At 34.2% G+C, this 144,179-nt stretch overlaps 9 protein-coding genes across 16 annotated transcripts; 1 reads left to right on the top strand and 8 right to left on the bottom strand.

Moving 5' to 3' along the window:
• Nucleotides 1–17,500: 17,500 nt before the first annotated feature.
• On the bottom strand, nucleotides 17,501–19,471 carry LOC142613618 (peroxidase 49-like). Its single transcript, XM_075786044.1, has 4 exons — nucleotides 19,157–19,471; nucleotides 18,768–18,959; nucleotides 18,499–18,664; nucleotides 17,501–18,161 (listed from the first exon to the last, which is right to left on the bottom strand). Exons 1-4 carry the CDS (start codon nucleotides 19,379–19,381, stop codon nucleotides 17,749–17,751), a joined length of 996 nt encoding a protein of 331 aa, XP_075642159.1. The 5' UTR covers nucleotides 19,382–19,471; the 3' UTR covers nucleotides 17,501–17,748.
• Nucleotides 19,472–29,731: 10,260 nt separating this feature from the next.
• LOC142614192 (uncharacterized) lies at nucleotides 29,732–33,925 on the bottom strand. Of its 4 annotated transcripts, none has more exons than XR_012840373.1 (9): nucleotides 33,759–33,883; nucleotides 33,612–33,671; nucleotides 33,432–33,523; nucleotides 33,188–33,226; nucleotides 33,044–33,097; nucleotides 31,733–31,807; nucleotides 31,040–31,105; nucleotides 30,002–30,055; nucleotides 29,732–29,907 (listed from the first exon to the last, which is right to left on the bottom strand). XR_012840373.1 is itself a non-coding variant. In XM_075786743.1 (8 exons), the coding sequence occupies exons 2-7, from the start codon at nucleotides 33,646–33,648 to the stop codon at nucleotides 31,076–31,078; spliced, it is 327 nt and encodes a 108-aa protein (XP_075642858.1). In that variant the 5' UTR covers nucleotides 33,649–33,671; nucleotides 33,759–33,883; the 3' UTR covers nucleotides 29,732–30,055; nucleotides 31,040–31,075. The 4 variants fall into 4 exon arrangements, 2 of the variants coding, with proteins under 2 accessions (XP_075642858.1, XP_075642857.1); XR_012840372.1 differs by lacking the exon at nucleotides 29,732–29,907 and adding an exon at nucleotides 30,858–30,900 and having other exon boundaries at nucleotides 29,993–30,055; XM_075786743.1 differs by having other exon boundaries at nucleotides 29,732–30,055.
• Nucleotides 33,926–40,396: 6,471 nt separating this feature from the next.
• LOC142613322 (phloretin 4'-O-glucosyltransferase-like) lies at nucleotides 40,397–42,360 on the bottom strand. 2 transcript variants are annotated; one of them, XM_075785626.1, is made up of 2 exons: nucleotides 40,931–42,360; nucleotides 40,397–40,822 (listed from the first exon to the last, which is right to left on the bottom strand). In XM_075785626.1, exons 1-2 carry the CDS (start codon nucleotides 41,904–41,906, stop codon nucleotides 40,539–40,541), a joined length of 1,260 nt encoding a protein of 419 aa, XP_075641741.1. In that variant the 5' UTR covers nucleotides 41,907–42,360; the 3' UTR covers nucleotides 40,397–40,538. The 2 variants fall into 2 exon arrangements, with proteins under 2 accessions (XP_075641741.1, XP_075641740.1); XM_075785625.1 differs by having other exon boundaries at nucleotides 40,397–42,360.
• Nucleotides 42,361–73,754: 31,394 nt separating this feature from the next.
• On the bottom strand, nucleotides 73,755–80,367 carry LOC142613754 (F-box protein SKIP31). 2 transcript variants are annotated; one of them, XM_075786240.1, is made up of 9 exons: nucleotides 80,156–80,363; nucleotides 79,877–80,071; nucleotides 79,718–79,791; nucleotides 78,427–78,502; nucleotides 78,199–78,309; nucleotides 77,505–77,679; nucleotides 77,265–77,383; nucleotides 74,212–74,278; nucleotides 73,755–74,093 (listed from the first exon to the last, which is right to left on the bottom strand). In XM_075786240.1, the coding sequence occupies exons 1-9, from the start codon at nucleotides 80,252–80,254 to the stop codon at nucleotides 74,023–74,025; spliced, it is 987 nt and encodes a 328-aa protein (XP_075642355.1). In that variant the 5' UTR covers nucleotides 80,255–80,363; the 3' UTR covers nucleotides 73,755–74,022. The 2 variants fall into 2 exon arrangements, with proteins under 2 accessions (XP_075642355.1, XP_075642356.1); XM_075786241.1 differs by lacking the exons at nucleotides 73,755–74,093; nucleotides 74,212–74,278 and adding an exon at nucleotides 75,853–76,047 and having other exon boundaries at nucleotides 80,156–80,367.
• Nucleotides 80,368–84,910: 4,543 nt separating this feature from the next.
• On the bottom strand, nucleotides 84,911–86,386 carry LOC142614206 (protein TRI1-like). Its single transcript, XM_075786770.1, has 2 exons — nucleotides 86,048–86,386; nucleotides 84,911–85,287 (listed from the first exon to the last, which is right to left on the bottom strand). Exons 1-2 carry the CDS (start codon nucleotides 86,291–86,293, stop codon nucleotides 85,162–85,164), a joined length of 372 nt encoding a protein of 123 aa, XP_075642885.1. The 5' UTR covers nucleotides 86,294–86,386; the 3' UTR covers nucleotides 84,911–85,161.
• A 2,384-nt stretch (nucleotides 86,387–88,770) lies between these two features.
• On the bottom strand, nucleotides 88,771–95,895 carry LOC142611609 (uncharacterized). The gene is made up of 2 exons (XM_075783695.1): nucleotides 95,578–95,895; nucleotides 88,771–89,508 (listed from the first exon to the last, which is right to left on the bottom strand). The coding sequence occupies exons 1-2, from the start codon at nucleotides 95,839–95,841 to the stop codon at nucleotides 89,308–89,310; spliced, it is 465 nt and encodes a 154-aa protein (XP_075639810.1). The 5' UTR covers nucleotides 95,842–95,895; the 3' UTR covers nucleotides 88,771–89,307.
• A 2,369-nt stretch (nucleotides 95,896–98,264) lies between these two features.
• Nucleotides 98,265–104,811, bottom strand: LOC142613762 (uncharacterized). The gene is made up of 6 exons (XM_075786248.1): nucleotides 104,514–104,811; nucleotides 104,346–104,408; nucleotides 103,900–104,144; nucleotides 101,509–101,710; nucleotides 99,815–99,929; nucleotides 98,265–99,716 (listed from the first exon to the last, which is right to left on the bottom strand). Exons 1-6 carry the CDS (start codon nucleotides 104,730–104,732, stop codon nucleotides 98,725–98,727), a joined length of 1,836 nt encoding a protein of 611 aa, XP_075642363.1. The 5' UTR covers nucleotides 104,733–104,811; the 3' UTR covers nucleotides 98,265–98,724.
• A 4,402-nt stretch (nucleotides 104,812–109,213) lies between these two features.
• LOC142611777 (uncharacterized) lies at nucleotides 109,214–120,753 on the top strand. 3 transcript variants are annotated; one of them, XM_075783910.1, is made up of 11 exons: nucleotides 109,216–109,434; nucleotides 109,522–109,584; nucleotides 110,327–110,461; nucleotides 111,150–111,252; nucleotides 113,375–113,445; nucleotides 113,545–113,649; nucleotides 113,980–114,013; nucleotides 119,050–119,150; nucleotides 119,605–119,664; nucleotides 119,721–119,924; nucleotides 120,420–120,753. In XM_075783910.1, the coding sequence occupies exons 1-11, from the start codon at nucleotides 109,327–109,329 to the stop codon at nucleotides 120,507–120,509; spliced, it is 1,074 nt and encodes a 357-aa protein (XP_075640025.1). In that variant the 5' UTR covers nucleotides 109,216–109,326; the 3' UTR covers nucleotides 120,510–120,753. The 3 variants fall into 3 exon arrangements, with proteins under 3 accessions (XP_075640026.1, XP_075640027.1, XP_075640025.1); XM_075783912.1 differs by lacking the exon at nucleotides 119,721–119,924 and having other exon boundaries at nucleotides 109,215–109,434; XM_075783911.1 differs by lacking the exons at nucleotides 113,980–114,013; nucleotides 119,050–119,150 and having other exon boundaries at nucleotides 109,214–109,434.
• A 6,040-nt stretch (nucleotides 120,754–126,793) lies between these two features.
• On the bottom strand, nucleotides 126,794–130,549 carry LOC142611848 (ABC transporter G family member 14). Its single transcript, XM_075783988.1, is given in 6 exon segments — nucleotides 126,794–127,791; nucleotides 128,108–128,295; nucleotides 128,493–128,663; nucleotides 129,139–129,928; nucleotides 130,153–130,335; nucleotides 130,337–130,549. Coding segments are annotated over 6 exon segments (2,157 nt in total). The 5' UTR covers nucleotides 130,511–130,549; the 3' UTR covers nucleotides 126,794–127,140.
• Nucleotides 130,550–144,179: the final 13,630 nt, after the last annotated feature.

The raw sequence follows: 144,179 nt of genomic DNA, 5'->3' as shown, positions 1-144,179 counted from the left end.
GTAAAGGAGGAATTAAAAATATTAGAAAAGCCTCGTCACATTCCCAGTGAATAGGCTGTTCAGGAAACATTTTCTTGCAAATATGTTCCTGCAATGTGTTTATTTTATATGTCAAGAGAGTAGGCTATAGAATATGAGAAGGACCAGGCATGTCCTTATCCTCCTGGAATTGTGTGCTTTATATTGTTTGCAAATATCATGAACTTATGTGAAGGATCTTTCCTTGAAATGGCTTTTAAGTTTTTACTACCTTTTAACCACCTATGGCATTGTGTTATCTCTTCAAAATATGGCGAGGGACAAGGGGGGTGGAGGACTAACGTTTGTAGGAGGTCCCATGGGTGTGGCCTATGTAGAAGCATTAATGAAGGTTGGGAGAGCTTTTCTAAGCATCTGTCTTTTGTAGTGGGGAAGGCACTCGTATCCGCTTTTGGCATGACAGGTGGATTGGTGAGGATACTCTAAAAGTTCTCTATCCTGAGCTCTATGTGTGTTCAGCGGTCAAGGATGCCTATATCTCAGAGGTTCTGTGGATTCCAGATGGGGGTAATGTTAGAGTGTGGAATTTAACGTTTTATAGAGCTTTTGAAGATTGGGAGTTGGCTGCTTCGTATTTTCTTCTTCGGCTCATCCAAATTCGTATTCCTCAGGGTAGTAGGAGAGATACCTTTTATTGGTGGCTTAAAGGGGATGGTAAGTTTGACACTCGGTCTTATTACCTTGCAATCTGGGGTGCTTCGAATTCTTGGTTTCCTTGGAGGGGGGTTTAGAAACCAAAGATCCCTAAGCGCGTGGCGTTGTTTCTGTGGTCTACTGCTCATGGCCGGATCCTCACTTTGGATAACCTTATGCTTAAGAGACACTCTTTGGCTGATAGGTGTTGTATGTGTTGCAGTGACGGGGAGTCGGTTAACCACCTTCTTCTCCATTGCCCTGTTACCCATTCCCTATGGACTTGTTTGCTTTAGGCATTTGGTATCCTATGGGTTATGCCAGGATCAGTGGCAAATTTATTATCTAGCTAGCATTAGTGGCATAGGAAGCAGAAGTCGGACATATGGAACTTGGTTCCAGGGTGCTTAATATGGACTGTGTGGTTGGAATGAAATCATCGATCCTTTGAGGACAAAGAGAAGACGTTGGTTGAGTTAAAGCTTTTATGTCAGCGTAGTCTTTTGGAGTGGTCTCGTTGTTAGGGTTATACTAATTGTTCTTCTCTATCTGAGTTCTTGTCCTCCCTTAGCTTAGTTTCCTGATAGCTTATTTCTTGTTGTTCATCATCATGAACTTCTTGTATGTCTTTTTTTTTTTCATTTATATATATAAAAAAAAATATTGGTATTATTACTTGTTAGTTTACTTAAATTGTTGGCCTAGATATCTTAATTTTTTCTTCACTTCTTTTTTTTTTTTTTTCATGTAGATACTGCTCATTGGATCACATTCCATAATTGGGAGGGTAGTTGTTGTGAATGCTAATTCTGATATGATTTGAAAGCGTGAAAGGCCATTGTTTTAAAGCTACATGTATCTCTATTGGATCTGGCCGACTTCTGTTTTTTGCTTGGAGAGGTGTGCGTGCAAAAGAAGACTCAAAAAAATTTGGAAACCAACTTTGGCATATTAACTACTGTTGAAATGAAGATACAAATCTAGAGTACCAAACGCAAAAGAAGATTGAGTGAGGCTGAAGAAGAAACGAGGTCGTTTTGTGTAAATGAGGACCTGATGACACTTATTGACACAACTGTGTTTTGCAATCTCTTTAGTACTTGTTTTAGTGAAACGCTTAGATAGATTAGTTCCAATTTCTATTACAAATTAAGTCCATGTGTTAGCTTGTAATCAGTGATTAGATTAAAACAGTTTTCCTACTTAAACAAGGAAGTTAAATAGTTTTGCTTCTTTCTTTTCCTGAATTTGTATATAAGGGATTAGATATCTCTATCTATTCTCAGTTGCTTGTAATCACTTTTACTCATCAATAAGAAAACCGAGTTCTATTTAGTTTTATTCTTCTTCAAAAGCTTTGAGATTTTACAATTCTTGAATAAGCAAAGTGTTACAGTAAATTTAATTTGTAAAAGAGGCTCTACCTCTCTCTTTGGGCTCTACCTCTAAATGTGGAATATTTAGAGGAGGCTAAACCCTAGACTAATCATACATTTCACCATGGTTACAAGACTTGCTTTACAAGTATAATACTTTGCTTGCACATCAAGTAGAAGTAGGATTGGAGCCTTGACTTGGATTGGGCTTGTTATCTTCAACAACATAAATTTTATGTAAAAAATAAAAGGTTTTTAACCCCTTTTTCTTTGTTTAGGAATCCATCTGTCACTGGTACATCTGTAGTTGCTATCAAATACAAGGATGGAATTATTATGGCTGCTGACATGGGAGGTTAGATACTAAATCAGTTCATAATTAATTGCAATTTCATATATTCATTTTTTTTTTTCTATTTATGACTTGATTGATATCGATCTTGGACCCCTTTGGCTGCTGAGAAATTTAAGAAAATGAATAAAAGAAAAGGAAAAAAGAAAAAAAAAAAAAAGAACAAGAATATAGTTTTGGTTTTGGTTTTATATTCACAAACGCAAATTTGCTATTTATCTTCTATTTTTGACATGGTTAATGCACTTGCAAAATGCGTGAAACATGTCAAATCAAAGAATGAATGCTAGCCAAAGATGGTTACATTTTGCTTAGTGGCTGATTTCTCACTTTCCTTCATTGGGACTTTTTTATTTTTATTGTATTTTTTTAAAGATTTCCATTAATTGCTTCTCTTGGAAGACAGGTTTTCTGCTAATTTTTAAGCGTTCCTCTTGTATAATCATGGTGTACTTTGGAGACATGCCCCTTTTGGTCTTTTTTTAATGAAGTTATGTTACTTGAATTTATTAAGTCTTTGATTTCCCTGTTCGACCATAGTTTTTTTTTTTACCATGTGGCTGACCATTCCATATTGGTGGATTTTATTATTATTATTTAGTGCTTTCTTTCCAGTTTTGTAAATACTATCATCTATGGTATGCGTAGTGTGCAACAGATAACTTCAAAGGAGTGGCAATGTAGCACACACTCCAAAGTTTCAGCAATTCATTTGGGAATCAGGGTTGGGGTGGTTGTACATTGTGTTTGCTGATTTGAGGGCAATTAATTCTTCTGCCTTAGATCCCAGATATGCTCATGGCGATTTATTTTCTGTCTGAATCATATGGCAATTTGTTTACTTGTTAGAGTAGTGACTAGATGTGTTCTATCACCCATGGTTACCATCTTCTACCGTCAATTCTTTTCTTCCTGTTTTGGTTTTTCTATACTGCCTGAGGTGCATCTTTATTTGTGAAATATATTGTATTTCTCCTGACCCAGAATTGCTATTAACTTGTTCCAGAACTTCTGATTTTGGATGTCATGACTCATTAGAAACATTTTAGGATATGCATTTTTTCGTGCTCAACTATAACAACGAGATAATTTTCTATTGGTTTTTCATTATCATGTATGGATTAATTGGCAGGTTCTTATGGATATACCCTGTGATACAAGAGTGTTGAGCGATTAAAGCCAGTTGGAAAACATTCTCTTCTTGGTGCAAGTGGAGAAATTAGTGATTTTCAGGAGATTCTACGTTAACTTGATGAGCTAATGTAAGCAGGTTGTTTTAAGAGGAAAAAAGTACTTGGAAAGTAGCAAAAGCTGGAACATCACAATTTTTGTCCCTTCCTTGTTATCTTTTCTGGGTATTTGTGTTTGCTTGTATTGTTTTCTACTTCTTGCTAAGTGATTGTTGGTGTCGGGGATTATTTTTGCAGTCTTTATGACAACATGTGGGATGACTTGAACTCTTTAGGTCCTAAAGAGGTGCACAGCTATTTAACCCGAGTGACGTATAATAGGCGTAACAAGTTCAATCCACTATGGAATTCACTTATACTTGGTGGAGTGAAAAATGGAAAGGAATACCTTGGCATGGTAAACCTCAACTATACCTTTTATTTGTTGCAGAACTGTAAGCAATTTGCATTTAAGGATGTTAATCAATCTGTAATTTGTGATTCTTATCCAGGTCAGCATGATAGGCGTAAATTTTGAGGACAACCATGTGGCCACTGGATTTGGGAATCACCTTGCAAGGCCAATTCTTCGTGATGAGTGGCATGATAACTTGAGCTTTGAGGATGGTTTTAAGTTGCTGGAGAAATGCATGCGTGTACTCCTATATCGTGATACTACTGCTGTCAACGAGCTCCAGGTTTGGTTCCTCATTATTATTCACTTAATGGTGTCTGTTACATACCAAAACTCTTAGTATATAAGTAATGGGCTATGCAACGATATAGCATGTAACATACTCAATCTTTTTCTAGTTGTTTGACCTGTCAGCGAAGCGAAGATTGTAGTTTCACTGGTTTCCACAACTTCTCTGCATGCTTTGATATTTCTTTTTTATTCTTCTTCTTCTTCTTCTCTCTCGTTTTGGTTTATGCTCATCAAATTTTTGATCATTTTGTGTCCACTTTTTTGGGTGAAATTTGTATATATTCCACACGATTTTGAATCATTTAGTTTTATTATACTTTGAAATTGTGACTTTAATTCTGTTATTTTCTTCCCATCATTTCTATTTGTTAAGTCATAAAATTGGATATCTTTGTGATTATTTTTTCTTGAAATTTTAGATGATTTTTAAATCCTCTCTCAAATACCCTCTCTACCAATGAGCTCTAGATCACATGGTACTTCCTTCTGCCAACTGAAGAGAAAGGTCATAGGTTCAAAACCCAATGGAGTGCTTTTGTAACTTACAATAAATAAAAAATATAACCTATCTCTCCTTTTCTTGTTGTGTTTGTCTGTATACATGTGTGCCTTCATGCATGTAGGCAATCATGAGAATTCCGCCAACCCGAAAAAAGAGGTGCAGGGGTGGGGGGTGGGGGGAGGGGAGGTGTTTACTGAATGTTCCACAGTGACCCCAAAATGGTTCAAAACGTCCAAATTGGATTTTCAAATAGATGGTCAATAATGAGGGTAGACATTGGAATCCTCAATTCCTTCAGCCTTTCCAGGATTTGAGATTCTTCATCTTAACCTGCCTTCCTTTTCTGGTCCTGATAGAGCAGTGTAGATGCCAGTAAAGAAATGGAGTATTTAAGGTTTGATTGCACTATGATGCCCTTAGGAATAATACAGGAATTCGCACCCTTCCTTGGAAGAGCATCTGAAGGGCCAAGGTCCATGGAAGGTGGTGTTCTTCGGGTGGACTACACAGCTCTGGGAAAAATCCCAACTGTTGACAACCTTTTAAGAGGTATAAATTGATAGTTGATTGGCGTTGTATGTGCAAGCATAGTGGGGAATTTATTGATCACCTGCTTCTTCATTGCTGTGTGGCATCGGACATTTGATCTTGTGTCCTCACTCTGTTTGAGCTAAGTCAGGTGATGCCCAAATCTGTAGTTGAGAGCTGCTGCAATTTTGGCAAGGTTAGTTTCAGCGGAATCAGCACTCTGCACTAAAGAGAAGCTAAGGTGCAGAATCAGCACTATAGAGCAGCTAAGGTGCAGCAAGCTTTGCCCTAATGCATCATGTGGAATCTATGGCTTGAGAGGAACAAGTGGGTCTTTGATGGAGAAGCGTCCTTATGTACTCAGAGCATATTTTGCACACTTTGTTTGATTGGATGCTTGCCTTAGGCGGTGTCCTTTCCATGTCTTTTGTTGATTTTTTTTACTCCCTTTTATTTTTTATTTGTATTCTTTGAAGTTGTACACATCATAATATGTATCTTCCCGCTTCATTTTCTAATAAAACTTTTACTTATCAAAAAACGAGATGGTCAGTAATAATTTCATTGTCCTATTATCATCCAAGGCTGGTCATTTGAAGTAGGCATTCCTATCTGCTTTATTATTTCATTGTTTGATTGGATGCGTGACTTAGGCAGAGTCCTTTCCATGCCTTTTGTTTACTCCATTTATATGTGACTAGAACGTTGCCCGCGCGTTGCGCGAATAATACTGTAAGCTTTTATGTAAAATAGTTTTTGGAATTTTTTTACATATATTGTAGCATAAATGGTGGATATTTTCATTGCTAAAATTACCTACAATTATAGGCATATTTTGTAGGCATATAGGCATATTTTGTAGGCATATAGGCATACTTCGGAGCATGTAGGCATATTTTGTTGCATACCATCTATTGATCGTAATCCAATTAATTGCAAGCATACATTATGCACATCAAACTCCTTCAACCTATCCCTTGTCATACGAAATGACTAACTAAGGCGTTGATCTTATGAATCATCTTCAATAATATTTTAACTATAGCAGTACTAAGTTTGCATAGTGATTCATGTCTAGGCAAAGCAACAAACACACTTTGATATTGTCAAGGCTCTTGCGGACAGCCATACATTAGACTTGACCAATAAATAAATAAATAAAGCAAGTAGTTTCAATGATGGTTGAGATAGACATGATTCAACATTTTTAACAATTTTTTTAACAAAGGTGTACCGGTATAATATATTTAGCAATTTTTTAATACCATTTTGAGTTTATATAGATTCTAGGCTAACCTTCAATTAATGGAGACACCACATAATTTTTTCTGTCCACTTAGTTCTTAATTTGTACCTTTGCAATTCTATTGTTTCTTTCTTTGTCCTTATTTTTAACAATTGAGTTTCTATCATTTAGTAGGACATAGAATATGTGTAGATTGTGGAGATTATTTTAAAACTTTGCTACCAAATAATACTTAACCCCTCAATAGGTAAAAGAAAATTATTCACCTAAAAATAATAACAACTTTCTTACCCATAGCTAATTTAAGTTGTTTCACTCATGTCAACTATATAGGCTGCTACATCATACAACCAAATAAAAATTATAAATTTTCTGTCAAGCATTATCAAACACTATGGATTCAAAATAAAATATATATAATTACTCTTGGGTTCTTTGCACTTCAAATCCCACAAAAGTTTTGCCTCCATTGGCGCTTTGAATGTGACCCAATCCATATAGATACATGAGTTTGTGCTCCGACTACATGTGGCATGGAGGAGCTTGATTTATTGATTAAGCTTCTTCCTCATTGATCTTTCTACCTGCCCAACAAAACCAGATTATTTACTCAACCTGTCTTTGCCTTAGTATCTAAATAGTACCCAATTTTCTTAATCACATCCTCATGTAACATATTTAAATCACTCACCAAAAGCCAAATCATAAATTACAAAAACGGTGTGGCTCAATAAAAATCTTAATCAGTAAAGTTCAAATGAAAAGAAACAAACCACCATCTAGTTTGATTATCAAAAACCCATTACCAAACAACAGCAAAGAATGAACAAATTGAGTATTAGTATTTTGTACCTCTTAGGACTTAGATACTGAAGAACGGTTTGATAAATTAGGAGCCGATGGCTTTTTCTCCTTGCATTTAGTGACTTTAGTCCTTGGCCAAAATAGGTAAAGTTGAAGCTTCAATCTCCTTGAGTCTGTCGTCTCTCAAACATTGCAAACTGCAAACTCAATATCCCAAATAAAATTTTGAAAAAAAAAATGAAAGAAAGAATTAAAGAGAGAGAGAGAGAGAGAGAGAGAGTTGGCAATATTTATTTACAGACACTAAGAAAGGAGCTTTTGTCCATGAACTCATAAAGGAATCGTTGATCCATCATCAATATATAATTTTCAAAAGAAACAGGCACGTAGTGTGCATTTAATTGAAAGGGGAAGTGAAAGAGTTTTTTTTTGTTTTTGTTTTTGCTAGAAGAAGTGAAGAGTTAAGAGACAGAGAAAGAACTGAAAAGTTAAGATAGAGAATGAGTGAAATTTAAAAAATTTAAAGATGGGTTTGATCTCATTGGAAATTACTTGGAAAGTATAATATTATTGTAAAGGTGTAATAGTGCAAAGCTTGGTCTCACTTTGTCAGGTGCTTATCCATAGTGTGCACTTAAATTTGAATGGAGAAGTGAAAGTTTTTTTTTTTTTTTGTCTGGAAGAAGTGAAGAGTCTTTTTTTTTTCTTTTTTCTTTTTGTAATGTTAGGAGAGAGGAAGAAGCGAATTGATTTTTGATGAAGCAATAAGTGCTAAACATAAAAGCTGCATTGTTTTAATTTTTGAGGTTGGAAAAAATCGTTTCATAATAAAGAGAATTGCAAAAAACTCATATAGAGTCTTACATATGCGAACCTCATGCACTCTCGCATGAGGTCTCTGCTTTTATATATATATATATATATATATATATATATATATATATATATATATATATATATAGATATATATATTGATTTGTATTCTTTGAAGAGGGTTTGTACTTTGTACACATTGTTTTATGTGTCATTCCCTTTTCCTTTTCTAATAAAACTTGTAATTATGAAAGATGGTTAATAATAATTAATTGTCTTATTATTAATTATTATCCAAGGCTGGCGAATTGAAGTAGGCATGTCCCTATTATCCAAGACACAAAATAACAATTGTTGAAAGGGAACAATATCATGAGTGCAAGTTTTAAGCGGCTGAGAAGTTAAGGATGGAAAAGAAAAAACAATAAACTACAAGGAATCACACGTCAGTTTATAAACCTCTTGTAGTAAAAAAGTTGTAATACCCCTAATATATCTTGTTTTATTTGCTGAATGTTTTCAAGTATTTCCATATCTTACCATTCTATTTGAATTTGACATGATTATAAGCTACTGCACAAGCAGGCGCATATATGTACCCAACATAATGTGCTTTGTGGAGGTGGCCTGAATATGAATCAGATCAGCTTGTTTCTTATAATTGCTGTACTTCAATTACCTTTTTTATTTTATTTTTTATAATTTAGTTCTAGATGGAAGCCTGGTTTTCTAGTTTTATGTAAATAATCAAGTAATATGCCTGAAATTTTGATTTCACAGATAGCAAAAATCACTGAAGAAAGTGTAACCATTTCTCAGCCATACTCGCTGAAGACTTTCTGGGGTTACTCTGCTTTCCAGAATCTAACAGTAGGTGCTGAAGGGTCATGGTAATCGACCATGACCAAGTAGGAGTATAATTGAGATGTGACACATGTTTATGTTTGCTCAAACTATGAACTTGTAAGGGTGTTGATACTTTTTGTTTCAGGCTTTGATATGGTGACTGGTTGGGCAGTGACAACAATGGAGTAATCAAATAAATTTGAACTATACATGCCAATCACTGTTTGGTTCCCTCTTTTTTTGGTTGTTATAACATCCCCTATTAGCTCTTTGCCTTTAGGAGAGTGTTTTTTGCATGTTACCAATATTTAAATGATGGGTGTAATTTTAAGTAAATAGAACCTGTGCAAGGTGTACCATAGATGCAACTTGTTTAAGCCGAATCAGGTTAGAGATCAGATCAAGTCGAACTTGGCCAAATGTTTGAATTAAAACTCTCAGCTCTTAAGCTAACCTTGCCCATCTGTGCTTGGTCTCAAATTGGCATGTCAAGCTGGGGCAACTTAGGTGTTTTGGATCAAGTTCATGTGTTTGTATATGCTTGAATGAATGCAAGGATGTGCCTGTCTGTGTGGCTTAGAGTTTCAGGTTGGGTCCAACTTCTCAGATGACCTCTTTGATGATCATCAGGTAAGGGTAAACTCCTAACATCATACAGGAGTTTGCTTCAAAGAGTAATTAAATGCATCTGTCATCTTTCTGTGAAACACTGAATGGCTCATTGGTAGTCAATTCCAGGCCTAATTTTCTTTCTTTTTTGGGCCTCTATGAGTGATGACTCAAAAAGGATATTCATCTAGGTTTTATATTCAGCATTGTAATTAAAAGCCATTGGAGGGTGTTGTCTTGTTCACAAAATATGTCCAATCCTCTGAAGTTATATAAGGGGCCACATTCTAAGTTTCTAACTTCGTGTAATGTGAGAAGTGGAATTAAGATGGAACATGCGAACAGTTTTAATTTGAGCAAGCTCATTTTATTTTGTTTTGCTTTTAGGCTAGAGAACTCTTCCCCTTCCTCACAACCCTAGCCTCCCACAGGTTGATCTTGGACCTTCCACAAGGGCTTATCATACCTTTATATTCACGTACCTTGATATTTATTGGGCTGTCTCTTCATCCCATTTGTTCAACCATGCTGTCTCTCCCATATAGAACTTTTAGAGCTCGAGTTATATTCAGTAGTAAGTATTAAGATAGAATTTCTAGGTTAATTTTCATCTTTTTCATTGATAATTCAATAGTTACAACAACTGGCTCGAGAGATTTGAACACTAGGGACATTTCTATTGAGTTGAGTTACAAGATTCTTGACAAAATCTTTATCATCCTTGAGCATTACTTTCTCAAGATATTGTGAACTATTATGACATTTAAGTTAGATTTAAAACCATTAAAAGATGATTTTTGACTTGAAGAAATGTGTTATGTAATGGGCCAACAACATAGGCTCATAGCAGAGATGATCGATTCACATAGGCCTCCTTTTTTATTCAGCACAAGTCTTCGGATGAGTGGATCATATTGGTTCTTTTCATGCTAGATGGTTTAGATGTTAAGCCTCTGATTCGAACTCACAGGCCCATGTAAACTATAACAACAAAGTGACCTTGGTTCTTGATAGGCTTTAAATTAGTACGGCCACTAATCTAATTTAATTTTTTAGAGGTCTCTTTTCTCCACAAAAAAAATACTGCCTCTTATTCAATTAAACAGCACAAGTTAATGTAATTTTTTTGTTCATGGATATCATTTTTCACTTTTAATTGAATTAATACCTGATTCTCAAAAAAACAAAAAAAAACAAAAAAAAAAAAAGATTAATACCTAAAAATTTCACCATTAGGAATTTTTCGTTTTCACTTATTAGTGGGCACGCCAAGTTTTTTAGAATCTATTTATTATTTAATCTATATCTTTTATGTTTTTTTTAATCTAATTAAAAAGATCTGAAATGGTGAATATTTTAAAGAAAAAGTAGTTTTTAATCTCTAAAATTCTTGATATTTTGTAAAATGGAGGATACAATTTAATCTAGTCAAATCCACATCTAAAGGAAATTTATTCAATAGTATAACTTGAAGTTAATCCCACTATTATTATTATTATTATTATTATTAGAGTTATTCTAATTAAAAGATTTTGGGCATAGTGCATGGTTCATTTTTGCTTATTAGGCATATTAAATTTTTATTTATTATTTAAATCACAAGTTTATGTTTTTATTTAACTCAACTAGTTAGCACTCATAGTATTTAATACAAGAAAATAATAATATAAAATCCTCATTTAAAGTAAACTTGAACATGAACCTAACCCTTGTTATTATACATACATACATATATATATATATATTGATCAAAGTGTAAGATCTATTCACAATTGAAAAAAGAAAAGTTCCACTAAGATGGATGAGTGTAAAATTAAGTTCTTTATTAACCAACTATGTAAGCAATTACGCAATAGTGTCAGTAGCTATAATTTTATGGCTATTTTATGGAAAATGAGCATGGAATTTGACTGGCTCAATCATAGGTTGGATCATGGATGACATCTTTGAGGAAAGCAAGTCATAAGACAGTCTTTGGCGTTGAAGAAGGCCAATAATTAAATTTGTAAGTCAACAAGGAGACAGTTGTTAGTTAGGCTATGAGATAGAGTTGGTAGCACTTGAAGAAATAAGTCTGTTTCATGTAAGGCATGTTGAATTTGATTTAGGATACTTGCTTAAAAATTTGGATCAGTTTGACTTAGGATACTTAACAATTTAGATCGGTTTGACCAAGGATAAGTTGGCTGTAGCATATGCTGAGGCTAATATGATTAAAGTAATGTTAGGAACATAACATCGTTCATAATTGCTAATATGACCTATTGTGATTCGAGCAACAAATTATGTTAGCCCTTTTGAAAAATATTATGCCCGTAGGGGTATTGATATGATTAATGCAACAGTCTTTGTTGCCAAGGCCAATGTAAGATGCTTTTTCCGGCGGTCTTTGGTGGATCCCTCTCTCTCTCTCAATTGCTTTAGTTATACTTTTGTATCAACATCTTTGGAGCAACTACTGCTCTTGTGTTGAAGATTCATTGATCAAGTTGTTTTATATCAGTAGAAGACTAGAAGTGTAGAACCACAACACAAATAATCATATGCTTTTCTTTCTATTTCCTTTTTTTGAAGCATATTTAATCTTCAGTTAGAAATTCCTTCTGTTCAATGTTTAAAGAAATTAAAGACTTAAATAACAGCAATTTGAAATTCCTTCCGTTAGATTGATTTGCATGAGAACCAGCTTTAGCCCATTTAGCCACAATTTTGCTCATACTCTCTCTATATGTATTTTGTTATATTTGTTTTTGCTCTAGTCTAAGAGCTATTAACAGTTGAAAAAGAAAAGTCTCACTAGGATGGATGAGTGTAAAATTAAGTTATATATTAACCATCTTTATTAAGCATTTACGCAACGATGTCAGTATTTATAATTTTATGGATAGTGAGCATGGAAGTTGACTGGCTCAATGATAGGTTGCGATCTTTGAGGAAGCAAGTCATAAGGCAACCTTACGTTGAAGGAGGCCAATAATCTAGAAAGCACGGACGCGGCTGGGAGGGTGCCGCACCCGAGTCCTACTTGGCCCGAAGCGGTTGCCCGCGCGTCGGTGCCACGTCTGAGTTTTTTTTTTTTTTTTCACGGATTCGCGCCGACTCAGCTTGATTCGCGCTGACTCGGCTTGATTCGCTCCGAACCGAGCAGATTCGGCCAGAATCGGGATGTATCGGCCGTATCAGGTCGTATCGGCCGGCGATCGAAACAGCCGAAACAGGCCGAAATCGGCCTTAAATCTCGCCGAAACAGCCGAAATCGACTTTGAATGAGGCCCAAACACCCTAAATCTGTCATTTCTCAAATTTTTTGAATATTTGTTGCTTCGTTTTGTGTTTCCTTTTTGGTTTTGTGTTTCTTGCCTTCTTCTTTCTTTGTTTTGTGAATCAAGGCATAGTAATATGTTTTTTAAGAATATTTTAATTGTAAAAATATATAGAAAATATAAATAAAAATATTTTTAATAATTTTTTAATTGCCGAGTCCCGCACCCACACCCGAGTCCCAAAATGCACCCGTGTTTCATAGCCGATAATAAAATTGTTCAGGTCAATAAGGAGACAGAGAGGAAGAGTTGGAAGCTATGGCACTGAGTTGGTGGCACTTGAAGAAATAAGTCTGTTTGATCAGTTTTGACTTAGGTCACTTGCTTAAAAATTTTGATCAGTTTGACTGGGGACACTTAAAAATTTAGATCAGCGGTTTGACCCAAGATAAGGTGATTGTTGCAAATGCTAAGGCTAATATGATTAGACTAATATTAGGGATATAACACCTTTCATAATTGTTGGTATGATATGTTGTGACCCGAGCAATAAATCATGTTATTAGTGAAGAAAAATATTATGACCCTAAAGATATTGATAGGATAATTGCAACAGTCTCTATTACTAAGGCCAGAATAAGATGCTCTCTCTCTCTCTCTCTCTCTCTCTCTCTCTCTCTCTCATATTTTCTAAATTGCTTTAGTTATACTTTTTTATTAACAATTTTTATTTTTATGGAAACGGGAGGTCTTATTTATAAGATTAAAGTTTATACATCACCAACATTCAGCCATCAAGTACAAAGTCTATTAGTTCCGAGGCCTGCCAAATCCCTTACAAAACACACATACAAAACTAGGACAGGTACTATATACAGACAAAAGGTTTTGCTAGTGAGCTTCTCGCTTCGCCAAGGCATCCGCGCAATCATTAGCTTCATGGTAGGCGTGAAGCACTTGTACCTCCCAGTCCTGGTCCATGAGGTTCCTACAATCACAAATTAAAGGCATTATAGTAGTAGGATAAGTTGCAGTTTTATCTTTTATCCATGGTAGCACTACACTAGAATCAAGTTCAAGCTATATAAACTTAAATCCCATATCCCAAACTATTGCCAAACCCTGTCGGACAGCTACCAACTCAACCATGTTATTTGATGCGAGTCCCAAATGAAGGGAGAAACCAGAGATCCATCCACCCAAGTGATTCCATAAGATGCCCCCTGCACCAGCTAATCCTGGGTTATCTAGCGCACTACCATCAGTATTAACAATTTTGGAGCAACTAATGTTCTTGACATCTAGAAGATTCATTGATCAGGTTGTTTTATTAATATCAATAGAAGTGTGTAACCACAGCACAATTAATCATATAGTTTTTATTTTTTTTTTTTTTATTTGAAGCATATTTATGTTTAAATAAATTAGAGACTTAACTATCTGCAGTGTGATTTCGCTTTCTGGTTGATATTTCATATTTGGCACTTTCAAAGTTTGCCACCAGAGACAACTTCAAAGTTACTCTAATAAAATATTAATATACCGGAGCCAATGGACTAAGCGTGATGTAGCGGAAGCTACAAGAAAATAAACATGTTGTTTTCTGAATGAAAAAAAAAAAAAAAAAAAAAAAAAAAAAAAAAAAAAAAAAAAAAAAAAACTAAGCACGTTAGCTTCTAAATGAAAACCTCAAATCCACAAGGGTCCCTTGAATTCACAAGGTGATAAAGTTTTGGAATCTACCAAAGATAAATAGACAAAGTTTGTATTTTTTTAATATAAAAAATTGAACTACCCTGGAGGCTACAATATGTTTAAATAGTAAAAAGAAACCTTATGGTGGCTAGGAAAACACCCATAAACCCTAATTCGCACTAATCACGTAATTAGGTAGCAGATAGTAATTTTGCCAAAAATAGCAATTTTGCCAAAAATAGCAAAATTTAGATAATTGAAAAAATTGAAATATTGTCTATAAGAAACATTCCAAAACAGACAGGACTTTATTCAAACTTTTAAAATAAAAATTATTAAGGAAAAACAAATATTATTAAAAATAGCAAAAACACTTTTTTCAGGGCCTTAACGAAGGAATTTGCCTAAATTTAGGCGACGCTTGAGGCAAGCAGCTTAAGTCTAGTTTAGAATGTTATTTCCCTTCAATTTGCCAAATTTCATGCAATTCTAACATCATCACCCTGATGGCCTCTACTAGCATCTCCCGGATCTTATTGCATCATGACTTTTGATGCCCTTACTTGCTACTCCAGGAAGGCCTGTGCTATTTGTTCTTCATCAAAGTGGCACATCCAACCCTGTCAGTATGGGATGGTAGGCAAGTATAGCGTTCCAAAATTCTCTCAAGTCTCAACCTTGTAATTTGTAAAATCAGTCTACATGTAATCCAAGGTTGGCAGAGCTAACCATAAAATGGCTTGAAAGGTAGGTTTGTTAGCATCAAAATTTAAAATTTACTTTTTTTAAGTACAAATATACTTTAGCACATTTTCAGCAAAATGTTTTTATTAAGAATTTATATAAGATATTCCCAAATGGACACTAATATTTTTCTCTTGAATATTCATTGATCAAGCTATTATATTAATATTAGTATACGTGTATAACCACAGCACAAATAATCATATAGTTTTTTTTTTTTTTCATTTTTTGAAGCATATTTAATCTTTTGATAGAAATTCCCTCTACTAAATGTTTAAAGAAATGAGTGTTTGAATTTGGTAAGAAAGTGTAATTAAGTATGTATACTTAGCAGTTAGTTTGTTTTTCTTTAAAAAAAAAAAAAAAAAAAACTTAAATATCAGAAATGTGATTTCGCTCTCTGGTTGATATTCGGGACCATTACTGGAGTCAATGGCCCATGGGCCAAGTGGCACATCCAACCCCTTTAGTATGGGATTGGTGGGCAACTCCCATATAGGGTTCCAATTCTCTCTCAAGTCTCAACCTTGTCATTTGTAAAATCACTCTACAATAAAGCCAAGGCTGGCAGAGCTAATCATAACGTGGCTGGAAAGGTAGGTCTGTAAGCATCAAAATTTCAATCATGCACTTCTTCTGTTCTTGACTTTTTATTCAAAAAAACAAAATGTCACATCGATTGGATTGCTGGCTCACAATGCTCTGAAGTGAAGTAAGAAGATACATGGACCATTTCTCAATTGCTTTGAAAATAGATATAATTGCCGCCGAATAAATTGGGAATTCAGGGCAGTTGAGCCTCATTGAATTTTCACCAATTCAGTTTCGTTGAGTTTCATTTAGTGTTAGACAATGACCGAGTTAGGACTTCCGAGTTAGTGGGTCAAAAGTATAAACAAGAAATATAGGTTGATGATTGGTTGTCAATTATTTTATTTTATTTTATTTTTCTAATAATTCTTTGTTAAATTTTTTGGATTACAATGATTTGTGGTTTGAAGTTGTTTAGGTTAATACACTGTTATTTGGGTTGATCTGTGAGATTGATTGAAGTAATATGTGAAAGAAGAAATGTCACGTAGGAAATATTTTCATAACACTTTCATAATAAATCTTAAGTAGTAAGTTGTTACTAACTGTTATTAGTGAATAAAAAAATAATTTAAAAAGTGTGTTCAAATTAAAATTAATAACAAATTACCACTAATAATTTGTTGTAAAAGCGTTATAAAAATGTTGTGTTCATGGCAAATAAAAGCCAAGATTTTGGACCACCGAGAGGGATGGCTTAGTGGTCAAGGTGTGTGATCGCTGTCTTGAGATCCCACGTTTGAATCCTAGCGGAGAGCGGAGAGTGGAGAGTGAGGAGTGGGGTTGCCTCTTGCAGTTAACCCATGATTTACTAGCTTTCTCGCAGGACTAGAGTGAGGTCTGTGGTCACCTCCGACGACAGTAGTTATAGCTCAATCCAACATTCTCTAATGGAGATGCTCCTATGGTCATGTCCATAGTGAGTCACAATAATCACCCTTGCCCCCTTTTTTATTCAAAAAAAATAAAAATAAAAAGCCAAGATTTTGGAGAGAGGTGGGCCAATTAAGGTTAGGCCTAATAGGTATAGCTAGTGATGACGGTGGCAGGGGAAGCACCATTTTCCATGGTACAACTAGTGGAGATGGTAACTTTAGGAGAAGTTTTAGCCAACCGTGGTGATAAGAATAAGATATCTGGATTGGTGTACTGTGGTTCTGGCCAGGATGAAATCTTCTAAAAGCAATAAAGTCTAGCTCACAACAACATTTCACCGACTGTGAAGGTAGCAAGTCGGCCGTTGTTGATAAAATATTGCAAGAATTGTCAGCGTGTAACATTCCTTATCTATAAAAATTCATGATAGACACCATTTTTAACAAGTGGTGACAAGGAATTGTTAAGCATTCATTAAGAAGAAAATTCCAATGCAATCCAGCTACTTTTATGAACAGTCAAGCGACATTTAATCAAAAAATCTATATTTTTATCAACTTCTGCTCCGTGACACTAAATTGATAACGTTCGAAATAAACTAATCCTTGACACATATTTTAAGGACCAAATTTTGCCGTCCCTAAATAAAGTTGGCTCTTACATCATAATCATAATTGGTGCCTTTTAAATGTAACAAGAAAAACGTGATGTCAAGAAGGATCCCAGTAGCTTCAACTTTTATTTAAAACAAGGTAAACTATAACTTCCATAAATCCACATTACGAAACCAGCAATTAAACTGCACAACTGTATGTTGTCCAGAATATAGTGGCCACATCAAGCTACACATACATTTTTCGTATAAAACAAAGGAAACAGAACAACCAAATGAAAATGTAATTTTTATTGTTATTTTTCATGAGAATCAATGAAAAAACTGCAGTTATGTAGTACTATCAAGAGTTAATCTTCCTGCAGTTCGTTCTAATCTCTCCCCTTGAACCTGTCAATGGAGAAATATTTCCCATCTTAACAATGGACTTAGGGAATTGCTCAAAGAAAAGTTGGCTGTTCTCTGCGTATTGCTTTACCAATTCCCTTGATCCTTCATTCTTGGTTAAAAGAACTTGATCAGAGTTCAGAAGGCCCTTTGAAGCCAATATGTTCTTGTAGTAGTTGTTATCAAACTTTGTTGGGCTGACATAGTCCAAGAAAAACAGGTTCTGATCACCACCAGATTTTGGGCATCGGGTTTTCAATTGGGCCGCATATGATTGATCAAGTGTGTAGTCGGGCTGTCCATTTCCTGACTGGTTGTACAGTCTTTGCCTGAAGCTGGTGCACCGGGCATTTCCAATTGTATGGCTCCCTGTATAACAAAATTTAGTTCACACACAAACATTCAGGTTATGATATTGGAGAATGTATGAGTTTGAGAACTTAGTATGTATTTAACTATTTCTCTTTACAAATAAGAATAGTACACAATAAAGTAGTATGTAGTTTATACATATATTAAAGTCAATAATAATTTTTCATCTTCGTACCTCAGTAGATTATGAAAAATATCATGTCGGTAACATTATTTTTCTAATTTTGTCCAATCAATGTTTTGAGCAATCTCATTTGATGACACAAAAGAGACCATGTCTTAAAGTTAAAGGACCCTAGCTGTATGGCATAAGCAAGTGCATTAGAGTCTTTACCCAACAGGGCAACAAGATCAACAATATCAAGCCCTTGTCGCTTGAACTTAGTGAGGATGGTCGGGAATGTGTTGTTTGGGGCAGGAATATTGTTGTTAGAACCGCTCAAGCTTGCAGTTCTGGAGTCTCTTCTGCCTAATAGTACCTCCCAGCTGGGCCCACCTCTCTGTGTGCATCCAAAACATGATCAGAATTGAGTATTGGCCATGTAAGAGTAATTTGGTCGTGCCCAATTAATACAATGCACTAAAAATGTTAGTAATACTTACCAGAACAGTGGATTCTTTTGCAGCTATGGCCAAAAGGTCAGCACAAGATACTGTACGAGGGCACTCTTTCTCCAGTGCAGATTTGATCTCATCGAGGACATCAAAACCTCGAGCTGAATTCTTGTTAGGAACTGATCCCTTCTCACTGACTATGCTTCCACTGCTGTCTAACAGTAATGAAGCATCACAACCCTGCAATATAGACAACTTGTGTCAACCACACTAAGCCATCGTGATACATAATAGAGTTCTGCTTATGAAATTTACAAGCACGGGTAATAATATGTAGTCCTCGTAATTAGCATGTTGCAATATAATTGAATTGAATTTATGAAGTTAATGAGAGCTAGTCATTGAAGTGACAAGTTATAGCAAGCTAGTAGCAAGACCTGGACAAAACAATCATGGAAATGGAGCCTGAGAATTGAAGCTGCCATACGGGCTTCTTTGGCCACAGCCTTGGCCAGTACGGACCTTACAATCTCTTGAGCTTTTGGGCAAGAGTGGTCATAAAACTGTGGGTAAAGGTTACCACCTTTGGTCTTGCTAGAGAAGCAAAGAGGAGCAAAAGCACAAAGAGAAAGAACCAAGAGAAAACTAGTGAGCTGAGACATTATTGTCTCTCTTTTTTGTCTTACACAAGGTTCTAGACCAAGACTTCTATAAAACACTTGCAGAGAAATTTCAAAACTTGATATGATGAGAGGTGGATGGCTTTCGAGTATTTATAGGGAAAACTTTGTAGACAATATTAGACGAAGTCTTAAGAAGAGAGGAAAAAAAAAATAGGGAAGGGAACAAAAAAGTTGGAGTTGGTACTAATTAACTAGGGAAAAGAGAAACGCCGGACCGCCAGCGCGCCAGAGTAGGTAGCTTTGCATACTTCGGCTTATTACTAGAAGCTCTTAGCTGATTACAGTGAAGCAACCTTTTGAATTATCATAGTAATAAATCTAGAATTACATCCAATTTCATGACATACTAAAGTTTTAATTGGTTGACTCACGACATACAAAAGTTTTAATTGGTTTTTTTTTTTTTTTGAGGGGGAAATGTTTTAATTGGTCGACTCAATGTGATCGACACTTTTCCCCACTATTTTATGCATAAATCTACTACTAACCATCCATTACTTCAACATGTGAAATTGTGTGAGTCCGTTGTAATGTTATTAAGAGATTAAAGTTATAAAATGATTTAAAACTATTAAGTTTAATTGATAACTAAATTGATAAAGAGGTTTTTAGATTTGTGAATTGAGAAATGATAAAGAAAGACATGGTAAAAGTGTTGTTATTTTATCTTATAAATATTTAATTTCACACTTGAATTCAAATAATTCAATACTAATGATCAACAACGTTGATTTATTATTGTTATTATTATTGGCATCAACTTCGAATGTCTTTTTTGATAATAATAAAACGGCATTTTTATCTTTTCACTTTTTTTTTGGATAAAAAATTGAATAGAAATTAAAAGAAATAAAATTTTCAAAAACTTATAGATTTCCAAAATCAACCATAGAGTGATATCTTAAAACCCCAAGAATTTGGTCTAATAGTTCCTAAAGTTCATGAGATTCATGACATCTTAAATCCAAACTCTTAGCTAGCATCTTAAGGCCAACCAATGGCGAAACCAGAAATTTTTGCTTAGAGGCTAAGTTGCAACACTAATATATTAGTCAAGAACCCCCCCCTCACCCATATACACACACTTTTTTATATGATAAGTTATATGTATACACACATCCCAAAAAAAAGTTTAGTATTTTTTATCAAAACTATATTTGATGACAATCTTTCATAAAATAAAATTCATCTTATACCATTTTCACTATAAAATTTTTAAAAAGTTTCATTTTCAATTCAAATTATCAAATTTTATACCAAAGTGAGTAAAAAATATTTCAATTGAACTAATAAAATTTCAAAAATATGAATAATCCAAAACTTGAAGGAACAAGTTTGGCTCCAAACATATTTGAAAGTATCTTACTCTAACCTATTATATGGCAATTAAAGAAACATTTCATGTATAGTTTTAGTCACAAAATATTTTAATGAGTCAATGAATTGTTTAGTTGCCACATAATATGGATTGAAAAAGATAGATCCAAACATGTTTGGTACCAAATTTTTAAAAAAAAAATATTAACAAATATAAGAACACATTTTACAATAAAGAATAAAATGGAGAAAAATAAAGTATTGTCTCTATAACTATTAGACCAATTATATTTTTAAGAGCATCATTAAACTAATTCAAATATTTTGGGAGGTAGGGGGCAACTCCTACCTTTGTAGGCTAAATTTTCAAAATGTTAAAATAATTACCCATGTGTGTAGCTCTACCACTGGGGCTAACCCTAAGGTTTCCTCTTTATAATTACGTGGCATGTATGAGACGGAAAGAATAAACACACATGGGGATAGTCAAATCTTTTGAGAAAGAAACTCTCTATCAAGGTCTTTTCAAAATTTGCTAATCAAGGTAAAAAAAAAAAAAAACTTGAAAAACTTGTTTGAGCTATTTAGCTACCTTAAAGCTCTTATATAAGGCCTTCCTAACGCAATGTCAAACGAGCAAGATAAGAAAGAACAATTACATGGGGTATCTTAGAAGAAAGTATCATTACAGTGGGTATCTTAGATTGTAGTCAAAACATTTCAGTGGAAAGGAAGGTCTAATTAAGTCAGGGCCCTTGCTCCTTAGAACAACATTTTACGAAATTTCTTGCTTAAAACCATTATTGGATCGACTTTAAATTCTTGTTATACAAATTACAGCATTGTAAATTAACCTTGGCTATGAAACCACCTCATTGAAATCAAGTTCTAGGCTTCTAGCTTGTTCAACTGTGTTCATTTTTACTCATTGACATGATTATGAAAGAAGTGTTCAGTGAACCCATGTGTGCTAGACAAGGTTCTACGTACGTACAACTAGAATTGGTCAACATGGTATTATTTTTTGTTGTTTTTTTTTAAGTTACATGGTGAACACATGTATGAGAGGAGGTCCCAAAGTGGAGGGAGACTCACCTGCTCTGTTGACCAAATGAACTCACTAGAATTATTGATCAAGGTTCTTTCTAAACACCTTCTCAAAAAAAAAGGTTCTTTCTAAATATAGTGCCCTTTTAATTTTTAAATTGTGACTATAATGACTAAAGGGAAAGTGAACCCGTGGCCGACTACTCTTTTTTTGCTTTGGTTCCTTTATTTTATTTTGGGTAAACTACATATTTAGTCCTTAGTTTTTATACCATATTTCAATTTAGTCCTTAACTTTTCAATTGTGTCAATTTGGTCCTTAACCTTTTAATGTCATGTCAATTTAGTCTTTGTCATTATATATTAGATGAAAATTGTTTACATAGCAAACAGCCAAAATAAAATTTTAGTTTATTGTCACATCAATAGAACCTAATTTTTTATTTTGGCCATTAGACACGTCATTAATTTTCATCCAAAAGATAACTATAGGGATTAAATTGACACGGTACTGAAAGGTTAGTGACCAAATTGATATAATTAAAAGGTTAGGGATCGAATTGAAATATGGTATATAGGATAAGGACCAAATACGTAGTTTACCCTTTTATTTTTCTAGAGTTGCCAAAGTTTACTCTGTTGTATTACAATAGAGTAAGCAACAATTGATACAATTCTTCAACAAAATAAATGTGAATGAACATTTTTTTGGCTGTTGTACAGTCTTACTTTTAATTTTACATTTCCACCCCCTCTTTCTTCTTTTTTTGGGGTACTTAGTTGTTTTCTTCTGCTAATATGTTGACATTTGATACGACCCATATTAAAGAAAATTTGGCTTTACACGTTCTTAAAGGGTATGGCCCTGAAATCAATCAAGATTAATAAATAGAAATAGTAGGTGATTGTATTCTTGTTATATATGTATTCAGAATAATGCAATAGTCTGAAACAAGATAAAAAGGAATATTAGGTTAATCTGATCCATCCAGTAATATGATTAAAAAAAACATATATGTGGGGTAGGAAAACTACTATTTTTAGCCTATGATTCTTCAATTGTAAGCGACTTTTTTTATTATTATTAATTAAGTCCAATTTAATTAAAGCCATCAAAGAGCATATTATTAACATATGCAGTACACATTCATCAAAAAGCATATGCAGTACACTCTACACTCCTATGATTTGATTCTAGAAAAATTTTTGAAACAAATAAAATGGCACAACTTGTGCCACAAATGTTTACGTGATAGACTATGAGTGATAAATAAAAAGTTTTAGATTTATATAAATGTGACAAACAACCAATCACAGCCTGATAAGTAAGATAATGTGACAAAAACTATAACTCACAGAGTGTGACTGGTCATCACACAGCCACATCGATTGGGAAAGGGTGATAGAATTGGAGAGTAGTTCCAGTACCACATTTCCCAATCTATGGCTGTGTGATGACCAATGGCATGATCTAATTCATTGAACCATGCACAGTCCTTTCCAAACAGACAATGCTGGCCGTACACGTGGTCAATAAATTCTTTTTTTTTTTTTTTGAGAAAATGGTGAATAATTACTTAATCAATCAGCATCTGCCTTTTTTCTTTTTCTTTTTTCTTTTTTTTCAAGTCACGTCCATGCAAAAAATTGTAAATTTTTTTTTCTAAAATTTGAAAATGATGCATGAACTTATAGAAATTAATAAGACCCTGTTTCTCTTTCTCGTGACATTTATAACCTATCGGATCGGATTTACTTGCTTTAACGTCTTCCTTTACCCATTTTTATTTATTACTCGGGATTCCCTATTTTGATGGAGACCCTTTGCAACACACACAGTGTGTGGAGTAATTCCATTGTACCTATGGCTATGGCTATGGCTATGGCAGTGACATTTGCTTGTGTGATTTCTACGACTCCTTGCCTATGTAAAACCCCACAAGGACTTTCAGTACTACTTGTACTGAAAGATAATTGAAAGCTATTTCCAGGGTTTGAAAAATGAAAAACGCAATGATGGATTCCTACAAGAACAACATTTTTTTTTTTCCTTTTCTTTTTTTTTGCGCAGGACCAAGAGAATATATAATTAGGAGAGTACTAGTTTTACCTAACTGAATCTATTTGTCCAGTCTTGTGAAAAGCTTGTAACAAAAAGTAATATTATTGGTCATATGGCACATCCATATATAGGTAAGGTAATTTTCTGTCTCAGGAATCGTTACATGCATAAACCACATTAAAAGTTCCGTGATTCTCAACTTCCAGCATATGACTGTGTAGTTCTTCCTAAACTGGGATATTTCACGGTTGCCACATTCTGACCATTATGATTATAGTTACCTATTTAGGATTAGAGTCCCCATTGAAGGTTTTTATTTATTTATTTACTTTTTTAAAAAAAATGGGGAGGGATTAAGACCAGAAATTGAAACTATCAGAAATCCTACAATGGGTGGTGTTAGTTTCAATAACTCTCTAATCAAACAATTTTACAAAATATTTCCTAATTGTCAAAGTAATAGATAATAAAGTGCTATTAGTAGTGGATCAAGATAAAAATTAGTTAAAACTTATTAATTCAACTATTGTAAAAAAACGCTTATCATTATATTGTACACGTTGAATTATACACTACTGCATATATTCCAGCTGAAATCTGGCTTTTAGAAGTTGATTTTAAATACCATTTTAGTTACAATTGTATGTGATGATTTTACAAATATAATGGAAAACGTGTTTTTAAAACACGATTTTAACTATATGTTCAATGCATACATATAAGGTGTAACTATCACGGTGTCACCACTACTCGAAAAACAAATTTGTAAAAATTATTGCTGGTTACGGTTTTTTTTTTTTACAAGATAGAAATTTTCCTCTAGCCTAATCTAAATGTATATGTGTATGAAACTCCCGCCTAGAAACTTAAACTCTAACCGTTACCCCTTATACCTTACAAACACTTAATACTTGTAAAGTTACCATCGCGTTGAAGGTGCGCGATCGTTGGTTACATTATTTCTTATATTATGATTATGTTTTGTTGGATGAGCAATAACTATCAGTCACCTCCAAGTCTCCAACGCAGATTTAGCGACTTCTACAATTTTTTATTTTACTAAAAAATAAGTTATAGTATTAACCACATGGCTTCAAAGGGCAAAGGCCGCTCGGACAAGAAGCGTGCGGTGATTTTGAAAGCCAAACTTCTTTTTCTTCTTACGTTACTGTTGAGTATTGACCAGTAGCTTCACAGTTCACTCAAAGGATAGAAGCTGGGCACCATAAAAAAATAAAAAAGGATAGAAGCTGGACTCCATATCGATCTTTCAACTAACTAGTTTGTGTACGTATATGCATTTGCATTGCAAGAGTACTTAAGAATTTTTAATATAAATTGTGTAATATATATATATATATATATGGCTTAGATTAAATCATACATAATATAATTTTAAATAATAATCCATCACTAATAACTATTTATTAATTTCATGTTTTGAAAATTCTAATGTTGAATAATATCTTTTTTATGTTCTTAACATGCATGCTAAATTCATCTTTTATTTATAATTCTAAAAAATCTAAACTTAAAATTTAAACATTCTATAGATGAAATCGTTATATATTTCTTATTATCTTGAAATTTTGTAAGCATGGAGGGTTTAAAAGAAAATATAATCTAATGATATATTTATCAAAATTTGAACAAAAAAAAAAAAAAAGCTATTGAGTGGTGTAATATTATTATGTAACTTGAATCCAACTCATTATATATATATATATACACACACACACACACACATATATATTAGACTCATTACACGCACTTTGCGAGTGCAATTAGACTCATTTTTATTTTTTTATTTTGGATTTAGTGAAATAATGTTCAAAAGTGAGATAGAGATATTTTTCAAATTTTTAGGATCTTTCTCTAAGTGAGATTTGATAAAAGTTTGAAAGTCTAAAACTTAGGAAATTTTTTTAAAATAGTAATCTTTTAACCAGTTTGTGTTTTTAAATTTGAAATTATTTAGGGTAAATTGCAAAGTACACCCCTGAAATTTGAGATTGTTTGGATTTTACACCCTAAAGTTTGAGAAACTTGCTTTAATGCCCCAAATTAAGCATAGTTCTGTAAGTAAAATCACAGCTTCAATTAGTTTTGGCTGTTAAGTGACACCTCATCATGCTGACCTGACATTTTTTTTTTCCAAATTAGCTCGGAGCCCTTTTGCCCAAAACTCACAACATAGCCCAGATTTTAATGAAACATTGTTTCACAGCTATTCTCAAACTCAAAACCCCACAAACACCTCATTCCCAAATTTGTTTTTTACAAATTTTGGCAATGCAGTCTTTTTTTTTTCACCAAGGGCCCCTTTAAATCACAGATAAGTACTATGTTCTCAACCTTACTTATCTTTCCTCCAATTTTTGTTGTCATTCACAATATCATCTTTTTAATCTATAACCCCATCCCAATCTCCACATCTTACTTCTTCTTTTTTTCCCCTATATTCCTCCTATACATGCTGTCCTTTTCTTCTTTCTTCTTAGTTCAATTTTTTTTTTTTTTTTCCTTTGAATTCTATTGATTTATCGTTTGTTAAGAATTTCTTTAATCTATTTTTATCTTGAAAATTTAAAGACAGTCACTTGATTAACAAAATTATTATAAAAAAAAAAAATTTGGGAATGAGGTGTTCATGGAATTTTTGAGTTTGGGAATAGCTGTAAAATGGTGTCATATAAACTCTGTAGTTAATTTGTGTTATGAGTTTTGGGCAAAATGACTGTTTAAGGCCTGATTTGGCACCCAAAAAAAAAAAAAAAACATATCAACATGATGAGGTGTCACTTAACAACCAAAACTAACAGAGGGTGTGATTTTGCTAACGAAACCAAACTTTGGGGTGCAAAATCAAGCTTCTCAAACTTTAGGGTTTAAAATCCAAGCAACCCCAAACTTCAAGAGTGCACTTTGCAATTTACCCAATTATTTAACTAAAAAATAGGGGTATTTTAGAAAGTTTAAGAATTTGTGTGAGGATATTTTAGTACACAAAATAATGAAACTCAAACAGGAAATCATGTTATTAATAGTATAGATATATGAGATGGGTTCAAGTTACACTTGACGTAATTTTCTAAACTATTGGATTTAAGTAGATCCAATGGTCAAAAAAGGCATTTATTAAAATTGATATTCTTATTAATTTCATTTATTATCTCTTATTTATGACATTCCACACTTATCTCTTAACCCAGAAAAAGGTATATGTATCTCTCTCTCTCTCTCTCCATGGCAAAGTCGTCGACAGCCAAAAAAAAAAGGACAAATTACATTTTACCACCCTAACCTATATACCAAATTACACTTTGGACCCTAAACTATTTGAATGCATATTTGGCACCTTAACTATTACACTTATTACATTTTGCACCCCCGATATTAGTTTTACCATTAAGTTAGACAAAAATTAATAGTACATGACTTACACATGATTTTTGCTTAAATGACACACTGCTTAAAGACAAAAACACCCTCTTCACAAACAATTAAAAACAAAAGCTTATTTCATTACAGCACAAGTACAGATCCAATGATTTCCCCTTAACAAAATACCCATAATAATAGCATATTTAGCATGTGATTTTTCATTTTAAAAGGAGCAATAGCAATGAGTGCCATATCTTGTTGAATATATAGGTATATACAAGAATAGGTTGTAATAATGTTGTTTGAGTTTAGAAAATATTGTTTCATAAAGTGAAAATTCAGGTTCTAAATTTTTAATTGAAAATTCTGGATTAAACATTTTTGATTGGTCGAAGCTTTGGCTCAATCGATCGAAATGGTAAACAAAAAATCCTGGAGCTTCTGCCTGGTTCTATTGCTAGTCAATTTCTATTCGGTTGATCGAAAAGAGCATTCAATTGATTGAAAGAACCTATCAATTGATCGAAATTCGAAAGCTGAATTTTCTGCAGAATTTTTCTGGTGACTATTCGAAAAGGTTGAAGAGGTTTCAAGCCTTGTGAATAGTTTTATAAAACATTTTAACTCTCTATACGAGCCTTTTGATGAAATATAACCCTATGAGTATAAATAGAGGCTTATGTTCACTTGAAAAATAACTAACTCCACAAAAATAGTAAGTTAGAGAGATATACAAGAAATCCTATGGTTATTCTCCAGAATTATTATCTGTAGAACCCAACATCTTGGTTGTATCTTAAGGATAAATTTGCATAACCCTTTAGCAACAATAGTGTAGAGGGCAAATATTGTCTAAGAAAATCAACATTGTGCTTACAAGGTATCTATTTTCTATTTGTCTTTTGTATTAATCTTGTTCTTCCATTATTACTTTGTATAATATCCCCAACAATCTTAGACAATATATTCTACAATGGAAGGAACAAGTGATGTTTCAGCGTTGAAGATGTTGAATCATGAGTTGGTAAAATTAGATCGCTTTAATGGATCCAATTTCTCTCGATGGAAAGACAAGATGAAAATCCTACTTACTGCACTCAAACTCTTCTATGTCTTGGACCCGAATTTGATGCATTTTCCAACTGCAAGTGACAAAGACACTGATGAGATAAAGGAGTCCAAATCTTCTGTCCCACTTTTCCTGCTCCACTCTATACTCCACCAATAAAGACTTACCACGTGTTCACCTAATTAATTAAATACTATCCTTATTGAATTATTAATGCTACCGTTATTAATTAATAGTATTATTTAATTAATTAGGTGAACACGTGGTAAGTCTTTATTGGTGGAGTATAGAGTGGAACAGGAAAAGTGGGACAGAAGATTTAGACTCGAGATAAAGGTGCAAAGAAAGAAACAAGAGGAAGACTAACTGATTTGCAGAGGGCACATTCTCAATACTCTTTCGGATCGTCTCTATGATCTCTACACATCACTGAAGTCGCCGAGGGAGATATAGAATGCTTTGGAGGCAAAGTACAAAATTGAATTTCGAAGAAATTTAATTTCTTTAGTCTAGCTAGATTCTTTGGGCTATCCGGCTATGGAGACTCTGAAAGAGGTGTAATTATAAAAGTTACTAGAAGTACTTTGGTGGTAATGAAGGGAGAAAAGACTTTCAAGAATTTGTACAAGTTAATTGATGATACAATTAAAGGTGTACCACATGGTTGAGTGCATAAAAGAGCAAAAGGTAGGAAAGAGCTTTTGGGCTGAAATAGGCACTAGTGCAAATACCTCATGGGCTGAAGCTGAAGATTTGTTAAATCTTTTCCACAAGAAGTAGTTTATAGGTTCCGTAGTTGGTTTTTGAATCCCTTATCAGTTAGAAGAATAATAAAGAGATGAGCTTCTATTAAAGTGCTAATCCTTATTGATTAAAAAATAATAAAATAATGGAATAGTTTAATGAAATTAGAGGGTGTGATAGTCACTGTAAATAGAGTGGTGGTGAAGTCTTCGTGTGTTTGAGAGTTGGAAGACAAAGTTTTGTTGTCCAGTATATTTGTGTGTGAACACTTTAGAGTGTATCGGGAATTTGAGTTAATTTATGTTTGTGAGTGTTGTTGTAATCCTTATCATTGAACGAGGTTTTTTGGGCTGCCATTACTCATGGATGTAGGCATACATTTTACCAAAGCATGTTCAATTCCATATCTTGCGTTGGTTGCCCTTTATTGTTTTGCGTGCTTTTCACAACAGCAAACAAGTTTACTTAACATGTCTTGATACTTTGTTATTTTCCAATGCATTCGTTTTTGGTAAAGATGGAATCATAAAAGCTTTAGCAATCAAGAATATGTCTCCCCTAGTCAGAGTTAACATACTTCTACAAATAGCACTCATTACTTTCTGTTAACGTACACTCATATGTGGGCTTGGCCCATTTAGATCACTTACTTGTACTGCACACTGTACTACTTGTACTGCACTCATATTTACTTGTACAGCACTCATATGCCTCCTATATATAGGCACTCATGTATATTATTTTACTTGAGAAATACAATATTATTCAATTCAGTATTTCTAACACTTTCAAATAAAGAGGCCTTTAAGATCCCCATAATCATGCATCTTCAGCATATCAAGTCCAAAGTGCAAGCATTTGTAACATAGAGGTAGCAGTTCACTGAATTATATATCAAGAATCAACACTAAATAACAGGAAAAGAAGAAGAAAAAGATGATGAATATAACGAAACTCAAGGTACACTGTAGAAGACCTGCAAGTCGACTCATAAGTAAAATTGCATATGCTGATATGCATCCAAGCCCACCTGAGATGAGACAGCAAAGATAATTGCATGGGCCTTAAGTTACTTATACGTATGAATCTTATATTTACAGAGGCAACATAAATTTAGAGGTACAGAAGCAAATATAACACGTATAAAAAAATGAAAATTTGTATATTGTAGAAAGCAAAACAAAGATTGCACCAAAATGAAATGATCCAATAACTTAAAGCAACCTGTCCCCTATCTTTGAGGATCAGAAATGCATATATCATACATGTTGAACAAAAATATTAAGTGGTGATATATCATCGCATGGCATGCAAAAGATTTCAAGGTGAAAATTCATCATAAAAATATGGTTGCAACATGCCATTCAAGCTTATCAAATAGAATAATGAACCAGTCACAACTAGGACCCATATCATCAATTTCACTTAAGAAGAAGTATGTGCTTTATAAACAACATCAAGTTCTTTGGCATATACGGCTAAAAGAAACAACCAATATAGGTTGAAAAAAATACAGAAGCTAGCTAACTTGCTGTTGCCCAGGTGGTAAAATGTCTATGGAAAAGACAAATAAAACCTTACCAATAATGTGCCACATTCTAAACTTGTCCTACTTCTAACTTTTTATAAGTCCTTCTATAGGATTTCTAATTTGATCAATTTAATTATTCTATTAGATATCATGAACTTGTAAATCAATTCTGCTACAAACAACTAGACATAGGGTTATCAACATTACAGAAATTCATAAATTATCACATATTAATGGGGTCACATCTCCTTGTGTAAGAAGCAACTACACATTCAAACTTAGAAATGAAGAGCTCACAGACCTTTACATTCTCCATCTAAACAACTTCCACATATAATATTTACCTGAAATTACACAAAAGAATACACTGAGGGAATTGGTAGAACAAGAGAGTTTGACCAAAAGAAATGGGAACTTACAGAAGTAATATAACAGAATTCTATGAATTTACCAACATAAAAGAATAGTTTAAATAAAACCAACCTGAGCTGTACGTCCCATTTTGTCATAACTCTGCTCTCAATTCATCAGGTCGCCATTGAAAAAGTCCTAAATATACAGAGAAATAATGATAAGTAAGACGATCATGTTTACAAATTTGGCAACTTATCCATGAAGACATTAGGTCTAAATTTCTAACAAGAATAGTTTACTCTGGAAACCATTACAGAAATGTCTGACTTCCTTCTGCTTGTAAACCAAGAGTGTGAAGGCACAGTATGCTAAAGAAAGAGAGAGTGGAGAAGCGGTGATAACGGTCTAAAAGACAAACAAAAAGTAGTCATTACCATTCAAATCATATAAAATATTTCTTATTGCAATTGGGTTCATGGAACTTTAGCTGCTATGCTATTAGAATTCTGGAGCTCTACTGTGCTCTACGAGCAGGAGCCAAGCAGACTCCTATATCATAATATTGATAATAAAGATGTGCAGTCCTTTTTGCAGTTCTTCTTTTGTCGCTGATTCTTTTACAGATTCAACATCAACTTGAGTCATCTTAACCACCCTCCCCCACCACAGGAAATAAATAAATAAATACAATGACAATCTGGTACAGCTCTTTCCCACAGTAGAAAACGAATTGCAATGCACAGAAAGTGCTACATACATTACTCATCATGCTTATAATTACAAAGTTTCTCAAAATGCTGTTCAGGTTGAAATACAGCTTACTTGAACAAAGTCAACTATCCCCAAACCAGTAACGAAGTAGTTGAGCTTATCAAATCGGCCAAAATCTACATATCCCTGCATGAGTATAAGCACATTCACACCATGTGAATCATATTTGTTAAAGAGAAGAATATGCAGGAAGTTTTTATTTGTGTGTGTGTATAAGTAAAGAAAATGCAGGAAGCATACAGTGACAAAGAATTTCTTTTTCCGTTTTCACCATATAGCAATTCATAAGCGCACACAACTCTGATATTATCTCACATTACAATATATATGATCTCACAGTACAATATATATGATCCTCATGAATGATTCTTAAAACTGTCAACAAGCTCTAGCTCAACTAGCACTTCCTCCTTCCATAAAAATGGGACAGAGTGTAAGATCATGAGTACATAACTCACAGCTTGTGTAATTTACTAATACAGGAAAAATGAATGATATTTTAAACCAATCAATTTTACTTGAACAAAAGGCCATGACACAATGGAACAAGATGCAGTTGTTACAAGGATTTATGTGAATGGACTTAAAAGACTCATATTTATGCGTCTTTATCAATGTCAAGTGTGCAGAAAAGCCAAGTCTCATGCATCACAGCTTATATTACTTCCCTTGTCACATTTAGACTAACAAAAATGGACTCTTTATGCAGGGGGCACCTGTCTTCTATATTTATCATCCATGCTTGAAATAAAGCTAATCCAATCAACCTAGAACCTGAATTTCCCGTTGCAATTATCTATTTGAATATATTCATGTGTGTATATAAATCATGTAATTTCAGTTTAATTAAGAGTACTATGTCATGGCATTGATTTTCTTGTCATACTTAAGATTCGCCCTCATATGCATGAATTATGCATGTTGTTAAGTACTAAACACAACAAGACTGAACATAAAGTTTCTAATTATTCACCGATTAACTGGGGAATGAACAGAATCACGACTAAGTACAGTGCAAAAACTTAATCGCCACTCAATTGTAGAAGCAATTAATATCTTGTGAGTCAAGCAAAATTTGAAGAAATTGAACTGACTTTATAATGAAATTTTAATGTAATTCTTCTTCTGTTAGCTATCAGTTTCCTGAGTGTCGGTTGTAAACTTGGATTAAATGGGTTAGGCCAGGTGCCTCAAGTTCAAGCGGTAATCAACCACAACATGCCATTAAATTATTTCCAGACTGAAATCATAAGTATTTGCATTAAGTGAATAAAAACATATACTATAACAAAAAAATAAAATAAATTTGACAAAATGGAAACATACGGATAGAGTATTTCAGAACGTGGTAGTAAGGACTACCTTTTGTGATCTACTCTCCACATCTTTGCAAAATCGAACCACCAAGTCAGAGTCCTGCAGCGGGACAAACACAAGTTGTAAAACCCTCCAGAATCAAAAATCTATGGACCATTCATTCAGATATCGTAAGTCGTAACACATTACCTTCCCTTCATATTGAAAAAGCTGCCCAACCCAGCCACTCTGATTAACAGCTCAAGAGAAAACAACTTTATCACACACTTTCATCTCTAGTGGACACGTAGCATTAGTTAAAACCAGTTCATTGATTACTCATCATCCTACTTAAACTAAGAGAGGCTTGTTCAAGAATAATGGACCTAAACAAAGCTCGTCTTAAAACAATTCACATATAATTTTATTGATACTTATTATGTATGTAGGATACGAAATCGAGAATGTGACCAGAGTTATCAAGAACGTAGCAATTGGAACGCGGTACCACAACCAAGGCAGCCCCGAGTGCCTGTAAAAGAACAGCTGAAACCAAATGAAGATTGCATATCAGACACAACCAAGAGAAGCATATCTCAATAATAACAATAATAATAGTTAAGATTTCACGTACTTGTGCCGATTATGAGTAACCAAGAAAGATAATGCATGTCTAGAAAATCCACTTGGTGAGCTGAGAAAAAGAAGTATAGAATAAGAAACCTAACAAGAACAATTGTGCATTATTAACATTTGGATTATCAATTGAAACCCCAAATACCTGGAAACTAGCGAGTGGCTTTTGCCCTTTCTCCTTAGGACATGTTCTTTAAGTGAAAATTACCCACTATTTTGGATCACCTGCTCTTATAATGGTGACATGTTCAAAGGGAGAAAAAGTTCCTCATCTGATAAGAGCAGGTGATCCACAATAGTGGGTAATTTTCAATTGAAGAACATGTCCCAAGCAGAAAATTACCAACTAATAAAAAGTTCCACATGACCCACAATAGTGAATATCATCACCTACTCTTTGTTTAGGGCTGGCTGTTTCACCTTTCAAATGATGATACTCGCTCCCTTTTAATTGGGTGCTACCTGTCTGTTTCCATCTAGCTTTGCCTTAATATGGTTATTGAGGTTAGACAATCATCACTTTTGCCAGTATGGTAGTATTCAATGCATATCCTGATGCTCATGACCTTTCAAAGGAAACTTGGTCTGTATGGAAATAGAATTTTTTTTTATTAGAAACTGGCTGATGTTTGGAAAAGCAAAAATCATAACTTGAAGGCTTTGGCTAATAGGTGATGAAAGTCCAACCCAAATTTATTACTAGAACCCCCACACACACAATCTCTAAATCAATACAGGTCTGGCAGGTTCGGTGGGTTGAATGGGTCATAAATTTTCAAATGCAGCATTCATGTTCTTCTTCCCTCAATTTTTTATAGTTTTTCTATAAAATATTAAGGATAACCTTATCTAATTATTTTCTCTCTGCAGGATTAAAATGCCTGAGACCTATGTTGTTCACCTTGGAAATAGCAGCTAAAAGGGTTTTGCGTGAACATGTCAGGGAGTCTCTTGGAGTGTGAAATGAAGATTTACTATTTGCCATCATAAACAGTAAGCATTCATCACTGATGAGATCACATGCAAGATTTTTGCTATTTCAACTGTTTCTTTACAGATCAAGGCACTTGTCTGTAATTAATGAACGATGTGGTCTCATGCTAGGCTATATTTGTTTACTCTGCCATGGCTTATTTGGTAAATGCTTGACCATAATTGCATGTTTGCTAGTGCTAATTTCTTTTTCATATGTGGTTGCTTCTATAGTGCATGTGAAATTTCTGTTAATTACCATAACATCCTTTACCCCACCTCCTTTACCCTCTTTCACAATTAAAAAAAAAAAGGAGAGGGAAAATTTTTTTTGATAAGGAGAGGGAAAATTAATACCAAAAGAATGCTTCTTAGGTTTATGCTAGTTATTGGTATTTTCATAGCTCATTGAAACTAAATTACTCAATATAACTACATGTGTATCACGTGGAAAAGGCCAGGATCTGTTTCTGCGTTCATTCTATGAAAGCTTGCAAATTGCAATTGATCGAAGAAAAGAAGTTGCAGGTGCCAACAATGCATGCAGTAATTGTTGGAAGTGACATGACTGCTCAGACTAAGTTTGAATCAGAATTACGTAATTTTGTAGTGCTGAAGAAATTCGAGATCGAGTTCACTTTGCAAATAAAACTCTAACAGTAGCCCCTTATCTAGCTGCGATTGATGTTCTTGTGCAGAATTCCCAGGTAATCTTCCATGCTCATAGCGTTCTCTCTCTCACCTGCTGCTTTATGTGGAAGGCACTTGCCATCACATCAAGGCCTGATCCCTCGCTCTACATTAGTGGATTTGTTATGTATCTTATATGGCTTCTTTGTTTGTTGTTCTTCTTGCAATTATCATGTGTACATTGGTTATTTCTGTTTAAACAACAGCAACAGCATCGTTATGAGGCTAATGGTGGATAAAGTTGCTGTCAATTAACATTACAATATTTGTCTATCCTTTTTCTTTTTTTTTTAAATTTAAAATAGGTTTTCCTTAGAACAAATAAGTGAGATTACATTTATGATTACTATGTGTTGATGCACCCTTAGATAGTAAAGAACAAGTAGTTTCTTTCTAATGTAATGGCTATAGATCTATTTTATTTTAGATTGGCATAAAAAGAACAAAATCTTTTATGACTCTATCCCACCTATTGATTTTTCCTTCTGGCTCAACCAATCATAAATTTTCATGTTTTTTTTTTCATTTTATTCTTTGGCTATTTTATAAAGAAATAAAAAAAAGAAAATGAGACAATTGTGATTAGTGGAGCATAAAATGGAATGCAAAGTGGGATAGAGTATTTTTGTTTGCATGAAACTGCACTCCTCCATTAAATCATGAGTCTCATTTGAGTGAGTTAGGACATCATATTTACTGAGAATCATCTCATGGTATGTAGGGTTCACAATTGAGAGAAGAGGGCTAGATGTTGTACTTTGGAACAAACATGTCCATATTTAGTATCTACCTTCCAAACTGTTGCTTTTTTTTTTTTTTTGGAGAAGGTCCAAACTGTTGCTAAGGCTACTGATTTGCCAACTTAAAGAGAGGATTAGTTTCTTAAATATAATTAGTCATTTCCAATTTACCCTCTTGTGGTTTGGACCATGTCATATAATTTAAAATTTTAATTGTTAAATTTACACTCCTAAAGTTTGAACTGAACTAAAGCCAATTAGGTTATGTCAAAAGTAATAGATTTTATATGTTGTGGATAACTAAACCTTCAGTTTTATCACTATTCATTGGAATTCTTCTTCTACCGTCGTTGATCTAACCCTTAAAACACAATTGTACATAAATTTAATGAAACTTAAAACAAATATTATAAAGCGAAGTCCTTAATTCAATTCCCATGAATATAAAAATTATTAACTAATAGAATAAGAAATTGATCTCAAAATTAACAAATCTTAATTCATCACAATGCAAATGCAAAAATTTCAAGTTTAGGGGGTAAAAAAAAAAAAAAGCAAATTGAAAAACCACTGTCATTAGCAACCTAGCTCCCAACCTAACAAAAATCAACCACCTAAAATACATAATTGCTTTCATATTATAACAAACCTACACTCTTTTAACAAAAACACCTCCAATCTCATCCACAAATGCCTTAACATTTGTTATAGTAAGAACCACCTTTGTCGGCAGCCTCCTTAGCCAACTCCTACCATTTCATGGCATTCCCTTCTCATTTATTTCCCTCTCTTTCCATCCCCCACGACCAATCCCAAGCACATCTTAATCTCATCACCTTCAATAATCCCACCATTATTTGTTGTCACCTTCACACTCGTCTTCAACACATCTTCAATCAGCTTCACATTTGACCCTTGTTTCGGCCATTGTGAAAACGCTACCATTGGCACCCCTAAAACCAAACTTTCCAAAGTTGAATTCCACCCACAATGTGTCACAAAGCATGCATCCCACTGAATGATGTGATAGAACATCCACGTGGGAATTTTTATGTTCAAAAATCAAACAACATAAGATAAGGATCAATTCAAGTTAAATTTTTTTTTTAAAGTTCATCAGTTGAATTCATATAAATTTAAATTTAAATGGGAGTTGGTTCCTATTTTTTAGGAGTGGTTAGGATTTCAGGTTTTGCTATTTATGTGCTTTGAAAAATTAATGAAAGTTGAAGAAAAAAATTAACCCAAAAAGTATACTCTCCCTTTCAAGTTCAAGAGGCTTTTCCCTATAAAAAAAAAAAAAAAAAAGTTTAGGGAGCCAGTCACCTTGAATCAACTAAGTTATCTCTTATTTTTACAGTTGATAACATTAAAAATAATATTTTTTATATGTTGTAAATAAATAAACCTTCGGTTTTATCAACTTTCTTTTTATTCAGTTGAATTCATCTTCCAATTCTTCTTCTACATAACGATTCTTCTACAGTCATCGATCTAAGTGTATTTATGTACGTACAATTGTGTTTATGTAAATTGAAGAACCACCTTCATTGGCAGCCTCCCTAGCCAACAAGAATCAACCACCTAAAATATTTGCTTTCATTTCATTAGCAAACCTACCCTCTTTTAACAAGAACATCTTCAATCTCATTGATAATTGCTTAAAATTACACTGTTATCTTAGTTTTGGTAGGCAATATCACGTCAATTGAATGTTTAATTACACGTAAATATATGACTTTGAAAGATTTCTTTGAAATATACTCACTTAGTGTATTTTTATCTAGGCAAAAATACAAAACTGGCTCTCTAACTTTCAACTTCTTTTATTTCAGTCCTCTAACTTTAAGTTTTTTCATTTCAGTCCTCTAACTTTCAATTTTTGTCAATTTAGGTTTCTGTTAGGACTCAGTTAAGATTACCATTAAACACACTGAAAAATGACCGTTTTACCCTTCTTTTTTATTTTTAAAAAAATTCAAAATTAAAAGAAAAACAACCCAATCAGCAACCAAATTCAGCTCCACCGTCAAGGCCAGCAACTCCACCCCAAATCAGCCACAACATGAACACAAATACAAACCCAGCAACACCAAATCAGCCAACAACAGACCCACCACACCCAGCAACACAAACAGAAACCCACCACACCCACTGCAGAGAAGAAGATGAAGAAGAGGGCCTAGAAGCGGAGCCGTTGGATCTCCCCGGCCACGGCGACTACACCAACATCTTCTCCGAGAAGGACTTCTTCTCCATCGTCGACCCAGTTCCGTTCATCCATCATCCTCTTCACCCATTCCGTGCCGCCTTTCCCTTCCCCATCACCAATCTCCTTTCCCTTCTCCGTTGCTGATCTCTTCTCCCTTCAATATTTTTTCTCTCTTCCTCCACTTCGCTGGCTTGCCCAGCCATCGATCGAAGGCCTCAAAACGCTCTTCGCCGGAGTACTCTGTGTTGAGTTCGGCTCTGATTGTGACTTCGATCTGCCCCTCTCTCTCTACTATCTTATTTTCTCTGTCGTGGGTGTGGTGGGTTTCTGTTTGTGTTGCTAGGTGTAGTGGGTATGTTGTTGGCTGATTTGGTGTTGCTGGGTTTGTATTTGTGTTCGTGTTGTGGCTGATTTAGGGTGGAGTTGCTAGCCTTGACATTGGAGCTGAATTTGGTTGTTGATTTGGTTGTTTTTCTTTTAATTATGAATTTTTTTTCAAGAAGGGTAAAATGGTCATTTTTCAGTGTGTTTAACGGTAATCTTAACTGAGTCCTAACAGAAGCCTGAATTGACAAAAATTGAAAGTTAGAGGACTAAAATGAAAAACATTGAAAGTTAGAGGGTCAGTTTTGCATTTTTGCCTTTTATTTAATAGGGAATTAAAACCAATCAAATAATCATACAGATATGCAGTCCAAAGAGTCCAAAGGTCAAGATCAATTAGGACATGGTTTTTGAAGTATTAAACAAGACAAAGATGTATGAAAATAAAAATAAAAAAAGGAAAGGAAAAAAAATATGTTCAAGCAGAAATTAGAAAAATCTTGATAACTATGACTCTCTCTGTTCGAAGGTTTGATTCCAATTCTTTTTATGCCATCGCCGGAAAAGATCTTGTTGTGTCGGGTTCTAATGCCGATTGAGAAACAGAAGAGTAAGTTCATGAACGGTTCATCAAGCGAGAGCCTGCAGACAGAAAATGAAATATTGTCAATCACCTGGAAAGATCCTACGCTATCTTGCTATTTTTACAATAAATTTTTGTACAAATTTCTGATTGACCTGATTCTTGTGACCACGAAAAGAAGACTCAAAGATATACAATTTTGTAGTTCATCACTAATTCAAAAAAATCAATGTAATTAATTCTGTTCTGCTCTAGTCAAAACAGCTAAAATATCTTATACCGGCATGCAATCTAAAACGATAATATCACATGTTCAACTTTGGATCAAATTCTAGCCAATTTGGAGGAATTTTAGCCATACCAGTTTTGAATCTTTTTATAATTAAAAAAAAAATCCTACTTTTTTACTTTTGGTCATCTATCAAATGTCAATCTATCTTTTCTTTTTACTTTTGTATTTTGTTTGATATGTTGTCCTTTACTCTTCCATCAATGCATGCTCTGTCCTCCACTTGGTTTTAAAAAATTTCTTTGTCTTGTTTTAGTGGAGAGTAATATTACATCCACCAATTATTTTATAACATTTTTACAAACTTTTAATATGACAAATTTTTACTAGACTTCATTTGGGCCCACCACTAACATCATTTTTTTACATACCAATAATCATTCACTATATCAGTAGTTTGTAAAATAGTTTGTGTTTATAGTATTTCCTTTTGGTGTAATACTCTTCCTTCAATGCTCTTTTGCCCACTTGTGTCTTAAAATTAAAATTTTTCCTTTGTTTTGTTTTTTTGAACCCGCACCACATGATATTAAACTAATATTTGGGCTTATATGTACTTTTAAGTTATATTATCTATATGTTTTCTATATACTAATGATTGAATTCAAGATTGATTTTACTAAAAAAAATTATTGCATGTTGACAGGTTTTTAAGATTTAGTATGATTTTTAGATATATTGAATGCTTTGAGAATATATTTAATTCTTAATCTCCCATTTAACATACCAATTGAATTATTTGCTCAATCACTCACATTTAATCTACTCTACATGTTTTTTGAGTGTTTTATTGTTTTATCTTCTGATTAGGTGAGTTGACTCTCTACCCTAATTAAATTAAATATAATCTAAGTTCATATGATAAAATACTAGGTGAATATTTGAATCTCTAGTGTTTTTATCCATTCATTTCTCTCAAATTTATTGTGTTATTTTCAATTGTAGTTTCAATTAATAATTATTTTGCTCTATCTTTGAGGGAAAAAACAAACAAATAACTACTTTTAGTTTTTGCTTAATAATAGAGGTTTATACATCAGTCATTCCCTATGATCAACCTTAGACTCACCGAGATATTATTATTTGAAATAATATGCCTTTGGGTTTGTATTATTCTAACCACAACACTCATCCACAAAAGCCTTAAGATTACTATAGGAAGAGCCACCTTGGTTGACAGCCTCCCTAGCCAACTCCTTCCATTTCATGGCATTCCTTCTCATTTCTTTCCCTCTCTCTCCATCTCCCGCGACCAATTCCAAGCACCTCTTAATTTCATCACCTACTACAATCCCATTATTATTTGTTGTCACCTTCACACCCGTCTTCAACACATCTTCAATCAACTTCGCATTCGTCCCTTGATCTGTCCATTGTGGAAAAGCTACCATTGGCACCCCTGAAAACAAACCCTCCAAAGTTGAATTCCATCCACAATGTGTCACAAAGCATCCCACTGAAGGGTGGGACAAAACATACACTTGGGAACACCATGGTACTATCATACCTTTTTCTTCCAATTCCTTTTTGCAACTCAACTTCTCTTCTTCTCCATTTTCCTTAGCTCTTATGACCCACAAGAAGGGCCGCCCACAATCTAACAATCCGCGTGCAATTTCCTCCATTTGTTGCTTCATTAACACTGACATACTCCCAAATGAAACATAAATCACTGATGATTCAGGCTTAGAGTTGAGCCATTCCATATAATCCTTGGAGCCATTCGATTGATCTTTTTCATCCAAATAAGTAGATGGAATTAGAGGACCAACTGCAACCAAATTAAGTTTTTCGATCGCTTTTAAGGCCTCAATCTCTAGTGCATCAAATGTATTCACTAGAACTCTTGGTTTGCTCAACTTTTCAAGGGCCTCAATGTCGGCTTGAAATATTGGGAGAAGATAATCATAAGTGTTTGAAGCAAGCATGAAAGAGGGTAGTTCATGGCTAGTGAGTAATGGCAAACCCGGTAACTGTATCGAATGCGATGGGTCATTGTTGCAGTTCCCAATAACATCAGCAAAACCATTGTAGTAGTAGTAGTAAATGTCGAAAACCATGGCAGTCTGAATCCAAAAAAGAGTGGAAGGAAGGTGAAGCTCACGAGCCACTTCAGCAACCCAAGGTATAAGCAAAGTGTAGACCAAGCAGGTGAAGGGACGTCCCTGGTTGGCGTTGGACACAATGAGTTCAGTTAGAGCTTTGGTGCCATTGCGCTTGAGTTGATCCAAGTACTCCTGTATCTTGTCCTCAGGTTTGAAACCGTCATCGTAGCCATCGGAGAAGGTGGCAAATGACAAGCCATCAGGAGAAGGGCTTTTGATCATGCAACGGTGGGCATTAATGGTGATGGCAAAGGTGACATGCACTCTTCTTCCTCCTCCTCCTAAGTGAATAAGGCGGTTGGCAAATTGGAGGGCTGGGTTGATGTGGCCTTGTGCGGGATATGTCACGAGAAGGAAGTGAGGCTGTTGCTGCTCCATGAATGATTTCCTTTCTTTTTGGACTAGGAAATCAAATCAGACAGTGGGCGGGTGTGACTATGAATATTCTATTATGCAAATAAGCAAAAGGGATGTGAGACTGAGGATGAGAAATTAATTGAATGGCCCTAATGCTTATAAAGTGGGTGGATTGGATAGAGGTAGTATTAATGATGTTAGGGATGACGATTTGGAGATGGTGGGGGCTCTATGATTTGCTATTTCTTGTTTGAATTATGCTGAGACATAACTTTTGGCATAATTTTGTGCCACAACTCGCTACACGGCGAGTTGTGATTGGTAAGGGTATGCCAGTGGGCCATGTGAGAACACACTCCTATCAATCACAACTCGTCATATGGCAAGTGGTGACACAAAATTGTACCAAAAGTTGTGTCCCTAGCATAATTCTTTTTGTTTTCATTAATCTGGTTGGTCTGACAAAAGATTAATTGTGACATGTGGTTACCATGCATGCATGTATATTATTAGGGTCCATTTGAATACCGCTTATTTTGTTGAAAACTGAAAATTGAAAATACTGTAGTAAAATAATTTTTAAATATGTGAATAATGTCATAAAACTCAATTTTAATGAAAAAAATTACTCAAAAATGAGATTTATAAGTCCGGTAAAAAATGCAAGAAATTCACTGGTATGCATTGTTTACGGCTAATTTTACTGATGTAAACAGTGCACTGATAGATAAAGTAAAAGAGAAACACGGCTCTCAATAAAAAAAAAAAAGGAAACAAAGTAAAAGAGAAACACAAACAATGCACTGATAGACAAAGTAAAAGAGAAACACGGCTCTTAATAAAAAAAAGGAAACAAAGTAAAAGAGAAACACGGCTCTCAATAAAAAAAAGGAAACAAAGTAAAAGAGAAACACGGCTCTCAATAAATAAATAAATAAAAGGAAACGTAAAACGTAAAAAGCACCATTTTCGTCCGTATTCAAATGGACACTTTAGTCATCATGTGTCCAGATTTTCCCGTGGCATTTTACTGAGTAGGAATCTGAGGCTCTAAGCCTTTGTTGGAACCACGAGGTGTACTGAGCAAGAGGTTAGGACCTGTTTAGTTTAAGAGTTCAAAAACAACTTCCTCAACCCAAAAAACATTCAAAAACAACAGTTTCCTCTATTTAAACCATGAAAACTGTAAGAAAATAAAAGACTAGTTATCTGTACCATTAATAAGACGTTAGGATTTGGAGATGGTGGTGCTCTGTGATTTGCTATATCTTGTTTTTGGTTTCATTGATCTGGTTGGTCTGACAGAATATTGTGTGACGTGTGGTTATCATGCATGCATGTATATGATTACTCAATAAAGTTTTGGATGGTCTAATCAATGTGAGTGAATTTTGGGCTTAATTGATTAAAGAGTGGCACTTTTTCAATTATACAAACATTGATGCAAGTGTTTATCAAAAAAAAAAAAAACAAGCATTGATGCAAGTGATCTTAAAATGATTGGTTAAACAGGAAGGGATTTGGATACAAGACGAGGAGGGTGAAGCTAGGTAGATTTCGTTGGCCTCAATAAAGTTTGTCTTTAAGACAGTTGTCCACCGCCTTGCATCAACTTGATCTAGCTTTTTACTATTTGGGATCCGATTAAATCCAGCTTTTTGAAGAAATTTTTACTGCTATTTGCATTGCGGGTCCCATGGGCCACGGCAAAGCTTCTTTTATTTCCCAACTTCACTTGCTTATTTCTTCACACCGACAAAGTAGCTTTTTTAATTTGGTCAAAAACCTACATCATTTGCTCGTCCGTTTCTTTTCTTCTTTTTTTCCTTCTTCACTTTTTTGCTTATCGTGGGTTCCATTTTACTTCTTTTTTCTTTTTTTTTTGTCGGTAGTACTTTCAAAAATAAATTTTTTTAAAAAAAATCAACTTATTTTATTTAGCTACCTTTTAGGTTTTGTCCATAATACTTTTAGCTAAAAACTAGGTAAATGATTCCTAAACAGATACTAAATAATTAGCCAACTTCATATCAAAATGAGCATTGAAGTCAGGAGTAAAATGTGGGTTCCAGCTAACTCAACTGGTAAAACTTCTAATAGTTGAACAAGAGATCTGAGATTCAATCTCCGCCTACACCAAAAGCTGATTGGTGTCTTGATCTGATGATAAAAAACTATCAACAAAAACAGACATCATAGGTTGAAACTTGAAACTCTCTCTAAAAATAAAAATAAAAAAAGTCAGGAGTGAAATGAGACCTAACCCCAAAAAAATAACACCAAAATAACATAGTTTGAAGTCATCATTTCATGTGTGGGCGCGGATATGGTTGTCTAACTTGTCTTTATTCTCCAATGCTAGCTCTCATCTCACTCCTAACTATTTCAGTAATTGAAAAACGTATAAATCCTACTGGTCTTATGCATAAACCTCTAATTACAATGAATCTAAAATTTTGAAATTAAAAACGGAAAAAAAAAAAAGCCTATATTATATGCTCGTGCATAACAAATCCAACTTCTTCAGTCATCTATATAGGTTTGGTGGTTATAATAAACCATTATTATAACCACCAAACCATTATAGGTTTGGTGGTTGTTCATTGTTTTCATAGTTCATTCACCAAAAATGTGAAAAATAAAATCTAAATAAAAAATAAACAACCTATGCAATTAATTATCTGTTGTGCCCCGTGTCATTCAAACAAAAGACTTTTGTAGGTTTGGCATATAAAACACGCCTGTGCATGTTACTTCTTTCGGTTGCTCTTTTTTTTTTTTTTTTCGATTGGTGACTTCAATTCAAAAGACTTTTTTTTTAATAGTTAATGTCCAATGAGTAGGATTTGGAACAAATACAAACCTTGTATCATTTTTTAAATTATTATCACAAAAGGTTGAGGATTTACATGAGTTGACTGGACTAGGCTATCTTTATTCGCTACAGTATCCATCTCTCGATCTCTCTCTCGACTTCTCTATATTTTTTTTTTTCTGAATTCAGTTTGTATATACTATGGGTTACTAAATGTTAGTTGTGGCAGTTGATCTACCTATAGACTACTGTTTATTTAAGAGGCGACATGCCTTGTCTACTTGAAGAATTAATGGATGATAATTAAAGCAGAGCTAGTTAACATATAATGTTTTCCTTGATCTACTTGTTTCAACTTTCAACTTGCTACTCTTCCTTATGGTCTTTGATCTATATATGTATTAAGCATTCCTAGCAACTAATTTTATGGTGGTCTTTCATCTATCAATTTTGTATCTTTTTATTTGTTTCTACCTCTCTCTCTCTCTCTCTCTCTCTCTCTCTTTCTCTCTCTCTCCACTACAAAAAAAGAGTCTACTAGCGAGGATCAAATGCCCTCGCCAAAATTCAAATATCGTCGCAAAAGGTTATTAGCGAGGGCATATGGCCCTCGAAGGTTGTCGTATTTGCTCTTGTTATTAAAAGAGATTTTGCGACCATACCTTTGCAAATAAATAATTTACGAGGGCAATCCGCCCTCACAAATATATTACCAAACGACAAGAAAAGTCAACAACTTATTTTTAACAAGCGGAAACAGTTGTCGTTAACAACTATTTGTGAAGACTTTTATACCCTCGCAATTAGTTATTTGCGAATTCCAAATTCACGACATACTTTTTAGTGACAAATAATAGCATCGCTAAAATTTATTTGTGACGGTTTTTAACCCGACGCAACTTATTTTTAGCGAGGGGAAGCAATCATTGTTAATAAGTATTTGTGAGGACATTTATACCCTTGCAATAATGGTATCGCTAAAATTTATTTATAAGGGCTTTTAACGCCTCACAATTGATTTTTAGCGAAGGGAAGCAGTCGTCGTTAATAAATATTTGTGAGGACATTTATACCCTCGCAATAATGGCATCGCTAAAATTTATTTGTGAGGGCTTTTAACCCCTCGCAACTTATTTTTAGTGAGGGAAAACAGTCGTCATTAATAACTATTTGCAAATTTGAAATTAACGACGAGACAAATATTGACGTCGCTAAAATTTATTTGCAAAGGACTTTAACCCTCTCGCAATTAGTTAAGAATAATAGTGACTTTTTACCTAAAAAAGTATCTGATGCTTTGATTGAGTTAAGTAACTTTTTCAAAAAATTGTGTTCCAAAGTGTTACGAGTGGATGATTTGGATCGTCTTGAAACCCAAATTGCAATAATCTCTGTAACTTAGAACAAATTTTTCCACCTTCTTTCTTTGATATAATGGTTCACTTGGCCATTCACCTATCTTGGGAAGCTAGGGTTGCAGGTCCAGTGCAATACAGATGGATGTATCCAGTTGAAAGGTAAAGTTTACAAAATTTCATTATAATCTAAATTACAATTGCACACTAATATTTTATTTTTGATAAAATTTCATATTATGCCTTCAAATATAGGTATTTGCACAAGCTTAAGAATTATGTCCATAATAAGGCACAGGCAGAAGGGTCTATTGCATAAAAGTATTTAGTAGATGAATGTCTTACATTTTGTTCTCGCTATTTACATGGAATAGAAACCAAATTTAATCAGGTAGAGCGAAATTATGATGGAGGTACTTCCGCATGTGCAAATACCTCTCAATTGTCCATATTCTCAACACCTGAGCGACATTTACGGAAAGCAATAAGGTGTGAGTTGAACGATGCTCTTTACAATGCAGCAACATTTTATGTCCTTCAAAATTGTGTCGACGCTAACCAATTTGTTAAGTAAGATGACCTTCACAAAAATTACTTCTTTGATATTCTCATGATATGATATTAAAACTAATTAGGATATTTAACTGTGTGCAGAGAACATAAGAACATCCTTACAAATGCAAGTGTTCTCGACATTGACAGGGTGCATAGACAAGAATTTATTGCGTGGTTTGAAAAAAGAGTAAGATAGTAATTTATTGTGAAAATGTATGTTTGTTTATATTTTAACTACTACAACTTGAGTTTAACCTTATTTAGGTTTTATTGTAGATCACCGACTTATATAATACAAGGCAAGTTGATGAGCATACGCTTTCATTAGCTCGGGGCCCTGAGAAAAGGGCTATTTTTTATCGAGGTTACAATGTTAATGGGTTCAGATTTCGTACAAATCAATGTGATGAAAGTAAAAGAACACAAAATAATGGAGTTATGGTGAGGGGGAGGATCAAAGCTGCAATGTGCCTTATTATGGACAACTAATAAACATTGCTGAACTTCAATATACTGAAAGGAACAAAGTTGTGTTGTTTAAATGTGATTGGTATGATGTATCTCGTGAAGGAATTGGCTATAAGAGAGATCGGCACATAACTACTATTGTTAATACATCACGTAAGTTGAAAACCGTAGAGCCATTTGTATTAGCATGTCAAGCAACTCAAGTTTACTATGTTAATGGAATAAAAGATCCCACATGGAATGATGTGATTGAAACCAAACCACAAAACCTTTATGAAATGCTATCAGATGAAGAAGAGCCATACCAAGAAGAAGAAAATTTACACTGTAATGCAAATGTGCTGCAAGAAGAAAATGAGGATGATGATATAGATTGGAGTGGGAGTGGTGTTGAGAATATGATAATCGAATGACTTCAAAGGCTTACAGCCTCCACTTCATCACCGTATTTGGCTTCATCCAGATTAGTCATTTGTGTGCATAATATTAAGGATGCTTATTGAAATGGAAATTTAGTTATAGACAAGGTACGGGCAGTTATATCCCATGCTCTCTTTCTTAATTATCTAAGGCTATTACCCTAAAAGTATAGAATGCTCTTAATGACCCCATTGAGTTTAATATGTGATTATTGCTTGAAGTTGCTTTTTTTTTTTTTTTTTTTTGAAAGAGATACTATTGCTGGCTTTATGAATGTGTCCCCTTCATGCTTATATATCTATTTTGTTTCAGACATGCACTTTAGACTAGGGAGGCAAGGACAATGGAGTCATGAACACAATTTAGACCACATATTTGAGCTTGATCAAAATTCTTGGATACATGGAAGTTATTAGCGAGGGTATTGAACTTTAATATATCAACTACAATTGACTCAAAAAATAGCATTAAAAATTTACCTCCTTACCTGATTTCTTTATCATTTGAGCCAATGTCTATTTGGAAGTAGAGTCAAATTTGTTTTAAGAATATCAAAATGTCTATAAGTTCATAATAAGAATGACTAAGCTTTTAGTGGCGGAACAACGATTAAATTTTAGTTTATTTTGGTAGACTCTCATATGATCTTGTTACTTACATGTAACACAACGGTGGATTTAATGTTTTAGAAACATTTCTGCAATAAGCGTGAGTTTTCATAAGTAAAACTTATTTATTTTATTTTTTTGTAATTAGGGTGTTAATGTCAGAGGTGGTTGATTTTCTGAATTTTAGATTGCAGGGACAACAAGAAAGCTAGGCATTCTAGTGGTTGCAAATAAAGTTTATCATATCTCACTTTTGGAACTAATCCATTTGTGCCAATGGGAGTATTTGGATCAATAGTGCCTGTTCTCACAATAGGGTCCATATCAAAGAGATGGCTTGTACCAGGTTGGCGAGTAGGATGGCTTCTGACTAGCGATCCTAATGGCATCCTTCAAAAGACCAAGGTCATCTCCCTCTTGTGTGTGTGCGCGCGCATGCGCACATTCATGTGTGTATTCTGAATTAAGCTTCCACATCCATAGACTCAATAGAATTATAATAATGGTTCTGCATTATATTACATTTGGAATGAATAATAACATGACGCGTAATAGTCTCAAATCCTCTTCCTTTCCTCTCAGGTTGTAGATTGCATTATCAGTCTTCTCAATCTGATATCTCATCCACCAATGTTCATTCAAGTTTGTAAAATAGCTTCTACTTTTCTTTTTCTTTTCTTTTTTGTTTTTTTTTTCTTTAAAAAAAAACGAAGTGAAAGAATGTTATAGTTTTTCCTCTTTCAAGCAATTTCAGAAGTTAATGTATATTTTTATCCTGAATTTTTGTTGGAGCAAATTCACCTGAAAGACAATAGAAGAGTTGCCCAATTCCTGTAAAAGAAGACTAGAGAAATAACAAGAAAAGGCAACATATAAATGTCAACTGAAAAAGAGAGTGAGAGGGCATCCCAAAACCATATAAATTTCAACTGAAAACTTTATCAAGACATCCACATGCTAACTGTACATCATAAACTGGAATTTGTTCTTATGAAAATTGAACGTGCTTCTGTTTTGTGTGAGCTCATGCAGTTTTTTAAGGCATTTAGTTGATTAATTATAAGTATATGATAGACAATAACTAAGATTGGACAATGATTGCATTTTGCAGTTGACAATGAATACATTATCATTGGATCTGCCAACATCAATCAGTGGTCAGTGAAATACAGAGATTGCCATGGGAGCCTATCAACCATTCCATCTATCCACTAGGCAACCAGCCAGGGGACAAATCCACAGCTTCTGAATGGCATTGTGGTACGAGCACTTAGGCATGCTAGATAACTCCTTTCTCCATTCAGAAAGTGTGGAATGTGTCCAAAGAGTGAACCAAAATTGCCAAAAAGTATTGGGACCTCTACTCTAGCGAGACACTGGACCATGACTTACCAGGCCATTTGCTCAGTTATCCAATTCATATCACAAAAAAAGGAGAGGTCAAACAACTACCTGGGCTAGAATTCTTCCCAAACACAAAGGCTAAACTTCTTGGATCCAAGTCTAAATTATTGCCTCCAATTCTCGCCACTTAATTGCCTTGCACTGATTTTGAATTGAGTTTTTTTTTTTTTTTTTTTGTTCATCTTATTTCCCAGTATTATGAGTGATTGGCAATCACTAATTGCTATGTGCTGTGCATATGTAAATAACATTTTTACTATAGTCTAGTTCATTCAACTTTCCAAAGAAGCAATCATGTAATTCTCGTAGGGGTTAATTACACAGATAGAAAATGATGGATAAATTAGAATTGTCAAGTTCAAAGTGATCAAGCTGAGTCCAAAGGCTTCAAAGAATTTGAGCTAACCATCTATAAGTTGGTAGCCTAATTGAAAACTAGAGATGAAAAATAAGATATTATGAATTTTAATAGGCATAATTTTGAATACAAACTTCCTATCACTTTATCACCAATCATTATATTCTTTGAATTTTAGAATTAACTTTTATCTCCAAAGAAAATTAATATTTTCATGATTATTTGCGAAGGCCGATTGTGGCCCTCACAAATAATTTAGTATTAGTGAGGGTATATTTTTCATTCACACAAAAAATAAACATTTTGCAAGGAATTTTTATTGTCCCTCGGAAATAATTTGGTGGGAATATTTCCTTCCAAATTTTTTTGCATTTTAATGATTGTTTGTAAAGGTCGATCCCAACCCTCGCAAATAAATTTAGTATTAGTGATGACATTTTTTAACCGTCACAAATAATACACTTTTTATGAGAGATTTTCAATTGTCCCTCGTAAATAATATGGAGGGAAAATTTTCCTCCAAAATATTAGTATTTGTGACGGCTATAACACATAATTGCGACAGCTTTTTTTTTTTGTCACAAATATTTCACATTTTACCAAGTATTTGCAAGGGCATTATTTTGCCATTACAAATAAGATTTTTTGAGAGGGCTTTTTGGGTCCATCGAAAATTCTTGGTCGCTAATAGACATTTTTTTTGTAGTGCTCTCTCTCTCTCTCTCTCTCTCTCTCTCTCTCTCTCTCTCTCTCTCTCTCTCTCTCTCTCTCTCTCTCTCTCTCAGTTTCAAAAATAATAATAGGCCTTTAAGCAAATAAGATATCAAGTAATTTAAGCCTATCCAAACTAACACGTGACAGAGGCTTTAGACTTTAGATATGTACCTCCAATAGATAAGACAATTTGATTATATATCAAGATTTGAGAAACTTTTTGTTTGTAATGTAATCTCATTTATGCAAACTACCAACACCAGACCAAAATTTCATCCCTCAATGTAGCATGAAAAAAAAATGTCCAATATGCATTAGGTGTTCCCTATATATTATATTATATATAGGAAACACAATAACCATTATAACCACATGGCAATGACTCAAACATAGAACATTAACTACACATTAGCTTAGACGACAACTATCATCGAGGTCGTTGTGACATAGAAATCTACTGAAAAATCATGGCATTATAGGCACTTCATAATACCAACTAATCAAGTAATTTAACTAAATCCACTGTGATACATCTATGGGTTTGGACACTCTGATAGCATGAATAAGATAAACTATGAAGGCATAGTTACATTGAACTTAATTATCTTTAGGAAAAACAACAATATTTTGTTATTATTAGTCAATGCAAAATGTGTGTAATTGGGAATCTAATGCATTGCACAAAAAATTGTACTTAGGTTTTGCCCTAAAAATAATACTACTAACCACATGCATGACCAACTCTAGGCGTAAAGCTAAATCTCCCTTGCTTCAAAAATTTGAAAAGGGTCCTATAGGTTGTCTGGGCGGGGCTGGCTAACGGGGGTCAAGGTTTTGGGAGAGAGGGGCCCAACTATTAAAAACATAAAATATACCTAGTTAAAAAAAAAAATTTGGGCCAAGGAGGCCCCAGGCCCCCTACTAGGTCCGTACCTGACAGAAAATCATGTACTGTAACAACAAAAGACAACTAAATATCCAGAGAAAATTCAGAACTCGTAAACAAAATAAAAACCATTCCATCAGCATGCATTTAGTGACATGAAGTTGCTAAAAATTTCTCTTTGTACATGAGATAAGCGTAAATTATTCTTCAGCTTCAACCTGTGAGGGAATGTTTGTTTTTGATGCCTGGTCTGGATGAAATTTGAACACGGCTTGTTTGTAAGCTGTTTGCACCTGAAATTCATAAATAATTAATATTAAAAAACAGGGAAATTTTTATGTAATAAGTTGTAGTTGTAGCATATATAATGAGAATTAAACCAAACTCAAACCCATACAATTTACTATAATAAAATAGAGAATGCAATGCTTAAGTTTATGGGACCACAGACCAAAAACTAACTATGCAGACTAAAGAATGATAAACTACGCCTCCCCCTTCCCTTATTTAAAATGAAGCAGGAATCCCCCACAGCGGTAGTTGGCATTCTATAAGCATTCATCATTTCATTTTCTTTTTTGAAATTAAAAAAAAAAAAGGGAACAAGTCAAATAGAGCAATACAACGTTGATGTATCCTTTAAATTTTGTTAATACTTTTTTGTTTTTTGGGAATAAAAGCGAAGCTGAAATGACTAGCTTCTTGTTTAATTCAAGAGGGCCAGACAAGAAAATTATTAAAAGCATTAACTAAAAGATGAAACCAGGGGTTTCGTTCTTCAAAATAAGAGAATTTGAAGAACTAGAATACAAGTGCAACTAGATCTACCCTGACAATCTATTGGAGAAGCTCCGTTATAAAATAGTAGCTCTATAACAAAATAGTACAAGAAATGGAGTAATGCACTAAAGGCTAGCCACGGTTTAAATTGCAAACTTGTAGGTGCTTCGTAGGACACATTTTGTTTTTGATAATTGTAGGACACACATTTATTTAAGCTAATGAATCAACCTAACATCCAGTAAGAGCTGATTTATAGAAAATAATCGCCACATTCTCTTTAAAGTACTTGAAGGAAATCACTTATAAAGTAGGCAAAAACACATGAAATGTAGTGTGGATGGTATGTTGTCAAATTTCTCAATTCTTACAGAAAAATCCAAATTTTGGAGTATAAGTTAAACACAACTTGAATATCAACATGGCTTTGGTGTAAACGACATAACTCAACTGAGCCTTAATCCCAATTAAGATGGGCTTGCCTTCACGAATCAATGTAAGCAATCTTCTTAATTGCACATCACAATTTTATTTCCAAGCATCAAAACAACATCCTCTTTCAGGTTTTATAAATAAAGAAAACCCACTTATAAATGTGCATCAACAATGAGAAATCGAAAAGAACAAGTAGGGTAATTGAGTGAAAGAATTCCTACTTCCCTTCAACAAGATTCAGCTTCCATGTATCAGAATTCCTAAGCAAACCTAAATATCCTCCAAAAAGCATGCACAATCTCTCAAAGTAATCAACTTTGGAAGCACAAAGATTAATCTACTCCTAGCATAGTACAAAATAAAAAAGCTACAATATGCTAAACATTAAATTATGTAGTGAAGAAAAGAAAAGACACTGACTAGATAGTACTGCAATTACCAACCAATAGCTTCTGAGTGCCACAGCCCTCTACTAATAGAAGAACAAAATTCCCCAGAGCAAAGGGTTATCTGCAAAAATCAGTGAAACCCAAATGAAATCAAACGCAACCCATAAAATAATTCAACAATTATTTTTTTTAAAGCTTGTTTTAAGTCATCTAGGTAGATAATTTTAATTTGGGGAAACTTACTGTCTTATCCCAAAGTAGAAGTAAGGCGAATATTCTAAGGGCAATTTACTCTCTAAAATGAAACTTGTACTCAAGCAAACATCAATAGCAACACTACAATTTACCATTCACATACATAAGCACGAGTTACATACTAGTTTGATATAATACATACCCACGTATATTTTTCAATCAAATTCAATTACGTTGTTGTATTGAGCAATACAAAAGGCTGTGTTATAAATTCCAAAAACAATTAAATTCAATTATGTGATTCATTGATAAATTCAACTACATGATTGAACTTAATAATCTAAGATGCAACACTTAAAGAATTGTACATAACTTTTACCCTTAGCCTAATCCACATTAATTTCATTTCTAATTCCATTTAAACCATGTCATTTTGTTTCCATGTCACTCAACATTTTGACTAAACTAATCTTTTATAATTATCCATTTAAATATAATATTTCCAATAGGTTAAAGTTAGATACAATATATTAAGTGAAGTACATTAGGTTCCATAATTAAATTCAAGCATGGTTAGTAGTAGATCTAACACTAAAAACATTTATATTTGAAAATTGTTTGCCAAAATTATGAGTAATGTCATTGGTACATTCATTTACAATATAGAAAATTGAATATAATTAACTTTAGTACACAAGAAAAAATTAAAAATGATCTATTCAATAAAAAATTAAGTTTAAATTTTGATAATAAAGGCTTGATGGGCGAGTTTGATTGGGTCAAATTGGCTTCATGTTAGAAACTTATCATACTAAAACAAGTTGTTATTTCTCTTATTCTACTCTATTATATTTTTTCATTCAAATGTAGGGAGGTTAATGGGTCCGGGTTTAATTTTGTCAAGTCTATGTAAACTACACAAAATCAAAATTAAATGCCACATATCTTACATCTAGCTAAAAACCTTGAGGGAATTAAAGCCTTTGGAGAGGATCTTCTCCTAAATTTTTTTTTCAGGAAATAGTTAAGATACAAAATAACTTTGATGTAGTATTTTCTCTTGCAAATTATTGTTTAGGTGGAAGCTTAAGGCCGAAGAGAGAGATCCAACGCCAAAACCAATTCATTTGAGAAGGTCCATAAGAGATTATATGTATTATCATTGTCTGTGTTCTCTTGTTTACCAAATTCAGAGAGTGGTGCAGTCTTTATGAGACTTTTTTTTTTTTTTTTGCTCAACCAGTCTTTATGAGACATTACATAGAAGATTGAGCCTATATCATATTGACAAAGCTAACTATGGTTGTATATTTTCAATAAACAAAAAGGGCCACGCAAATAAATTAACTATTAACTATGATTTATTTGGTAGCCACTTGCCAGCAATTAGCAAATGTCCGATAATGCTCAATGGCTTAGTCAATTTGGTGAAGTACATTTTAGTATATACTACTAACTTAACACATGGCATTTGCAAAACCACATGTTAAGCAACATGGGCTCCCATTTTACCATAAAATAAACCATAAGTCTCTAGCTTCATAATAGATAGATGATAAACCACAAGTCAGATAAATCATAGATAGCCATAGACCAGATAAAGTGATAAACCATAGGCAATTGTTTTTTTTTTTTTTTTTCAGAGCAAGAAAGCAAACAAGATTACAATGATGCCACCAGCAAGCACATTCATGTGAGAGAAACAGCATAGATTTTAAATGTGGAATGCAGAGAAACAGCCCATTGTAGAAGAGAGAAAGAAAGGAAATATATTCTTTGGAATTCCGTGTTTTGCTGCCGGTGGAGTTAGAACTAAGGCGCAAGTTCATTAATTGTAGTTTCCAAATTGTAGTTTCCCCATCTTCACTACCACCAACGGAAAACCCTTAACAGTAACCTAAATTGAACTACAATAACCCAATATTTCACTTGCCCTCAACTGAATTATGATCAAGGCCACAAAATATCAAAAACCCCCTTCAGAAAATCCAAAACCCAGTAAAAACCCAATAATCAAAACCCCTTAAAATCACCAAATTCAGTTCTTGATCATCCAAAAAAAAAACCTCCAAAAAATATCACAAATAAAACCATTTTTATGACAAACTTAACTAACCGATTAGCATAAGAAACTGAACGATCAGTGACCAATCACCAAAACACATAAGAAATTAAAAAAAAAAAATGAAACATACCCTCGTGGAGAAGAGGAAGCACCAAAAGCAATCTTGTTTGGGCCTTCAGTGGTGCAGGAACAAAATACCTTCGTGGAGAATCACTCAGGGGAGCGAGACCCAAATTGGAAAAAAAATTACTGTTAGTCAAAACCCAAAATTACACAAATTGAAACCCCAAACCTAAAATTAAAACCCTAAACCTAAAATCGAAACCCTACAATCACAAAATCGAAACCCTAAACCTAAAATCAAAACCCTAAAACAAAAATGGAAACCCTAAAACAAAAATCAAAACAATCAATTTAAAAAACTTACTGTTAGTCAGCCCTATTAGTGTCTTGAGTGAGATTGAGAGTTGGAGAGAGAGAGGGAGAGACCCAAGGCAACGCTGATGTGTACGATCGGTGGTGGAGATTCGGTGCCTTAGGGGTTTTTTTTTCCTTTTTTTAAGGGTAGGGCTTTTTGCCGCCGCCTTAGACTTCTGCGCGGGTGAGGGTGGAGGCGGTGTCGCAGCACTTGTTCTGGAGGTCAGTGATGATGCCTAGGTGAACGACAGCGCGAGCGGTGTCGGGTGGGGCGGATTTGAGTACGAGTTGGGTCTCGCCGATTTTGTCACCGGTGAAGGAAAGGACTGGGATGGTGGCGAGCTCAGAGGTGACCAAGAGTGGTTTGGTTTGGGTTTTGAGGGAATTGGGTTTGAAGGGCTTAGACAGAGAAAGGGTCTTTTTTCGGGTAAAAATTAGAGATGCAAATGCTTAGGGGTTTTTTTTCTTTCCAATTTATAGTAGGGCTGTAGCCCCGTTTTTTCAAACGCAACTTCAAGGATGCTTGAAGCCGCGTTTACAAAAACGCAGCTTTAGGGGTGACTATGGCCGCTTTTTTCAATAAATGCGGCTTTAGGATAGACCTATAGTCGTGTTTTATAAACGCAGCTTCAAGACATATATTAAAAATAAAATAAAATAAACATTTCAGATGGGTCTGAAGCCGCATTTTAAAAACACGGCTTCAGCCCATTCCAGGAAAACGCAGCTACAAACTTGGGCTTGGGTTGCCTTCAACACACGCGGACATAAATCTGGTGCTGTGGGTGCGTTTCTCAGAAACGCGGCTCAACTAGGGTCTTAGGCCACATTTTTGCAAACACGGCTGGAAAAAACACGGCCTAAGACCTGCGTGTTTTGTAGTGTTATGTATTACATTTTTTTTTTTTTATTCACTTTTATAGATTAAAATGTAGACTTAAATAAATATATGTGAAATAATAAATGTGAACAATTATGAAAAATATATTTTCTTAGATAATATGCTGTGAGAAAGAGAAGCCTAGATACTTTTTGCTTCCCATGAGTCTTTGACTCTAGCTAGTGGTGTCGGGCATCCTGTTATGACTGATACCACTACTAGTGGATTGTATATTCAAAAGTTTTCATAATTTTTTTGTTGAAATATACTATTAATTTGTTTGAATAAAATTGGATATCTTCTTTCTCAAAAAAAAAAAAAAAATTCTTGAAGTTTATCTACTGAACATTTTTTATCTTTGAAGTTTATCTATTAAGCACTTCGTCATTTTGATTTGTAAAATTTCACCTGAGCATTTTTTACTTCTAAAGTTTTAAAAATGAATGCTATTAATCTCTTGTCAATTACAGCTATTTATCTTGCCAATACTTTTTTTTTCTAAGTGACATGACAACTCTTTTAATATTAAAAGGGTACGCATCAACGCACACCTAAAGCAACCCTTTTCTTAATCTACTGATTCTACTCAATTCAAACTCATTTCCAATGGGTCTCTCTTTCTCGGAATTGAACTGCACACCCATCTTAGCCATATACAAAAACTAACATCAGATCTTAAGGAAATAAAAGAAAAATAACAGTAATTAAACTTGCATTGAAATTTCACAAAAACAAACTCTAGCGTTTTCACTACTTGTTCTCCTTATAATCTCTCTTCTTTTATTATTATTTTTTTTACACTTATTTTAATGGTTGTCAAATTTACTCTACTACAACATTATTAGAGCATTAATGTCAACTATTCGAAAAAAATATTCTATCTGTTAAGGTACAAATTTTTTATACCCATCATATGACTTATTCCGGCCCTTTAAAAAATTTTAAACAAAATAATATTGTCTTTACCCAGCAGCAAACACATATCAAAAACACATATATATAATGCAAAAACCTTAGTGGTTAAGCAGCAGAGCTGAAGGTCAAAATCGTCACACACAACTAACAACAAAACTGTTCTTTTAACTTCAAGTTTTGGCTTTGTCCCTACCTCAAAGGAGAGTAGACTACAAGGCTCTTAACATGAGATGCCTTGTAATGTGGATGAAATTTTTGGTCTCTCCTATTTATTAATCATATGTTTGGAACTTTGAATGGAGCATGATGATAGGGGAGAAAGATTGGTTAAGAATTTAAGATATATTAATTAATATATTTCAATAATTCACACCATCTTTGTATAATAAGGGTTTTATATATAAGTAATAAGGACTGTTTTAGCTTATTTCACTGTTAAATATTAAATACTCATAAATATATATATACACACACACTTCTACACAAAGTCTCAAAGAAATTAAGTGAACAAAAATAAATTCATTCAAAAATTGTAGTGTCCACCAGGACCACCACTGTACTCTTTAAGGAAAGGATTTTATGATATCTATTCCAGTATTAAGGGTCTTTGTATCAAAGTAATTATAATTTATCAATATCGAGATCCAAGTATATAAGAACAGCTAATTATGGATCAGGCTTGTAAAGTTGTGATTTACAACTATGTTTTATGTTGGCTTTATTTCATGACAAAAAGTATTGTAATTGCTTTAATTTTGTTCCTTATATTTTGTAGGATTTTATTGTATCGGATTTAGTATTAAGTTGGTGAAGAATCGAGCATAAAATGACTAATCAGTGGATTTCGTGAAAAACTAACCCACGAAAGAGCCATGTGAGAAGCACATGCTGAAGAGTCATGCCGGGCTATCGTTTTCGCGAGTGTCTCGCGGGTAAGGCCTTCTTGCGAGATACCCGCAAAACTTTCTACTTAGAGGATTTTTAAGTGTGACTTTCTTACCCTTCACACATACTATATATACCCTTATTTCCCACAAAAGTATAAGGAGACCATTTAGAGAGAAAAACCCTAGATAAGTTTTCTACAACACACACACCCATCTTTTAGAGAGAGAGAGCTACTCATCCTTAATGAGAAATCATTCTAACCTCTTCTCCTTCCCTCTCTCATTGTCATACCTTAAGAGGAGATTTGTACCCAAACACAACTCACACCTTTTCAAAGTGTAGAGAGTGTTTTGGACCTTGGGAAGCTTTGGGGATTTGCCAAAAAAAGCCGTGAGGCTTGGCGGATGCAATCAGGCTTATTGTGGGATCTAGAAAGTTAGAAAAGACATGACTCTAAGAAGTTCGTTGGTAGTGAGAGCTTGGAGGGCTCAAGTACATTGAGTAGACTACATTTGGAGGGTCTTTTGTTATTTGTATACTCTAACTTTATTCTCTAGTGGACCGATTTACTGCTTGGAGGGCGGCGGAGAGGTTTTTCGCTAAGTTCTTCGGTTTCCTCTTTGATAACACATCTTGATGTTATTTTGTAGTTGCATCTCTCTTTCCTTACTCTTGTACTTTACTTTTATTGTTTATTGTTTATTGTTTATGTTTATGTTTATGCACTAGAGTAATATCGGTTCTTTGTGCACATTTACTCTTGTTTCCACACTTAGATAAGTAAGAGTAAAAGCAATCTAGCCATTTTTTTTTAATTTAGGGGTCTAAACAGCTCTTGTGTTTTTACACAAATTTGAGCTTTCAAGTCTGTTTGAGAAGAATAAGGTAATCAAACGTGACACAAGATGTCCATGATTTAAGTCAGATTCACACTTTAGTCTAACTCAATTTCTTAATATCCGAAAGTCTGTATTAGAACATTTTCAACAGTCTCTTTAAATTTTTGTACTATTCTGAGAATGAATAGTTACATTTATCTTTTGTTTACCTTTTTTTTCAAATACGCAGACTCTATCATTTATCTATCCCATTTAAATATTATTTCTTTATTATTTCTTTAATCTTCCTTTATATTTTTTTTAATTCTTCCTTTATTCATTTTCAACTACTATATTTTTCAAATTCTCAACGGCTATAATTTTTAAAAAAATTTTAAAAGTCATACTTTCCAACTGTTTTTTTTTTTTAATATCATAGTTTCGATTTATGAAATTTATATAAGTCTTTAAATTTATATAAGTCTTTAAATTTATGAAATCTAATAATTTGGAATGAATTTATTCATTAACATTGTCATTTAAAAATCATTAATTGTTGCCTAGTTCTTATTTTTTTAGATAATTATTTGAAAAAACTCAGATTTGTGTAAAAACACAAAAACTTATTCAGACCGCCAAATTAAAATTACAACTAGATAGCTTGCTAAGCATGGAACAAGAGTAAAAGAGCGCAAATAACCGATAACACTACCCTAAGCCATATTCATCCATTATCAACAATAAAATGAAAGCATAAAGAGTAGGGAAGAGAGATGCAAACACAAGATAATACCGAGACGTGTTATCAAAGAGGAAACCGAAGTACTCGGCGAAAAACCTCTCCGTGACCCTCCAAGTCAAAATCGATCCACTAGAGAATAAAGTTAGAGTACACGAATAACAAAAGACCCTCCAAGCCTAGTCTACCTAATGTACTTGAACCCTCTAAGCTCCTGCTACCAACAGACTTCTCAGAGTCATGTATTTTTTAACTTTCTAGATCCCGTAATACGCCCGATTGCATCCGTCAAGCCTCACTGATTTCTTTTGGCAAATCCCCAAAGCTTCTCAAGCTCCAAAACACTATTACACTCTGAAAAGGTGTGGGTTGTGTTTGGATACAAATCTCCTCTCAAGATATGACAATGGGAGAGGGAAGGAGAAGAGACTACAATGATTTCTCACTAAGGATAAGTAGCTCTCTCTCTAAAAGATGGGTGTGCTGTGTTATAGAAAACCTATCTAGGATTTTTCTCTCTGAATAGCCTCATTTTCTTTTGTAGGTAATGAGGGTATATATAGTATGTATGAAGGGTAAGAAAGTCACACTTAAAATCCTCCAGGCAGAGAGTTTCACGAGTTGGCCCTTTTCGCAAAACAGTCGCAAAATTAACAGTCTGGCATGACTCTTCAGCTTCCAGCATGTGCTTCTCATATGCCCTTTTCGTGAGTTACTCTTCTCGTAAATTTATTGAGAGCTAGTCGTGAAACTGCATTGATTCTTCATTTCATGCTCAACTCTTCACCAACTTAATACTAAACCCAATACAATAAAATCCCACAAAATGTAAGGAACAAAATTAAAGCAAATACAACACTTTTTGTCATGGCATAAAGCCAACATAAAACACAGTTGTAAATCAAAACTTTACAATCTCCCCATTTGGCTATTCCTAGACAAAACATCCTATAACAGACTTTAGACTTAAACGTGAGTTTGGGAACAATGGCAAAATTCACTCACACCTAAATCTAAAACCTATGATGAACTTGGAACAAAATACCTGTAAACTGAAACACTTACACAAAACACATTAGACCCTCAAGGTAAAGCAAGTAATAAAAGGACATGTATAATATATCAAGTAAAGTGCAATCAAGTAAACATGATGTGAAACATATGAGCAACTTAATCAAACACATGACAGTCAAATGGAAATGACTACAATGAACATTTATCCAATAAATAATCATCCAGACACACAATGCAATTAAGAGCAATGCTGAAGTCAATTGCATGTCCAACAAGCATGATGCATTAAGGAAACTAAAGCTAAAAGCATTAGAAAGAAATAAGCATCAAAACGGCTATAAAAACTAAGATACAAATAGTAACTCAAAGCACCATAAAGCAACAAGAAAACAAGCATAAAGTAAAAAAAAAAAAAAAGCAAAACAGAGTTTTCTCATAAAATAAAAAAAAATGTCTTCTCCCCCTTGGTATATGCATCTCGCCTATGGCTTTCTCCCCCTACAAATGTGCACGAGATAGAATTTCTCCCCTTAAGAATGTGCACATGAGTCATATAAAAATGATGAAACACTACGGTATACACTTCGGTATACTCTCTCCCTTTTTGTCACGAATAGACAAATAAATCAAGAGGAAGGAGGGAAAGAAAAGAAAATATGAACAAGGATAAGATGCATGAGGGGTGCAAGATGAATGAGAAAATGAAGCTCAAACAAAAGATAGAACATCTTAAAAAATACTACAAAGCATAAATAAGGTGCTAAGAATGATGGAATAAGGTGTAGACCAAGGCATGACAAGGACACAACAACATGTTATGTGTCCTAAAAGGTCTAAAAAGACTTACCTAGCATAAGTGAATGTAAAACATGTCAAGTGTTAAAGTGTGTGCATGAAAGGTACATCTAGTGTGCATATGAGATGCATGACTAATGCATGAGCAAGCACTCACGGGGAAAAGTGTGTAAAATACATAACCAATGATCAAAACATGATAAATATGAATAATTATGGTAATCTCCAAAAATTGGTACCCATCAAAATCCAAAAAAGTGAAAAATACCATAGAGGCATTTTATCAAACACTCAGAATGCACACACTATACATGTATGTTAAATAATGCATGAACATATGAAAATCTTGCCTAAATACATGTTATAATGCAATTTGGGGCCAACACAAACACAAACAAACACAATGGGACACAGCCCAATCAAAAAAATTAAAAGAATTTTGCAGAAAAATTTTCTCAACCCTTTGAAAAAAAATAACCCAACCCTAGAAATCCTAGAATCTAAGGATTTATAAGTAAAAAGATGTTGAAACATACCTTAGATAAATCTTAGGAGGGATTGATCTTGAGTTTTGGGTGAGTTTTGAGAGAAAATGTGTTTTGAGTTGAGAGAGGCACGAAGGAGGCAAAATAAGTATGTTTGAAAAACAATCACTGTTTGGGTTTAAAAACTGCAGAATAGCTCATTTCGCAGGTAAGCTTCTCGCAAAGTTACTTGCGAAATGGCCACTAAAGCATATAGACCATTTCTACAAGAAGCTCTTTCTCGCAAGCCAGTCGTGAAACTCTCTATTTGAATTTCAATGTTTTCTAAAATTTTGCCATCCTCATTTTCGCGGGAAGAGCTTACTCGCAACTTACTCGCGAAAAAGCCTCTGAAAGAGTTTTTGAGCAAAAAGGAAATAGATTGTTTGGACAAAACTCTAAGCACACAAAATCATAAAAACATTTTCAAAAACATATAAAAATACTCAAAAATCTTTTTAGGTTTGATCAACAAGCACTTAAGTATACACATCATATTTGAACACGTACATTCACACAAATAGAATAAGCATTTATTGAACATTAGACTTGTGTGTTGTATGTGTGGATCAAGTATGAACTAATCTATAGTCTAGTTTGAAACTTTAATGATTAATTCAATTAAGTCATACACAACTAGTACGAAGTCAATTGACCTATTTCACTTGTAGAAATGAACATATATGACCCCTCACCAATGTATTTACAATTGATTGAAAGTTTTTCATTTGGCTTCCATTTTTCATACTTTTGGTCAAATACAAATCAAATTCTTGAGAACGATGCCATAAACTTTTTGATATTTTTGACGAATAAGCCTTTGGCTTTGACACCATGCATTTTAATACATATTTGCTCCACCTTTTCCTAGTCAAACTAGTTTTTGAAGTAAGGCTTTTTCGGCTCTTTCTCTTTTTAGAGATTGACATTTGAAGAGCTCTTTTGAAAAAGAAAAAAAAATGTGAGGAGATATATAGGCACAGGTCTACGCACGTATCAAGATCAAGCAAGACTATTGACCAATCATTCATGACAAACTTGAAGATCTATTTACAACGATCAAACATAGATTTCTAGATGTCGCTCTCACTTAGAAAATGTGCATACATAACAAGCTAAGCTCGTAAATGCACTACGTCATTAGCACGAAGGTACTAGGCCAAACTCACATGTGATATGTGCTCAAATATATACAATCAAACTTTTTGAATTTTCCACTTTTTATGTGTTTTTTTTTTTTTTACACACAAAAAAATAAAAGCATAAGAGTAAGATCAACAATGCATACAAAGACATGTAAAGATGCACAAATGCATGATAATGAAGCTTCTAATGCATGAAGAGTCCTACAAAGATCGAAAGAATTAGATCAAGGACCATAAGAGCAAAAGCTCAACCACAGGAACACTTTCTCATCCAAATGGAGGGATTATTTGAAATGAGTATCTTATGAGAAGTGAGACAAGGGTTGGAAGAATGAGAACCGGAGATGCACATAGAGAAGGAGGTAAGAACATCAAAAACTTTCTTCAACAACTTACCATTTTCCCCCAAATCCAGTTTTTCTTTCATAGCACAACTTCTAAGAAGTTCAAGTTTCTATTTTCTTTTGATTCTTTTAGGTTGAAACTTAGAGCAATGAGGCCTTAGATGACCAAAAGCACCATAATGGTGACAAACAATGCGTTTAGGTCCACTAGGTTGTTTAGGGAGGGATCTAGCAACATTGTTTTGTTCTCTCTTCAATATGGAACATTGTGGTCTTATGTGACCAATCACACCACAATGGTGGCAAGTAGGAACAAACTTAGATCCACTCAAATCCCTAGGATGCGAACTAAACAGAGGCTTAGGCTTAAGAGCCTTTCTCTCCACTTTTTGGTTTCTTTTGTTTGGAGGAATGTACACCGATTTGTCTTTAGAGGTAGAACTCACAATAGGCACAAAATCGAGCAACATAACATGATTGCAACAAATATTTTCTTCATTTTTAGCAGTAAGTTCAGCAATCAACAGTTGGCATGCATCTTAAGAAATTCATTTTCACATTTAAGATCATCAACAAGTTTTTTAGACAAAACAAGTTTAGCATCCAAGTCCATATTGAAACATTCAAACTCCTTTAGTTTTTCAAGAGAATGCTCAGCAAGTTTCTTATACTTTTCAACCAATTTGTTGGATTCATTGAACTTAACAATCAAATCATCCTATTTATAAATAAACTTGCTCAAATTTTCATGAAACTTCTTAGCCTTTTTCTTCAAGAGTTTGACATTTGGAATATTAACAACACCCATAGATTCATGTAACATGTCATCACAATTATGAGGATTAACACTCATAGAGGCATTTTCACAAACACATGGCATGTTACACTCAACAACATCCACAACATCCATAAAAGCATACAAAGCACTATCCATGGCAATAAACACAAAGGGTCAAGAATCATGCTTAGGTAATGAAACCAAAACAAGTGTACCCGCTCTGATACCATGTGAAACGGCTCAGATTTGTGTAAAAATATAAGAGCTTGTTCAGACCCCCCCCCCTCAAATTAAAATTACGACTAGATAGCTTTTACTCTAACTTATGCTAAGTGCTAAACACGAGTAAAAGTGCACAAATAACCGATAACACTACCTTAAGCCATATTCATCCATTATTAACAATAAAAGGAAAGCTTAAAGAGTAGAGAAGAGAGATGCAAACACAAGATAACACCGAGACGTGTTATCGAAGAGGAAACCGAAGTACTCGGCGAAAAACCTCTCCGTGACCCTCCAAGTCGAAATCGATCCACCAAAGAATAAAGTTGGAGTACACGAATAATAACAAAAGACTCTCTAAGCCTAGTCTACCCAATGTACTTGAGCTCTCCAACCTCCTGCTACCAACAGACTTCTCGGAGTAATGTCTTCTCTAGCTTTCTGAATCCCGCAATACGTCCGATTACATCCGCCAAGCCTCACCGGCTTCTTTTGACAAATACTTAAAACTTCCCAAGCTCCAAAACACTCTCTACACTCTGAAAAGGTGTGGGTTATGTTTGGGTACAAATCTCCTCTCAAGATATGACAATGGGAGAAGGAAGGAGAAGAGGCTACAATGATTTCTCACTAAGGATGAGTAGCTCTCTCTCTCTAAAAGATGGGTGTATTATGTTGTAGAAAACATATCTAGGGTTTTTCTCTCTGAATAGCCTCCTTTCCTTTTGTGGGTAATAAGGGTATATATAGTATGGGTGGAGGGAAAGAAAGTCCCAACTAAAATCATCTAGGCAGAAAGTTTTGCGGGTATCTCGCGAGTTGACCCTTCTCACGAGACAGTCGCGAAATTGACAGCCTGACACGACTCTTCAACTTCCAACATGTGCTTCTCACATGTCCTTTTTGCGGGTTACTCTTCTTGCGAACTTTTTGGGAGCTAGTCACGAAACTGCACTGATTTTTCATTTCATGTTTGATTCTTTACCAACTTAATACTAAACTCAATATAGTAAAATCCCAAAAAATGCAAGGAACAAAATTAAAGCAAATATAACACTTTTTGTCATGGAATAAAGCCAACATAAAACATAGTTGCAAATCGCAACTTTACATTATTATTATTTACTAACTTATTTTTACTCATTTCTTTTTTTTTTTTAAAGCCTAACTAATTTTAAAGACTGCACAATTACTCTTAAGAAAAAACTAAGGATTAACTCAACTGTTTACTCTCAACCTCAATTTTGTTCACTCACTTTTATTCAGAGAGAGAGAGAGAGAGAGAGAGAGAGAGAGAGAGAGATTGTTGCCAGATTCATACTACATCCACAATGATTCAAGAAAAGCTTCAAACTTGGAGTTTGTTTAGATACCACTTATTTTGCTAAAAACTGACAACATTGTAGCAAAATAATTTTTAAATGTGTGAATAATACGTGGAACCCATTTTTAATGAAAATTTGTGTGAAAAAAGAGGTTTGTAGGTCCCGTGAACAGTGCACGGGACCTACTGGAAAAGCATTCCAACCACAGAACGCGCTTAAAAATAAATAAATAAAGGGAAAACGCAGACGCAAACATCTGCCTTTTCATCCATATCCAAACCCAACTTAACTTTTCAATAAAATTATATCTTGAGTGACTTATGTGAATGCTTTTTTTTGGGTCTGGCCCACATTCCAATTTCTTGGGTCTTTCTTTCTTTCTATCTTTCTTTCCAACTTTCTGTCTACCTCTTTTTAGCCATCTCTCCAACAAGTAATAATTACATTTAATGGTCTCATGAGACTTATTTCACAATGATATGTGGGTCTAACATGGATTCACATGTTAGGGATGGCAATTTTGCCCTACCCCAGTTGACCCACCTCTTCCCACTTCGCCCTACATGGGTTTTCCTCGCCATGAAAAGATGGTGGGGTGGGGATGAGGCGAGATTTTAGACTTGCACCATGGGGTAGGGTCAGCACGGGTATACACTTTTTAGACCCACCCCGCCCCATCCTTGCTCTCCCCACATTAATAAGGGTTAAATTGTAAATTTTTCATATTCTAAAACCCTACTATTTAAACAAATAAATAATTAGCTTATTTTATTCTACCCAACGTGGTTCTCTACCTCTTTTTTCTCTCTAGCAAAGTTGGAGATAGAGAACAATTTTAACGTTTTCTTTTGTCTTTATTAGAAACAAATTTATATACCATTGAATCATTGTTTCCATTCATCGTCTTTCTCAACATAGTTTCCATCATGAACATAATAGAATGTTTTCTGCTTCTATGAGTTACGGGTCTGAAACTCTGAATGTTTGTGTAGTTATCTCTATCATGAATACTGGAACAACATAATAGCTTGTCCTGTGAGGTACAGATCTATACACGCACACATATAAATATGTTAGAAAAAATAAAGAAAAAAGATTTTATAAAAAAATTAAAGACAGAAAAATGCATTAAGTATTATTAAAAAATAAACAAAATATTTTCTTGAAAGTTAAAATTCACTGGACCTATTGGTGTGTTTGGTTTTGTATCTTGAAGCATTTCATTTGGGGATTTGAATATACAAGTGACAGCTTTGGATCATTGGGTGTATTTTAACATTTTTTATATTTATTTTTTATTATTAGAACATCTACTTCAAATATTTGGCTAGGAAGTTTAAAACTCATTGTTTTATTTTATTCATGTAATTTCTTTTTTCTTTCCCATTATTCTATATTATCTTTGTTGGAGAAATATAATTTGTCCATTACTAAGTTGCTAAATTTAATATTCCCACCCCTTTTTTTCTAAATAAGATATCTTTCAAAGTCCATTAGGGAGTCATCAACTTGCGGATCCTCTCCCACACAAGGGCCACAAGTGTTTTTCCATAAAGCAATTCACGAAACATCATGGCAATGGACTGTTGATCAACCACACGGAATAAATAAGAATAACTTTTCCAGACAGGATTTCTAGTAATTGGATATTTTTTGGGGTTCCACATATATTGATTTCTACATATTATTTGATAATTAAGTTAATATAATTTAATTCTATATAATCAATGAGAAAATATATTGTATGTGGAAACAAATTACTGATCATCTTATTAATCTACTTTTTTCTTCTTGCTAAGATATAACAACAATAACAACAAGCTTTAATTCCAAATTTTTGGGGTCAACTATGAATTCTTGACAAATCAATTAACGCTGGCTATATGTACTTTTTTCATCAATTCTATTCTATGATTCTATCTAAAGTCATATTCTTAATTTGTTACTCTCTTAATTCATAATTTTTTTTAATTTCTACTAATGTTAATTTGGGTCTTTCTTTTCTTTTTTTAATTCCCTCAACTCGGATCTAACTCACTTTTTATTACTGGTGTGTTCATTGATATCCTCTAAACATGATTAAACTATATATCTCAAGAGATTCTCTTGTCCTTTCATCAATAAGAGCTATCCCTATATATAAGTGGATTTCCTCATTTCAAATCTTATCTGAAGTTATATCTTCTATAACTTTCTTAATTCATAAGTCATTTTTTTTACTAATATTAATTTGGGTCTTCCTTTACTAATATTGATATCCTCTAAATATTTACTTTTTTTTTTAATTCCCTCAACTTGGATCTAACTCACTCTTTGTTACCTGTACATTAATTGGTATCATCTGAACATGATCAAACCATCTTAAATGACTTTCTCGTATTTTCGTCAATAAGAGCAACCCCTATATTTAAGTGAATTTCCTCGTTTCAAATTATACATTTCCATCTATCTCCATTTATCCATGTTCATATTCTCATTTCAGTTATACTCATCTTATGAATATGCTGCTTCTTAACAACCCAACATTTGGTACAATAGAGTATAGTTGGTCATATAGTAATCCTAGAAAATTTTCATTTTAACTTAATAGGTAATCTACAATCATACAATACCCTTGATACACTTCTCCACTTAGTCTGTATTTTTGTTTAAACTTACATTCCATGTACTCTGCTTTAATCATACTTAATCAAAATCTTTTATATTCTAGAATGTCTTGCCAAATTTCTAACTTGGCATTAACCCCGCTTCATCAACTAAAATCATATCATCTATAAAAAGCTAAGCATAGAAGGATACGATTTCCCCTTAAATTAATGTAGTGAGCTTATAAAACACTAGTCCAAAAAGAATATTGACTCAATGCTTTCTTCTTGCTAAGATAGATATAGGATTTTTATCTTTGAGTATTTACCTTAATGTCATATAACACCTTTACCGATTCATCTCAACATTAGATATATAAGGTGCTCAATTAAATTTTCAACAACCTTTTAGTGTCAATAGTTTGTTCATTCAACCTTATATGGGCGCACTTTGATTACTTCCCCCATAGGCCAATGCTTGATATATCAGCCAATGAGTTAATTAGTCAAACATGGGCCAAAATAGGCATTTACCCCTTTTTCACAAAATTTTCAACATTTTGCCTCCTTTCTCAAACTATTTAGGGATATGCCCCTGTTTTGAAAACTTGACATTACCATAATCGAGTTTTTCATAAAACTCAATCATACTATAATCAAGTTTGGATGAGATTTTTGCCACGCTAGCTCGTCAGCGTGGCATTTTCTTTTTTTTTTTAATCCGTACATAACTCGATTACTATAAAATCGAGTTATATACCCTATTATAAAATTATCGAGTTATAAAGCAAAATCAATATCTATAGAATCGAGTTATGCTCATGTTATAACTTTACTTCTCCTCACATTTAGACTGTCTTGCTTTCAATCTGAACTAAATTCCATTGCTGCTCCATAGATCCACAGCTGCTTCCGGACTGAACTAAAATTTCTATCACCTCAGATAAAAAACCCATACCAAATATTAATGGCAATGGTATTTTCATTTGATATTGTACTGATTTTTTTTTTTTTTTTTTGGTTGAATGAGTGTTATGTGAGTACATTGGTGTAATTTTTGTTGTTTGTTATAGTAAATTTTAATCACAAGAAAATGAGAATTTTTACCATAGCAAGAAGTAATCAACTATATAACTTATTTTTCTTAGATTGCTATAAGACGGTTAGTGAAATAAAGGATAACACATAATTATAAGAATATGATAAGTAGTATATATGGTCATGTTGATAACTCTAGAAGGCTTTTATTAACAAATCAGCAATGCAAAAGCAATTAAAAGTGGTTACTATAGACGAAATTGTATGCTGGTCTCCCTATCTATTATTTGTTAATATGCGTCCATAAGTGGTGGGACTCACATATCATGCATTAATGCATTCCATACTTTAGTTGAACATACATAATCATCATTGTTAGACATTGACAACAACACTACGTCTTACACAGAATGTCTAGACATTAACAATAACATCTAATTTTTGTAGGTAGAAATTTTTGGAAATCATCATTACTTAAATCTGAGAAGTCTAAAATATCTTCATCATCGTCTAAATTAGTAATTTCATTAATAGACATGATGGCTCGCTCTTGCGCCTTCCCTGATAGATGTTCCTAGCCTTTTGGACTGCATGAAAACGGTCTAGTCGCCTTTGCATTTGATTGTTCTCCCGTTCGAGACGAGCAAGTATGTTAGTAGGTTCGTCTCTGGGTAACTCGACTGACTGTGCCTTAGGAACTCATAACCCATGTCATCGACAGTACACCTCCAACTCACACCTCTTCTCATATAGCTCTAACCATGGTTGTTCTGCTATGGTGAACTATGTTGTGGTGGTATTTGTACTCAGTTGTGCAGGTCTACCGACCATGATGTGTCCGACGCTTCCTAGACTCTAGTATGTGTATATTGGAATGTTAATGAAATCTCTTTTCTTTCCAACCCATTTCCCTCCACAGTGGTCTGTGTATGCCTGTAGTTGTTGCTCTGCTGGAACTTGTGATGATGCATTTGTTGAAGTAAATCCAAACTTGTTTCACACCGTAGGTTTTGAGCTTGAGGCGTTGCGACTTATAGCTTAGTCAGTCGAAGAAGTTAGTGGGATAGAAATAATTCATTCAATATTATGGTGCATTTATAAGCTCATCTCATGGTCCAAATATCATAAAAAAATTATATATGAGTATCAGACTTGTCATGTAATTACAGGCGGGAGAAAGGGTACATGAACAGGAATTCTCATGCTCCCATTGTTACAGTGTATTTCCACGTGTACAGTAGTATAAGTCAATTATATTTGCATAGTTGCAGTGTGCTTGACTAGATCCTCATCTCTGATTCACACAATGCCATGCATTATGCATCATTGTATGATTATTCTTTTGTTTATGTTACGGGCCACATGATAGATCTAGCATGTAAAACTACATCAATTCAAAATTGTCTTTGATGAGAATCAACAAGCATTCAAGGATCCATTGCATGTTCCAGTTGGGCCTATTACAAGAGCAAGATCCAAGAAGATCCAAGAAGCACTTAATGGGCTGATTCAAGAGATTTGGGCTGATCTTAACACAGGATATTCCAAGCTTGGCCCAAAGGAAGATGAAAGTGTAGTAAATTTAATTCAAGCTATTTAGGGCTGATCTGGCTTAATTGGGAGTGATTTATGGCATGAATTTATGGCTGATTGACTGTCCAGCTATATCAGTTAAGGCAGATTTTTTTCTATTTTGGATCTGCTAATTTCAGACCAAATCAGCTTTTATTTAGGGTTTTATTATTTAGTACGTTTTTTAGGTATTTTCCTTGTTTTTAGGTGCATTTAATGCTTTTTAGGTCAAACTTGATTCCTGATATGGTAAGGTATCAATTAGGAGTTATTTCAGAATATATTTTCTTGTCTGTCAAGTTTTGTGGAGTCCTTAAATAGGCTCTGAAGTCTGTAAACGTTTTTTAGAATATTATTGAATAAAATTCAGAAAATGTGAGGCTTTGCTCTCTTTTGGTTCTTCAAGAACTGTGAACTTATCAAGGATTCTTCCTTGTGGCGTTCAAACTTTATACCTTTGGTTCGTGATTCTTTATAATCATTGGGTCAAGGTCAACTTATCTCTTATAAACGTTGGGTCAGGGTTTCTATCAAATATCTGATTTTTAGCTTTCCTGGGTTAAATATTCCAATATTTTTGTTGGGTCTCAAAGCGTGTCGATTGGGGTTCGCATCAGTCTTAGTTGTTACCATGTTATGTAGCTATACATTATTTACTAACAGTTGAAGCACATTCTTAACTCGATCCTTTGATGTTATTGTAGTCAGCATTAATGGGTGACCCTTGATCATCGCCCTGCCCCGTGGTACAGGTTTAAAATCTCACCTCATCCCCGCCCCACCACCTTTACAGGACGGGGAAAACCCGCGCAGGGTGAAGCGGGAAGAGGCGGATCAAGCGGGGCGGGGAAAAATTGCTATCCCTAGGCAGTAACTCTTCTTATCAAAGGGGAAAAAAAAATGCATTAACTCTCCCTCTCCACGCCATTATCTTCTTCCTCTCTCACATAATCTTCTTGCTCTCGTGCAAACAAATCATAAGGAAGCAAGACAAATGTTGACTATATATATATTTTGAGAGAAATGTTGACTGTATATTTAGCTACTTAGGTTTGCTATGACTTTCACTATAGAGGTTATTTTGGAGTATGGCAAGCATTAGAGACTGTGGGACCATATCATGGAGGACATTAAGGTTCAAATCCAAGGTGGTGGTCCTTGGAGTGTTTGTTTATTATACAAAGACAAATAACACCACGAAAATACTAGCCTATTTTGCCATAAATCATGATGCTTTGCATATATTGATGTAAGAGAGCCCATCTTTTTAAAGATCATTCGAGGACCATAGTGGGAGATGATGATATGGCTAAGAGATAGTGTTACATTATTAGAGCATTCACACCCGGGATTGTAAATGCCATATGTAGGCATATTTAGCATCAAAAAAGCCTCAAAAAAAGCTCTAGCACCCGGTATGCCAATTGTAAAAAATAAAAATATAAAAATACAATTGAGCTACAGTAGTATTCTATCTTTAGAATCCTACTGTAGCAACTTGAAAAACCAAAATATTCCTTTTTTATTCATTTTTCCTCATCTCCGCTCTCTCCCTACTCTCTTCTTTTCTCTTTCCACTTCTCCGAATCTTGCTCTCTCTCCTCCCTCTCTGTCTAATCACCCACTCTCTAGGGAAGGATGGGTTGTGGGTATATTCTGGCGTGAGCTCCAGCATGGGTTTGGTGACGGTGTGGTCGTGGGTATGGCGACGTGAGCTGGGTCGTGGGTCTGGCGGCAAGGAGCTAGGTCGTCACAAGTTGGGTCGCGACGAGCTGGCAGCGAGGTAGGTCACGAACTCACAGCAAAGGTGAGTGGGTTTTGATGGGTGGGTTCAAAACGGGTTTGGGGTGGATTCCGACTCTAATGGTGTTTGGATTTTGATTTTTTGCTATGGATTTTTGTTTTTTGGACTTTGGATTCCAATGGAGTTTGGGTTTAGCATGGATTGGTTGGTTTGGTTTAGCATGGTGGTGGTGTGGTGGTGGCATGGTGGTTGATATAATAGGGTCACTTGGCCAAATTAGTAAATCAGTTGGTTTATCACAATCAGTTGCCACGTCCTAAAAAAGGAAAGTTGCCATGTCATGGTTTAGTTTTTGCTATTGATCAAATCACCCAACCTTACCGTTGGAGGCAGAAAAATTGAAAATTGTTTGGACTGAGTGTTCATTTGCCAGTGCTGCTAGTTTCGGGTGAGATTTTTTGGGCTGGTAATGGGAGAAGTTTCTCAGTCACACCAATCTAGTATAAAGGATGGTGTCGTAACTACAGATTTTTCTGGAATCTTTCTGCTAGATGCAATTTCAGACAATTCACTAAAATCTCTCATTGTGAGGTCTCACTTCGGCTTCCCCAATGAGAAAATTTTTGTTCCATTCTTGATTAAGGTTACATTGGACTTGGTGCTTTAAAATCAAAGGGGAAGAAGAACAATCTCCAGTACAAATTAGATATATTACTTGAGAGCTCAGGCCAACCTGCAATTTTTTAATGAATCGATGCAAACAAAACAACACGAAGACAAATATGCAACAAGAGCAATAAAAGTAAGAACACATTCTGTAATTCAATCTAACACTAGATTACATAAAACATAATAGTCTGAATCAAGCAACCTCGAACATTCAAAAAGTAAAATTTTGACACTTGCTGCCAGTAAAAGCATCCACTAGAATATGAGCAGTATTTGGTTCAGCAAAACCTCAAAGCAGCTTCCAGCTCCTTTTCATCAGCACAATTATATCCCAACAGATAAGCTCGTGCTGCCACATATATACATCACAATGAGATGATATAGAAAGAGTTTCGGAATATCATAGACATATAAAAGAGATGACAGAAGGGGATAAAAGAGAGAAAAATAGAGAAAATTAAGATTACCAAAACGGCCGGAGCCCATGAATGGCTCTGCTTCGTCAGTAACACCACATTGTTGCTGTTCCTGTTCCTGATTTTTTTTTTTTTTTTTTTTTTTTTTGAAATAAGAAGGGGAGGTTGGAGCATTAGAATCAAAAGTAAACATGCTAAGAAGTTCCCTAATGAAAAACTGCTAATCAAACAACCAGATCAGTGCGTTTGATGATGATACATGAAAGGCAAAAGATACTATTGCCATCCACAAATTGCAACTGATAATGCAGCTCAGAGAATTTACTTATTATCATTGTAGGAACAGAATCATTTGGACATTAACACTAGAAAAAATGCATGCCCCCCCCCCCCCCCCCCCCAAATTCTTCCTATTACACACTTACTCAATGGGCCTTGAACCCATAACCTCACCCTCCATCCCATTGTTATGAGAGGAAGAAATGCCAGTTGAGCCATAGCTCATTGGCATGCATGTTTCTGTGTTTTTTTTCCTCAGGCTAGTATTAGAATGAATGGAATTGTTTATCTGTGTGCATGTCTCTACCAAATGTAGACCAACTGCTGTACATTTCAACTTAGCTAGGCAAGAAATGAAGCATGCTAAAGATATTCATATTCATGAGGTAACATTGTATTAATAACCGTAAACTTTTATAGGGTTGCACTAAGACCCCCTGAACTTTTTTCTTTTCACTAATTTGGTACTGCAGCTTTGATACTGTATCAAATAGGGCCCTTCTGTCAATGCTCTGTCTATTTTCTAATGGGGAGCAGCTGGACCTAAAATTTTGGTGCTAACTTGTGGAGAGAGAGAGAGAGCCTTAAATATAACAATCTCAAAAGCCCAAATCAGATCTAATATGTGAAGTTAAACAGAAGCTCACAAAACAAAAGTAAATAAATGAAAGTTGTGCAAGAAAATAGTCATGGCCTTGCCTGTTTTCTACTGCCAACTGCAGGTATATAACCCTCTTATTCTTTTCCCAAAAAAGAAAAAGTAATAATAATAAAAGCCATCTTATTCACATTGCCTTTGAATTACAGAATTGAATTTACATAAGAGAAACTCATAGATTAGGATGTTTGCAATGCCTAATTATTTGGATGATGTAATGTCTGCTTTAGTGTAAAAAAATTATGTTAGACCAGAACATGCCCCATTTGCTATGTAGCTAGTGCTTATGTAACAAGGTGATGCGTGCATCAAACATCTTTGTTTATCATGCATTGTTTTGGAGTCTCCAACATACAATGATTTATGATTCAAACTTCCTGCATCCTTGATAAACAGGGACACAGACACATTGGTCTATTGTTGCGGGTTATGAAATTCTCCACAAGTTTACGGAGGAATACAATTTCAAACCATGAAGGTTCAATTTTGATAGTTACAATTGGAGTGGGGGGATTTGAACCTTAGACGTCTCCATTGGAAACACAAGGAGGTGCCAATTGAGCTACAAAGCTCTTGGCAAAACCATGAAGATTCAATTATCCAGAAATCCTTCCAGAAAAGTGAACAAAAATTTTGAGAGTCTTAAGAGGTTTCAAGGATAAGTTAATGCATGTGCTGAAATAAATAAACAATCTGTTAGGCTAGCATGCTTCAACCTTCTTACCTTCTACCAAAAGGGTCTCACATACCACAATCCAGTTGAAGTTGAACTGTTGAGCCGTACAAAGAAATTGGTGGAAAACATGGCGGACTTGATCATGAAGTTGATGATCCAGTCAAACGCTATATGAATAAGAAGGCTTAATGCCCAGTTTTTGGCACTAGAAAACAGGGCATCTAGCCATTGAATTGGGCAGCATTCTTGGCCATGTGACACCCACATGTACTTTCTGTGAGATTCACGTGTTCTCTTAGTTAGAAAATAGATGAAGAATTAACACGGGCCTATTGGGCATAGTACCCAAGTTACTGTACCCAATTAGTGGGAAAAAAGTTCAAGGGGTCTTTAGTGCAATAGCATAGAAGATTAGGGGGTGTTGGTGCAAAATTCAAAAAGATGGTCCAAACACAAGACATCATATCATAAATTATATTCCAAAATAGAACATGTTAGGGAATACAGCTACATAAACCTAGCTTCATAGAATCATTGAACCTCATCCATGACATGTAATATATGGTATCAACTATAAGAACAAGAACATTTAGGGTGTGTTTGTTTGGAGGTGAAATAGGGTGGATGGAAAACTTTGGAGAGAAAATAGGAAAGAAAACTTTTTGGAGTGTGTTTGGTTGGGTGGGAAGGAGACAAAATAAATAGTGGGCCCAAGTATTTTCTCCCTGGGCGCACCAAAAAGTTCTCTCCAAAATGGAGAGAAAACAAGAGAGAAAATGTTTGGACAAAAAACTCTCCTCTACCAACGTGCTAGTTACCTTTCACAGACTTTTTTTTTTTTTTGCTTTCTTTTCCGTTGTCTTTTTTTTTTAAATTTCCTTCTTTAGTTTTTTTTTTTTTTGTCCCTTTCCTTTTTTTTAATCTCCTTTAGTTTTTTTTGTCGTTTTCCTTTCTTTTTTTTTTTAATTTCCTTCTTTAGCTATTTTGGTCCTTCTCTGTACACTTTTGGTGCTTTTATTTTTTTGTTCATCTGTATTATTTTTTCCTTATTTGTTATTTTTTTATCTATTAGGGGCATGAAAGTAAATTTATACAAACTATATTTTCTATTCCTCCATTTTTCTACTCTCAAACCAAAAACCTCGAGGGAAAACTAAAAACTTTCCTATCATCTCACATTTCTATCATCTCCTTATTTTCTACCCTCTCACTTTTCTATCTCTCCAACCAAACGGACCCTTAAGGACACAAGGGAAAGAAAGGATCAGAAATTCACAAGATTATTTTACAGGAGAAAATTGAAACACAGAAACCTAGTTCTGCCCAACACAAGTAATCCTCAACCCATCTGATACAATCTTAAAATTTGATGGACAGAGGGGGCCAACTTTGTAATGAAAAGTTTCACGGCAAGAAAAACAATTGAGATTTGAAAGAAATTGACTAAACTCAAGAATGAGGCAAAATAAGATACAGGAAATTTATACTCACAGTATCTGGCTCCATTTCAGCTGCTGAAAGTAGCCTATCAAAACAATGCCCAGATATTTTACAGACCAAAATCTCATCGGTGGGATCCATAACAATTTCTCTGCATGCATCATCACAGACTGGAAAATAAAACATAAAAAAATTAACCAATAAGCTCCAAAGTCCATGCATTAAACATGTGCTAAATACTTGAATATATCAATACATAAAATGGTTGACTTCCTGAAAAGTGTTCTCTACCGTGTACAAGTCCAGTCTTCTCGCAAATAAATACATCTCCAATATGGTAGTAAGAACATGTTTCTCCAGAACAAGAATGGTCAGTGACCACCATATCAGTCAGGCCCCTGCTGCTTTTCCATGTAGACACTTGATCAGCCACTGTCTTGTCAAGAATTATCCGGTCATCATTCACCTTCACAGGTAAAACAGACATTGAGGCAGCATGAAATAGTGTTTATTTGAGTGAATGCACGTTGAATCAAAAGCTCAATTTTCAAATTGATGTTTCTCTAAAATAAGAGTCTCCGGTTCTTATCCAAAGAAATAAAAAATAAAATAAACACCCAAAAAAGAGAGACTCCAGTTGCCTATTAAACAGACTACGTGGCAAATAATAAATAAAGAACAAAAGGTGAAAACGCCAATGAACTTTGGCTCAAATTGAAATTCCTCCTCCCATAAGAAAGGATGGGGAGTGAGATCCTGGGTTCAAAACCCATTGGCTACATGTAACTAACTTACCAAAACTTTAGAAAAAGATAACTATCAGCAAATAAATCCTACAGATATAGAGAAATTCTCAAAATAATCCCTAGGTTTCAAGCACCATAAGAATCTACAATGTACAGTGGAGGCTGATAGGAATGGGAACCAGGTATTTTTTCTCTCTCCACATTACCCCAAAGAAAAGGTGACAGGTAGTAAGTGTTACCTGTGAAGGAAGTGGTGCTTGGCTTCTCTTGGCTGCTTGCATTTGAATGTAGTACTCTTTAAATTCAGGTTGGCAATCTCTAACAAGTTCAATCATGTCCTCTTCATCGCGCTGAAGAAAGGAAAAAAAAAAAAAAAAGTAAGCATCAATTAACTATAGCTCATAGCTTCAACTATATGTATGTTTGGATGGAGAGGAGAGGAGAATGGTAGCCAGAACCACGAGTACCTGAATATAAAGCTGTTTCCAAGGACACTGCCGTAACTTTTTTGTAGGGGGCAACAGACCCCATCTCATACAGTACCTGCACTCATGTTGGATGAACTAGCTTAGATACACATTCAACTATTACCTACGAACCAAAAAAAGAAAAAATTAAACTAATATTATCAGTAACTTAAACATTTCATAACATTTCTGTAAAATAACAAATTTACATATAGTAAAGAATATAGGTGAAGAAGAAAGTGTACATTGAAGCCATATAATTAAAGATTTAAGGCACCCCACACATTGGTGACTTGCTATAGACGAATTACATCCAGAGCCACACGCAACATTTAACAGGAGAAACAAAAGAAAGAAACTTTGGTAGTTCAAATATATACAGGAAAAAATCCCCAAAGGTCATATAGTATAAAGAATGTCCCTACACTTTTCTTTTCTTTTCTTTTTTTGTTCCTAGCTATTGAAAATGTTATAGAACTTAGGAAAAAAAAATCGTTTTTCATCCCTAATCTTTAAAAAATTATGTTTCTAAAAAAAAAGGCTTAAAAAAATTCTTTTTTTGTTCATAAGCATCAAAAACGTTATAGAACTTGAAAAAAAAATCAATTTTTTTTCCATAAACTTAATAAGCTGTACTCGTACCCAATGCACAAAGCTCCAACTTTTTTTGAGGTTTGGGAGTGATGATTAGTAGACAACCTTACCAATTTTTTAGTTTTGGAAAGACTGACTCTTGGACCCAAAACTTAAGACCTATGGCTTTTGGTGGAAGGCACTTGTCATCGCAATAAGGTGCAATGTGTGACAAACTCTTTCTTGCCACCTATCCACCCAGGTATACATACATAGATACATACATATATATATAATCGAAGTTAAACATGTCAGATTATCTAAGGGCGATGGATACTACAAGTTTTACTATATAGCCATTACAAATTAATGCGTCACCAATTACTTTTTTTTTTTTTTTTGGATAAGTAAAATGATATTAATCCCATTGACTGCTCTCTCAATTACTACCCATCAATCTCATTGGTTGCATTGCCAATTTTTTTTTTCTCTATAATTCAATAGTTGGGGGTGGGGGATTTGTTTGTCAAGGTTATGTAAATTTTAGTAATTTTCATTCTCCAATGCCAAAACATAGTGTCTCACTTAGTAGTTAGACAAGAAAGTGTAATGCTTTCAATAGTTTCGACACGAAAAACAAACTCATGCAAACATTTACAATATATTATATAGCAGCAGAATAAGAAATGAAGAAGAAAGGAAATGAAAGAATACTGACAAGCGACGCCACAAAAACTCATCAGATGCCGCATAATTCAAGAAACGGCAGACAAGTGAGCAAGCTACAAGATCCTGAACAAACCCAAATAAATAAAGCAACCAAATTTATAATAATAATAATAAATAAAGAAATGAAGATTTTGTTAATAGTAAAAACCTCGGAAGACAGGAATTTAAGGATGTGAGGAAAGAGTTCGGATGGGACTTTGCTTAAAATCCCACTATCTATCCTCTTTGGAACAACGTTGTTTCGCTTGTTGTTGTTGTTGTTGTTGTCCTCCTCCTCCTTATCTTTATCTACAAGCTTCGATCTTTTTGCGTTTGGCTCTTCCTCAACCGTTTTCCCATCTTCCTGCAATACAAAATTCCAAATGGGAATTCAGAAATTTTGTCGAGAAAAGGAAATCAATTTCAAGGAAAAGGGAAAAAGACAAACCTGGTCGGAGACAGAAAGAACCTCGGATTCGAGGAAGTGAGCTAAGTTCTCGTCTTCCTCGTCTAACACCACCGTCGTCGCCGTCGTCGTCGTCGTCATCTTCTGCTATTCCGGCAATAGGACGCGTTTACCCTCGTAACCAAACACCACCACCGCAAAACTCCTATTACCTAAAAATGAATTAAAAAAAAAATCTATAATAATCAACGATCACAGACTTGTCCGATTCCCAAGCCTCAATTTACATTTCTCTTTCACTCCTCCACGCGCGCCCTATTTTATTAAATTTCACGCGCCGCCGTTCAGGTCCAATCAATTCAAAGGGTTTGTTTGGATAGAACTTATTGCTGAAAACTGAAAACATTTTAGCAAAATAATTTTTAAAGGAGTAAAAATCACTGTTCATTTCAAAATTTACTGTTCATTGGCCTAAAATCACTGTTCATAACCAATGAATAGTAACAAACACGCGTTGAAAACAAAAAAACAAAACTTGGACGTGGACGGGCTATCCAAATGCCCTCAAAGTCTTTGGTTCAACTGACTTGATAGAGTCCGATGTTGTCAAATAAAACATCTAGGTTTCAATCTATTTGCATTGTAGATTTAGAAAATCAGTTATACTTTTAGAAAATGTCAAAAATACCCTTAAGTTAATTAGATAATTCTTATTCTTAAAAAAATATAAAATATGGTTAAAATTATAATTTAACAAAATTTTTTTAAAAAAAAAACTACTAGAGAAATTTTTTCCTAAAAATTAGCACTCTTTATTTAAATATCTCTCACGAATATTTGAAATTTATTTCCTAAAAACTAGCACACATTAAATCCAATAATTTACTCTATTTCAAATTCTAAATTTTAATTTCTTAAAAATCCATTCCTATGTAATCTCACTAATAATAGATAAACTCAAATTGAAAAAAAAAAGAAAAAAAAAAAAGGAATGTAAAGTAGAATCACTCATATTTAAGATAGTAATTAGTATTTAAATTATGAACTATGGAATGATTTATCTTCTTCTTTTTCTGTATGGAACTTTACTTTCAAGAAATCAAGTACTTAATAAATTTTGTTTTTCTTTTTCTATTTCTTTTAAAAAATTTATATTATTAAGTGGATAATAAATATTGAAGATAGTAATTTGTATTTAAAGTGTGGAATGTGGTGTAAAGTATGTTTATTTTTTTTTTTCTTTTTGTATAGTACTTTACTTTCAAAAAATCAAATATTGTGTAAATTTCTTTTTTCACTTTTTTTTTCTTTTGTAAATTTTATATTATTATGTGGATTATAAATATTTGAGACAGAAATTAGTACTTAGAGTTTGGATTGTGTAGTGATTTATCTTTATCTTTCTTTTCTTTCTTTTTTTGTTTGTATGGTACTTTACTTTAAAAAAATCAAATACTAGGTAATTTTTTTTTCACTTTTTTTTGTAAATTTTATATTATTAAGTGAATTATAAATATTTAAGATAGTAATTAGTATTTATAGTGTGGACTGCGGAGTGATTTTTCTTTTCTTTTCTTTTTGTATGATACTTTACTTTTATGAAATCAAGTACTGTGTAATGAAACTAGTATTCTCTTAATGTAATAAAAATCAATTATCATAGAGTGGATACCATGGTGTTACATCTAAAATTAAATAAAATAAAAAATTCAATATGAAACCCATTAATTTAAACCCAACAAGCACAAAGAGATTAAGCCCAGTCCAAACTAAACCAAGACTAACGTTCAATTCAAATTTCAAAATAAGCCCACACAAACACAGCAACTACAACACCAAAAAAGCTTTAGCCCACACATAACTTTTAGTTAAACAATGTATATCAAGCCCACATCAAAATTTAGGCCCAACTTAAACATAAAAAAACTGAACAGCCCACCAGCATATAAACCTTTCCCAAAATTGCACTTTGATCCCCAAGCTTCTTCAAAATTATATTTTGACCTTAAAACTTTTCAAAATTATATTTTGACCTGAACTCTTATAAAATTATAGTTGACCCCTAAATTTCCAAATTTTATACAAGACCCCCAAACTTTCAAAATTTTCATAAAAGCCCCCAAAATCATTGAAATCCACATTCAAACATCAAATCTTCAACAAAAATTTCTTTCTATTTCATTATCACTTACACAAATTCATTTCAATTCTACTTTCTCTCACACTTGATTCCTTTCAATTGAGGGATTTTTTTTTTTTGCAATTTAACACCAAAATGCTAACAATTTTGTTAGTTAGCAACGTTTCCAAACTATTTAGGATACTAACGTCTTGAGTTTCTTAGACTCGAGTTCACTATAGCAACTCGAGTTCCATGTGCTAACAAAGTTGAGGTAGATAATTATCCACGTGGAACTTGAGTCTCCCTAACTCAAAGAAAAACAATGAAACTTCCACAAACCTAGAGACTAGAGAAGAAAATGAAGAAACATCAACAAACCTAAAGACCTAAAGAGGAAAATGAAGCCTTTGCATCCACTACCTAGAGCCTTCACCGCCTAGGTTCAATCGCCTTCACCGTCGTGGTTTGATCTTCGTTGCTTGGGTTTAGTCGTCGCCGCCTCCTAGAGCCTTTGTTGTTTCTTCTTTGTTGTTTGGGTTTGATTTTCATGGTTCATGGTTTCTATTTGGGTTCTTCTTTTTGGGTTTGATCTTTGTGGTTCATGGTTTTTGTTTTGGTCTTCTTCACAGTCTTTAGGGAACTCAAGTCACAAGGATAATTTTTCTACCTCAATTTTGCCAGCACATGGAACTCGAGTCTCTAAGACTCCAGTTGCTACAGTGAACTTGAGTCTAAGAGACTTGAAATGTTAGTTTCTTAAATAGTTTGAAAACGTTACTAACTAACAAAATTGTTAGCAAAATGGTGTTATTTTGAAAAAAAAAATCCTCAATTTAGCATCATCAAAAATGAAAACAAAGTAATTCATTTCGATTTCACTCTATCTCTCACCTTTATGACCACTATTCACAGTGGCTATAGTTGAATATGTAATTAAAGTTATTGACAATAGTTTTCTCTCTCTAAATTCGCTCATATTTGTTTGTACAAGGGCATTATTGGTGCTCCTGGCGACAGTATTGTACAGTAAAATCAAAGTATTGTAACCTTAATTTATCATATTTTGGATTAATAGCCACTCAATAACCAGATTTCTTTAATGGGAAGCTAAGGGATGAGGATAACAAAATCGAGTTCATCAAAATCAAGAAACTATAATCAATAATGGGCAAAACTTAGGTACAGTATCTTAGGTGCCCCTCTTAAATTTAAGCCACATGTATAAAATATACAACTCAGCAAACAGGCGTTAAAACATAATGCCTTAGTCGCTTTGCTTTGCTTTTTTTTTTTCCCCTGACTGGCCTGCAATAGAGAACCAAATAAGTCAGTTTCAGATTTTAGATCTGCCCCACCAAACTTCTTCCACTAAGTCTCCTCCTTCAAAGACATGAATAGGTTTTTAATATTTCTTTGGCTGTTTAAGATTTCAGATCTGCCCTACCAATTTTGTTTAATATTTCTTTGGCTTTTTATTCAAATCCTCTCCTCTTTATTACTTACCAAGCAGTGGCAATCCACACTTCCTCTCTCAAAAACAGTTTCTTCTCATTATTGATCAACAACTAATCATAGGAAAGTCATTGACCAAAAATTCAAGCCATGGATCGATAAGGTGAACCCATATCAACGGAAACACAATGAGAGAGAGTGATTAAGAGTTGTTCCTTCCAACTGACCACCACGAACCCCTCCGTAGCCGCCATGCACCGCCATCTTCTTCATTCTCTTAGCTTGGTTCTCTATAAAAGCATGGAGTTTCTTGTGGGTGAAAAGTGAAACCACTCTGCCTCCACACATGGTGACTAGAATCAATGCAAGGTATGGTTGTGAAGGGGTCTTGCCAAAGATCTGTTGAGTTTTAGCCAAAATTTTAGTTTGAAATCTGTTTGTTTCTTGGGAAAATAAGGGTAAAAGTGTTTGAAGTTATTTGGTTTTCACGCATGTGAGGGAAAAGATGAGAGAAAGTAGGGGAAAAGAAAAGAAAAAAAAAAAAAGAGACATCAATTCTTTGTAACGCCGTTTGCTGAGTTGTATATTTTATACACATGGTTTAAATTTAAGAGGGGAACCTAAGGTATTGCACCTAAGTTAACGTACCTAAGTTTTGCCCATCAATAATACCACCAATAACCAGAAATGTTTAATGGGAAGCTAGGGGATCAGGATAGCAAAATCGAGTTCATCTTAATCAAGAAACCATAATCAATGATACGATATTTTTCCATGAATAACCAGGTCTATGTTCTATGGATTAATAGAAATGCCTGGGTTCATGGAATTGGGAGAAGTGAAGGATTCCTCAAGCATATTATGAAACATGAATGAACTCAGATTTGGATTAATGGCATTAAAGGACATCCTAATTCTGAGGCTTTGAAACTGTAGTGTAGTGTTTGATGCCTTTGAAGGGTGAACGGGTGTGAGTTGAGGTTCAAATAGGAAGTCCCTAGAATGGTTTATATACACTGTTTAAAGGCTTTTGAAGGGTGACTGTTTTTGCAGGGATTTGATCCAGTGAAGGTGATTGTGATCTGTTTGTCTAGCCTTTCATAAACCTTTCCTCACTTGTTTGATGATTCTGAGTCAAATGTGAAGTATCCTTAAACAATGTACACAAACAATTCTAGTGACAAGTTAATCCGGCATCACACAATATCAGTCTAAAGATAGTGTAGAGAAGAACAAATAAAGTTTTTTCCATTCATAGAGCTTACATGGTTAACCCACCAAAATGCCACCAGAGTGAACCCAAGATTCCTTTACATACAAGACCTATCACACATTTTCCCACATCATTTCCCCAATTGTAAGTCAAACTGGGTTTTCTAAACAGAAAGCTCAACATGTTAGCAAAATGAAAAAACAAAAAGATCTTTCAAGTCACTACTAGACAACGATATAGAGAGCATCGGAAGGGCAAGCATTAACTGGACTTCACAAAATGGTTGGACAGGAACTTGGCAATTTCTTGGAACTGAACCTTTTCTTTCCCATCGAAAATGGACTTCAGCTTCTCATCACAAATGATTTCCTTTCTGTTTGCAGGGTTCTGCAAAACACCATGGCTTGTCATGCATTAGATATGACAATAACAAACACTAAAGAATCGACAATAAACAAATGTTGTAGGCCATGCTGATAGCAAAAGAACTGCTAAAATTGGGACAAAAAACACTATAGACAAATCTAAAAATGAAGCCACTGATAAGCAGAAGTAGAGACAAGTGTATATCTGTGAATCATTATAAAGTGAGACAATTTAACAGCTTAAGAGTTCCTCTGTGTTGGCTGAGCTCATGGGTCTTCTCAAATTATGTTCCAACCATTCATGAACTTAGGCTGTACTCCTTTTTTAAGTGTGTATTTGGCTCCAAATTAAACAAACAGCTTATTTTTTAATTCAGCATATTTTTGCTACTGTATACGTTTTTTTAGTACTATCTATGTGTCTGTGGCTAACTTTTGACTTTATTTACGTTCCTTTCAGAAAAAAATTTCAGTTTGAGCAAAATAAGCTAATCTGAAACAGACCCAAACTTTATTAAAAAGAGCATAAACAAAAACAGAGTCTTTCCTCCAAGCATCACAAACATCAATAGGGAGGGAGAAACTGTTAGAACAAAGTAAAAAATGGCCATTTACTAAAATAATTTATATGGGTTTATCTTATTTCCACAAGTTCATCATTATTACTTGTTAAAGATAAAGATTTGAACAAAAAAGCATCAATAGAAAAAGAGTCTAAAAAAAATTAAAAACCCATAACATGTAAATGATTAGATGATTATAGAAAAGGGAGAGGGAGAGACCTGGAGGTGGTGGAGCTTGATGTGTTCCCAGACCTTCTTGACGGCGTGGGTGCGAGAGGACTCGGTGGCGCCGTCGAGGAATTTGCCGAGTTGAGGAGAGATCTGAAGCACCTTCTGAATGCCGATGTTGGAACGAGCTGCTTTGGTAGTAGTAGTAGTAGTAGTCGTCGTCTTTGCTTTTTCTTTTGCGGCGCTCATAAGCGTCGTCGTTCCCCCAAACACTGCCCTCCAACGCGATGATGCCATTTCTCTGAGATTGTCACTGCCCACTGCTCCTTTCTTTCTAAAACCCTACACCTTCTCTCTCTCCCTCTCTCTCTCTCACCACAGAGACAAGTATCGTTCTTTTCAATTTAAATTTTAAATTTGAGCTGGGCCCGCATGACTTAGGCCCAGACCAAACCCGACCTTCTTCTCGCTACTTCTTCAACCACCTTTTTTTCTTTCTTTTTAAAAATATTCTGTCTCCATAATTAATCTAATAGTAATGCAAATTGAAAAAAATGCAATCATTCCTGCTTCCTATCCATTCTCTTTTTCCGATTTCAAATATAAAAATGATAACCATGATTTTTTTTTTCTTTCTCTTTTTTTGAGCAAACGGGTAAGTTTGATAAAATTGAAAATTGAACTATACAGTTATCTTGATTGACTTAGTATTGACTTGGTTATTGACCTATAAATTCAATACCTCAATTGTTTGGCTATTATAATTATAATTATCCTTAAAAATTATTATAATTATTCTTAAAAATTGTTTTCCCTAACTCCTTTCATGTCAACATTTAATGTACCCCACAACCATCACAATTGAAGGGACGACTAACCGACAAGTCTTGCAGGATGAGTTTTTACACTCGAAGACCCAAAACTAGCTCCTCACATACTTATAAATACCCTTTTTATCCATTGAACTAATTATACAAACTTTGGAGTTGTTAATCTACCATTTTTTTACTTCTTTTTTCTTCCACTGGTCTACTAACTTAACAATCAAAGTCTACTTGGCCAATCCTCAAGTTGACTAGGGCTAAATTAAGATTTTTCATTCTCAGTGTCTATTAGGTTAAAATCTATCTACCATGTTTCACCCCTTCTTTTATGATAAAACTCTTATTATTAAAGTTGCTAGCAACTTAATATAACCAATTGCAAGACAAGCAGTTTCTTCCCCTCTTTTACATGTCTAGATGGAAGATGTACCACAAGATATTATTGATGTACTTTAGGCTAATTTGAACGGCCTCCCTTAATTCAAATGCAAGGTCTTTCTTATTAAAAAAAAAAAAAAAAAGTTTCAAAGGTGTTTATTCACCTATTCATTAAAAAACGCAAGACTATTAAAGTTGATAGTAACTTAATATAACCAACAAAAGCATCGAAGCTATATATATATAAAAGTCATACAATTACTTATAAATAATGTTTAAAACACAACTTTCCAAAGTGTGACAAGTTATAATAAATGCAACTTTACTTTCACTTATGTTATTGGACTTATTAAGATCACTAAATGGTTTCATTAAACAAATTAAAAACACAACTTTCCAAAGTGTGACAAGTTATAATAAATGCAACTTTACTTTCACTCATGTTATTGGACTTATTAAGATCACTAAATGGTTTCATTAAACAAATCCTTGAATTGCCCATCAACCTTTTTTGGCTAAACAAATTGCTCATCAACCTTGATCATTACGAAGGTTCTCGCTTGCATATAAAGCCAATGGAGATGGCCTTTTTAATATTATTTTTCTTTTTTTAATATTTTTTCGCAATATATACCATACATGTATTTAGAGATAGGGGTGGCAAAATTTGACACGATCCGCAAACCCGACACGACTAACCTGTTTATAAACAAGTCATGAGTTGAAACTAAACAGGTTCGGGTCATATTCGGGTTGATACAGCTAACCTGTTTAATAAACGGGTCGGGTTCATATTCAACATGCGAACTTGTCTGACCCGTTTGACCTGTTTAGCTTATTAATTTATTAGTTTTATATATATATATATATATATATATATATATATATATATATATATATTATTGCTTAATTTATGGTTGTTTTTATATGTTTATTACTATATTTATAGTTGTAACTGTATTTTAATTTTAGAAATATGAAAATTGATAAAATTTATATAGGTTAGGCTTGACCTATTAATCAAATAGATTATTAAACGGATTATTTGTATTGACTTTTACATGACTTATCAATTAAACGAGTTAAATGTGTCGGATCGGGTCGACCTGTTTAATAAATAAGTTGTGTTCGGGTTGAGAATTCCTGATGCGTTTACTAAATAGGTCGGGTTCGGATCAACCCATTTAGCCAAATACTCATAACTTAACACGACACAAACCCGACCCGCGAACACGAATTACCACCCCAGTTTAGAGAGCACTACAAACATAGGCTTCCACAAGTGCAAACTACAAAGATAGGAGATGTTCAAAGGGTCAAGGGTATAGCTATTTGCCTATTACCACCGGTTTTAATGACATTTGAATCCATGTACCCAAAAAAATGTACAAGACTATAATGGCCTGTTTGAATTGAAGAGAGAGGGAATGAGAGTGGAAAAAAGTAAAGTAGAGTTGGCTGAAAATATGCAAACTCTACTCACTTCCCTCTACTACCCCTCTCTCCCTCTCAATCCAAACGGATCACAAGAGAGGAAAAATAAGATAAAGTTGCATCTTTGGCAAGAAGATTGAAAGCAAAAAAAAATCCTTTCACAAAGAATAATTATATCCATAATAGAACTATGTCTACCAAGTAATGTCATGAACTCAAAGGTTGTACACACTGCTCTAGGCCCCTGCTTTTGCAAGGTCTAGAAGATGTAGTTGGTAGACAACTTTACCCCTCAATTTTTGAAAATGTAGATTCCCAAACATAAACCTGCTTCACATTGTATTGGCAGAGGACACTCTTCGCATCAAGGTCCAACCTCTAACATAAACTCAGCAAGTAAAAATTTATAGCCCAAGCTCTTGGAATTCTCAACTTAACCTGGCTAAGAATTCTAAGCATCTCCACAGGATTACCTTAAACAATTATCCTACATCTGCCACATAAACTGGTGTACATAAAACATGTGCCAGTTAATATTATGGAATTGAATAAAGATGCTCAAGAAAGGGGAATGTAATGAATGTTCAAATGCAATAGACAAGAATCTGGATAGGAACATAAGCATTCAAAAGATTCAACTCTTCAAGTCCATGCAGAAAATGCTGGAATAGTGTCCTACTTCTTCTTCCTTCCTTTTGCTTTCGCGCCCCTTTGGTGTTTGTTGTCAACAGTTTTTGACTCTGAGTTCATGCCTCCTTGTTGGTTGAATTGTGGAGACAGCAATTTAGCAATCTCTGGTAACCCAGCTCTGTCTTTCCCATGTAATAATTTATTCAAGTTATCCTCCCAAATTTTATCCTTTTTTATCCCAGGGCTCTACATAGGTAAAATAGCTATGTCAAGCCACCAAAGACAATCAAATTCATTGTTTTAATAAATAAAAAATAATGTGTTACTCGTAGAAGAATAGACTAAAATGGAATAAGATGCAAGCCTTCTCACCATTCAGCAAAGATAACAAGGAAAACAATGGGTAAACTACATGTTCAAACAAATCTTTAATTCTGTTTAGACAATCACCATTTGGCAATGCTGTTCCAGGACTTCATAAACAAAAACCTCATCACTTGTTCTGAATTTTCTTTTATGGTAATTATTTGTTTATTTATTTTGTAAGTATTGCTTTATGTGTTTTGTCAGTTGACAAGTTGGTCACTGGAATTAGGAGGTTATAACAACTAACAAGATTGATCCCAAACAGAAAGTGTAGCGACTGAATGCCTATTAGCCATGTTATACGTTGCAAATCGAGAAGATTCCACGTTACAACATCACTGAATGCCAATTTACCATGTTAAAAAATGCAAATCGAGAAGATTCCAGATCACAATATCACTGAACATGTAGAGAACGGAAAAAAGTAAACAGCTGCAAATGAAGTAAAAACAACGTGAATGAAATTGATTCTCTCAACTTTTTTGTTATGTAAGTTGAGACAGGGAATGGATAAAAGCCCTATAGCCTGAGCCCCAAGCCCACCCAAAAAGGAGTACTTTAACCCCATGATAGCTTGGGCACATATGAAGCTGATATCCAACTCACTCCTTAACCTTGGTCCCAATTAATATATATTTTTAAAAATAACTACACACATCCAGTAGGTCTTGAACTCACAACTTCATCCTCCACCTTTCACTTTACAATAGGAGGACACGCCATTTGAGACAGAGCCTCATTGGCATTAGTCCCAATTAAACTCAGGTCAGCATTGAGGATACTCTTCATCTAATTAGGATTGACCATATGTATTTGTATCTCAAATAAACTCAGTCAATAGGAAAAAATTAAATTCAAAGTGTTATAGTTTTATGACAACATAGTCATGCAGGAGGCAATGGGCTAAGTAGCAAACAGTTCAAGTCTTATTAGCGTTTTAAGAAATCCTAGTTCAACTAGGAATAGATATTAGACTTCTATTTAAAGAGTTGTAATGCTTTCTATTGAGAGGATTAATGTTTTCAGAATTTAAGAGATATGAAGCTTTCTTTATGGTTTGTGTGATGCAACCTTCTCCGAGGTGTGATGCCAAGGAACCATAGGTGTGATGCTTAGGAGTCTAGGTGTGATTTACTGTTCACGTATCTCTGTTCACAGCTCTCCTTTGTTTCATTCCAAACCCTACTAATCCTTGTCCCCTTTGGAAACCCTATTATCCCTCTTATTTTCCAGCCTTTTCCCCATCAAAACCTACCCCTAAACCCTCAAAAACCAAGTGCTACCAGATCTGCCCCAACAGTTCTAAATCAGATTTTGTTTGTTCCCCCTTGTCCTACGTCACATAGGCATAATGCTAAGGACCTAATTGCTTGTAGTTAGAAATTTGTGTGGCTAATTCAAGGTAGCCAGGCCTTCAAGAGAAAAGAGGAAGAACTGAGAGAAAAAGATAAGAAGTTAGGAAAAGACTTTGCTTAATATTCTGAATGAATGATTACAATTACATTCCAGCTTTTATACCAAGTCTTAGTCAAGTGTCTTGACACACAAAGGCCAAGATTGGCTAGCAACTTGGCTAACTAATTGCCAACTAAGCAGTAACTAGCAGCCCCTAACCAACTAGTTAATTTACACATGCTTAATTGTTTAAAACACATGCATAATTATTTAATCACATGCTAGAATTTTTATGCTTGGCATAGCTAATCTCTTTGCACAAATGCTCTTATAAGACAACCCAGTTGCACAACATAACTAGGACATAAGCAGCACATGTTAGTCTTGCTCTAGATGCTTAACATACCCCTCCTCTTCCAAGCTCCTAGCCCACAAGGTGATGGAATTAAAGCCCCAATTTGTGGAGCAATTCCTAGGTATCATCTTCTTTAGAAACACCTTGCCATTGAACTAACACCTCAATTGCAGCCTCGTTTCCAAGCTTGATCATTCTCCTTTGCAAGATGGCAATAAGCTCAATTGACAGATCTCTTTCTTTGTCAACAGGAGGCAGTGTGGGTATAGGGGTTGTGTTGGCCCAACTCAGGCTTAAGGCATGACACATGAAACACGGGAGGTGCTATTTGAAACTGCATTGGATAAGGATGCATCTGTGGAATCTTTGTTGGAGAGACAGGAGGTGGGCGAAGAGGAATTTGAGTGTGGGATTCATGAGAAATTTTAATGACTCGGAGATTTATGGGGTGGCTTCATTCCTCCATTTGCTAGAATCTTATATTCCTGCTAGGGAAGGGGAAGATCAGATGAGATGGAAACTAAGGAGAAATGGGGATTTCACTGTGAGATCTTTTTATGAGACCTTACGGGGTTCATCTTCTATGTCTTTCCCTTGGAGAGCCATATGGAGGATTAAGGCTCCTCGTAGAGTTTCCTTTTGTTGTGTGGACAGCAGCTTGGGGGAAAATTCTTACTTGTGATAACCTTATTAAGAGGGGTTATGCAATGGTGAGTTGGTGTTGTATGTGTCGATGCAATGGGGAGACTGTGGTCCACCTTTTGATACATTGCAGTGTGGCTTTTGACTTATGGAGTCATGTTTTTCAGATGTTTGGGATTCAATGGGTATTACCGGAGAAGGTTCTTGATTCATTATGTGGATGGTGGATTAGGGGATGTAATCTTTTGTCAGCTGTTTGGAACCTTGTTCCTTTATGTGTGCAATGGCCTATGGACTATCTAGAGAGAAACAAATCAACGTACTTTGAAGATGTGGAGTGAATGTCACTCCACATCAACTCAATTGCTAGCATCCTTCATTAGTTCTCATTATGAGTGGTCCTTTGCTTTGGGTCTTATTTCTGTTCGAAATTTCATAGAGTCAATTCATATGTAAATATTTTTTCCAATTGTAATTCTTCAGGGTACTTCGCGTCTTTCGTCATGAAGTAGTCTCTTTTCAATAAAATTATTCTTACCTATCAAAAAAGAAAAAAGGAAACACAAGATGAATCTGCAAATTGGGGGGTAGATCCAACATGTAGGCTACCTCTCCAATTTTTTGATAAGTAATAAGATTTATTGATATAAAAAAGGAAACACCCTAGTACACAAGGAATGTACAACGGGACAACAAATCAAATGCAAAAATTGCACGAATCTAGGAAATCAATAAAAGAAGGGAATGATTGGTTTTGCAAAGCAAACAACCAATCCAATAAAGTTCTAAAAAAGAATAGCTTGAGGTCCGGAATAGATCTCTCAATATCTTCAAAACATCGACTATTTCTCACCCTCCAAAGAATAGCTTGTAGGCTACCTCTCAAATTCTTTGGATTACCTAGAAAGAACCAAAGAACCTAGGGGACAAATTCAAATGCCCTCTTAGGCCCAAAGATTTTTACCTGTAAGGCTAAAACCTTGAGTACACCCAATCCTCAAGGAGCTATAAGCCACTGCTCCTGCATGAAGGCTGCTCCAAGCCCTTGGCCACAGGCATCACACTCAATGGTGAATGCCTTAATGAAATATAGCAAGGCTAGCACAGGAGTAATAGACACAACTACCTTGAGTTTGTTGAAGGGCTCTTATGCTTGATCTCTCCACATGGATGCATTCTTCTTTAGTAGAGCTGTCAATGGGGCTACAATTTGCCCATAACCTCTTACAAATTTCCTATAGTATTTTGTGAGACCTAAAAAGCTCCTCAAAGCCTTCAAGGAACTTTTTTTTGATCGGTAAATAAAAAATTTATTGAAAAAAAACAAGAAAAGAATCAAATTCCTTGGTACACAGGATGTGTACAAGGAAAGCAAAAGTCTACCCAAAATTACATAAATCTACAAAATCTAAAACCGAGGCATGTCAAGACCGCTCAAACCAGTCCTCCATTCAAACAAGAAATAAGGAAAATGTGATTCAACTCGATGATAGAACGCTCCTCCCCTTTGAAGATTATGTTATTCCGTTCTCGCCATATGTTCCACATAACAAAATGCGGAATAACATCCCAAACAGATGCCGACCTATGTCACCCAACACCTCTAAACCAACAAGCAAGCAACTCAAACACATGTTTAGGCATAACCCAGGAAATTCCAAACAAGCTAAATACAAAGGACCATAAATCAGAGGCAAAAGGACAAAGAATTAACAGGTGGTCCACCCATTCCCAATCATTTTTACACATACAACACCTGTTAACAACACAAATACACTTGTTAAATTCTTGGGATCTGCCTTCATTCCCTGCCCTAAGATAATCTAGCCAAGATACTTAACTTCTTGGCACCCAAATTTACACTTAGACTTCTTGGCATAAAGCTAATTCTTTTGCATGACCTCCATGACAACTCTTAAGTGCTTTGAATGCTCTGCAAGGGTCTTGCTAAACACAATTATGTCATAGAAACACAAGAAAAAACCTTCTTCAAAAGGGCTTGAATACTTCATTCGTTATACATAAAAAGGTCGATCGGACATTTGTAAATCCAGAGAGCATCACTAGGAACTCATAGTGTCCTCAGAAAGAAGACCCTGCCCTTCTTTTAGTGTCAGTCATGAATCCTAAATTCTCTCTTTGGAATGTCCTCCTTGCTCATCCTTATTTAATAATAACCTGACCTCAAGTCAAGTTTGGAGAAGATCCTTGCCCCCTTCAATTCATCTAGCAACTTATCTACTACAAGAATTGGATATATATCTTTTATTCTCTTTTTTCAAAGCCCTATAATCCGCACACATTCTCCAGCTACCATCATCCTTCCAAAACTAGCCTAACTGAATTCAACTCTAATAAAAGAGGGGCATTAGTTTTTTAATTAAAATAAAGGGTAAGTTAGGAAATTCATTTATTAACAACAGAATAGACGACTAAATATTTGGGGCAGAGAGAGTATATATACATATATAAAATGTTCAATTGTGTGCATGCATGTACGGTTTGTCTCGATTAATTGTCTAGTACCAGAAATCAGCCCCCCCCCCCTCCCCCAAACAAAAATTTTGGTGTCAGGAACTTCCTCCATTGCAGGTCCTTGCCCTCAAGCTGGTTCTTGTGTCCTTTCTTGTGCTTCAATTAGACTCCTCATGGCCTCATTGATCTGGCCTACTTGTTGAGTTAGGACCTTCAGGGTTCTAGTATGATGATCCTGAGTTTGTCTCAGGTCAATGATGGCTTCATTCATCTGTGCAACTTGAGTTCCTTCAGCCATGGCATAATCTCACTGCTCTAATATCAGTTGTTAAGAACCTAATTGCTTGTGGTTAGAAATTTGTATGGCTAATTCAAGGTAGAAAAGAGAAGAGATATGAAAAGAATTTGGATAACATTCTGAATGAATTATTACAATTGCATTCCACCTTTTTGTACTAGTCGAGTACCTTGACACACAAAGGCCAAGATTGGCTAACAACTTGGCTAACTAACTACCAACCCCCTGACCAACTAGTTAATTCCCACATGCTTAATTGTTTGACACACAAACGCCTAAATATTTAACATATGCTCTTGCTAGGCAACCTGGTTGCACAACCATAACATAGGACATGGGCATAGGCAGCACTAACACAAAAGCTACGGATCAAAATCCATCATAGTGTTGCAAAAGTGACATCATTTATGAAAACTAAAAAAAACCCAATTCATTTCAATGGAGAAGAGTAAAGAAAAATGAATATTGAATGGTAATTAATGAATTGTGAATGAATGATTGCAGACAGTTTATAAGGTAAATTTAATCAAACAGTTGCAAGGCATATGAAGAAAATTTAAATTACTATACTCAACGGAAAACCCAATTCATTTGAATGGAGGAGAGTAAGAAAAATGAAAACGGGCATTAATTAAACAATACTTAAGGAATTGTGAATAAATTATTGCAGACAGTTTGTAAGGGGAATTTCATCGAACAGTTGGAAGGCATATGAAGAAATATCAAATTACTAACAGAAAAATCATAGTTCCAGAGAGAGAGAGAGAGAGAGAGAGAGAGAGACCTGGGCAGTGTAGAGCTTGAGGAACTTGGAGATCAACAAGGCGTTTTCAGAGCGAGAGGTGCCAGGAATGTTGAGGAACTTGCGGAACTCAGAAGAAGAAGAAGAAGGTCTGATGGCTTTGAGTACCTCTTTGGGAATGGGACGATTGGAAAAGTGAGAATGAGGGACTTTGGTGCTCATGCTTCTGCTTCCTACTATTCTAAAGGCTGTACCCATGCTGCTCCTCATCGCCATAGCCATAGCCATAGCCATCGCCTTGCCCATCCTTTTTCGTTTTCACCACCTACTTGTTACACTCACGATTTACGCCCCTATGATTTTTTTTTTTTTTAATAAAGAGTTTCAATCTATTCCGTACACCTATTCTGGAAACGAAACTGATTGGTCTAATTTTTTAAATTTTTATTATTATTATTTTTAGTCAATTATTATTATTATTTTTAGATATTAAAATGCATTTTTTGGGTCTTAAAGTTTGTGATTATTTTTAATTTAATCATTTTTATTTCAAAATTTTTATTTTGGCCTAATCCTGTTTTATTCAAATTTTCTTCTCAAATAAAGTTTTATTCAAATTTCATATTGGTCACCTATTACAATAATAAAATTCCTGAATTTTACAGTATTTTAGTTATATTTTATAAAATAGTTAAAATTGAATAGTACTTAATTGTCAAATTACTAACAAAAAAAGATGACATGACCAATACTGAATTAGAATTAAGCATGAAGAACAAAATAGAAAATTTTGAAAACATAAAAGCCAAAGTAAAAACAAACTTTAAATTTTTTTTTGAGAATACTTTTGCTCATCAATGCCAAAGCCAAAGCCAAAGTAAAGGCCAAAAAAGAATACTTATTCTCATCAAAAAAGAATACTCTATAGTCTTTTTTATTTTTTTTTAAGATTAAAATTTAAACAACTTAAGGGTTGTTTGGTAAGAGTATTTAAATATAGTTTTTTGTTTTGCAATTTATAAAACAGTAGGTCCCACACTTGAATGTATTATTTGACTAATATTTTCTAAATAAAGTTTTCAAAAAACTATATCTTATTTTTTTGATTTACAACTGGATTTTGAAAACGGCTTATGGGGTGTTTTCAGGATACAAAAAATATTTTTAATGATATAATTGTAAATAAATTGAAAATAGTTGTAAGTGCACAATTGCACTTGGACCCAAAGACAATTACGGGCTCAGGCCCAATGAGCCTTAAATAATAAAATTTGTAGAGTGTGGGCTTGAAACCTAGGTTAGAGGTACTGAGAACTTGATAACAGGCTAAAAGTTACAAACAATTGCAAATAACAAATGATAATTGCAAATAGACCTCATCGGACGTAAGCCGATGACTACTTCTGTATTATTTATCTTTCTCTCTTAGAAGTTACAATTCTTAATTTCTTTCTTTGTTACCGACCCCCCCTTTTCTCTGGCGTTCATCCCCTTTAAATACTTATTTTCCTGATACTTTATCCACGTGTTGCTCTAACCCCCTCCCCCTAGATATTTCTTTTTCTTAGTACCTTTGAATAGTGGCCAGAAGTTTCAGTTCTACTGTTCAGGGGTCACTTCCCCATTAATGCGGCCAGGGAGGTAGGTGCAGAGTCTTTAATGTGGTAGTGGCAGCCTTTTCTTTTGATATTTTTCTAACATCGGTGTACCTTGAAGATTCAGGGTTTCCCCCTTTAACCATTAGTCTTTCCAGAGCTGTGCCTTGACCTTCATAATGAAGCTTTGAGTTCTCTTGAATCTGTCCGAGGAGAAGCTCGCCCTCGGTTGTATCCTCGGATCCTTGGCGTATGGGCCAATTCGTAGAGTTTAATTCTGGAGCAGGTCGGCCCTCCATGCTACAGTCCAAAAGGTCATATGCCCACTTGGGTCCTTTTACTCTCCACAATAGTAAACCCCACATATTTGTCCAAACTTTTTTATCTCTTAAATTTAAGAGTTTATCTTTATCACAAAAAGAATTCTCACATTTCAAATTTGAAATTTATCATTAAAAATGAAATAAAAAACATGATTAGCTCTATTCTCTTACATTATCCAAAAATATATTTACCTTTTGTAAATATATATTTTTCAAATCTCAAAAATAAAAATATTCTCCCAAACAATTATTTTTGTTTTTAGTATTTTGAAAATTGTTCTTAAGAGTGGGAGCCAAACACGTAAAATATAAAAATTATTATCTGAAAATTAATTTCAAGTTCAATTTTTTGAAAATTGTTTTTATACTATTTTGAAAACAAAAACAAAAATCCTCCTAACTAATGTTTGGAATGTTTTTATTCTAGCTCCTAATATTAAATATCACTTTCAATATAATCCTCTCTATTTCCATAAATAACTTAAAGTATCATTTAACTCAGAACAACGTAATTTTAATTAAACTTAAAATACATTGTTATTTTTTTCTCCAATTCTCTCTCTCTCTCTCATCAAAATTACCGACAAGAATGATGGTATGATGAAAAACTAAAATTGCAAATAGAGTCACAAAGCTAATTGAAAAAACATGTCAAGATACTCAAAGTCAAAATTACCTCATTCAAGCACCCATTCTACATATATGAATTTAAGGATCACACGTTCACAAGCCAAACCTAGCCACATTTACAATCCATGAAGAAATCCCAAGCAAAACAAACACACACACACACATACACGCACAAAGAAGCTCATTCAAGTATTTTTACTAATGTGGAACACTGGGTAAATGAACTGATGTCCCTACAATGAGGGTAACATGACTAATGGATTTAACAATCCAAATGTAAGACAAAAAGGTTTGACAAAAACCAAGCATGACTTATAGTAACATAAATAATCAGCATCCTTGATCCATACAAAAACAACCCAAGAGAGTAGATTCCTTTACAATATGTTTCCAGCAGAGATAGTATTCTGCCACCCTTCCCCTCCCCCGTCTTATCTCCCCCCATCCGAACTTATCCAGCCTGCTCATTCCATACAAAACAACCCAAGAGAGTTGATTCCTTTACAATAGTTTTTGCTTTTGATGGCAAAGATTGTTAATTTGCAATGAGATAAAACTTATCCAGCCCGCTCATTATATAAAGGAATTTTGAAATCTCATTCTGCTGAAGGATCAGACTGATGACAGTGATCGTGCTGCTATTAACGATGATATTTACTTCTACGATGCCCTTTATCGGAATCTTCAATTGAATGTGAAAGAGAACTCTTGTTTCTGCTCTTTTCAATTCTATGATGCCTCCTAGGGTTAGAATCTTCGGATGAATATGATTGCTTTTGCCTGCTCTTTTTACTTCTACAATGCTTCTCAGGGTCAGAATCTTCAGACGAATAAGACTGCTTTTGCCTGCTCCTTTTGCTTCTACAATGCTTCTCAGGGTCAGAATCTTCGGATGAATAAGACTGCTTTTGCCTGCTCCTTTTGCTTCTACGATGCTTCTCAGGGTCAGAATCTTCAGATGAATAAGACTGCTTTTGCCTGCTCCTTTTACTTCTATGATGCCTCTCAGAGTCAGAAACTTTAGATGAATGTGTAAGCTTGTGTCTACTCTTGTCACCTCTATGATGCTTCTCTGGGTCAGCATCATCAGATGAATAGGAATGCTTGTGTCTGCTCTTGTCAATTCCATGATGCCTCTCAAGGTCGGAATCTTCAGATAAATATGAACTCTTGTGTATGCTCTTGTCATTTCTATGATGCCTCTCAAGGTTGGAATATTCAGATAAACAAGAACGCTTGTGTCTACTCTTGTCACTTCTATGACGCCTATCAAAGTCAGAATCTTCAGATGAGTAAGAATGCTTGTCTCTGCTCTTTTTACTTCTACAAATTCTGTCAGCATCCGAATCTTCAGACAAATAAGAATGCTTGTGTCTGCTCTGTTTGGGTCTATCAAACTCTGAACCGTCTGATGAACTTGATTCAGAATTATTTCGCTTTTTTTCCTTCACCCTATGTTTTTTATTCTTCATCCTCCTCTCCACATCCTCAGAAAACTCATTTTCATATGGGTCCTTAGATTCTCTACCAGATGGTGACTCCTGCTTTTTTTGCTTATGCTTCTTTTTAGACTTCTTGGGTTTGCTAGAGAAGTTCGACAGCAAACTGGGGATATCACCCCCACCGAGGAACCCTACAAAATGGATGGGGATGACAGTCATCACACCAGCATCCAAATATACCAAAGATAAAAATTGTCATAGAAATTGCTGGAATAGAAAAACCATATACCTCCATACTCATCAAATATGTCCTCAGCAACTATTTGCTGGTTAGGATCATCTGGTTTGAACCCTCCGCGAGGAGGACTAATTCCTGGTTTTTGCTTGAGCTCCCACTTTAGAGGCTGTGATATAAGCCAAAGAACAGGAGACAATTGATGTTAGCTCTGACCGCAAGACATTTTTACAAAGCAAGTGAATAAGGATGCCTGCTTCTAGGGTGATCATTTCAGACAAAAGTCTTAAGTAAAAAAAGATTCAAAATGACCTTTACTGATTTGATTTTGAAACAATATACAACTTTGCAAACAATAATTACAGCTGGAAAATGAGGACATCTCTCACCAAAACAAGGAATGAAGATTTATATTCAAGGGTGGGAGTGGCACCCATGAGGAAAAAAATAAATAAAATAAACAAATTGAGTAAGGACAAAGTTTGGCTACTAACTTCATTGCAGCCTAAGGCTACAACCAATAATAGGAAGATGACATGTGTCCCTATCATGTGCAATGCACACGACTCATTTAAAACGATTACAATCACTCAAGTGTGGTTTAGTAAGTCATGTGCATTACACATGAGAGGGACACATGTCATCTTCCTATTGTTGGTTATAGTCTAAGTTTGAAGCCAAACTTTGTTCCCTGAGTAATCTAAAATGATTTCATATGTGCCTTGAAGGCCAATGCAATTTACCAGTAAATAAAGTTTATTTAATTAAACTTTAAGTGAAAAGGTCTACAAGGTTAAAAATTACTTGGAATAAAGTTGAGACGAAGGATATCCTAGATAGAGAGGTGACAAAGAGTATGACCTTAAATAGAGCAAAATAACTCCTATTACGCTAACCTATCATAAAATAATAATAATAATAAAATGATGGATTACAAATATGCGAAGGAAGCATATATCAAGATAGGTTAGCGTAATAAGAAAGGGTAAGAGAGAAGAGATGCACAATATATAAATGTGTAGATTGTATTATCCTATTAGGCTATGTGAAACCTAGTTGTGTTTGATTCGAATTATGACCTGATCCGATATAAAAGTGCTAATGTTTTTAATGGGAGATTTTATAAGGCTTAGTTCATGGAGTGGAAACTTGGCCCATTGTGAATCCGCAATGCAGGATGTAAATACCGTTGTTTTTCAAGGTTTGGTGTGTTGTTTTGAAAGAAAAAAATAAAATAAAAAAAACTACTGTACGGCCACATCTTGTATTTTTCCCTTTTTACTGCAACCTCGTGGCCGTAGGAAAATTTCCGAACCACATAAATATTATCTTGTGTGATTGTTTTCTTTGGCACGTATTTTTCTTTATTTTTGCATCACACAGATCTAGGAAATTCATGTATATTCCCTTCACACCCCATCATGGTGAGCATATGCTAAGTTCCACATCAAGTGTCTACTAAATTGATTTAAACATACAAGTGGGTATGGGAATCCTAATTGTTACATGTCCTTTTGAGATGTCATGCAGACATGGTTAATGTGTCCCTAGTCATAACATTGATACCTAAGAAAAGGTCATACACAAATCAAGTAAAAAGAAAAAACGCCTAAACAACCAACAGAACTTACACATTCACTGACCAAGTAAACAATGATAAGTAGACTTCTGTAAGCAACAAGGAAAAATTGACTCCTAACAATCACTAATCAGAGTTTCAGGACAAGCAATGGGATAATATGACTGACCTCACCGGGATCTGTTTGGGCAATGATGGCATTTAAGGGGTCATCTCTTTTCAATCGACTCTCTTCGTTAGGCATTATAGCATCTTTCAACGGACATTCACGATCGCCACTTTGATGACCATAAGTTCCACATCTTAGACATTTCACATTGCGCACTTCAACTCCAAATGGTTTCACCCTTCCAGCAACTCCAGTCTCCAGCCTGGAAAAATTAATCATGGATAAAATTGACATCTAAATCAGTGTTCACCAATCACAACAACATATATGCTATACTAAAAACAACTGCAAAAATGATAGCAATTCAAAGACGACTTGTTTGTACATAACCAGAGGGGAGCACCAAGTAAGAGTTCATTTAGCTTGACATTTCATTTCTAAAGGATGAACAATAGAAGCCTGAAGAAGGCTTCTAATATTATGTCCTAAAAGTTGCAATGAATAATATACCTACCACAAGCACTTTCACACTCAAAATAGACGACTACCTATTCAAGCCTCCCTTTTAAATAAAGCAACTAAATAAAAGCTAAGGACTCCTTTCAACCATGTAAAAATAATCGATTTCATGTGGAGGGGAATCAAAATAAAAAAATCCTTAAAAACTGCAAGGAGTTGAAAATCAACATAGAAGTTTGCGATTACCTACCAGTTACCACCACAGAAAACTCAATTTTAGAGAAATCCATGCTGCATGCTGCAAATGTGCCCAACAATAAAAGTTGCACAACATTATTTGTGTATTGCTATATTTTACATTGAGCTATTGCAAGGGACCTATGGTCTATGTTTTTCTCCTTATTTGGTGTTTTTAGAGTCATTCCTTACTCAGAGAAAAATCTTCTAGCTTGTTGAAGAGGTGGGTTCAAGGGCCATCAAAGCATGAAGGTATGGAACGCTATTCCCCTTTGTCTTATGTGGTGCATTTAGAAGTAGTTGAATTCTAGGTTCTTTGGCTACTTCCTGCCCCCTCTGCAGGGAGTAGTCTTCTTTTAATAAAATTATTCTTGCATATTTTTTTAAAAAAACAGTGTAATTCTAGGTCTTTGAAGGGGTTGAATCTTCATTGCTCCAATTGTTATTTCTTCTTAGATTGCTTTTTGATTGGACAAAGATTGTTAGAGAAGATAATTGTTTTTCTTTTTTGGAGGTTTTAATCTTTGTGACTTTAGGATTTAAGCTGTTGTGTAGCTCTTGTATACTTCCCGTGAAATAAAGCTCACACTTTTCTTTCTTTTAATAAACTTTAGTGCTTATATATATATATATATATATATATATATATATATATATATATATATATATATAATTATAAAGAGAACTACTCTCCATATTTCTAAAAAGCCTGTAGGAAAGTTCCCAAAACATGGAAGAATTACAATATTATGTATACTTTTGTAATACATGCCCAAATTGTTCATGGTAAACCCCACTTTACAACAGGAACACCTGTCAGCTCCTCAGTCTCTCCAACATCCCAGTGGGACAAATTCACTCTCAAACACAACACCGCTTTGAAGTACAAAATAACAGACCTGATATAAGTAAGGAGTTCAGCATCAGCATCACCAAAAAATAACAGTGTCATCCACAAAAAACAAATGGGAGACTGTCACAATTCCTCTAGAATCACTCCCAACTCAAAAACTAGAAAGACAACCACCACCACAAATTTAGTTCACACTATTTATGATCTCCATAAAAAGAATAAATAATCTTGGTGAAAGAAATTCTCCTTGCTTGGGTGACTATTTTTTATATTAATAAGAATTACTTTACTTAAAAAAAATCCTTGCTGCAAACCCTCTAGAGCTACTAAAGCCAAATGGAGTGCCCTCAGCCAGCATATAGATTAAACAGTCCCAGTTCACATGGTCATGAGATTTCTCTAAATCTAGCTTCCAAACTACTCCAAAGTGCTAAACTATTAATCCTATTGTTGAGGCACTCATTAGCTATGAGAACTAAATTAAAAAACCTGTCTCTGTCCAATAAAAGCATAATGAGAATCTGACACCAATTTCCCTGCAACCCTTTTTAATATGTTCCCAAAACCTTTGTTAAGAGTTTATAAACGCTTCCAATCAAACTGTTCAGTCAAAAGATCCCAATATCTAGAGCAATCATTACAGATCACCACTCAATCAACTAAGAACATCTAATAATCCCACAATACTGATATTTAAACTCCTATCACTACAATTTTAACTCATACCATAATACTGAAACAATGGTAGTTAAGTTAATTCCACATATATTGACACAAGTTCATGACTGTAAGCAGCAGAAAAGCATCACATCACAGTATGAAATAGCAAAACACGTGTCGACGTAATGGCAAACGAACATCATGTCAGTTAATGTCATGAATGAGGGCACATTGAAACATACCGAGGAGCATTTTTCAAAACTTCAAATTCTTCTTCAGTTGGTAAATATCGGCCAAAAACATCCTTTGGCCTTGGTTTCTTCTTTTCTTCACCAGAACGATCAGGCACAGATTCAGGTGGGTGGTGTTGGGTTTTGTTATCATCAGCATCAGCATCAGCATCAGCAAGCTCTGCAGCTTTGGCACTTTCTGGGTTGTAACCAGGTGGCCGAACATACATGAAGCTAACAGCTTTCATCATCTCCACCTGAGATGATTTGATATGATTCAAATAATTAATTAATTAGAACAACCCATTTCATCCTATGGCATCACCATTCAGTTTTTTGGCCTAGACCGAAATTGGACACCAAATCTCCTATTCACCCGTCAGAAACTTTAATAACTAGAACCACCAAAACCCCATTTCTAATTATGAAAAATAATAGAAAGAGAGGTGGAGAGAGACCTTTTCTTTTTCTTTCTTGGAGATGAGAGCAGTTTGGCGAAAGAATTCCTGCTCCTGAGCATACTGCAAATTTTTGAAACATTACCCAAATTAACAAAAAAAATGGCCACCAAAAACACACTGAATCCAAAGAAGGAAGGAGGGATTGATGAATGAATGAATGAATGCCTCGCGAGCGACTTCTTCGGCACGGCGCTCGCGGTTGGCGTGGGTCTGTTCGGCGATCCACTTGCGGCGTTGGTTGGGATAAGAGAGAGGATGCCATGGCTTTTGGTTTAGGTAAGAGTGGCTCCACGCTGTTCCTGCTTTCGTCTTGTAATCAACTTCGCCTTTCTCTTTCTCTGAAAATCTCTTGCTCAGCCTTATTCCTCCCTCTTCTCCTTCCATTTCTCTTTCTTACACCTTTCTCTCTTCTCTCCTCCCTACCCAGATTTTCTCTCTCTACACTCTCTACTAAACACACCCCCATCTTCTTTTTCTCCTTATTGGGCCTTTATCATTAGACCCCAGCCTAGCCCAACCATCCACCTCCTTTACACTTTTTTTTTAAAATTTTAATTTTAATGGTTGATAAAAAAAAAATGTTAACGGACCACCGTACCAAAATCGTTCACTCGTGCTTGTGAGGTATAGAGGGAAATGGTTGGAGTTTAAGTTTTTAGGAGGGAGTATCACACACATGTACACTTAGATTAGGTTAGAATATAATTTCTATCTTGTATAAAAATACACATATACACTTAGACTAGATTCGAGTATAATTTTCTCCTCCTCCTCAAAACCAAGGTGATTTCAATATGAATCTCTCTCTTTTTGTGTCTATTTTTAATTTAATCAATCTGGTAATGTTTTATTTTTCAATTTAATTTATGGGTTTTTGTCAGAATTTGTGTTAGATGTAGAACTAGTTTGATTTATGTGCTTAAAGAAGAAGCAGAACAAGAAGCCCAACAATCTGATCTCATCAGCCTCAACCTCAAGTACTTCTATGATAAAAAAAAAGTAAGCAAATTTCAATTACACTATCACTAAAAAGCAAATTTCGTTGCTAAAAGTCCTAGGTAACGAAAAACTGGATATTTAGTGGTGAAAATTTTTATGGTTAAAAATACATTTTGCTGTAATGATAAGACAATTGTTGATAAATCATATTTAAAAAGTTTTAACATCATTTTTATGAAAAATATAAAAAGCCTTTCGACAAAATTAATTACTTTATCATTTTTCCATAAAAAGTTTATAACAATATTTTCTAAACCAATACCCTTAAGACATTCATTAACATTTTCCATGATAGAAAACAACCATCAAGTAGCGGTAAGTTGAAATTATATTTTACTAGCTTGTAACTTGTGTATATGCATGAAAACAATGAAAGATATTGATCAAAAAGGAAGGAAAAAAATTGTAAATTTTGTCAATACTCATTTGAATTTTATAAATTCTAAATTATTATTACTATACATGCAAAAAATAATCACATTATTATGAATGTTGTATAATAAGTTTGATAGTATGAAACACTATGGTTGACACAAATCTTTTTAAAAATAAATTGAAGTAATTAAGTTGTTTGTTTATTAATTGTGATTTAAAAAAAAAAAACTTAAAATCTTCATTTAGAATTAGTATCTCAGGTTTTGTTAATGCTTGAATCACATCAGACTTACTGTTTGTATACCTTAAATGATTACTTTTTTTTTTAGTATCTTTATAATTCAGTAGAACAAATAATAAAGAAAAGAGCATAATATAATTTTTATTAAGTTGGAGAAATAAGAATGAAATAAAGAGGATATACTTTAGTTCATCCAAAAGAGGGTATACTTTTTTTGGTAAAATGCAAAACTGATTCTCTAAGTTTTTTCAGATTTCATTTCACTTTTCTAACTTTGGGTCCGTTTGGATACAGCTTATTGCTGAAAACTGAAAACACTGTACCAAAATAATTTTTAAATGTGTGAATAGTGTCGTGGGTCCCATTTTTAATTTAAAAAAATCTGAAAAGTGAACAAAATCGGCTACTGTTCATGCACAGTAGCATGAACAGTAGCCTTGTCCCCTGTGAAACGCGTGCATCAGAAGGAAAAAAAAAAAAACAACAACGCTGAACGCAGACACCCCTTTTTTCATCCGTATCCAAACTCAGCCTTTGTGTTTGTTCATTTCAGTCCTCTAACTTTCAAGTTTATTTAATTAAGGATTTTTCATCAACTTTTGTTATATGTTATAGTTAGTTTTTCAATTTTATAAATTTTTTTTCAAATTTTTTAAATTAAAAAAATTTAATTAATGATTGAAAAATATTTTCCAGATTTTTTCATCAACTTTTGTTTTATGTTATGGTTAGTTTTTCAATTTTATAAATTTTTTTTTCAAAATTTTCAAATTAAAAAAATTTAATTAATAATTGAAAAATATTTTAAAATTTGAACAAAAGTTAATTTAAAGACCTTAATTGAATAAATCTAAAACTTAGAGTACTGAAATGAACAAATAAAAAATTAGAGAACGAAAATAAAATCTGAAAAAATAGAAAGCCAATTTTACCTTTTAGCTTACTTTTTAATTTTAATTTATTTTTATGGGAGACCAGGTAGTCCAAGTGATCTTTAATTTTGATTGAGATGACATACAAAAACTAATGAGAGGGTAACACGCGTGGTCTGAGTTAATGCAATTTTCTCCCTCGACTTTAGTGCCAATATTGTAAGTGCGTTTTTTTTGGCAGCAAAATTTAGAACACCGTCCAATCAAAAAATAAAAAATTAGAACATTGTCTTTTAGGAATAACTTATTTAATTTTTTGTTAAAAAATTTTAGTCAAAAGCATGCTAAAGTATTTTTGTATCTTGAAAAAAAATTAAAAAAGTAAAATTTTAAAAATTTATACATAAAAATTAAAAATTAAAAGCTAAAAACTAAAACTTATGCTAAAGAAGCTACTAATTTGACCTTGATATTTATTGTATGGTCCTGCCTTCAATACTAAAGTTGAAATTTTTTATTGAGACACATGGCACATTGCTCATAACTTGTAAGGACACAATTTTGCACCTAAACCCAAAAACAGGAAAGGAATAGACTCAAAAAGTCCAATACAATGAATTTGTAGAGAGTGAGTTAGAAATCTGTATTTTAGTGAGTTTAGATAATAAAGATAATGAGTTAGATCACAATATGACACAGATGAGATAATTTGTGTAATGAAAATTGTCCTTAGGCTCAAGTCGAGGAGATTGGATCTTATATTTCTCTTTTGCAAAGCCAGGTTACAAATAGTATTCTTATGTTTACAGTATTTATTATTCCTCTCTCGATCCCCTTCTCTTGGGGCTTTCTTCTTCCTTTTATATCTCATTTTCTTCTCTTTCTACCTTCTACGTATGGATCAGATTGCCGGGCAAGATACTTGTTTTATCATCACCTTCCTGAAACTTTTGAAGATAGCTATAAAGCTGAACATTGCTACTCAGACATCATTTCTTCATTAATGCGGCCAGAGAGTTAGCTGCAGAGTATTCAATGCGGCGGCAACAACTTTTTCTCTAGATATTTCATTGTTTTCCTTTGTCATATACCCCTGTGATGCACATCATTATCAACAGAGTTTCATGGGACTTTGCCTTTGGATGGCAGATAGCACATTTCGACCTCTGCTTAGCTGATCCGAGGATATATTCCTCCTCAGACCAACTTCTCGGATGATCACGATCAAACTTCGCTTCTCTATAAATTAACACAGACCCTTAGTAAGATGTTTACCCATCCTTGGACTGCTTAATGTCCTCGAATTGGGCTTCTAGCCCAATATGCATATAAATATGTACTTCTGAACCCATCTCCCCCACATAACTAAATCTATATATTTTTTTAATCTAATTGAATTTTTTTTATGAGAATTGGCTATATATATACTAACTTGTAACCTTATGCATATGCATGGATACACTTAAAAATATATCATAAGATGCATAATATAATTTATATATATATAATTTAAATACTATTGATAGTCATTTTTATATTCTGTTAACTCTTTAAAAAAACTTGTAAGGATATTATTAGGTATAAAATGTAAATTGTCCATGTTATTTATTTATTTATTATTATGATATATTTTTTTTTCAATTCATTTACTTTAAACTCCTTGGTTTTTGTATTTAATAATTCACTTGGATGAATATTTATGATGTGGTTCCACATTTGATTTAAAAAAAGAATAATTTAGGACATATGACGCAAAATTGAAACTCTAATTTAAAATTCTAGTTTGAATTCCTCTTAACTTTACTTATTATTATATGTATAGATGTATAGATTTCAAGTTTTAAGACTAACTGAAGTTCAGCATTTGTAAAGGGAGGAGTTGGGGCTTGCTGCCGCATAGGTGATTGGGCTTCGAGGTAAGTAGCACACTAACACAAGTGAACTTGCTCCTTCCACAACAGAACACAAGTACAGGTACATCCAACTGAAAGTACTCCCAACAAAAAGTGGCTAAAAATTTGCCAAGTACAAATTTTAATAACACATTATTGAAACTCGAGTTTCAAGCATCATGCTGCTCGCTAAGCAGTGGAGCTCCATATTGTGAAGCTCCATATTACTCAAGAGATATTGAAAGAGGTGTTTGAATTATGTTGCTTGGGTGCTTTTTAATATAGTAAAAATATGTGTAATATTATTTAAAATGTATTAAAATATGTTAGAATTAATCTACCAAACAAATCCTTAATTCGAGCCGGTCAAATTTGAGTATAAATATAAGTAAATAATTTTGTACACACATTTTCCTAAAATATTGGTGAAGTTGTGCTATTCGGTAAATTTCACTGAATAAAGCAGTAGAAGTAATAGCAGATAAGATATGAGATAACCCCACATGTCATATAAAGATAGTCCCAGCAACGCAACGCAAAGCAAGAACAAGAGCCTCTCTGAGTAGCCGTTGAAAAGAGAAGGAGAGAGCGAGCGAGGAATGAATTCCTCGCTGATGCTTCGTCGTTTTTGCTGTTTCAATACTTCTTCTTCTTCTCTCAACTCCTGTTCAAAGAAGAAGCCCCTTGTCTTCTTGGGCTCTCCTCAGGTACTCTCTCTCTCTCTCTCTCTCTCTCTCGTTTTCTTTTGGTATTTGGGTGTGTAATGAAATGGGTGTTCTTGTATTGTATTGTAGGTCTCTACAACAGTCCTTGATGCCCTTTTCAATGCATCTACTGCTCCAGACTCCTTATTTCAGGTATTGGACCTTAAACTCCCATTACATTATCTTCAATTCAATTTTCTATTTCACTTTCTTATCTAATATAGTTACACTACTTGGATTTATAAATATATATTGTTATTATTATCTGTTTGGTTGGGGTTACTAGAGGTTTATTTCATTGGGATTCTTACCTTAAAAAATAATTAAGCCTTTAATTAATCTTATACTCTTACTATGTGAAGATTAATTTTATGGCCTGTGTGCATTTTTGTGAAAAAAAAAATGTTCAAATTGAATGTTTAACATAAAAACTAAAATGTGGACTTAATTGAATTGTCCATTGGGCATCCGCTTATTTGGCTTTTTGTTGAAAGTTGGTTAAAGTATGGTTGTACTTGTACCTACAAAATGTAAGGCTTTAAAAAGCAATACATAATAAATAAGCTAAATGAAAAAGTTGATGACAAATAGATTAGATTAGTGGGTCATGGTCCATACCTCATTTTGACATGGCTTAAGATCCAATAAACATGTAAGTTGAGCTCTTTCGAAAAATCTGTTTCTAGTACATAGAACACTGCAGATAATCATGAACCTGTCTTTGAAGGGATGGTCTTACAGCAACATTGTGTACATGGTCTTGAGTAAAAGTTGGTTTTTTGTTGCTAGCAAAGAAGGTTATAGGCCTACTTAACATTCAGATTGTTTCCACGATTATTTTAGTTATACAAAGTGAGAAGTTGTGGTTATGGATTATTAACTTGGCACAGTTTAGGTTGCAGCAATTGTTACTCAACCGCCTTCTAGAAGGGATAGGGGGAAAAAGGTGATGCCTTCTCCAGTGGCACAGTATGCTCTCGACAGAGGCTTCTCTTCTGACCTCATTTTCACACCTGAGAAGGCTGGAGAGGTAATTAATGGTTTCTCCTCTTGAACTTATCTTTAAGGAAAAGTTAAAATTAATGATTGGTTTTTGACAACATAGAAGCCAGTGGATTTTTGACCAAATGGAATTTCCTTCCCCTATATCCTATAAACATGGGGTGGAAGGTGAAGTGTTACAAACTTTTACTAGGCATTACAAACTTCTACTTAAGAAAATAACATTTGCTTTCTAGCTAAAATTTTCAAATCGTTAACTGAACCTATAGTAAAAGGCGAATTCTTTTTTATTAATACAATTTTTAGACTACATAAAATGTAAGCGTCCAAATAGTTATATGTATTTGTTTTTTTTTTGTTTGGGGGGGGCGGGGGGTCGTACATTCATATTGCATTTAGAAGATGTCATTTTTACTTAACTAGAATGGGAACATCAATTGTAATTGTAAAATTTAGGAAAGCTTATTATGTTTGTGTGTGTGTGTGTGTGTGTGTGTGTGTTTTACATACCCCAAACCATAAGTAGTTCTTAACAACCAGAGCTTCTCTTCTCTTACCACCCAAATTCCAAACTCATTTCTGCTCCTACTTTTGGCACTTGCCCCGTACACAAAATGCCAACACATTAAAAGTTTTGTCCTAATATAGGCACCCATGTTTGTGAAGACTAAATGGTAGACCACATGAAGAGAATTGAGTTTTCTTTCTATATGCAGGACATGTTCTTGTCAAATTTGAAAGCTTTACAGCCGGAACTCTGCATTACAGCAGCATACGGAAATATTTTGCCCAGAAAGTTTCTCAATATTCCACCATTGGGTTAGTCACATTTTATTTTTGAACAAAATTGAGAATATTGAGCATGATTCTGAGTTAAACATGGCATGAGCAAGAATGAGACCACATTTTTTTTTGTCACATGAATTTGCCATTTGCAATTTTTGAGCATACCCAATTACTTTCACATACTCTAGTAATGCAAGAGAATATTAGAATAATAACTTATCTTGCTTATGGATTGGAGTGTTTCCCATATGGTCAATTGGTTTGATGCCTTGAATCGCATCCATGATCCTTGAAAATGATTTCAAAATCTTTACTCATCATTGGAAAAGGTATATGGGATTATATGAGCTGTAGACCTTAAGTTAGAGGTGCAAGCATCAAATTTTTGTGCCTTATATGTATTTACATCTATGCATGACTATATATCTTTATTAATGTAAATTTGTATTTCATTTGCGTGCCCATGAACAAATGGTCATGTGGATAGGTTTAACCTTCACATGGGAGATATGGAAACAAGAATTATTTTTCTTCGATAACTGAAATGGAAAAAAGAAATAAACCTTCATTATTTAATTATTTGTGGTAGAGCCATTAGGTTATTTGGAATCATGAGGAAATCTTCCAATAGGTGATAGCAATTTGTTATCACTCAATATGAATGGTTAAGTCTTAGAATTAATTCTTAGCACTGAGTTTAAAAATCTGTGTGTGTGTGTGTGTGTTTGATCTTAGTAAAGAAACCCCATTTCATGCTTTAGTCATATGGGGTTCTAGTAAATTTGTTTCCATGGTCCTAACTAGAGGCTAGCTCACCATGTGGTGTTTGCATCCCCAAGCAAATAGCAAGTAAGCCAAGGAGTATCTCACAAGGCACAAGCACCCACATGATGTAAGCAAGAGAATCTAGAAGAGTAAATCAGTGCAGAAGCAAAATAGTATAGTTGGATTCTTCTTGTATTCATATAAAGAGAGCAATTGCAATGTTGAGAGATGGAAGGAAAGCTTTACGAAGAAACTCACCTTTGTTCTTGTGCTAACTGAACATGTTACTGACCTTGCATTTCCTCTTAAGAGCGTGAGCCATTACCCATTTGGCAGGAGGAAACATCAGTATGTGCAAAGAAACATGAAGCTTTTTTTCAACTTACATTTCAGGCTTCTCACGGGGAAGTTCTCCATTTTACTAAGTTCTGGCATAGATTTTAACTGTCATTTTGCTTTCTCTTAATCTGGGGCCTCTAAAACCTATTTATAGGTTTGCTCATAAAGTCTAAACATGCGGAATTGATGTTAAGGCTTTTACCTTCAAGAATATGTACAAGAGTGTTACAAAAGGTGTTTGGAAGCCAAGGCTAGAGGCATGGGGAAGCACAAAGGCCCTTGTCATGTTTGGATTGTGACATTTAGCATACTTGGTGTAAAACTTTCCCTTTGAGGCATGTTCCTTTAATTTGGATCTTGTGACATGTTTCTTTTGTTATTTTAAGGCATGCTTCAAGGAGGGGGATATGCATGCATGCATCTTAAACAATTTCGTGCCTGTTTTGTTATCAATGCATTTTTTTTTTTTTTGGGGGATAAGTATTTGTGATCTATGATTGTCTTTGAAGATGTATTATTTATGTTTCATGATACCATCTTGTCGCGGAAAATTTTGAATTCAGTTTGGCATCTGTGAATGTATCTATTGTTGCTAAATTTGTATCTCGTTCAATCTTTTGCTGCATATTGCTAATGTAATTTTATTTTTTATTGGTGAATTATACATGCACCTAAAGTATCTTGAAATCATGGCCTCACTCTCCATCTCATTATTACAAGAGGAAGAACTGCCATTTGAACAAAAGCTTATTGGCATCTCAAATATAAACACAAATTTTGAACATCCAAGTTTAATTTGAAACATGTACCTACTAGTTTTAACTTTTAAATGATGAGTTGAAAACTGGCTAGATGCTAAATTTCAAATGATACCATTCAACAGGCACTTCCTTCACCCATCATAATAGGATGGAGGGTAAGGTTGTGGGTTCAAGATCCGTTGGGTTCATGTGTAACTTACCAATAATTATAGTAATGATAATAAAATTAATATGAAGCCTGAAAAAATGTAATACAAACATTTCTCAAGTTCATATTTAATTTTTCTCAGGGACAGTGAATATACACCCTAGTTTGCTGCCACTGTACCGTGGTGCTGCTCCTGTTCAAAGAGCATTACAGGTTCATTTTATTTTTAGGTTTACACATTCATTGTATTGAATGCTTTACAGTTCTTTTTTATAAAGTTATTGTAATGACATCTATACATCTCTGTGTTAGGATGGAGTTAAAGAAACAGGAGTATCATTGGCATTCACTGTGCGTGCACTTGATGCTGGACCCGTCATTGCCTGTGAAAGATTGGAAGTTGATGATCAAATTAAGGTATGCTTCTTTGGAATTACTACATTAGTTATGGATCATATATATGCTTAAGTTTTAGGATTCAGCTAGTCTTTAGGTTTGCATAGCCCTAGCCAAAGTGTCATGGATTGATCTAAAACAATCAGTTGTTAACATGCATATGCTGTATCTGAATTTAGCTTTAGTCTTAGCTTGCATTGTTAGCTCAGGCACTATGAGAGTTCATTTTATAAATTATTTGTTGCTCTCTGGATGAAGATTATAATGTTCTCCTGATCAGCCTTGAAAGGCAATAATTGCTTTGTGCTTTCTAAGCATTATCTGATTAACCTCAAAATGCTTTGCTCACAGGCCCCTGATTTACTTGAGTTTCTATTTTCTAAAGGTTGGTTATTTTTTGTTTTTGTTTATTGTTATTTCCACTTTTAGTATTAATACGTCAAATGTGCATGCAATTATTTACTTTGTCTAGTTTGTCTTTGTATCTTTTTTCTTTTGCTGTATAATGTGACTTTGTATCTATGCCCGAGCTTGTGTAATCCGATAATGATATAGTTGTGCCTGATCAATAGGGGTTCTTTAGTCAATTAACTTTCTGCATGTGTCATAGAAATTGTTCACACACCATTTACTTGAATTGCTAGTTTAGTTTGTGTTCATGAAAAAATAAATAAAAATTGCTAGTTTGTATGTATGTGTGTCATGTTGAAGGTTAAACTTGATTTATGTTATGAAATTGTAGTTTATTTATGAAATGAGTTAGTAGAAGAATTAAAAATAATGAGGAAAGTTTATGGTAATGAATGCATGTGAGAGTTTTTTTGGAATCATGTAATAAACACAAGTTATGGTTGCATGTCGATTATATATACCCCATTGCATCCGTCAAGTTCAAAGCAAGAGTGAAGAAGAGAAATAAGTACTAAAGAGTTGTCTTACTCTTCCATTTCCACTCTCTTTCTTGTGGATTGTGAACTTTGACTTCTCTCTTCATAATTGGGAGAGTATGATCGTTCCTTCCTCCGGATCCTCTTCCTCTTCCTCTTCCTTGACCAAGTCCATGTCCTTAGCCTCTTTGGCTACTTTCATGCCACCCTTTGTCATTTAAGGTGAGCTTAGATTGTAGAAATTGCTTCTTCTTGTTGAGCCTTTCTTCATGGGTTTGTAAAGATCCCATGAGCTGGTTAATGGTTATTGACTCCCAAATTTTTTGATTCCTCAATTGCCAAAACAATATAGTCAAACTTGGAAGTTAATGGCCAAATTATTCTCTCTACCACGCGGGCATCATCCAAGTTCTTGCTATATTTTTTTCATTGATTTGTAATAGCCAACACCCTTGAAAAATAATTTGAAATAGATTCAGATTTTTCATGTGCAAGCTTTCAAACTCGCCTATCAATGTTTGAAGGTGAAGTTTCTTCACCTTATCAACTCCCTCTATAGAGTTATTAAGAATTTCCCATGCTTCCTTGTATTTCTCTTCTTCACTCTTTCTTTGAAATTGATGAATGCGTGGGATAAATATACTCCACATGCAACCATAACTTGTGTATGTTACATAACTCCAAAAAAATTCTCACATGCATTCATTACATAAACTTCCCTCATTATTTTTTACTCTTCAAACTAATTTCATAAACTTTAGTTTATTTATGAAATGAGTTAGTTGAAGAGTTACTGAGGGAATTCTATGTAATGAATACACGTTAGTTTTTTTTTTTTTGGATTTATTTCATAATACAAGGAAAGTCATGGTTGCATGTGGAGTATATATATCCCATCCATCCGTCAATTTCAAGGCGAGAGTGAAGAAGAGAGATACAAGTATTAAAGAGTTCTCTTACTTTTCTAAGTCCACTTTCTCTCCCTTTGTGTGTGAAACACTTTCTTTGAGTGGTTTGTGAGTGTTTGGAAGTGCAAGTAAGGAAAGGCCCACCAATTTTTCCAACAAAAAGGTATCAAAGCCAATCAATTTGTGGTGAGAATGACTCTTGCTAATGAGATGATGTCATTTCAATTTCCCTGACTTATGAAACAAAATTTTGATAGTTGGAGTATCCAAATGAAGACGTTACTTGGATCCTAGGATGCATGGGAGATTATGGAGAAAGCTTATGAGGAGTCACAAGATGAAGCATCTTTGACTCCAAATGAAAAGAAAATCAACAAGCATTGACCTTAATATATCAAGGCTTGGATGAAACCATGTTCGAAAATGTTACAAATGCAACTTCATCCAAGCAAGAATGGGAGATTCTTAATAAATCTCTAATGGGAGTTGGTAAGGTGAAGACTAGGGAACATAATAGAAATACAAGTATTAAAGAGTTCTCTTACTCTTCCATCTCCACTCTCTCTTGTGGATTGTGAACTTTGATTTCTTTGTTCATAATTTGGGGAGTTATGACCATTCCTTCCTTCAGATCCTATTCCTCAACCATGTCCATAGCCTCTTTGGCTACTTTCAAGCCACCCTTTCTCATTCAAGTGAGCTTAGATTGTAGTGCTTTCTCCAAAGGGTCTTGCTTGTTCTTGTTGAACCTTTTTCCATGGCCTTGTAAAGATCCCATTAGCTGGTCAATGGTCGTTGACTTAAAGTCTTTTGATTCCTCAATTGCCATAATGATACAGTCAAACTTGGAAGTTACTGATTTGATGGTTTTTTCTACTGCAAAGGCATCCTCCAAGCTCTCATAATATCTTTTTTGTTGGTTTATAATATCCATCACCCTTGAAAATTATCCGAAACATATTTAGATTATTTCATGTGCAAGCTGTCAAACTCACCTATCAATGTTTGAAGGCAAACTTTCTTCACCTTATCAACTCCCTTTAGGGAGTTTTTAAGAATTTTGCAATTTTTTCGAACATGGTTTCATCCAAACCTTGATATATTAAGGTCAAGGCTTGTTGATCTTTCTTCCTAGCCTTCTGCAAGGCTTCCCTTTCAGTTGGAGTCAAAGATGCTTCATCTTGTGACTCCTCATAACCTTTCTCAATAATCTCCCATGCATCATGGGAACCAAGTAACATCTTCATTTGAATACTCCAATTATCAAAATTTTTGTTTTGTAAGTTGGGGAAATTGGAATGACACTATCCCGTTGGCAATGGTCATTCTCAACATGAACCAAGTGGCTCTTATACCACTGTTTTGGAAAAAATTGGTGGACCTTTTCCTTACTTGCACTCCTACACACTCACACACCACTCAAAGAAAGTGATTCACACACACAAAACACACAAAGGGAGAGAGAGTGGAGATGGAAGAGTAAGAAAAGTCTTTAATACTTGTGTTTCTCTTCTTCACTCTTGCCCTGAAATTGAAAGATGCATGAGGCATATATACTTCACATGCAACCATAAGTTTCCTTGTATTATTACATAACTCCAAAAAAGCTCTAATATGCATTCATTGCAAAAAATTTCATCAATATTTTTAACTCTTTTACTTACTCATTTCATAAATAAACTAGAAGTTCATAATCAGAAATTAAGTTTAAGAGGTGGTGTTGAAGGTTAAACTTAATTTATGTTATGAAACTCTAATTTATTTATGAAATGATTTAGTAGAAGAGTTAAAAATAATGAGGGAAGTTTATGTAATGAATACATGTGAGAGCTTTTTTAGAGTTTTGTAATAAATACAAGGAAAGTTATGATTGCACATGGAGTCTATACACCCAATGCATCCATCAATTTCAAGGCATGAGTGAAGAAGAGAAATACAAGTATTGAAGGGTTCTCTTACTCTTCCATCTCCAGTCTCTCTCCTTTGTGCGTTTTGTGGGTGTGAGTCACTTTCTTTGAGTGGTGTGTGAGTGTTTGGTAGTGCAAGTAAGGAAAGACCCACCAATTTTTCCAACGTGTTTGGAAAGCACGGGTGCGGCTAAATGGTATTTGTACCTGTGTTGAACATTTATGTGACACGGGGTCTGGTCTGGATGTGGCTGCACATGCATTCCATACAATATATTTTTATTTTAAAAAAGCGTGAAACACATCATTTTTGTTTTGTGGGGCAGAAGTTTCAGCTGTTAACTTCAAATTAGATTTGCTACGGTGTTACCAAATGATTTGAAAAAAAAAAGAGGAGAAGAAGAAGAGGAGAACAAAAATTTAGAACCGTGGTGGAGGAAGCTCAAGTTTTGGTTACTTTTGAAACATTCTTCTTCAATTTTGCACTTAAAACTTCTAGGTCTCTGAAAATTTCAAAGAAAATGAGAGTAATGAGATATTGTAAGTTGTAAAACTGATAATATTTTGAAATAAAGTAGAATAGGAGTGGTGAAGTCATTGCACGTGGCGGGTGGTGGAGGGGGGTTTAGGTGAAAAGGGAGCTTCCTAGTCCCAACAATGTTTGTTTATTTACAAAAACACCCAAACCTGATTTTTAAAATAGCCAATCTAATCACTTTATTGTTATGATATTTCTTTACCTTCGTTAAATGATATTACATTCATTAATTTATATCATTTGACTTAAGAATAGCAATGAGTAATAACATTTTTTATTAATTACTAACAATTTATATATAGAAAATATAAATAAAAGTATATTTAAAAATTAATTATTAAACATATCCCGGCACACTCGTGTCCTACTTTTTCAAAGATTGTTGTGTTACCACGTCGCACCCACACCCATATCCGTGCAGGTGCTTCCTAGTTCATTAGCAAGGTTGCAGTTATTCATTTTCAATCCGTTTTTTGTTTAATTATGAGTTAGGTATGTCTCTGTATTGAAGTAAAGAATTAATCAATGTGTCTCATCTGTAGTGACTTTGTTAAATTTCCCAAAATCCTTTCATCCAAATGTTTTCACTTTTCCATAACTAAAAAGGTTTCTTATTGGTCATATCCATGTAAACTTGTAAGACAACAATGTATATTAATTATTAGGCACAACTTTGACTAAGAAAAAATATAGTTAAAGGAAACTACCTGATGTCTCACTTGAAGATTGTTTGAAGAACTCCAACAGTAGGCTGCATATATTTAAATAAAAAGAGAAGGAAGCAGGTCAACAGTTATAACAAGTACCAAATTTAGATGTTCTTTTAGACGATAAATTATTAAGGGCATAATTAGTCTCTTTGCACCATCAAGGAAAGGGAGTAGGCTAGATAAGACTTATGAATCAAAGTGTTGAAATGGGAATGAAATTTCACCCTCAAGTCTTCGGGTAATAACTAAGGCCATGTTGCCGTTAAGTGAGCCTCAAACTTGTCTAATAATTATGAAGTTTACAGTTTACTAGATGAAGATTACAATAGCTTTGGATAGTAATCCAATATTTATATTAAATTTTTGACCTAGTGCCTTTGTCCAGCATAAGTTAATGCACATAATTATATATATAAAATTTTATTTTGCAGATGAATTTTTGTTTTGGTTAATTTATTGAAACTCTTTCAGGATCTGAACTTCTAATCCATGAACTTCCATCTATATTGGATGGATCAGCTAAGGTGAAAGCAAAACCCCAAGATGACTCTAAAGCTACCTTAGCTCCAAAGGTACATCATACTAGAAATAGGACTAGGTATACCGTCTTGTAACATTTTTTAGAGATGCTTTGAGGTGTAACATGCATTGGATGAAGCTGTGGCGTCTTCGTTGTTTTGGCTAGCTGATGATTTAACTTAATGTTACACAGGACATGGTTACAATGTGTATATGTGCATTCATATTTTTCATTTTGTTCAAACCCCATGTTTCTCTCCAGGAGGTACTCTTGTTTCTTATATCGACATCCACCTGTGAAATGGGATTTGGTAACTTTGTAGGATATAGTATACAGCATATCTGCAAACCCTATCCAAATAATTTGAATATTCAAGTAACACGGTGGAACTTTAGAGAAACTATGCCATACATGTTTCTAAATGATCTACATGATGTATTTCTTCTGTATATCAAGTTGCTCAAATATTTTATGTTTCATGACATCAAGTTTCCTGCGTTATGCAGATAACTCCTGAAGAATCCTGGCTATATTTTGATAAAGAAGCTTTAGTTCTGCATAATAAGGTAAGCATTTTCTTCTTTGATTCCAACCATGCAGTCATGACATAAAACTTTTCTAGGTTCGTGCATTTGCAGGATGGCCAGGAACCCGAGCTAAAGTTGTAGTTATTGACAATAAAAATGGTCACCACAATATTTTAGAGCTTAAAATTATAACTACAAGAGTTTGCAACCATAAAAATGTTCAGGGAAATGAAGTTGATGATATTACTTTTGTCAAGGATGCCTTGGCATTTCCATGTGCAGGGTGCACAACACTTGAGGTGTGCTTCATAACTTCTATAACCCTATAATTTAAGTTTCTGTTCAATATATATTAGGCTGTTTCGATGATAGATATATGAGAACATGTTTTCTTCTAATTTTCTTTTTCCTATTAAATGCTATATGGGCCTTTGGGGTATAATGTGTTGTTGGGTGATGTGTTTTGTTCTACTCCATGCATTTAGAGTTAACTTTCTAGTTGCCCTTAAAAGCTAATATTTGGAACAATTAGGGGCTGTTTGGCACTGTTGTTTAAACAACAATAACACTTCTGACATATATTTCTATAACACTCAAACATGTATTTCCAAAACACTGAAAACTAAACAACAATACTTAAGTACTGTTACCAAATGGGCCCTTAGATACATTATAAGTCTTCCATTACGGCCAATGGGTATGGTGATCCTGCACACTGTTGAGACCTTCAAATATGACAAATGCCTACCTGCATGTGTTATGACTTCCTGATTTTGGCTCATTGGTAACTCCAGGTTTTGGAAGTTCAACTTCCTGGGAAGAAGGTGATTAGTGCAGCTGCCTTTTGGAATGGCTTGCGAGGTCAAAAGGTGAAAAAGTTATGACAGAGGGGTCATTTTTTTGCAGGTGGCATTTAAGATTTTGGTTGAGGTTTAGGTTAGGAAAATTTGTGGTGTGTAATCATTTTTCTGTCATTTTATGTGTTTGTGCTATTGTCCATTCTTTTCAATTCATTTTCAACAAACCAAAAAATTTCTTCCGCAAGAAATCAGTAATTTTGTTTAAACAATAGCTATATTGGAACCTTTCTCAGAGCTTATTTTTTCCTATTCAGTTATGAGTTTATTATATTACAAGCCGCAAACTTGTGCGTTGCGCGTGATATATTTTTTAAAGTGGTCTCATTAAATTTATTTTTACAATTTGGACTAATTTAATAAAGAGTAATGTATTTGATAATTATATTTTTATTTATTATTGGAACAATTATAAATGAAATATAAGACCAATAATAAATCATAAATGTAAATTTGAACAATTATATTTTTATTTATTATAGGAACAATTATAAATCATAAATATAAATTTTGTCGTACCAAAATGAAAATAATAAATTTTTTCTTAGAATTTAAAAGGTAAGTTAATGAAAATATGCATCTTTTAATAAACGTTATTTATAACATTTTGTGAATCAATAAAAAAAATATAAAATTTGGAAATCATTCTTTTAGTTTTAAACAAACTTTTTCAAACTCTATTTTTTCTACCCTACAATCCAAAACACAGACAAACTTAACTAGATAATTAATAAAACTTACTAATGATTAATTGGACCAATTAGGAAAATAATTTGTTATTGATAATCTTTTAAGGTTATTTTCTTTGCAGCGTCCAAAATATATTATCAAAATCTTATAATTAAATTTCTATATATACAATATTATAAAATAATAATAATAATAAAAAATAATTGCAAAAACTAAAATATGTTACTCATCTAATTATTTTCGTTTGACTAACCTTTGCTTTTCTCTGAATAAATGGCATTATAAAGTACTTATAATACAACTATTTAGAGTACTTTGTCCACTAAACAAAAATAAGTAAAGTCTTCTAGTTTAACATCTAAATTGATCACTATAAAAAAAATCAAATTCTAACTTACAAAACAACTAATTATTAAATCAAATCAAACCAATGGAATGAGGAAAAAGAACTTGTGAATGGAAATTGAAATACCAAACTACCTGAATATGCATAAAAGTCGACATAAATTTACCAAAAAGATAAACAAATATGATATGACAATTAATCAAAAGGGGTTGAAACAATAAAAAGAAATCCATCAAAAGGGAAACAAAATTGGAGAAAGAGAGAGAGAGAGTATTGACTTTTTTGTAGTGGAAAACTTAGAAGGAATAAGGGAGAGAGGTGGAAATGAAGTAAGGAGAAATTTATATGAAAATTAAGATGAAATAGGGAAGATGGAAGTAAATGAAAGGTTGAATAAAGTAAAAATTTAAAAATTTAAAGGGAATCGAATGAAGATTCTTTTTTTTATAAAATTATTGGAGAGAATGCAAGATTGAACTAAAAAGACAATGGTTGAAGAAGATAAAAAGTCGAATAAATTAAGAATTGCAAAAAAAAAAAAAACAAAAAAAAAAAATAAGAAAAGAAGCTAAAGATATGTAGGGGGTGTTTGGCAACCCTTTTCAAACAATAATTTTTAGTTTTTAAACAACATTTCACGTATTTTCACACACTTTTTCACCCACACGTATTTTTACAAATATTTTCAAACAACAATTTTCAGTTTTTAAACACATGTACCAAACAGGCCCATAGAGTTTTATAAAAAGTTTTATAAAATTTATTACAAAACTTCTATTATTATATATAGTACTATAGATATGTATAGACATTGCTTTTGGTTTTGGGCAGAGCTTGTGTCTAGTGAAAATTTTCACTGGACACGTGTCCACTCTTGGACACATGTCCTCAATCCAATGTGTCCAGTGAAAACTTTCACAGGACACAAGTCACAAGTCACACCCTTTGGTTTTTGATTCTTCATTGATTTCATTATTTAGCTATAAACATCTAAATTAAAGTAGATGAATATGTAAAGACAAAATTATATATAATGTTAAAACCGCCCAAAATGAATATGTAAATTCAATAATCTATTTCTATTTCTTTGTAAAAAATTAAAAGAATAAAAAAGAATAATAATTATGTGATCAATGATATGAAGATGAGGTGGCGCAATAAGTGATCAACAACAATAAATGCTATGATATATGTAGATTACTATGAAATAAATTACTTGGTATATAAGTGGTATATACAATGCTAGAAAGAAAAAAGTGTTATATTGCTATCTGAATAGCTACTAGAATGCAAAAGAACATATAAACCAGAGCTTTATTTGGCTATTGATGCAATTTTTTTCTCTGGCGAACGAAATTCAACGTGGTAGCTGATAGAACTATAACGAGCTTAAATATTAAAGCTAAAACTTAGATTGTAACTGATAATCAAATGCATAAAGGGGATCTAATCAAATGCTTACTTTGGATTAACATGCAAATATTCTTAATTTACTGAGGGTAATAAACAAGTTTTAATTTAGCTGAAGATTGGTATTCTCTAAAGTAAATGTTGAATGTTACATTTAATGCCTTAACGGTACCAAGCATCCACTATTTAATGATTCTTGAAGCAACAATTTCATTAACTACTTGATGTAAATCTGGCAGAACTACTTTATAGTTTTCAATGTTATAGTACTATAATTGGATATTAATAGGTATCCTGCATAGCTTTAGGGTCCGTTTTGATACAACTTACTTTGTTGAAAGCTAAAAATACTGTAGTAAAATAATTTTTGAATGTGTGAATAGTGTCATGGAACTCATTTTAATATATATATATATATTTTTTTTTCTGAATAAAGTGGTTGTGGATCTCGTGAACAGTGCATAAACAGTGCGCGAACAGTGAACAGTGCATAAAGAGTGCACTTTGTTTCCTAAAAGCTGAAACGCGTGCATCAAAAAAGAAAGAAAAAAAGAAAGAAAGAGAAAAACACAAAACGCTATAAGCAAGATTCCTAACGCTATCTGATCGCTCATTTAGTCAATAAATTCTGTCAATAGTGGTCCAAACCTTAAAGGTATGGATACTGCATTAATGGCAAGCATCAACATGGTTCTTGTAGTAGACAATTTAGCCTTTTGCTATGCTCAAATTATGACAATTTTATCATATTTGCTAAATTTTTTGCAATGCCTAAGTCCTTAATTTTGCACATTCTAACCCAAAAAATACCTACATCAGTCTTTGTAAAAATGTGCAAATATACGCTATGGTTATGCAAATGAACAGTAACTGTGCATATATGCACAGTTACTGTTTACCGTGTAAATGATTTTTTTTATTCTTTTTTTCTCTCTCCTCTCTCTACCTCTGACTCATCTCACTCTCTTTTTCTCATTTCCTTTCTCACCTCACTCTCACCGATCAACTCTCTCTCATTTCATCAGATCAACTCTCTCGCCGACCCATGCCGCCAACCCAAGTCCCATCACCGATCTGTTGGTTGCTGGGTTTTTTTTTTTGGTTTTTTCCTCATCGCTAATCTATTGGTTGTTGGTTATTTTTCTATTGTGGTGGGCTATTTCTGTTGGGTTGTTCTTTGGGTTGTGTGGGTTCCGATTGGTTGCTGGTGTCGATCTTGTGTGGGTTCCGATTGTTTCAATGGTGGTTGTGTGGTTGTTTGGGTTGTGTTGGGTCTATGAGAGATGAACGTGTGTGGGTTGTGTTGGGTCTGTGAGAGAGATGACAGTGTTAAAGAAATAAATGTTTTATTTGAATAAATATGTATAATAAACAAACTGACGTTAGTGTTTTGTAAAAATAAATGTATAAAATAGAAAAAGTAGGTTTTAGATATGCAAAATAAAATTTTTTTTGCACATATTAATGTGGATGTTTTTAAAGCAATTATATCTTGTGTAAAATTTTCTGCCTATTTTAACATAAGAATCCACTTTTCCTATTTTATACGGAAACTTTACAAAAAAATCTTCACCAAATTGTCCTTTACACATTCTCTTTTCTTTAAATGGTAATTTTATATTCTTTTTTTATTATTTCAACAACCCACCTTAAAAGCCAAACACACTTTTTCTCTTTTCTGAACACTACTCGCCCTTTATCAGCTAGAGCTTTCCATCTTTTTCCCACACTCGTACTACACATTCCCTACATTTCCTTAGCCCGTTTTTGACCACTTACAAAATCTATTACATACCGGAGAAATGTTATGGACCTAATGGTTAAAGGTAAATCTTTGATCTAATTAATATGCGGCATTGTTTGATAGGTCAACATTTTACTTTGTGGCCTTCAAAAAAAAAAAAAACAGTTTATTTTGCGACTTTTGCATGCACACGCTGTTATTACGAGCTCAGGATGAGATTCAGAACAGCATGAATGCGGAATGCGGAAGTTACAATGGTAAGAGGAAAACTCTCGTGAAAGAAAGTTTAACACACATATTTATATATATCCACCAAAGCTGTTGATCAAAGGTCCTGTCGATTTTTTTTTTTTCCTGGTAAGAAATGTATAATGTAATTTATTTTATTTCTTCATCATCATCATCATCATCCTTGTGAAAATCTTTAAGTTTTATATATGCGACTGTTGAACTTATTAAAGAGAAAAGAAAACTTAGAAAAGGGGTTGCATTGCTGAAGGAGGCGACTCTACTCATTACTCATTATACCTCTTTTGTCTGCTAATGCTAAAGAAGCTTAAATCTATAACCCACTGAGACATGCATATATTGGCTTCACACATTTGCTTAACCATTCATATGGGCTTCTCTTTTCTTGCTTGACTCATACAAAAAGTACTAGTTTTATTTAGCTTAATTAATAAAATTTCTTATTATCAAATAAGAGACATGTTAGGATTTCCCAAACATCAAAAATTAATTGTTCTCTTAGTCTAATAATAAAAAAATATTATTATGGAGCAGACCTGTTATGTTTAAATCTCTAAAAATGAAAAAGGAAAAAAAGTACCACGTTGAACTTTAAACGCTCCAAAAGGAGGCTTTGGCAGTCGGCTAGTACAGTGGAGTAAGTTTCTAGATCCACTATTTTTGTTGAAAGTTGCTTCATAATTTTGACTTTTCCTGTGCTTCATTTCTTTTGGTTTCATCATTTGAAGCTATGAACGTAATGAGGCTGCCACTTTTAAATTCTTGAATGAAAGCCACAACTTCTAAATCTATAAAGGAAGAAAAGGACAGGCTGAGGTTGAAGCTTAGCTAGTATGCAGATTCTTGTCATTTTCTATGATTTCAGGTGATCGATTTTGTTTGGCGTGGATAGTGCATTGTGCTCATTCAAGTAGGGAATGACAAGGATTTTGGCTGTCACTTCTTCTTTGCATGAGCCTCCACCCAAACTTCAGTGACCTTTTTGTGTGTCCACACCACGTGGGCCTCCTCTCATTGTTTTTCTTTGGCCAATTCTTTCAGACATTCTGTCACTGCTACTGAATAAGTCATTAACTTTGCCTATTGGAACTATGATGGTGATAATTATGTGATTTTGGTTGTCAACTCTTCTACGGACTACTCAGCATCACTTCTAGCTTTATAAGGAAGTGGGATCTAATCAAAATCTTAACTAAAAAAGAAGTTTCTTTCTGCTGTGGATTACGTTAGTTTGAATCCAATGAGTTCGAGTTCAACCAGCACCTTATCCTCTTGCAAGTGCTCGGTGGACCGTGGAGGGTAAGGTCATGGGTTTAAGACCTACTAAGTGGTGTGAAACTTACCAATTTTTTTTTTCAAAAGAAAATAAGATTGTGTTAGTTTGGGTCTTATGTTTAATTACTCAATGAATTGGAGTGCAAGTTTTTTCCTTCTCCTTGATTATCTCAATAATCATAACTTTTGTTTGTTTATTTTTTTATTTTTTATTTTTTTTATCAAAATTATTGGACCTAGAATTTCACGTAATTGGTTCAGTTTCAACAAAGATGTTAACAATTGTCTCACTTGCTGCAAGACCTCCAAATTTTGGACTAGAAGATTAAAGTTTAAATGTAAAAAAAATTTAAAATCTTTTTAGTCCAATAGAGGGAGGGGAAATAACAAGATAAAAAGCGACAATAGAGCTTCATTCTGACCCGTTTGAATCCTTTCTTATCTATGGCTGTAGCCTGTAATGTGTTACCTTAGTTATTCTTTTCTTTTTCCCTGGCTGAGTGTTCTCTCTTTTTGTTGAGGAATCTATTAAACAAAAGTTTTCTTTTGGTTAGAAAGCCACTCAAAGATTTAAAATTCAGTTCTGCACAAGAATACTGAGCTTCAAGGTCTGGATGTCATCTTTTACCTTTCCTATAAATTGATATGCATATCTTACATGGTTCATTTCCTGTCACTTGTCACATGAAGTAGCTTATTTACTTTATTGAGAAAGTTATAAATTTTTTATTCTCAAATTAAAGCTGCTGAGTTAGTATTGCTCTAAAAGTTGTAACAAAAAGGCTAAAACATTTTGCATCCAACTCAGGAGGGGAATTCATCAAAATTTCACAACTTGATCACCACCTAAAACCTAAGCATCTATCATTATTCCTCAGTTGAAGAAGGAGAAAACTCTTGGATCTCTCTTGTCTTGTGTTGATGACTTGGGGCTTTTATGGAATTTACCTCAACCGCACTCGATGCAGTGCTAAATAAGCAACAAGTCGATAACCCACCAACATTAGGCCCATGATGGCCACGTCTACCCATAAATGGTTCAGACCCATAGATTTGACTGCAGGGAAATCTCCAACACGGCACATCACTCCTTTTGAGCACTCATAATAGTCATCGTCATTGTATTGAACCCCAAGAAGAAGCTTGTAACAGTAGTAGCTATAGCTTAAGTACTTGAGCCAGACTATGAAAGGAGGAATTTGCTGAACATAGTATCCTCCGGCTATGAGGAAAACAAGGGTTGTCACAGAAGCTAAAGTAGTGGCTTGTTTAATGTCCATAAGAATTGCACCAATGGCTAAGCCAAGACTTTGGGAGACAAGGACTGCGTAGAGAACAACTAGTAGTGAAAAAATAAAAGTCACTGGCTCGGGTTTAAGTCCACCCATCCAATAGATAATGAAAACAAACGCAGTTGGGAGTGCAAGCTCCAGTGGCAGGTCTCCAACTGTTCTGGCTAGGAAGTAGGAAGAAAGGTGATACATTCCTGATGATCGTTCCTTGATTAGCATTCTTCTTTCTTGGGGAAATGTGAAAACTGCATTGTAGAGTGGGTAAAATCCCCAGAACACAGAGAAGAAGAAGAGCAATGCAATCTGCATTCACAATGCAAACCTTGTTTAGCACATATAAGAAATTAAGGATACAAATTTCATATCAAAAGTAACTCCACTCCTATTCAAATTCCACATTTCTGCCAAAATTTTGAAATGATATAGGAGCACATTAATGGGGAAGGGATATTGGTTACATAGATTAGAAATATTTTTTTGATATGAAATAGAGTCGACACAAACTTCAAAAGTCATTTGTATGTAAAACCTTAGCGTTACTACTGCCAGATTTATGATATAAATGTTGTTCTTGTATCATCTAATTTATTTATAATTTTAAATTAGGAGTGATTCTTACGCGGTCTTCAATGTGAGATGTTGGGGTGTGCCACCATAAGAGTCCACCAAGTATGGCAACACTTATAACTTGGAAAATCCTGAGCCTGTTGAAGGCTTCAAACCTCCGCTCCCTTAGGCCCCTCTGGAGCAGTACCCTGAACTGATGCCACCAGCTAGTACACCATTGCTCTGATTTCATGTCATGTCCTGCATTACTCAGTAATTTCAGTACTTCATATCAGTTGAAACTAAAGTTCAGAAGAAAAGAAAAACAGTGATCATTTGAGGCCAAAGGAAAAGAGGGAAGAGGGGGGGTGGGGGGGGGGGGGGTGCATGAGGTTGACTGGTTGAGAGCGGATAAGTTAATGGTTACAGCAATCACAGGGAGGAGAGAGAAGATTTACTTTTAGAACCATCTTTTGGATAATTGTAGTTGTTGGGTTCGCAAAGCTCGGCTTTCAACCTTGTAGAAATGTTCTTATCATAGGCTGAAATCAGGGTTTCCTTGACCAACTTCTGTTCTCGTTCTGCATTCTCACCTTGCTCAGTTGCTTGCTTGGAATCAGGGGCGATTCCTGAAATTTTGAATTTCTCACAATGGTCATGACATTGCATACATTTTTTTCCCGTTCAGATTAATTCAAATACAGTAAAGTAAACTTGAGATATGCTAGATCTTACAGTATGAGCTACTGTTTGAAGTGAAAATTTGATTAGCATCTTTGGAGCACGTGAGTATGTGCGCGAGTGAAGATGTTTGTGTGTGTTAAAACTCAACTTTTTTTCCTAATAATTATTAGTTTAGCACAATGGGAGGATGAGGATTACTCATGTTTCATTAAATAGACAGACAAATTTTAGCTCCACTTTCAATAGTAGGCCAAGTGATATCTCCTGTTCATGTGGTAGAAACTAAAGAGAGAACCAATTGAGGTTGGATAAAAAAGCAGCTGCTGTTGTGTCTGTTTAGCTCTTACTAGCATTTTTATTTTGAATGAAATAAGAAAGTCTTTTTATATAAGCCTAGATGCTTAAAGAAGTTGAAATTACCGTTAGCAAGATCAAGTAAGAGATCAGCTGGATTGACTGTCATAGATGTGGAAAAGTTGATTGAGGAAAAATATTCCAAGGCCGTAGAAGCAGGACCATAATAGATGGGGCTTCCCTCAGAGAGTAAGACTACCTTATCAAACATGTGGTACAGCCTGCTTGAGGGCTGGTGAATGGTGGTGACCACAGTTCTACCCCCACTGGCAAGCTTTTTGACTGTGTTCAGAATCCGCTGAGCTGTGGTTGAGTCCAAACCCGACGTTGGCTCATCTAGCAATAGTAGGCTTGGATTAATTAGCATTTCCTGACCTATACTCACCCTCTTCTTTTCTCCACCTGATATTCCTCTAAAGAGTGGCCCCCCTATCATGCTGTTCCGGCACCTAGTCAATCCAAGCTCAGTGATAACATTTTCCACGTGCTGTGCTTTCTCAGCCGGAGTCAAGCTGTTGGGTAGCCTTAAGAGTGCGGTGAAAAAAAGAGTTTCGGTCACGGTGAGATGTGGATATAAAACATCATCCTGAGCAACAAATCCTGTTCTTCTTTTAATGGTACCAGAAAAAGGCTGACCATTGTATGTGATCTTTCCAGACAATTTGCCATTTAGACGGCCTCCGAGAGCTGTAAGGAGGGTGGTTTTGCCACTCCCAGATGGACCTAACATTGCCAGTATCTCTCCTGGAGAAACAATACCTGTTATCCCATTCAATATTGTTTTTTCTCCGCTGGTCCAACTACCCCAACAGGATTCTTTCCGATCCAAATTTACTTTATACTCCACCTCCTCAAACTGTACAGAGAAACATAGAAAAGAAATCAGGAAATTAGCATAAAGATTCTTCTTCATTATGTTAAATATATGACAATAGTTATGCTGGAAAATATTTGGTAATGTAATTTAAGAGTAAACAAAATATGATTCTTTTTTGTTTATGCAACTATTGTATGACTACTATACATTATGCAGACAATATATGTTCTTGCTTTAAGAGAGAGGGAGAGAGAGATTATGACCTTTAAAGTTATAGGAAACAAGGTGCGTTGATAAACAGATTGAGGATTGGCTTGTACAGGGTAGGCAAGGACAGCTGTGTTCTGGGGGTCGGACATCTCAGGCAGAGTTTCCATAGGGTCACTGCCACCGTATTCTGGTTTTGGCTCCATGCAGTTGAGGGGCAGGGCACGGGCACGGGCACGGCACGGCTAAAACTATGTTGTTACTGATTTTTGGTGTTGGTGTTGATGGTGGTGATGATTGAGGAGAGTGAGAAGTTAAGGAGTTCCTTTTAACTTGCTTCCCTAAGTGAACCGGAGAGCACATAAATATATAGCAGAGAGAGGTGCATAAACGAGGATGTCCCCTGTGTGCCATTGTTCTATGATGTAGGCCTAGCCTCCATGGTGGGATCCACCTTCTTTTCTCTTATAATTATTCTAACACTAATTCTTATAGCCATTATTTATAGAAATCTTCTTCCTAAATTTCCCTTAATTAGCATCTCTCTTTGCTTCATCTTTTTAGGGTGACCACTGACCATGGGTGCATAGATGTTCACGTGGCTAACATAAGAATAGGGTAGTTGGAAAATTAGTTGGAATATGAGATATGCCACAACTAAAGCCATATTGCAAGCTTGGCCTATATTGCAGTGGAAAAAAAAAAAGAAGTCTCAACAGTACCAAAGTGTCAAATACAGCACTCCACTATTTTGGGGCTAAAAGCTATATTTTCTGAATCATTGTTTTTTTTTGTTTTTGATGAATATTGTTCTTGTTTATTAAGAATTAATGATGCACATACTATCAATATGACAATATGTTTTGTGCTTGTAAAATTGAGAAAAAGAAAGTAAATTGTTGGTTACTACCTAGTAGAGAATTCTAGTGCTTCTTGCTAATCCTTGGACTTGATTACTATCGTAAGCCATTCTAGCAGGATTTATTATTTTCATCTTATGATCTCTTCAGAGTTATACACTGTATACTTTGCTCTGTGCATTAGAAAATAGAAAGAGTTGAACATTTGAATGCTGTCTAGTGGTGAATAGTGGTGCTTGCCAGTCTTTTACCCAAGCATGCAAGTTACATTCACTTTTCATAGTCTTTCTGCACATGTATGCCACTAATATGTTACTGCATTGCAAACTAACATCTAAGTTCTCACTTTCATCTTCATTTTACTTTAAATCTATTATTTACTTGGGTTAATTTTCATATTCCCTGCTTGTTATAGACCAAGCTTAGGAAAAGTTTAGTTGCAAACATGAAGAAGATGTATTTCACCTTTACTCCTAAGAATTATTTCATAAGATTTGAATCTCATCAATACAATTCCTTGGAAGTGGGAAAAACTGCATATAATTTCAAACTCTTGGTTTGCTTGTGAATACTTTTGCTCTAAATTTTCGCCAAATATCATAATATGTTCATTCAATTCACTTAAGAGCTGGATTTGCAGGAAATGAACAACAGAAGGTGTAATACCTCTAAATACTAATAGTTAGATACATGAATACCAATATAGAAGGGGGTATTAAAGAATTTGTTAGTTATTATTTTATCAATTTTAGGGAACCTCTTAATTTAACATCTTCTAGTCAGGAAATTAGCCTCTAAAAAAGAGAAAAAAAAAAATTTGCGGATAAGATTGCCTAACAATCACTTCTCCCAGATACTGCAAAAGTGGAAGCTTTATACATAAGGGATGCGTGTGTGAAAGAAAGATGTTGCTTACTTATATTTTTTTGGGGGAAAAAGCAAACATACTATATGTTACAACATCAATAAAGAATCAAGTGAAGCACAGTTTTTTTTTAAAATTTTTTTTGGTCTTTTTAATTGGGCCCTAACATGCATCTATAGTTTTTATGTCTGTCATTATAATATTTAGTGACATGGTGTGTACTAATGACTTCTCTATGGAGCACATGCTAATATTATTAAAGCATTTCTTTCTTAACTTGAGGGATGGGAAATTTGATTATTTTTAAACGTCATACTAAACTAATAACAAAAGCAATTTAAAATTAGAAGAAAAAAAAAATGAAAACTTTTGTTACTTCACACTTACTTTTCAGAATTTCTGAGGACAATGACACCATACATGCCTCTGTATTCAATGTAATTAGACCTAGGACATGAAGTGAAAGTTCTGTAAAGTGAAGCTACAAAAGTATCCTTATATTCTTTGCCTTCTTGTTTAGCATGTGTCATGGGTAACCATCCATCAAAATGTTAGTTAGTTAGTTGAGGATTTTTTTTTTTCATATTTCCACATTCTTTACATATACAAATCACCAAAGTCAGTTTGTTATACTTATAGTCAAGTCCCCATGCCCTCTTTTAAGTCAAAAACTAGAATAGAATATCATCCAGGGGGGGGCGGTTGTTACGTTTACATTTATGAAGGACAAGAATATCTATTGGGAGAATTTTATTTTTTAAAACATATGGGGTACCACAAATGGTGCTATTATTACTGTGTTATCTCTCGAACCTCACAATGAGAATTTTAACACTCTCTTCTTAGAAAGCAAGAATAAGTTCAAAATGATATAAGGGGGAAGCAGAAAAACAGTTGAAAACAATGGTGCTTTTCCTTGTAAAGACGACAACTGATTCTTATATTCCTTTTCTAATATTGATATTGATTTTGCACTGTAGTTTTCAAAATTCGTATCATCCAAAACTTTGAAATGACTGTTCATATCGTATAATTGCATGTGATTAAATCACTAATATTCATTTAAAGTAAGGTCCCCAAGTTAGAAGATGCTAGCAATTAAAGTCACCACCCCCTAATATTCTCTCTCTCCCTTTAGTTTTTTTTTTTTTTTTCTTTCTTAAATCTAACCTGAATAAGAGAGAGAGAGAGAGAGAGAGGAATGATTAAAGAGAGAACCCATCAATCGGATTCCAATTTCTGTCCATGAAAATATTTTTTTTTTCTTCCTTTTGGTAAAGCACTGAGATAAGAGTCTATGGGTCCAGGTGGAGACAGACTTTCTTCCTCCAAGACTAGGAGTCTTGAGCTACTTGTAGCTTGGTGCGCATAATATTTGAGTGCACCCCTTTCTATCCCAACTTGTAATAAAATATATATATATTTTACACTAAAATAATATTATGTTCCTTAAAGTTTACCAAATCGTTCATTTTTCGTTCCTAAACTATTTGAAGTGTTTCATTTTATGTCCCTTATCTTTAAAAATATATTTTTTTTCATGCTTGCAAAATTTCTAAAAAATTAAAGATCGATAGCTATGTTATCAATAAATTGTTTAAATTTAAAATTTTTGTAGTTTAAGATTATGTATAAAATATAAACTTATAGATTATATAGTAAATAATATTTGATTGACACAAAATTTGACATGTGTATTAAGAGCGTAAAAAATATGCAATTTAATAGTTAGATTTTCAAAATATGAAGTAATGTTTATTTTATTGAGTAAAGTTGTAATCTTAAGCTACAACCATTTTTGTAACTAAACTTTATCCATTTGTTTTTTCTTTGAAGAAATCTCGAATATAGAAGAAGAAGAAGAAAAAAGAAAATGAGTGACATATAGAAAAAAACTTCTTTTATAAAATCACCCTATTGTCAATGTTCTCTCTTGGCCTTGAATAGAACAAAATAATCAAGAAAAATAGTGTGTAAAAATTCCCTCACTTTCGGCTCTCCACTCCGTATTTGCATGGATGCTCTCCTTTTTCTTTAGGTATCCTTGCCCTATGCTAATCTTATCAGCCAGACACTTATGGGGATAGTTTATTCATTCATGCCTCCATATCGTGATGAAATATTCTTTTTTTTATCTCATTCATAATTGGAAATTATAGATACCTTATGCCCTGTTGACTAATTTTTGTTCCATTTGCAATTAAGAATTGAAAGTAGATTAATTTTCTCACACAATAAGTCTAAATACACACAAAAAAAAAATTCTTTTTATAATCGTTAAAGTGATAAGTCTTTTTTTTGGATCAAATTAAAGTGATAAGTTGTGAATAATATAAATAGTAAAATAATGTTAGTGATGAATAATACATAACAAAATCAATAATAACCTATCACATTAATGAAGTGTATATTGTGTCTATAGCATTAATACATTTTAGATGGATGGTTCTTGTTCAAACTAGGACACTGTGCACTTGGAGATGTATAATAATATTATTAGGGTCGAAGTGTTCAGTGTTGTGTATAATAACTCTTGCGATGTAAAAGTGAATCTTGACTCTTGATGGAACTTGTAATAGTTAATATTGGAAAGTAGAGATAACGATTGAAATTCGTAAAAAAATCAGTAAGTCCATTAAACAATTATAAACCAGTTGTGCTTTCTTTAGAAATATTATTTACCTAGTTCAATGCACTTCATCATCACATCAATCGATGTTCATACTGTGTCTTCCATTTAAACTCCAACAACATGTCAATCTTAATTTAACTCTTGCGGGAAGGAATGATTCTTTATATTTCACTGGATTGAAAATTGAAATACATTTTTATTTGTAATGCAATCTTGTTCTCCCCACTACCTTGAAGTTGTGGATGGTTTTAGGTATCAGGAACTGCGTTTGATCCTAAAGGACAGTTGATAAGGTACTTTGAATGCATAGAATTCTTGTAATACTTTGGGAGATTCTTCTAGAAGCTTAATATAAAGGAACACCGTTTAACTCAAAAGTTTAATTAATATGGATTTGGACCTAATTATGTTATATTAATTCTTCAATTTTATTACTTTTTCTTCATGTAAGACTTTTCTCACACATGTACGCCCAAACAATTTTCTTTCACGTTTGTGTACTTTAAGACCTCTATCGACCATGCACTGGTCATACTTACGGATTTTTTCCTTCTCCCGTGCATCATTTATGGGCCTTGTACACCATGCATGAGACCACATGTCAACCTCACACACTCCAGAAAATCTATCATGTCTTGTGGGGTCCACTCTCATGTGTGAGGGAGGATACATGCACCTAATGCATGTAATACTAACTCCACACACTGATTCACAAGAATCTTGTATGTCCACGTCTATGGCAAAGGGACCTTGATAATCTTGCTGCACACCATCATAGCCTCTAATACCACTTATTAGGACAATGAAAGCTCGTGCACTACCAAGTACTAAGAAAAATTAATCACACATGAACACAACAAATTTATGTGAAAAAAACCCTTCAGTACATAAGGAAAAAGCATGAGATAGATTCAACCAATCGTTGTAACAATACTCAAATTTATGCCAAAAATTTGAATTCACAATAAATTAAGAAAAATAAAAGAACTACTCTGTATGAATAATACGATCTTACTGCCAAAAAAAAAAAAATGAGAGAGAGAGGAACCCAGTGAAACCAATATCTCAGCAAAATATTTGCTCTATTATAGTAAGAAATTTTGAGTGCTACAACCACATATAGTTGAAGAATTCATAGTGGAATTCTTGCTGCGTATTGTAATTTCGAACACCACTTTAAGTAGATTCCAATTAAAGTCCTCTTAACCTAGAAGTTTAACCGTTTTAAGTCTATAGATTTAGGCTCAATCATTTTATTCATGTGGTACTTCCACTCACAAATTACAAATATAAAAGTAAGGTGTTTCTTTCAAAACTTTAATTAACTAGCCGTGTGGTTTATAGAATTGATGACGTACAAAAGCCCTTGAATGATTGTTTGGCTTAGTGCTTGTATGAAGTCATAAAGTGCCAATGGCAGATAGGTATCTAGCCTCAGTCCCTCCTCAAAACGCCCATATATTTATCAGATACCAACGAGTGAAATGTTACAACTGACCATCTTTTGATAAACATTTTTTTATAGAAATTTTTTATTCTGCTTAGTAAAGCCTTAAATACTAGCCACTTGCAGTCAATTAAACGAATCATGTTTTGCCATTTTGATATGTTTTTTAATTTGGCTCAAAAGAACAGAAAAGAGAAAAAAAATCCAATCAATAACTTTCTGCTTTTTGTGGCATAATTTCATGTGTTGACCTTTTGGAATTAAATATTGTCTTTGAAGCCTTTTGTTTCCAAATTATATATATATATATATATATATATATATATTTGTTACAATCGATTTAAAGACATAAATTCCAAACAATTCATTATGTGTTAATTCAAATAGGTTTTTACATGTATTTTAATCACATAATCAATTAAATTATTTAAACAAGTTATATTAGTATTAAATAAGTCATGAAAAATATATGTGTGCATAATCGGTCATTTGAATGTCACATAGTGGATTGAAGTGCAAGAATTTCCCTCCAAACCAATTTGAAGGATAATTATTTCAATTTCCCCCATTTTATGTCCTGCTTAAATCATTCTAAATTTTTTTATCATTAATGTAGGCTAATCTATCACACCTAGATTGCATGGAGAGTGAGAATGTAATAGCTTCCCTTAGTTTGTTTTTGTGTTCTTCTGCATCAGTCATTAAACTCTTGACCCTTACTTTGTTTATTTATGGTCTGTTTAAATTGAGAGGGAAGGAGGGGAGTAAAATAGAATAGAGTAGAACTGGCCTAAAATTAGTTTATTTTAAGTCAACTCTACTCTACTCTTCTTCGCTCTGCTTCCCTCCCCTTTAATTCAAACAAATCCTTGGTTTCGTTCTATTGAGTGTGCGTTTAGATACCGTTTACTTTGCTGAAAACTGAAAATAATAAAAAATTATTGTTCAGTTACTGTTCACTTTTAAAATTACTGTTCATAAGCATAGATACACTATTCATGTCTTATGAACAATGCACCAGGGAATAAAATTAAAAAAAAAAAAAAAAAAGCAGCCAAGAACACGTCTGCGTGAAAACGTAGACGCAAGCCAAACAAAGCTTGAGTATATTAGTTTTTCTTGAAGAAAAAATATTTACTACGAAGCTTCACTTAGGTGAGCTATGTGAGAAGGCTTTTTATCCCTTCTCAATGTTTGTTGTAAGAGCTTATTTTCTAGAGACACCAAAAAAATCCATAACAAATTTTCTCCCTTCACAATTCAGCTCACCTGGGTCCCACCACAACATAACAAAAGGACATTTTTTCTCAGTGAATCTATATTTTCTCTAAACTTTTTGTTATTTTAAATATTTCTAAAAATTAGAAATGGTGCAATAAAAGTTTTACATTACTTTAACACTTAGGGTCCGTTTGTTTCGACAGTAAATCACTTCCGGAAAATATTTTCAGCATTTGTGGGTGTTTGGCAACACCTGAAAATTTGGTCAAACGGAAAATGAAATCAGTTGACCGTAAAATCAACCCTCCCCACCCGTAAAATGAATTCCATGTCTATTTTACCTTCAAATTGGAATTTTCCAGAAAATTGAGAGACAGAGCACAAAGAGAGAGAGACAGAGCACGAAGAGAGAGTAGAGAGAGCGAGTCGCGACTTCATAGCACGTCGAACCCAGTCCCGGCGAGATCGAGGCGCGATCTCGCGCGGTCGAGCTCGCGCCGGGCGAGATCGACGTGCGATCTCGCGCCGTCGAGCTCGCGCCGGGCGAGATCGACGTAGCGATCTCGCGCCGTCGAGCTCGCGCCGGGCGAGATCGACGTAGCGATCTCGCGCCGTCGAGCTCGCGCCGGGCGAGATCGAGGCGCGATGCGCGAGATCGACGGCGCGAGATCGACGGCGCGAGATCGCGCCTCGATCTCGCCCAGATCGCGCCTCGATCTCGCCCTGCGCGAGCTCGACGGCGCGATCTCGCGCCGTCGAGCTCGCGCCGGGCGAGATCGACGAGCGTGATCGCGCCGGCGAGACACCCTCCCCACCGATCTCACTCTTCCTCCTCCCTGTCTCACCTCCCTCTCTCAGTTTAATTTGATTTGGCCGGTGATTTCTTCTTTTGTTTGTGTAGAAGTTGATAGATTTTAACGTTTTATTATAAAATTTGTTTGGAATTTGAGAAAATAGTTGAGAAAATGTGAAAAATCAGTAAAAAATTTGCATTTTCAGAATGTTACCAAACACTTGAAAATATTTTCCAAAGTTTTTTTTAAAATGCCACCAAACATCTAAAAATATTTTCCTTTCCCGAAAATATTCTCTTTTCCTGAAAACATTTTCCAGAATTACTTTACTGCCGAAACAAACGCACCCTTAACTACAAATTAAACACACACACACACACACACACATATATATATATATATAAAACAAAAGGTTGAGAGCATGAGTATAAGAGCAATAATTTTTTAAATTACTAATAATAGAGGCATGAAAATGAACTTCACTTATTCACACGTATAAGTGATGTTGTTTCTAAACAATAGTTAGGTTTTAGATTTGTTCATCAAAAAGTTAGGTTTTAGACTCATGTAAATGTTCATCAAACTAGAGTCTACCACAAGGCCATAATCGAGCTAACAATGTTAATTTTTAGTGTGAATAAGATATATTTTGATGTGTATGTTCCGATATCAATAGAATATTTCAATGTCTATACCGTTTATGACATTGGGGAATAAGATCTTTGGTTTAAGTTTAGGTCACCATTGACTTCTTGAAGTTTTGAAACAAACATTACAAACAAAAATTTTTAAATTGAAAGATACACGTTTGTATATGCATGATACAAGCAATCTTAAATTGAATGAGTCATCACACACACACACACACAATGTAGGTTGTAATATATGGGTAATCTTATTGTGGGGGGTAAAAACTCTTGAATAAACATTTGGACTTTGAGCCTAATTGGCTGGTATCAGTTTGTTTTGATCAGGGTCTCTAGACCCACAAGTCAGTCTGTACTGTAAAGGTCCGAGGAATTGTCCGAGGAGGAATGTCTCCTCGAAAATGACCCTGGGACTTACTAAAGGGGTTAGGGACAAGCTTTTCGAAAAATTGATGGGTAAGAGGGTGATCCAAGCACCCTTTAGAAGCAAGGATGTGTGAGAAATATTTGAGGAAAAAGCTGCTACCACCACATTAAAGACCCTGCATCTACCTCTCTGACTGCATTAATAGGGAAATGACCTCTGAACAGTAGAATTGAGCATTTCTGCTATTGTTTAAAGACTTCAAGGAGGTGGCGGATGGGACAAGTATCCAAGGAAAAGATTTGTACGACACGTGGATAAACTAGTGAAGAAGAAGTATATAAGGAGAAGAGAGAGGAAAGAGAGGGGGATCTGCACCTTCTGCTGAGAAAAATAGGAATTAAGGATTGTAAACTTTGGCATAGAAAGAGAATATTTATACAACTCGTCCTCGGCTTACGTCCGAAGAGGTCTTTTTGTCATATTCGTTTATCATTTGCACAGATAGTGGCACTCTAGCCTGTTAATTAGACTTCCAACATCCCGAACCTAGATTTCAAATCCATACTCTACAAATTTTATTGCATAAGGCTCATTGGGCCTGAGCCCAACACTTGTTTTTGAATCTGGGTATAATTGTGCGCTTACACTTATATCATAAGTAAAAGAATGAAAAGAAACTAAAATGAGAAAATTAAACCAAGTTTTAGTGGCTCGTTCAAGCAAGCTCAGGACCCCTCAAGTGAAGTCATAATGAAAAATGAGTTCGAATTAGAATTATTTTTTGACAATTAACAAGGAAATCCAAGCAATTCCTCTAAATTGCTATTTGTAGGATTCATAGGCTTTATTGTTTTCTAGACTTCGGAGATGATATGCTAGTAATATATTAACAAACTCTTTTAGAGTGGGAGCAAATATCATCTTAAAGATAGTGAATTAACGCACATTAAAAGCAAATATTCTGTTTGATTACATTTCTCACTTATTATCCCATTTTCCTAATAGGCAGTGGGATGAGTTTCTCAACTTGTTTCAATCCTTATATGTCATGTTTTAGGGATTTTTTAAAATGATTTGGAATGAGGTTTAGATTAAAATTTTAAATGGGTTTGATCGATATAGGTTTAGGTTTTAGTCTTTTAGATCTTGAGTAATTGAACCTGATGAGTTAATTATGAATGTTATTTATTAAATATTCTCTTTTTTTAAATATTTATTAAATATTCCTAGTATTATAGTAAAGAATATAAAAGTCCAAGTTTGAGAAAAAAATCCTAAACTTTATATATATATATATATATATATATATATATATATATATATATATTATTGGATTTACCTTTGGAAAGATATTCTTTCCTAAATCCAGCCTATTGTCATTCCTATATTTGGCGTTTTAGGTGTTCAAAGATCATCCCTGCTTTTAATATGATAATAATAAATACTACAAAAAGCAAATAATAAAAAAGTGTGAAGAAAAAGGGGGAAAAGGTAAAGATAAAGTATATGTATGTAATCTCTGCCACAATATTCATGTCCACCACTATCTTCATTAGTAATATCATCATTACCTATTATTGCAAGTCGCATCTTACAACATTTTTTTTGAAGTAAACACGATAGTTTAAGCAATTGAAGTTTTTATTCTTATATTCTCAATAATAATTTTTTTTTCTTGGCGATCAAACAATATTAGATGGTAAAAAAAAAAAAAAAAGGAAAGAAAGAAAGAATAGGATCATTATAATTTTAATACTGCATGGCCTAACAATAACATGATTTTTTTTTTTGGTTAATGATCTTGTCATCTTGATAAGGTAAGGCCTGCCATATATGTTTTGGCTGCACAATTGCAATCCAAATTGAATCCTATGATTGGAAGTGTGCAAATATGCGCCATAAACTAATTAAAGTTGCTGTGAGTTGTAAAACTTGTGCTAAGCATAAATTGGTGTCATATAAGGATATTTTTGTTTAATCACATAGTATATATCATATAATTATTAATTATACTTTCTTTCTATAATTAAATTTTAAAAAAATGAGCTCACATGTATGTGATCATTGTTTCCACCTACTTACACTTTATTATGTAGGTGAACGGTGGCCGTAGCTATAACGGTTCTAACTTCTAAGGTAGCAAAATTCTTTGTCGAGTAAATTTTGACCCGCATGAAAAACGCAACGATCTGACTACTGTCTTGGAGAGAGAATTGGTGAAATAAATTGTGAAGATGTGGACTACTTGCACCTAGACAGAAAAATCTTATGAAGTTTCACTGTTCTCTAGGATCGGTTTTGAGTTTTTCTTGCGCAGCTTAGGTGGAGGGCGAAGAAGGCCCGTTCCGAAGGCCCGAGCCATATGATTTGCTACTTGAACTAGCCACTGTCTTGGAGAGAGAATCGGTGAAATAAATTGTGAAGATGTGGACTACTTGCACCTAGACAAAAAAATCTTATTGAAGTTTCACTATTTTCTAGGATTGGTTTTGAGTTTTTCTTGCGCAACTTAGGTGGAGGGTGAAGAAGGCCCGTTCCGGAAGCCCGAGCCATATGATGTGGGACTGTTTGTTGCTACTCGAACTTAATTATAATTTTTAAACTTTGCAAATATAACGGATCATAAGAATTTCCTACCATTAAGCCATATTTTTAAGTGATTATGATTACATATAATATAATCACTCAATAATTAAACTGATGGAGATGGTGGGTGGGGCGAATATGGTGAGCTGAGGGGGTGTCGTTTACTGAGTTTACAAAGTGAGTTGGGAAGCTGCCACGTAGCTCGCACTCCCAGTTTGTAGTGGAGAATTTTTGGCTTCTCTTTAATCTTTTTATAAAAATATTAAAATGTATGATCTACGATTACGTTTAGAAACGTGATCTTCCCCAAATCATTTGGCATTGGTGGAGGGCCAATTACAGGTCCTACTATCCACTTAAAATCATTATCTACTAGCCCCACCTTCCCACCTCCCCATTAATTTTTATTTTATATTTTAAATTTTTTTTCCCCTCTATGTGTCCAACTCCATTCTCCAATTAATGTTTTTGTCTAATTAATAATGCTTTCCTCCTAAGTCCTGTCCTTTTACAACTTTTTATTGTCTAATCTTCTTTTTGGGTCTCATATTTGGAGTATATATAAGCTTTCCACCTCACGTATTAACGCATAAAAGACACGTGTTAATGAATAATAAATGCTCAGTTATAAATTTTAGTGTACATTTTTCAAAAAATTAAATGTATGTATCAATAATTCATTAAATTCATTGTTATTATTATTATTTTTTGAATATGGGCAAATGTACATTTAGGACATTCTTTAAAAATACCCTTTTTTTTTCTTAATTTCTTCTAATAATTGATTGCTACTTTAACAACCTTATAATTGCCTCTTGACCACCCTCCTAAGTTCTTGATCTATGGCTAAACGCAAATTTTGATCAATCACTTTCTCTTTCGGCCGAGACCAATTATAACACAACACCTTCACCTTCCAATTAGAAATTTGATTTTGAAACTAAGCAATAATTCTTAGTTGATTGGTGGTAAACATGCATATGCATACCACGATCTTTCAATCTTTTTTATTTTTAGAGAGAGTTTCAACCTATGGCGTCTTCTCCTGATAATAACTCTTTATCATCAGATCAAGACACCAATTAGTTTTTAGTGTAGGCGGAGATTGAACCCCAAGACTCTTATTCAACTATCAGAAACTTTACCAGTTGAGCTAGTTAGAACCCACCACGATCTTTCAATCTTAGAGATTATAATTCAGCTTTGTTTGGTCTTTTTTCTCCAATCCCACATTTTAATATCTCTACTAAATATCAATAAACCTTGGTCCTACTTCGTACATCATGCGTATTACGGTGGGTTGTGGGGTCTAATATTAATCATTTGGCATGATTCACATTCCTAAGGTGCATTTTACTGTGCTCTACTACTAGCTATAGCTAGCTCTACCCACCTGCATATATATTGCTAATTTTAATTTCTATATTTTTATTTTCACTTCATCTTAAAGAAAATTATATCACAAAGTAGATCAATACAACTTCTTCTTTTTAATTTTGGCACGAGAAAAGCACAAGATCATAAACATATAATCTTTGGATTTGATAGGTAGCTAGATATATAAATAGTTACAGTGACAAGCAAATTTTGTACTTTTGGGTGCGCCGAATAGTGCCAAGCTTATGATTGTAACGTACTCAACAGGCCATTAACACAATGTCTCAAATAAAGAAATTGAGATGAGGTCATATTTCATCTCAATGTCTATACCTTTGGGTGGGAATACTTTGTGTTTATCATTCTAAGTTGAGGGGACATAATAAAAAAATTATCTCCTCGCAAGCGATCTCGAAGCCTAATTTATTATTAGGTATCAAGAGGTCTATCTCAGTGTAAAGACAAGTGTATAAATTAAAAATATGATTGCTTTCTATCTTCTAATTGTATCTTTTGAATGCTGTAAAAAAAATTGAGTTTTGTACATTAAATATAACCGTTGTTATTTTATATATGTACTTAGACCAACTTGGTTTTGTAGGAATTTTTAAATTGCAAATTGTCCTTGTTGGTTTTATATATCTAAGTTCTGCTAATGTGATAAGGCTTCAGTGGTAGTCCGGTATAATAGGTCCCAACTCAGTATATCACTTAAATTAAGGAATGGAAATGAGAGGGAAGAGCAAAACCTAATGTTTTGTCAGTAGTGCTTCTTGCTTACGTGAGAATGAGAATGGGATTATGCATGCGCGTGCTTTCAAAGAGTACAAAATATTAATACTTTTTATAGATAACTAGATAGAGATTTTCAAAAGCCACATAATGATTCCAATTATCATTTTCTCTTCCCACTTACAACAACCTAAGATCTGCATTCAGCCATTCACTACTATTATTGCATTTGCTTTTCATTTTCACTCATTCTCACTCTCACAGACACACACGTACACACACATTTTGGAATTTATTGGAATGGAAAAACAAAGAAGCCCTATCAACATCTATCATTGCCACCAGCAGCCAAGATCCCTAGATTTATGCATTTTCAATACCTCCTTGACCCCATTAAAAAAGTTTTTATCCCCCCCCCCCCCCCCCATTAAGAAAGTTTTTATCCCCATGTCTGACTTCTTTGTCCTGATCCCTGGTCTAATGAACAAGAATTCGGGGGGCGGGCCCCCCCCCCCCCCCCCTTAGCCCATATATTTTTGTTGTTATTGTTTTGTT

This window comes from Castanea sativa, chromosome 10, assembly GCF_040712315.1.
Source record: "Castanea sativa cultivar Marrone di Chiusa Pesio chromosome 10, ASM4071231v1".
Classification (NCBI taxonomy): domain Eukaryota; kingdom Viridiplantae; phylum Streptophyta; class Magnoliopsida; order Fagales; family Fagaceae; genus Castanea; species Castanea sativa.
Note: the sequence above shows the minus strand (reverse complement) of the source record. Positions and strands in the feature narration are given on the sequence as shown.

What these genes read in the sequence shown, in the direction of transcription:
- LOC142614192 (XM_075786742.1), bottom strand. Translation starts at nt 33,648, where the DNA reads ATGCATTATCTTTCTTGGTTACTCATAATCGGCACAA. An exon ending in GTTACTCATAATCGGCACAA is followed by an intron (nt 33,524 to 33,611) that starts GTACGTGAAATC and finishes ATTTGGTTTCAG; the next exon opens with CTGTTCTTTTACAGGCACTC. An exon ending in TTTTTCAATATGAAGGGAAG is followed by an intron (nt 33,098 to 33,187) that starts GTAATGTGTTAC and finishes GTCCCGCTGCAG; the next exon opens with GACTCTGACTTGGTGGTTCG.
- LOC142613754 (XM_075786240.1), bottom strand. Translation starts at nt 80,254, where the DNA reads ATGACGACGACGACGACGGCGACGACGGTGGTGTTAGACGAGGAAGAC. An exon ending in TTCTTTCTGTCTCCGACCAG is followed by an intron (nt 80,072 to 80,155) that starts GTTTGTCTTTTT and finishes TTTGTATTGCAG; the next exon opens with GAAGATGGGAAAACGGTTGA. An exon ending in CATGGGCTCCGGCCGTTTTG is followed by an intron (nt 74,094 to 74,211) that starts GTAATCTTAATT and finishes TATATGTGGCAG; the next exon opens with CACGAGCTTATCTGTTGGGA.
- LOC142611777 (XM_075783910.1), top strand. Translation starts at nt 109,327, where the DNA reads ATGAATTCCTCGCTGATGCTTCGTCGTTTTTGCTGTTTCAATACTTCT. An exon ending in CTGTTCAAAGAGCATTACAG is followed by an intron (nt 113,446 to 113,544) that starts GTTCATTTTATT and finishes TCTCTGTGTTAG; the next exon opens with GATGGAGTTAAAGAAACAGG. An exon ending in TGAGTTTCTATTTTCTAAAG is followed by an intron (nt 114,014 to 119,049) that starts GTTGGTTATTTT and finishes AAACTCTTTCAG; the next exon opens with GATCTGAACTTCTAATCCAT.
- LOC142613322 (XM_075785625.1), bottom strand. Translation starts at nt 41,906, where the DNA reads ATGGAGCAGCAACAGCCTCACTTCCTTCTCGTGACATATCCCGCACAA.
- LOC142611609 (XM_075783695.1), bottom strand. Translation starts at nt 95,841, where the DNA reads ATGGGCAAGGCGATGGCTATGGCTATGGCTATGGCGATGAGGAGCAGC. An exon ending in TCAAGCTCTACACTGCCCAG is followed by an intron (nt 89,509 to 95,577) that starts GTCTCTCTCTCT and finishes TTACCTATGTAG; the next exon opens with AGCCCTGGGATAAAAAAGGA.
- LOC142613618 (XM_075786044.1), bottom strand. Translation starts at nt 19,381, where the DNA reads ATGTCTCAGCTCACTAGTTTTCTCTTGGTTCTTTCTCTTTGTGCTTTT. An exon ending in CAAAAGAATCCACTGTTCTG is followed by an intron (nt 18,665 to 18,767) that starts GTAAGTATTACT and finishes GGATGCACACAG; the next exon opens with AGAGGTGGGCCCAGCTGGGA. An exon ending in TGATCTTGTTGCCCTGTTGG is followed by an intron (nt 18,162 to 18,498) that starts GTAAAGACTCTA and finishes TTTGTTATACAG; the next exon opens with GGAGCCATACAATTGGAAAT.
- LOC142613762 (XM_075786248.1), bottom strand. Translation starts at nt 104,732, where the DNA reads ATGGAAGGAGAAGAGGGAGGAATAAGGCTGAGCAAGAGATTTTCAGAG. An exon ending in CCAAGAAAGAAAAAGAAAAG is followed by an intron (nt 104,145 to 104,345) that starts GTCTCTCTCCAC and finishes AAATCATCTCAG; the next exon opens with GTGGAGATGATGAAAGCTGT. An exon ending in GTTTTGAAAAATGCTCCTCG is followed by an intron (nt 101,711 to 103,899) that starts GTATGTTTCAAT and finishes TAATTTTTCCAG; the next exon opens with GCTGGAGACTGGAGTTGCTG.
- LOC142614206 (XM_075786770.1), bottom strand. Translation starts at nt 86,293, where the DNA reads ATGGCATCATCGCGTTGGAGGGCAGTGTTTGGGGGAACGACGACGCTT. An exon ending in TCAAGCTCCACCACCTCCAG is followed by an intron (nt 85,288 to 86,047) that starts GTCTCTCCCTCT and finishes GGTGTTTTGCAG; the next exon opens with AACCCTGCAAACAGAAAGGA.